This window comes from Henckelia pumila, chromosome 4, assembly GCF_033568475.1.
Source record: "Henckelia pumila isolate YLH828 chromosome 4, ASM3356847v2, whole genome shotgun sequence".
In the NCBI taxonomy this organism is placed as follows: domain Eukaryota; kingdom Viridiplantae; phylum Streptophyta; class Magnoliopsida; order Lamiales; family Gesneriaceae; genus Henckelia; species Henckelia pumila.
The window spans coordinates 66417083-66554146 of record NC_133123.1 but is presented as its reverse complement, the minus strand read 5'-3'; the positions used below and the strand labels follow the sequence as shown (position 1 = coordinate 66554146).

The window sequence follows — 137064 nt, the reverse complement described above, 5'->3', positions numbered from 1 at the left end:
CTAAAAGAGTCTGGGGATAATTGATTGGGACACACGCAAAAGTATTGACACAAGTGTGACACACAGCTCGGGAGGGGAAATCTTAAGCCCATCTTTACTTGATCTAGACTGAAGCTTAAATAGTTAGGGGGTGGTTTGTGAGCTCGGTCTTTATGGTTCGGGATTATGAGATCATAAGCATCAGGCATGCTTGATCTCTCCCTTATGAAGGGACCCAGGTCTGGACTTAAGTGGGAAGCCAGTACCTCGAACCATGGTTTTCCCTTAGCAGCTAATCGGGCTTCATCCGACCTGAGTTTGTGCAGTCACTTTAATTTTTTCTCTCGGGTCTCCGATAAATCCAGCTCTGAGCTTGGATTATTAGAATCGGAGGGCTCGGGGTTGTCAGAGGAAGAGAGGGGTGTTTCAACAAATTCTACTATTTCTCTAATAGAAGTTTCATCCGGGGATGACATATTAACCAACCTAAAGAAAGGGAGGTAGAACTTACAAATAGAAGGGTTGCAGTGGGTATAGCTTGGAAACAATACAGGCAGGTCGGGCACAGAGAGTCCAGGTCGGGAGAGCTCTCGAAATTTTGACAGCGTAACAGTATGTGAGTGAAAAGTAAAAAATTCAGAATTTTTATTGACCTATTTATAGGAGTAGTGAAATGATCTAGGCCGTTGATGGTTATTTAGATCCATGGTTCGGTACGGGACAAATCAGGGCCACTTAGGCTTCGGGAGATGAACCGTCCTGAGGCATTTGAGCCGTCCATTAAAAGCACATCACGTGGATTCTGATCTGGACCATCCAAAGAAAACACATTAGGTGAATTCAAGTCTGGGTTGTTTGCATAAAGTCTGTGTGGTACGGGGTCAGAACTACATTATTGGTATAAACTCATTCTTCTTTTAGACCAGTCGGGGTGGTACTATTGATACCCCATGAAATTATTTTAATCCGAACCCATTAATTATGGGTTTATAAGGATTGGACCAATTATGGGATTATTATTTATAAAGGATAAGCCCAAATTCTTACAGGGTAGGGCATGTACAGGCTTGGGCTTAACAGGGTAACCCGAGTTGTTGTCTAATGGACCGACCCGAGCTGGGGCTAATGGACTGACCCGAGCTGGGGTAAATTGGGCCGATTCGAGCTAGGGTCTAATGGGCTTGGTATGTTTCCTAATTTATATAGGACTCGGTTATGTTGGAGATAAGCTTGACCATTGCACAGATATGAATGAGATATGGATAAACTCAAAAACGGACCAATGAATGAAGAGTCCTACTTCAGGACATGTTATAATTCGACTAGGTAATTTACTCTATTTTTTCCCTATAAATACAAGTACTGTTATGGTTTTATTATTCATTATTCACTACTCATTATTCATTACGCATTCACTTGCACTTACGCACCCATACTCTCTCGTTTTTGCATTAATCATACCCTCTGCCTTCAAGACACTGACTTAGGCATTGGAGGGGTCACGCCAAAAACACTTTCGGCGCCCCTTGACCTAGCTGTTGTGTTGGAAAACTGGCGTTCAGATCAATCACGATTGATACCCGGTGCAGCGGAAGTTTAAAAATTTTATTATGGAACAATTCCATATTGTGGGTATCAACCGTTCAACGATTAAATTATAAGTGTGTGTAAAATTTAAATAACAATTATTAAATTTTACCTTCAATCTCGAATCGAGATTATTGGACTCCAACAGATTTCTCTGCTCTTGTTGTCTCTCCCTGGAACCGATGAACTCCTTCAATCAGGTCCACGAATAGAGGTTTAATCCCTCTGATAGATTGCACTAGAAAATCTATCAGAAGTTTTCTACGAAGAGAATAAACGAATTTGATTCGCTATTCCAGACTGCAATTCAAAATCACAGACCGGAATTTCTCACGCAGAGAAGGGAGGGGGGGCGGCCGAATTGAGAGGAGAGGCTAGGGTTTTTCGAAAAATCCTGTCTCAATTATGACCAGTTGTTGTTAATTTCTGTACTGCAATAACTTATTTATAATGCAGGCCACTAACAGCTTAGGGCCCATTAGTCATAAGTTGAGGCCCGACAAGCAAAGCCCGCACGTTCAGAAATTAATATAAAATTCATCGTGACTCCGATTGATAAACCGATTTTACCAATGTGCACAGAAACCATTTCTGCACATTTTAAAGTCAAGATAAATTTTCCTGAATCCGAATTCAGTGGTTTCCAAAAATGTACATCCCCATGTCATTTTAGGAAATCCTACTCCCTTACTCTTATTTAAGAAGTCCAACTTCTTTATTCATTAAATTTAACTCTTTAAATTTAACTATCTCAACGGGGATTAAAAACTCCATTACACTGTGTGACCCTCAATGGTTCAGGGATACAGCTAGCCGTGGGCTCACAACTCCTTGTGACTCGGAACAACGATTTCCGACTTGCCCAACGAATCATGGTAAAGCGCCTAGCAACATCGCCCCATGATTCCCTAGGTATCACTGATAGTGCCTACAAGAACCAGTAGATTTTGGTTAGCGTACAGTACGGTCCCTTCATCCAAATATCCCGATCGAATCAACAACCATTGGTATATCGAGAGTCGCTCAAGATTCGATAACTATGCAATACATCTTGAAGATCAAATTAGTGACATCGCATGTGCTACTAAGAAACCATTTCTTAAATCACATCAAGTACTCTGGCCAGAGATTCGTCACACTAATATCTCCTCAGATCGCATAGGATATCCACACTCGCAAGTATGTGGTGAATCCTTGACAACAATGCATCGACTCCTATATGTGTTGTAACTGTACCCAATCCCGACACCTGATGACCCCCATAGAGTCGGTAAACGAGTCAAAGCACAGTACTAGCATATAGAGTCTCCATGATGTTTCAAGTAGTAAGGACTAATGGTGTACAACCAAAACCGCGGACTTTATCCACTCGATAAGTGATAACCACTTGGAAAGTCCGGATAGGGTAGTTCGATTATTCATCCTATGAATATCCATTTGCATGCTTCGAACATCTCCATGTTCCCTACCAATGAAACGTGGTACTTCGCATCGCAAATGCTAGTCTCAAACTCGAGCGATCCTTATCCTTATTATCGGACGGCTCAATCGACTAGGAACAGTTTAGAATATACAGTGACTATAAGATGTATTTCATGATAGACATCCCCATGTTCTACCACATCTTACATACACTATAGTATATTCAAGGTCTTTATCAAAACAACAATAGTATATCATAATATAACAATATGAAGAAAGATAAAGTCATTGCCATTAATAAAAATGTCAATTATATTAAACAAAAGATCGTTTGTACAAAGAGTCATCAAAGCCCATAGCCACAAGTTGGCTCACTGGGCACCCACTCTTTCAATCTCCCACTTGCCCTATAGCCAACTAGTCATACTACGTAGACCCATTGCTTCGCGATGTTTGTCAAACAATGGTCCTGGCAAGGGCTTAGTAAGCGGATCAGCGATATTGTCTGCAGAGGCCACTCGTTCGACAGTGATGTCTCCTCTTTCCACAATCTCCCGGATGATGTGGTATTTCCTCAGTACGTGTTTGGATCTTTGATGAGACCTTGGTTCCTTTGCTTGAGCAACGGCACCCGTGTTGTCACAGTACACCGGGACTGGACCAACAAATTCAGGAATGACGCCCAACTCTTGGACGAACTTCCTCATCCAAACGACCTCTTTAGCAGCAGCTGATGCTGCAATGTATTCAGCCTCAGTGGTGGAATCCGCTGTGGTGTCCTGCTTGGAACTCTTCCAAGAGACAGCACCGCCATTGAGCATGAACACAAATCCAGAGGTTGACTTCGAGTCATCCACGTCACTTTGGAAGCTAGAGTCGGTATAGCCTTCCAATTTCAGATCTCGTCCTCCATATACCATGAACATATTCTTAGTCCTTCGTAAGTACTTAAGAATGTCCTTCACGGCTTTCCAATGCATTTGACCAGGATTAGCCTGATATCTGCTCGTGACACTCAGAGCAAATGCTACATCCGGTCTGGTAGATATCATCCCATACATTATACTACCTATAGCTGACGCATATGGTACATGTGTCATATTCTCTATCTCTGCATCAGTCTTGGGACACATAGACTTGGATAAAGAAACTCCATGACACAAGGGTAGATGTCCTCTCTTGGACCCATCCATTGAAAACCGTTTCAATATGGTGTCGATGTAGGTTGATTGAGTGAGTCCTATCATTCTCTTAGATCTATCTCTATAGATCTGTATCCCAAGAATGTAGGATGCCTCACCCAAATCCTTCATCGAGAATCTACCTGATAACCATATCTTTGTTGACTGTAACATCCCTACATCATTCCCAATGAGTAGGATGTCATCAACATAAAGTACTAAGAATGTCACAGCATCCTTAACTACTTTCTTGTACACGCACGGTTCCTCCGGGTTCTTGATGAAACCAAAATCTTTTATTGTTTCATCAAATTTCTGGTTCCAACTTCTTGATGCTTGTTTTAGACCATAAATTGATCTCTGAAGCTTGCATACCTTATGCTCGCTTCCCATGGATGTGAACCCCTCTGGCTGCTTCATATAGATTTCTTCCTTAATGTCTCCATTAAGAAAAGCAGTCTTCACATCCATTTGCCATATCTCATAGTCATACCATGCAGCTATGGCAATAAGGATTCTTATGGACTTGAACATTGCAACTGGTGAAAAAGTTTCATCATAGTCAACTCCTTGTCTTTGAGTGTAACCTTTCGCCACCAATCGCGCCTTGTAGGTCAATACCTTACCATCAGGCCCAAGCTTTCTCTTGTAGATCCATTTACACCCTATTGGAACAATTCCATCAGGAGGATCTACTAAAGACCAAACTTGGTTTGTATGCATTGAATCTAATTCAGACTGCATAGCTTCAAGCCATAAATTTGAATCCGCATCAGAAATTGCTTCCTTGAAGTTTCTTGGATCACATCCAATGTCGGGTTCATCTTGATCCCCTTCAAGAAGAAGACCATATCGAACAGGAGGTCTAGAAGTCCTCTCGGATCTTCTAGGTTCAGGCGTGTCCAGTAATGGTTCCTGAGGCGTAGGATCGTTATTTTGTATTTCGGGTTCTTCTCGAACTTCTTCGAGTTCCATCATCTCGCCTTTCTTATCCAATAAGAACTCCTTCTCCAAGAAGGTGGCATTCCTAGAAACAAACACCTTTGTTTCAGCAGGATAATAGAAATAATATCCGATTGAATTCTTCGGATACCCTACAAAATAACATAAGCTGGATCGACTATCCAACTTATCTCCCACTGTCCGCTTCACGTAAGCAGGACATCCCCAAATCCTCAAGTACGAATACTTAGGAGCTTTGCCATTCCATAACTCGTATGGTGTTTTGTCCACTGCTTTAGTGTGGACGTTGTTCAACAACAATACCGCCGTTTCAAGCGCATAGCCCCAAAACGAAGGTGGAAGCTCAGTGAAGCTCATCATGGATCGAACCATGTCCAACAAAGTTCGATTACGACGCTCCGATACACCATTCAGCTGTGGTGTCATAGGAGGAGTCCACTGAGAGAGAATCCCATTCTCTTTTAGATAGTCCAAAAACTCGGTACTTAAGTATTCTCCACCTCGATCCGATCGAAGTGCTTTAATACTTTTACCTAGCTTGTTTTCTACTTCAGCCTTGAATTCTTTGAACTTTTCAAATGCTTCAAACTTATATTTCATTAAATATAAATACCCATACCTTGAATAATCGTCAGTAAAGGTAATGAAGTAGGTGTGGCCATATTGAGTCCCAACTCTAAATGGTCCACAAACATCTGTATGGATCAAATCCAACAGATTTTGACTACGTTCAGGCTTTCCCTTAAAAGGAGATTTAGTCATTTTCCCTTTTAGACAGGATTCACAAGTAGGTAGAGAGTTAATATCAGACATATCAAACATGCCCTCTCCCACTAGCTTGTTCATCCTCCTTGAGGAAATATGACCTAGCCTAGCATGCCAAAGGTTCGCCGGGTTTTGACTATCAATTTTCCTTTTGTTTGTTGTCGCCGGTTTATCAATATAATTTATTGGAACGTCTTTTAGTTTTAAGTTGTATAGATCATTTTCAAGTTGTCCATTTCCAATCAAACATTCATTCTTGTAAATATTGCAAATCCCATTCACAAAATTGCAAGAATAACCATCTCTATCTAGCATAGAAACAGAAATAATGTTTTTAATTAAATCCGGAACAAATAAAACATCTCTTAAAAATAACTTAAAACCGTTCTGCAAAATTAAACAAACATCTCCAATGGCTGTAGCTTCAACTCTGGAACCATTCCCGAGCCTCAGCTGGGTCTCACCCATTCTAAGCCTGCGACTTCTTGTCATCACCTGCAAATCATTGCAAATGTGAGATCCACATCCGGTATCCAATACCCAAGAAGTAGTATTAAGTGAAATGTTTATTTCAATATAGAACATACCCTTTGCAGTTCCCAACTGCTCTAGATATTCCTTGCAGTTGCGCTTCCAATGACCCGGCTTCTTGCAGTAATGGCAAACATCCTTGGATTTTTCCATTTTTGAAGCCTTTGTCTTGTGCTTCTTCTCGGGCTCAACTTTCTTGGGTGGGGCAGAACGTTTCTTGCCCTTCATACTTGGCCCCTTCTTAGCAGAAGATGAGGAGTCCACCAAGAAAGCTGGCTTATGTTGGAAAAAACTGGCGGTCAGATCAATCACGATTGATACCCGGTGCAGCGGAAGTTTAAAAATTTTATCATGGAACAATTCCATGGTGTGGGTATCAACCATTCAACGATTAAATTATTGTGTGTGTAAAATTCAAATAACAATTAATTAAATTTTACCTTCAATCTCGAAGCGAGATTAATGGACACCACACAGATTTCTCTGCGCTTCTTGTATCTCCCAGGAACTGATGAACTCCTTCAATCAGGTCCACGAATGGGGTTTAAATCCCTCTGATAGATTGCACTAGAAAATCTATCAGAAGTTTTTCTGCGAAGAGATTAAACGAATCTGATTCGTTATTCCTGACTGCGATTCAAAATCACAGACCGAAATTTTCTCGGGCAGAGCAGGAGGGGGACGGCCGAAAATTCTTTGAGAGAGAAGGGTTTCGATTTTTGCTCTGTCTCAAAAATTATGACCTGTTGTGTGTAATTTCTGTACTGAAATAACTTATTTATAATGCAGGCCACTAACACCTTAGGGCCCATTAGTCATAAGCTGGGGCCCGACAAGCAAAGCCCGCTCGTTCAGAAATTAATATAAAATTCATCGTGACTCCGATTGATGAACTGATTTCACCAATGTGCACAGAAACCATTTCTGCACATTTTAAAGTCAAAATAAATTTTTCCTGAATCCGAATTCAGTGGTTTCCAAAAATGTTCATCCCTATGTCATTTTAGGAAATCCTACTCCCTTACTCTTATTTAAGAAGTCCAACTTCTTTATTCATTAAATTTAACTCTTTAAATTTAACTATCTCAACGGGAATTAAAACTCCATTACACTGTGTGACCCTCAATGGTTCAGGGATACAGCTAGCCGTGGGCTCACAACTCCTTGTGACTCGGAACAACACTTTCCGACTTGCCCAACGAATCATGGTAAAGCGCCTAGCAACATCGCCCCATGATTCCCTAGGTATCACTGATAGTGCCTACAAGAACCAGTAGATTTTGGTTAGCGTACAGTACGGTCCCTTCATCCATATATCCCGATCGAATCAACAACCATTGGTATATCGAGAGTCGCTCAAGATTCGATAACTATGCAATGCATCTTGAAGATCAAATTAGTGACATCGCATGTGCTACTAAGAAACCATTTCTTAAATCACATCAAGTACTCTGGCCAGAGATTTGTCACACTAATATCTCCTCAGATCGCATAGGATATCCACACTCGCAAGTATGTGGTGAATCCTTGACAACAATGCATTGACTCCTATATGTGTCGTAACTGTACCCAATCTCGACACCTGATGACCCCCATAGAGTCGGTAAATGAGTCAAAGCACAGCACTAGCATATAGAGTCTCCATGATGTTTCAAGTCGTAAGGACTAATGGTGTACAACCAAAACCGCGGACTTTATCCACTCGATAAGTGATAACCACTTGGAAAGTCCGGATAGGGTAGTTCGATTATTCATCCTATGAATATCCATTTGCATGCTTCGAACATCTCCATGTTCCCTACCAATGAAACGTGGTACTCCGCATCGCAAATGCTAGTCTCAAACTCGAGCGATCCTTATCCTTATTATCGGACGGCTCAATCGACTAGGAACGGTTTTTAGAATATACAGTGACTATAAGATGTATTTCATGATAGACATCTCCATGTTCTACCACATCTTACATACACTATAGTATATTCAAGGTCTTTATCAAAACAACAATAGTATATCACAATATAACAATATGAAGTAATATAAAGTCATTGCCATAAAAGTGTAAATAATATTAAACAAAAGATTGTTTATACAAAGAGTCATCAAAGCCCATAGCCACACAGTTGGCTCACTGGGCACCCACTCTTACAGCTTATCCTTCTTAAGTGTGGATTCATATGTCACAAGCATATTGACCATCTCTTCAAGGGTGGCCTCTATCTTGTTCATATTAAAATTTACCACAAATCCGTCAAACGAAGAAGGAAGAGACAGAAGCAGTAAATCCACGTTGAGTTCATGCTCCAACACCAAATCAAGGGTCGCTAACTTTTGTATGAGCCAAATCACTCGTACCCCATGATCACGGACCGAAGTCCCTTCACGCATGCGACACGTCATCAGCTCCTTAACAGTAGCGAACCTTTCAGCCCTCGATTGAGCCCCAAAAAGTTCCTTGAGTTGAGCGTGAATGTCAGCAGCATTCACGGTGTCCTCAAATCGCCTCTGGAGTTCATCAGACATCGAGGCTTGCATATAGCATTTGGTCTTGATGTCATGGTCCCACCATGCATCAAGTTTGGCCAATTCCTCCGGACTTACGTCAGCTGGTGCTTCCTTCGGAGGTGATTTCTCTAACACGTAGAGCATCTTCTCCGAAGTCAAGACAATCTTCAACTTCCGGAACCATTCCGTATAGTTTGCGCCAGTTAACTTGTTTTGTTCGAGGATCGAGAATAAAGGATTACGCGAATTCATCGTATGAAATACTGAAAAGAAAAACAGACATATATCAATGATTGTTTAAGCAATTTACTAAGACATAAAATAGGCGAATTTAATTTTATGAATCTCACTCCCACTATTTTAACGATTTCACTACCCTCTAGTGAAAACGGGAAACTTTTTCCTTAGTGAGAACATGGAGTCCAATTGACAAACTTATGGTCCCGAATAATATCAGCCAACCATAATTCTCAAAAGGTAGAGCCCAATTGCTTCCAAAGCAACCCCCATGTGTTTACCTCATGTCCAATAAGGGCCCAATAATATGACGCCGTTTAAAGTGACATGTCAAGATGACCCATCAATAATAAGTTGTGATGGACGGTCGCCATGTGGATCCCCCAATAATATGAGCCGATCCCATGGGAGTTCCACCCAACTTACAACATTTGTCGATCCAATGTACAGCTTTCCGACGAACGGGCCCCCCCAATAATATGAGCCGGACCGTATCCGCGGGTAGCATCTCATACATTGACCGTTGATAGAAGGTAGGAATATTTAAACAAATTTAAATTTCCTTTATTTATCTTGATATCAATTTTAAATCATATTTAAAATGAGGGATTTTTAATTATAAAAATTTGTCTCATCAATTTCAAATTATTGCATGCTTGCCGGATTCACGCAATTATGCCTAAAACATGCATACAATCATAATATCATATATTATATAGGATGATCGATTTCATTTCTAATTGACCTATGGTTGCCAATGACGAGTCTTAGTCCAATCCTAGGTAATATGCAGTATGCAATGCAATCCTATTACATGTGCTTCCAATTTACATTTCTTCTGTCTTTATTGTCTGCTGGGCCCACCATCTTCAAATCTTGATCTCCCACTAAATCTAATGTATTTACAATAAATAACAATGACAAGTAGGGGATACATTTTTAGGGGGTGGGAACGGGCCATAAACCAAGCCCACTTTTATTACATATGACATTCATACTGGGCCATAAACCAGGCCCATTAATAAAACCAACAACAATAAAAACAAATGTAAATTCCTAACATACACCTACAAAATTGGTCATGGCAATCGATCATCCTTATCCAATAACATTTAATTCAAAATTAATTTATTGGATAACATGCAGTGGCAATTCAAATTTAAACAGGATAAAATCATATTTTATATATAAAATCTCATTTTACATATAAAATCATATTTTATCTCTTTATCAAATAAAATCATATTTTATCTACAAAATCCAATTTTATGGATAAAATCATATTTTACTCAATATATTCATAAGATCAAATCTTATCATCAATTGTACCAAAAATAATTGATTTCAAAATTCAATTTAAGGATAAAATATTAAAATTTTCCAAAAATTCAAATTTATCCAAAAATCAATTTTAAAGTTTACGGACTCGAACAATTCGATCCGAAATCTCGTGAACCAATCAAAAACAATTTTTGACCGGACCAAAAATAAAATTTTAACACATTAAAATTAATTTTAAATAAAAATTTAATTTTTCCCGCGGGCCGCCCGGGACACTCCCGGGCCGGCCCGCACCCGTGGGCGCGGGCCGGGGCAGCCCGGCTGCCCCTTTAGGGCAGCAACAGTTGCTGCCCTGGCGGCGCCGTGCGCCGCCCTGGGCGGTGCCGAGCGTCGCCCATGGCGCCGCCCTGGGCAGCGCCCAGCGCTGCGCTGGGCGGCGCTGAGCGCCGCCCCTGGGCGACGCCGTGCGCCGCCGTGAGCGGCGCCGTGCGCCCCCTTTGGGCGGCGCCGTGCGCCCCCTTTGGGCGGCGCCGTGCGCCGCCAGGGGCAGCAACAATTGCTGCCCCACCGGGCAGCGATCCAATTGCTGCCCGGGTTTTGCCCCGAAAAAATTTTTTTTATTTTTTATTTAAAAATATTTATTTTGTTTCAAAAACCGAGACTCAAAAATTTTTGTACAATCGATTAATTTAATCGTTGGATCTGAGCAACCTGGCTCTGATACCACTGTTGGAAAACTGGCGTTCAGATCAATCACGATTGATACCCGGTGCAGCGGAAGTTTAAAAATTTTATTATGGAACAATTCCATATTGTGGGTATCAACCGTTCAACGATTAAATTATAAGTGTGTGTAAAATTTAAATAACAATTATTAAATTTTACCTTCAATCTCGAATCGAGATTATTGGACTCCAACAGATTTCTCTGCTCTTGTTGTCTCTCCCTGAAACCGATGAACTCCTTCAATCAGGTCCACGAATAGAGGTTTAATCCCTCTGATAGATTGCACTAGAAAATCTATCAGAAGTTTTCTACGAAGAGAATAAACGAATTTGATTCGCTATTCCAGACTGCAATTCAAAATCACAGACCGGAATTTCTCACGCAGAGAAGGGAGGGGGGGCGGCCGAATTGAGAGGAGAGGCTAGGGTTTTTCGAAAAATCCTGTCTCAATTATGACCAGTTGTTGTTAATTTCTGTACTGCAATAACTTATTTATAATGCAGGCCACTAATACCTTAGGGCCCATTAGTCATAAGTTGAGGCCCGACAAGCAAAGCCCGCACGTTCAGAAATTAATATAAAATTCATCGTGACTCCGATTGATAAACCGATTTTACCAATGTGCACAGAAACCATTTCTGCACATTTTAAAGTCAAGATAAATTTTCCTGAATCCGAATTCAGTGGTTTCCAAAAATGTACATCCCCATGTCATTTTAGGAAATCCTACTCCCTTACTCTTATTTAAGAAGTCCAACTTCTTTATTCATTAAATTTAACTCTTTAAATTTAACTATCTCAACGGGGATTAAAAACTCCATTACACTGTGTGACCCTCAATGGTTCAGGGATACAGCTAGCCGTGGGCTCACAACTCCTTGTGACTCGGAACAACGATTTCCGACTTGCCCAACGAATCATGGTAAAGCGCCTAGCAACATCGCCCCATGATTCCCTAGGTATCACTTATAGTGCCTACAAGAACCAGTAGATTTTGGTTAGCGTACAGTACGGTCCCTTCATCCAAATATCCCGATCGAATCAACAACCATTGGTATATCGAGAGTCGCTCAAGATTCGATAACTATGCAATACATCTTGAAGATCAAATTAGTGACATCGCATGTGCTACTAAGAAACCATTTCTTAAATCACATCAAGTACTCTGGCCAGAGATTCGTCACACTAATATCTCCTCAGATCGCATAGGATATCCACACTCGCAAGTATGTGGTGAATCCTTGACAACAATGCATCGACTCCTATATGTGTTGTAACTGTACCCAATCCCGACACCTGATGACCCCCATAGAGTCGGTAAACGAGTCAAAGCACAGTACTAGCATATAGAGTCTCCATGATGTTTCAAGTAGTAAGGACTAATGGTGTACAACCAAAACCGCGGACTTTATCCACTCGATAAGTGATAACCACTTGGAAAGTCCGGATAGGGTAGTTCGATTATTCATCCTATGAATATCCATTTGCATGCTTCGAACATCTCCATGTTCCCTACCAATGAAACGTGGTACTTCGCATCGCAAATGCTAGTCTCAAACTCGAGCGATCCTTATCCTTATTATCGGACGGCTCAATCGACTAGGAACAGTTTAGAATATACAGTGACTATAAGATGTATTTCATGATAGACATCCCCATGTTCTACCACATCTTACATACATTATAGTATATTCAAGGTCTTTATCAAAACAACAATAGTATATCATAATATAACAATATGAAGAAAGATAAAGTCATTGTCATTAATAAAAGTGTAAATTATATTAAACAAAAGATCGTTTGTACAAAGAGTCATCAAAGCCCATAGCCACAAGTTGGCTCACTGGGCACCCACTCTTTCATGTTGCTTGTGCAGAACTAGGTGATACCCGACCCGACCCGACCTGCTTTCTAAAGGATTTGAAGGATCCATTTTACCAGACCGAACCCGAGGTAAAATTCCGACATCATCACACTTTTATAAAATACCTTATTTATTCGTGCAATATCTTATACTATGTTCTTTTACCATCTTGGTAAAAATCAACTGGTCTTTTGTGGCCGGCCAATGAATCCATATGATCGTACACAAGTTTGTCCTTAGTCGTTGTTTACCAAAAACCGCCCTTGGAAGACCGGGAAGGCCGTCTCCCGTTTCCTTCCATTTCCATGAAGAAAGTACCATTCTTCCCATTCTACCATTTTTTACATCGCTCGAGTATCAGGATTTAAATTATAGAATCTTGTGTAATATATATTTTGAATTAAAATATACATGAAGGTATCACCGGGAGCAGACGTGAGTGTGATATTGATTGTAATAAAGGTCTCATGAATATTTATTCGTGAGACAGGTCCACGCTTTCCATATTTACAATAAAAATTAATACTTTTGACATAAAAAAAAATAACTTTTTTGTATGTGTGACCAAATAGAAGATCGATCTCACAAAATTAATTCATGAGATAATCTCACAGGAGTTTTTATGTATTAATTATGCATGAAACATATACTTACACAAACCTAATCGACTGATTATAAAGAAATGTATACTACAATTCTAAATAATACTAAAATCGCACGCTCTTGCACTAGCTATATATTACACTAGTAAAATAATAATAAAGTCCATATGCGCACATGTGGGAGCCCACTAATATCATACTCCATTATAAGCTCTTTAATTTGGAGAATCGAATAATACTCGGTCTATGTAATTCATCACTAGTTGTCACTGCACAGACGAACTCCCATGAATCTGAGCGTTATGATTCACCCAGTTTCTCGAAAATCCTATTTTGAACAGAACAACTACAAGATAGTTTCATTCTACATGATCGTAAGCTTTGCTCATGTTTGATTTCAGGGATGCATAGCCCATCTCCCGCTTGTTGTGGAATCTTATCCAGTGCGTACACTCAAAACCAATAATGGCATCGTATGTGATGAGTCGATCGAGGATGATCTACAAAATAATTTTATATCATGTCTTACAAATACTAATTGGCCTGAAATCTTTTGGCCCGAGTGGTTAATCAATCTTCGAAATGTGTGTGATTAGAGCTGAGTTCCAACGAGAAATATTGCCTTAATTGTTTAATATATCAAGAAAATTCAGAATCATGTCGTCTCCAATAAACGGCCATGTTCTTTTGAAAAAATAACGTTGCAAAAGCATCAGGTCCAGGAGCTTGCGATGGATGTAACTTGAATAATGCTTTGAAGATTTCAGAAGCAACAAAAGGAGCATCAAGGGAAACATTCATATCTTCCGTAACGGTAACATCCACATAAGATACATCATCATTAATCTCCTACATAGAAGGATTACTGGAAGGAAAAAATATCAAGATACAATCTCTACCATACCTGAGACCTCATTCCTCCAAACATTGAAGTTTGTCATGAGCCCCTTTATGTAGTTTTGTCTCCTACGATTTGAGACAGTGGCGTGGAAAAATCGACGAGTTTCAGTAACCATGACTAAGCCAGTTAGCACGTGCACGTTGCTTCCATTGGATTTCCTCCTGGTTTGCAAGTCTCAAAATTTCCATATCCAATTCCTTGAGTCTTAGCATATCATGCAAGACTTGTGAGTGCATAAGTTGGTTCAAGGTTCTCCGAAAGTAAGGATGCAATTTTCTTGCCAGTATTGTTGATCCTCCCTCCTACCCATCCCTTGATTATACTTTGAAATTGATTCAATTTAGATAGCACATCTAGAGTATGATGAATAGAGCTCTAGCACTTATGAAAAAAGGGTGAGAAGCCCTTCTCTAATAGCCATTTATTTTTTAAAAAAAATATCTTATTATGTTCTGAATATTGATAATCAAGATGGGACAATGTCAGATCCGCAGAACTCTAGATTAGTAACCTTAGCAAAAAAATAAATTAGTTTCCATCACAATAATAGATATATCAATCCAACCTCTCAAAATGATATTATATCTAACCCTTTCATTAAACCAAGTAAAATAAATCACCTTTGGACTTTAAGATCAGCCAATCCACAACCATGCATGGTCTCTCAAAAATTAGACATACAGGTAGGTGACCTGAGGGAACCACCCTATTTTTTTCATAATCACACGCGATTCATCAAATTCTCCCCCTACCAACCTATAGATATGAGATAGCTCTGGAATTGTACAAAGACGATTAAGGAGATCCCATGGAAAAACTCTAAGAGTAGCAAGGGGATGCCCATAGAATCCAGTGAAGCGCCATCGTTTTTGTTGATAACTGATGATGCAGTCAATGTGACCATTCAAATAAGATTGAATGGAACATCGGTTAAACCATCCAAAATATTATAATCCCTCCACTACAACCAAAAAAGTCAACAATAAAGTGACCTGCAAATTGTAAATGGTGTTTCCAAAATTTTTATTGGGTAGCTCGCAATTTAGTCTCACTAATAAACAAAATATATGATTTTATTTGGTAACTGACCATCTAAGTTCATGGAATACACGTTGGTTCACAAGCTCCCGTGCATTCCAAGATATTCAACTCAAGGATATTAGTGGGGTTGCGAGCAGCGGTATCGGCGAAACTACTCGCAGCCCCGTTGTTGGAGAATCAGAGGTATCCAAAATTCGTGCATGTTTCCAACCTTCTCCCAAAGCAAATAATAGATTTGAAAAATTATCAAGCAAATGTTTTTTGCCCGATAAAGTTGTCCTCTTTCCTGGAGACAGAAGTTTAGTCGTACCTACACCCGTCCTTTTATAGTCCATCGATTTTTGCTAGTATTTCCAGAATTTAATTCATCAAAGTTATTACCCTCAACAATAATAGGACCTAGCTTCTTCACTTCTTCATCAATATTAAGATTGAAAAGATCCTTGGAAGGAGAAAAATACATGACCGGCTATTTCGGTATGAATAAAATTCTACTGGCAAGCGAATCAGGTCAAATTATAATAAAGTGGACAACGGTCCAGATGTCGAACCCACAGGGACTGTAAAAATATGATTACCAAAATATATTTATTTCTACTTAATCTAGGCTAATTAAAAAGAGCGATTTCAGGTTTTTAAAATAATAACTAAAATTGCAATAAAACTCAAATTAATTAAAATAAAGCTGGTATATTTTGGATTACTTAAAATTTGGGAAAAACTTCGATCAAGGACACACGTAGGTACCAGACAATTCACACAACAAGCAATCTATCTAAGATATCAGACTTAATTATAATTTACGGGAATTTTCCTAAATTGTTCGAAAGACTATTTATAGAACAATCAAACCTATTCAAATTTGACGGATTAATATTTCATAATTCTAATCAAATCCAAATGCATAAACACTGTGAAAATTCAGTAAACACCTAAACCGCATAATGAAACCGAATTCTATTTCTAGTCAGTTTTACACTATGTTGAAAACCAAAGTGATCGAATTCGAAACCTCCTCTGTACAAATTGGAATCGATTAACAAGCAAACAAATAACTGGCCAAGAAATTTGTAAGGCAAAGATAAATCTGATAATCAATAAACTCAATTAAGTCTGAAAATCTCAAATAAATAAATCAAGTTTTTAAATAAACTGTCTGGCCCAATCACGTGGCCTTCATCGAAATAAAGAAAAACTACTTACAATTCATAATTCAAAACCAAATTTTAATCATGAATTGACAAATAAAATAAAATAAAAGAGAAGAGAAAAATCTCCCAAGCCTGTGTCGTAGCCGCCTCTCGAAATCCCCTCTAAAATTCTGGAACCCTTGTAAAATAATAAAAACTCCTATTTATAGTGTTTGGAAAGCCTTAAAACTGGCCCATCGACACGCACGCGTGCGCCTTGGAGTCCTCGCGCACGCGCAATTATATAAAACAGTGGCCCAAACTTCCTCTCTCGCGCGCGCGCGAAAAATAGTCCCGCTCGCGCGCGCTCCTCTCACGAATCTCTGGAATTTTCTTCTGCGCGCGCACGAGATAATGCCCTCGCGCGCGCGCGTTATTTATTTTTTGAACATGCGCGATAGCTTTCTCCTCAGCGCTATCGCGCTTGATTTACAACTCTACACGCTATCGCGCTTCATTCCTCCTTGTTAGCGCTAGTTTTAGCTATTCCCATCTTCTCTTGCGCGTTAGCACTCCCTCATGCGCCAATCACCTTGTTTTAAGCGCGTTAGCACTCTTTCTAGCGCCAAAATCAAGAGCTAACGCGCTACAATATTCACCGTCAGCGCAACATTCCAACTGCTCTGAGCGACGATTTTGAAAAATTCATATCTTGAGTTCTAACCGTCGGATTGACCTGAAATTTGGACTGCAGCTTCAAAAATCTTGAACTTCATTCTGACCGGTGGAGATCGGATTTGGATCTCTCAAAAATTAAATATGATTTTTAGATCAAGGCTGCTCCGTTATTCGCTCTTCAAAAATCTAATTTCCTACAAAATTAACCGGGGAAGTGAAATACACACATGAACTAAAACACATAAAAACACATAAAAATAATATGAATGCACACAAAAATATATATAAAAATATCACAAACTAATGCATACAAACTGCACTTATCAATACACCTACATTAATATATCATAGGAAATTGATTAGTGATCCACTAGACCTGGATTGTGGACTATAGCTTCCTTGAAAGTGAGGTTTGGTGGTTGCAGGAACGTCGATTTCAAATTTTCAATCTCTTGGGTAGGATTGTGGAATGGATCTCTTCAGTGTCGAAATTTCCTGAGAAGAAAGACTTGATATCTCTGATGCATCCGGCTTCCTAAAAGATGGCGATTTCTTATCCCCTGGCTAAAAAGGCTCTTAGCCAAAAACCAAAAAACTAGCATTATTCTTCTAGAAAAAGAGTCATCACAATCACACACAATATGTGCAAGACGGCCACACGCAAAACAGAAGTTCGGAAGTTGCTTAGATAGAAGAATAATGAAAAATTTTACACTAGCAGCTTCTAGTTGAACCCAAATGCCTTTCTGCAAAGGTTGATTTAATTTGCGAAAAATCCGAGCAAGAGCAAACTTACCCAAACACTGACCACTATCGATCGTATCAATCTCAGGAACTTGTTTGGGTTCCCCCCAATATTTATCAATATTGCTGGATGCATAAAGGCCAGTGGGAGATTATGAAATTTCACCCAAATTGCATATTCATATATAAATGTAAATTTTAGTGGGTTTTGTAGACCCTCAGGTTCCTTGAATAGCACCAAATCCTTAAGAAATCCCAAGGGCTCTCGTACAACACTCAACTTCTATCAGCTGTCGAACTAAAGTTTAGGAGAAATATATTATCTCCCACAACCTAAATCTCGAAATGTTTTGACACTCGAAGAATTTTTGTCATTTGAGATCAGAAAATCTCTATATTAATTGCCATTTCATAGAACACTTTAGCTACCAAGCTTGAGCTTAGGATAGTTGAGAAGACCCTTACTTGAATTTTTTAAAAAAAAAATAGTGATACTACATATATGCCATACATATATGTATCTATACTTAAAATAGTTTTTCATAAAACATAATACATAATAAAATCGAATGCATGCCAATAATTTAAATACTCAAAAAAACTAAAATCTCATGCATGAAAGTTTCATAACGTAAATACGAAAACCATAGTTCAACGACAATTCCCATGCAAACGTCTAAAATCTCAAAACCAGGTGAAACAGTGAAAAGCAGTAAACATGTTTGGAAAGAACACAATGCATAAAATATCCCATAATAAACTGTATCATACACTGGCATAGGTCACGGGTACTAGCTCTCCACGGATGCTCAGGCGTCCTCACCACCAGTGGGGATCACATCCTCAAAACTAACATCAAACTCACCTGCACACCATTTAAATCTAATGAACCTAGAGCCTCAGCATGCTCTACCCAGAATAGAAAATACCATATAATAAAATCGAATGCAAGCATATATCAATTAAAAATATAATGAGGTATCTTATACATGCATGCTCGTAAAAACATTTGCACAATTATGAGTCGTTAACATAATCATAATCAAAATATTAATCTTAATATGTAACATAAATACGTAACATAAACATGGCATGTCATAATCTTAAAATCGTCATCTTTATGAGTCGTATCAGTGATGTGTGACCATTAACATAAGAGATTGATCAATCTATAAAACCAACGTACGCGGCGGCGAGGTTCACCCAACCTTAAATCGGGGATTTCCTTTGTCTCTATGCTGCCACTTCACCCAACCTTAAACCAGGGATCCATAGGCCATGAACATAAGTGGAAAGGTCATCGGGTCCAGTTTCCCGACTTACAATCCCATGAGTTGCCACAATCACATCAATTTTCTCAAAAATATTTTCTTTACATGCCCTTAATCTTTCATAAAATAAATGCATGAATCCTGAGCTTAAAAATATCATTTCTTCTTAAAATTTGCCCGTAAATATATATTTAACTTATTTTTCATAAAAATCATACTTATATAAAAATATACATATATATACATTAAATATATTTTTAGGGACTACTTTACTTGCCACGGACTCATTCGAGTAGCTGCCCCCCTAAGCTTAAAACCATTAACCTATATTGGCCCATTAACACTTAAACTAGTACAATAATAATTAGCCCAACATAAAACAGTCCCGATAGCTCTCATGGGTCACAAGGCCCATGACAAGCTAATGGGCTCACTAAAATTACTAACTGAAGCCCAACAAATCAATTTAAACACTCAAGCCCAACAACATTTTAATTCAAACACTTAGGCTTCTAATTAAATTACCCGGACCCAAAGTAAAATAACCCAGACCCATACCCATATGACATGACCCAATCAACATCTTGACCCGGCCCGAACGCCCCTGCCCGAGCTGCCCGAACTATCCATGCCCTAACCCATTCCCTTCCAAACCATTGCAGCCCCTACTCCAGCCCTTCGGCCGCCCTGGCCGAAGCCCCATCAACAGGACCACCCCAAGGTCCTGCTAGTGCTACAGAACCAGGCCATGGCCTGAGCCATGCTGCACATGGCTCGGTCGTGGCCCTTCATCTCCAGCCTTGCGTGCGGCAATGGGTGGTTCACCCATTCAGCTGTCCAGCTCCTCACCTAGCCATCACCAGCCCAAGCCACCTTGAACCCTGACCCTAAGCGACCTAACCCAGCCACTGAACCATGGAGCAGCAGCTACGAACCAGCTTGGCCAAAAATCGAACAAGAAACTGAGCACACAAGTATAAAACGTGAACAATGATGCATGAACATGAAATCTTGAGTTCCAAATCACAACCAAATGCAACCATCATAAATTTCCAGCATAAAACAGTACATATACGATTTAAATGGGTGAGAAAAGGTGGATAAAACATGTATTAGCTCAAGAAAATCGAATATGAGTGCGTAGCCACGGCTCGGGACGACCGAAAATGCCCAAACTCTCGAATTTCTCTCAAAATTTTCATGAGGTGTGTGCAATGTGTGAGTCGGATGCCTCCCTTAGCTTCTTGAGCTCCAAGTTAACGTGAATATGAGAGTGAATGAGAATGAAATTAGGTCTAGGTATTTGTTTATGTAGGAAATGGGCTTTGGGCTTTCTAATTAATTAATCAATAAGGCTTAAAATCACTAGCCTAAGACTCAATTGTTTTAAACAATCAAATTTTGGCATTAAATTCTCCCAATTCTCAGAATTCATAAAGGCCTAATTTTAAGTACTCAATTGTTTTAATTAACCCACATATTCCTATAAATTTAGTCTCAAAATAATTATTTTAGACTCTAGAAAACCTTAGACATAAATTTTGATAAAAAATTTTACTCATTCATCCACGGTTCCGTCTACGTGCTCGTAAATCAACTCTTTCTTAAAAAAATTCATAACTCTCAAAATACTCGGGTTAAATGTCATAATTAAATTTAAAACACATAATCATGACACATAATTCACATAAAAATATCATTTAACCCCTTTAATTTATTTTTAAAATAATTAATCTCCTAATTATGCATACGATTTTACGTAAACGAATTTCTAGGAGTTACAACACTTCCTCCCTTAAAAGGAATTTTGTCCTCAAAATTTAAGTACGTACCAAATATTTCTGGATAACACATCCGCATATCGGCCTCGATCTCCCAGGTAGCCTCCTTCTCTAAATGATTCAGCCACCGGACCTTGACCATGGAAATAACTCGCGTCATAGGCCTCCACTCCTCTCTTGCTAAGATCTGCACTGGTCGTTCCTCGAACGACAAGTCTGACGTCAACTGCAGAGGCTCATAATCCAGTACGTGAGATGGATTTTAGATATACTTACGTAACATAGATACGTAGAATACTTTGTGCACTGCCGCAGGCTAGGTGGGGGTGCTATACGGTAGGCCAACGTACCTATCCTCTCTAGAATCTCAAAAGGACCAATAAACCTCGGATTGAGCTTACCCCTTCTAATAAAGCGCATCACGCCCTTCATAGGCGCAATCCTCACAAATACATGGTCACCAACGGCAAACTCGAGGTCTCGTCGTCGTCAATCAGCATAACTCTTCTTACGACTCTGCGCGGTCCTCATTCTATCCCGAATCCAAATCACAATATCTGCAGTCTGCTGAACTAACTTGGGTCCTAATAGGATCCTCTCGTGAACCTCGTCCCAATGCACGGGAGATCTACACATTCTCCCGTAAAGAGCCTCGTAGGGAGCCATACCTATCGACGACTGATAACTGTTGTTATAGGTGAACTCCACTAGAGGTAGTCTCGACTCCCACAAGCCCTGAAAATTGATCACACAAGCCCTCAACAAATTCTCGATAACTTGAATAACCAGCTCGGATTGTCCATCAGTCTGGAGGTGAAAAGCAGTACTGAACAACAACTTCGTCCCCAAAGATGTGTGTAAACTCTTTCAGAAAGAAGAAGTAAACCTCAGATTTTGATCTGACACAATAGAGACTGGAATGCCGTGAAGTTTGAAAATATCTCTGATATATAGCTCTTCATATTGAGTCATGGTGAAGGTAGTCTTCACCTGTAAGAAATGTGCTGATTTTGTGAGTCAGTCGACAATCACCCAAATCGATGTGCACCCTCTGACACTCCTCGGTAAACCAATCACAAAATCCATGGTAATGTTCTCCCACTTCCACTTAGGGTTGGGAAGTGGTTGAAGCAACCAAGCTGGTCGTTTCCTTGACCTGCTGGAAGGTCAAAAACTCAGATACGAAGAGGCTAACGTCCCGCTTCATGCCCGACCACCAATATAAAGTCTGCAAATCTCAGTACATCTTCGTACTCCCAGGATGAATGGAGTACGAAGACGCATGTGCCTCAGTCATAATATTGATCCTCAACTGCTCAGAACTCGGCACCCACATCCGTCCTCTGTATCGAACAATACCATCCTCAACTGTATAAAGGATACTGCCTTTGGCCTCATCCCTCTGTCTCAAACGCATCAACTGCTCATCGGCAATCTGCCCAACACTAATGTGATCTCGGAGAGTCGGCTGTACTTTCAATGTTGATAAACTTGGTGCATGACCAGTCGAGTAAATCTCTAAATCAAACCTCTGTATCTCAGTCTATAGAGGTCGCTGCACTGACAAATAGGCTACCACTGAAGTCTTCCAACTCAAAGCATCGGCTACCATATTAGATTTACCGGGATGGTAGCTAATGTCACAATCATAGTCCTTCACTAACTCCAACCATCTACGCTGATTCATATTTAGTTCCTTCTGTGTGAAGAAATACTTGAGGCTCTTGTGATCGATGAAAATCTTTCACTTCTCACCGTACAAGTAATTCCTCCAGATCTTAAGTGCAAACACTACAGCTGCAATTTCCAAATCATGCGTCCAATAGTTCTGCTCGTGGACCTTCAACTGTCTCGATGCATAGGCAATCACTCTATCACACTGCATAAGAACAGTGCCCAAGCCCATCTTAGATGCATCCGTGAAAACAACAAACTTCTCATGATCCACTGGCATCGTCAAGACTGGCGCGGAAATAAGAGCTTCCTTCAACTGGTCGAAGCTCCTCTAACACTCGGGACTCCAAACAAAATTCGCATTCTTCTTGGTCAAAGCTGTCAAAGGCACTGAAATAGAAGAGAATACTTTGATGAACTTCCGATAATACCCCACTAGACCCAAGAAAGTGCAAATCTCTGATGCATTATTTGGAATCATCCAATTCTGTATGGCCTCAACCTTAGATGGATCAACTGTTATCCCGTCTCTAGAAATGATGTGGCCTAGAAACGCCACGTGATCAAGCCAAAACTGGCACTTGCTGAACTTAGCATACAACTGCCTCTCTCAGAATCTGCAAAGAGGTCTGCAAGTGTTGTCTATGCTGCTCTACGCTCCTCGAGTAGATCAAAATGTCGTCATTAAAGACAATAATAAACTGATAAAGATACGGCTGAAATACACGGTTTATGAGATCCATGAAAAATTTTGGAGCATTTGTCAAGCCAAAAAACATCACCATAAACTCATTGTGAGACCTCGGTTCTAATCATCTAATCTCGGGTTAAACAAAAACTAAGCATACAAGATCCAAGATTAAAAGAAATAAAAAAAATTTAAAAAAAAATAACAGTGCCTTGCTCGATCGGTAGAACTCAACCGATCGAGCGAGCAACGTTTCAAAACCTACTGCCCGGATGAACACCAGCTCCGCTCGATTGGTAAAGTTCAACCGATCGAGCGGGCATTCTTTTTACAGAAACAGATAAAAGGTTGTAGCTTCCTCGCTCGATCAGTTAAACTCTACCGATCGAGCGGGCCAGCTCTGAACAAAATTCCAGAAAATAACTTACCAACTCAATTCCAAAAATATCATTCAATACATAATGAGGTACAAAATACATGCAACAACAGCATACAAACCTCAATACTCGCATAAACGATACAACAGAAATTAAGAAGTTCGAGTTCTAAACATGTTCCAACATATAACTAGATTGACATGATGTTCGACTTCTAAACCGAGTCCCACTTCTATCTCTCGCTCTTGATGCTAACCAAGTCTTCGCTGACTCGATCCAGTCCTACCTGTTTCCAAGTACACATACAAAATAAAGCAACAGCCGGATAACTCCGATGAAAATGATATTCCCAGTAAAAGCAACATAACATGCAATAACAAGTAATATATCAATAACATGATATAAAGACAACATATTCAATGTTAAGACAAGTGAAATGCATGTCTTTAAAAAAATCGAGATATCAACTCTGAAAAACAAGGGATTGCTGCTATGATTTTGGGATCCCGAGGATGAGGTCACGTAACAACTCACCGACTAACCCAATCGAGGTGGTGCCACGTATCTCAATCCCCTAGATTTTGGTGTGACTATAAGGAGTATGCTGACATTAGGTGAACCTCTACACCCAAGTCACTCGATTATAGCCCCAAAATCGTCTAACAAAACGGCGTACAGCCCGATGAAATCAAATATTTAGGCTCGAGATGAATGCATAAGAAATACATAAAGCATCAAGCCAGAATAACAAAGATCAAACAACAAAATACAAGTTTCCCATTCTAGAACAAGTGTTGATGCAAGTATGTGATTTTAAGGGAAACTCAAGAAAAAACTGTCTTGAGTGTGCTATTCCGCTAAAACGATGTCAGCTTGTATCTTTTGATTCGAATATCTTCAACTCTAGATAAGCTACAAAAAAGGCTATATCAAAATCCATACAACCTAAAACAGCAAAGGCTCAAGGTAACTCTTTACCGCTCTTCGTCCAACTCTTCGACGTTCGACTTCTGCTAACTCTGGGCTAAACAAACTTCAAAGGAATCTGTACGGAGGCAAAAAAGATCAACAATGACGAACAAACCCAATAGTCAAAGTTCAACAATTCAAACGATTCAAAATCCCAAAACTCAAACCGGCGGCATAACGGCTATAAACTGATCTAACCGAAAACACAGACAGCAGTACATCATTGCAAACAACTCAAACCAATGCTAAAACATCAATAAAAAATCAAATCCAACATATCTCAAAATCCACTTTTCGAATAATGCTTCCAAAAATCATAACAAATTCGAACGACGCTCTATTTCAAAACCGACTGAGAATAATCGATAAAAAATATATCAAGAATGACATAACCGAAACTCAATAGATTCTAACAACATACGAAAATAGAAGTATAACTGATCGAAGAAATACTTACGATAGAACGAAGTTCTCGGTATCGTGATCGCTAATCTGCCTTCGGATTAAAATTCTAACGGACGGATCGAGCATAAATCAAAATATGAAAGCTTAAAGAAAGCTTTGGTCACCCTAATGGAGAGGACACGGTTTGAAGGGGATGATGGAATAGGAGGAATGACTTGGTCAAGTCAAATAATATAACAATTCTACTTTTTGCGTTTTAGTCCCTGAAAAATCCAAAATTTGCAAAATAAACCCTGATCAAAAACAAATCGGCTCTTGAATTTTGTAATCTCCGATTATCTCAAATAAAATCAATTAAAATAAATTTGGGGCGTTAAAATTCTTCCCTCTAAGAAGAGATTTCGTCCTCGAAATCAATAAGAATCAATCACATAATATAGAATAAAGGACAAAAGACAGTAGGAAGAACTCACGTCATCCGAATAACTTTGAAAATCGTTGTCTCATACCATACTCTATCTCCCAAGTCGCTTCCTCGACTCCGTGACGGCTTCACTATACTTTCACTAACGGAATCGACTTGGTTCTGAACTTCTTCTCTTTCCGGTCAAGGATCTGAATCGGTCGCTCAAAGTAGCTCAGTGTCTCGTCAAGCTCGGCTTTGTCAGGCTGAAGAATATGAGAAGGATCTGGATGATATTTCTACAGCATAGAGACGTGAAAAACTTCGTGAATACCAGATAAAGATGGAGGAAGTGCAAGTCTGTAGGCAAAATCGTCTAACTTCTCAAGAATATCGTACGGTCCGATGAATCTCGGAGATAACTTCCCTCTCTTTCCAAATCTAACAGTGCCTCTGAAAGGAGAAATATTAAGGAAAACTCGGTCTCCCTGTTCAAAACTCAGAGGTCTACGTCTGATATTTGCATATTTTGCCTGTTTATCCTGAGCTGACTTCATTCTTGTCTGAGTGATTTTTACTTGCTCTGTCATATCTCGAAGCATATCCAGTCCCAAAACAGGTGACTCGGACACATCGTCCCAAAACAAAGGAGATCGACACTGTAGTAGCCCGTAACCAAAATCAGTGATTAAGAAATTAATCATAATTACTTGGGAAGGGTTCGGAAGCTCCGAAGGCAGGATCGGAAGCTCAGAACAAGATCGAAATCTCCGAAGGTGAGTTCGGAAGCTCCGAACATGATCGGAAGCTCTGAAGGAGCGATCGGAAGCTCCGATCGAATTACATTAGGCATGACGTGTGGCAGGATCGGAAGCTCCGATCAGGATCGGAAGTTCCGATCACCTCTATCCAAAGTCAACCAGTGAGATTTTGACACGTGGAAGATAAGCGAGATCGGAAGCTCCGATGTCGGGATCGGACGTTCCGATCGAGAAACGGAGGTTCCGATCGTCGTCTATAAATAAGGGGTGCCGAGCTCACATTTGAGTGCACCAATTCCTCTCTTCTCTCTCAATTCCTTAGCCTTCTAACTCAAATCTAGGGAATTCTAGGCGTCCCGTGGGGAATCCGGAAGTGGCATAGCGATCCAGACGTCGTAGCGGAGCTGTGGCCTAGTTTTGAGGCACTCGACATCAAAGGGCTAACGATGGACGAAGATATAGCTTTTGCTTCCTATAAATATTTAGGAGTATGCAATAGCTTACTTAAGGCTTTTAGAGCACTATAATGATATTAGTATCATTTGGCAGTGTAGAGCAGACTATAGGCGTGGACCTAGAGTTGGTAGAGCTTGCACTGATTTGAAGTACGAAAGTACTGTTCGAGATATCCTGATTGAGTATGCATGTATTATGTGACTGCATGATTAATATGTCATGATTTATGCTGCATTCATTTGCATATTGAGCTATCTCCTTCGAGATGTCTATTAGTAGGGTTGTACCCTATCCTGTTAGTGGATGGACTTCCATGGATTTGGGTCCGGTAAATCCACTGGTATTATGGTATGGGAGCCACCTCCTGAAGCGACGGCACAGCGTGCTACATACCAGGGCCCGGTCTGTCTCTGTTATCTGATCCTTGACCTCGAGTTTATAGGGAGTTCACTTTGCATGCATGTATACTCATACTCTCGTACTGAGCGTTTTATGCTCACGTCTCGTACTCTGTGTTTCTGGACACCCTATTCCATGGGGCAGGTTTGCGATTGGACGAGGCGGGTGGATCCAAGAGGGGCTAGGCAGTGGTTGGCCAGCTGGAGCTTCGCCTAGGTTTTATTCTGTTGTTATTTGGATTAATACAGCTGTTTGATATGGTTGTATAATATTTGGGTATTTACAGATTCCTTGTCTTGGGATTGTATAATGTTATGGTTTCCGCAGTTTTATTCTGATATCCGTTTAATTAAGATAATTGCATGTCTAAGTTCTGTTTAGTAGGTGATCCAGGTAAGGGTCACTACATTTATGGTATCAGAGCATGCAAAGTATTCTTGGGATTTAGATTCTACATAAGATAACCGTTAGGTTAATTTTGTAGATGGCAGATCGTGATGACCAGAGTTATCATGGCAGTATTGGTGGGCATTGGGGTGATGCTGACCGGGAGCCTCGTCGGGAACGCCGCCATCGTCATCGAGATGAGGACTATTTCAGTGTACGTCGATTCTTGCAGATGGGGCCTAAGCCCTTGGTTGGAGGTGAGTCTTCGGAGGATGCGAAGAACTTGTTAGACCGCATGGAGACGAATTTTCAAACTTTCCAATGCACCGAGGAGCAGAAGATGGAGACCCTTGGTTATCTTCTGGATGGACGTGCGCGCAGGTGGTGGAGGTTTACTTCTGCACCTTTTGTTGCGGCGAGAGGAGTGGCCACCTGGGCCGAGTTCCGCACAGCTTTTCAGAAGCTGTATTTTCCTCCTGCACTCCATCAGTCGAAGGCGGGCGAGCTACTGAGTCTGCGACAGGGAGCCATGTCTATTGATGAGTATCGGCAAAATTTCTTTGATCTGCTATCCTATTGCCCCGAGATTGCCGACAGCTCCGAGATGAAGTATAATCTATTTCTTCAGGGCCTTAACCCTGAGATCCATGACCATGTGGCGGTTGGTGACGACATGTCCTACGAGGGTTTGGTGAGCCGTTGTCACCAGGCAGAGGGCAGCATTCGACGGAACAGGTCTTTTTCTCAATCGAGACCTGCTAGTTCTTTGGGTCCCCGTGCCCAATCTTTCAAGAAGTCTGGATCTAATTATTCTTCCTCTGGCTCTGCTGGTGTTGTCCGTTTTGGAAAGAAGGACAAGTATGATCACTGTGGGAAGAACCATCCATCCGACAAGTGCCGTAGAGCTTTTGGAGCTTGTTTTCGTTGTGGAGAGACGTGTCATATCCGGAGGGATTGTCCACTATCTGGGGGAGGCGGTTCTGGTTCTGGTTCTGGTTCTGGATCTGGTTCTCAGGCCACCGTTCAGCAAAGGTCGCAGGGACAGCCTGCTGGGAGTTCTCATTTGAGGCCACGAGCTTCTGGCCAGGTGTTTGCCCTGAGACATGATCAGGCAGTGGAGGAGAATGAGAAAGTCATCGCAGGTACATTTCTGCTTTATGGTATACCTGCTCTTGTACTTATTGACACTGGTGCATCTCATTCCTTCATTTCTGCACGTTTTGTTAAGAGGCATAAGTTACCTTCCATTTTACTAGACGTAGTAGTTTTAGTTTCTACTCCGACGGGTCAGTCTGTTTTGGCTAAGCGTCTAGTGATGGGTTGCCCTTTAGAGTTCGAGGGGAGTGATAGCTGGTTTTTCTATGGAGAGGGAGCGCGACCCCCGATGCCTTTGGTATCAGCTTTGAGAGCCTGTCGAGCTCTAGAGTCTGGCGGGGAAGGTTACCTTATCTATGCAGTTGATTTGTCCGCTGAGAGCATTGGGATAGAGAGCATTCCGGTCGTGGATGAATTTCCAGATGTATTTCCTGATGAGATTCCAGGTTTTCCTCCTGTTAAGGAAGTCAAGTTTTGCATAGAGTTGATGCCGGATACTTCGCCTATTTCTCGAGCACCGTATCGTCTGGCTCTGTCACAGATGCGTGAGTTGAAGAATCAGCTACAAGATCTTTTGGACAAGGGGTACATTCGCCCTAGTGTATCTCCTTGGGGAGCTCCTGTTCTTTTTGTAAATAAGAAGGATGGGTCGATGCGGCTGTGCATTGACTATCGGCAGCTGAATCGAGTCACTGTGAAGAACAAGTATCCTTTGCCTCGTATTGATGACTTGTTTGATCAGCTGCAGGGCACTTCAGTTTACTCCAAGATTGACTTGAGATCTGGGTATCATCAGTTGAGAGTCCGAGATCAGGACGTAGCAAAGACTGCATTCCGTACTCGCTATGGGCATTACGAGTTTCTAGTGATGCCATTTGGTTTGACTAATGCGCCGGCTATATTTATGGATCTGATGAACCGTGTCTTCAGGGAGTATTTGGACAAGTTTGTCGTGGTCTTCATTGACAACATCTTGGTGTATTCGCGTAATACGGAAGAGCATGTTTCTCACTTGCGGTTGGTACTGCAGACTCTTCGAGATGAGCAGTTGTACGCCAAGCTGAGAAAGTGTGAGTTCTGGATGGATCGAGTGGTCTTTCTTGGCCATATCATATCCAGGGAGGGGATTTCTGTTGATCCAAGCAAGATTGAGGTTGTGCTTAATTGGTCGCGACCGACGACGGTTGCTGAGATCCGTAGCTTTCTGGGTCTAGAAGGATATTATCGTCGCTTCATTCTGAATTTCTCTCAGCTAGCTCGACCTTTGACGCAGCTTACCCACAAGGGTGTGGATTTCGAGTGGTCCTCCGAGTGTGAGGAGAACTTCTATGAGCTTCGACGGCGGTTGACTTCTGCGCCGGTGTTGGCATTATCGTCAGGATCTGGAGGGTATGTGGTGTACACTGATGCTTCTCTTCAGGGGTTAGGTTGTTTCCTGACTCAGAATGGGCATGTGATCGCATACGCTTCTAGACAGCTGAAGCTTCATGAGGACAACTACCCAGTCCATGATTTGGAATTGGCAGCCATTGTGTTCGCTTTGAAGATCTGGCGTCATTATCTGTATGGCGAGAAATTTGAGATCTTCACCGACCATAAGAGTCTCAAGTATTTGTTCACTCAGGCGGAGTTGAACATGAGGCAGAGACGTTGGATGGACTTGCTTAAGGACTATGATTGCGAGATTAAGTACCATCTGGGAGCTGCTAATCTCACTGCTGATGCTTTGAGTCGCAAGGTGCGACTATCCGCACTTCAGACTTGTTCGATGTCTAGTGCGATCAGTGACTGTTGTACTTCAGGATATACTTTCAAGCAAAATAAAGGTATGCAGAGTATCCAGATGTTTGCGATATTATCTGAGCCAGCTTTGTATTCGCGGATTCGAGATGTTCAGATGTCTGATTCGAAGACCCAGCGTTTAGCTCGTCTAGCTAACGAGGGTAGCTCGTCTGGATTTTATTATCAGTCAGATGGCTTTCTGTGTTTGTCTGGTAGGCTTGTGATTCCGCAGGATGTAGAGTTGCGAGAGGAGATTTTGTCTCAGGCGCATCGCACTAAGTTGAGTATTCATCCTGGGAGCAACAAGATGTACAAGGATCTACGTACTTGTTTCTGGTGGAAGGGAATGAAACGCAGTGTTTATTAGTTTTTTTCGAGATGTTTGGTGTGTCAACAGGTCAAGGCAGAGCACCGACGACCTGGAGGATTGCTTCACAGTCTGCCTATTCCTGAATGGAAATGGGAGTTTATCACAGTGGATTTTGTGACCCATTTGCCGGTATCCCCGAGGAACTGTGTTGCTATCTGGGTGGTGGTGGACCGACGCATCAAGTCAGCGCATTTCATTGCCTATAGCCGGGAGTACAATGTGGATCATATGGCTAGGTTGTACATTTAGGAGATCGTTCGACTTCATGGAGTGCCTGTGAGCATTGTCAGCGATCGGGACCCCAGGTTTACTTCTAGATTCTGGGGGAGTGTTCAGCGTGCGATGGGTACTACTCTCAGTTTGAGTACTGCCTATCATCCGGAGACTGATGGTCAGTCAGAGCGCACTATCCGTACTTTGGAGGATATGCTTAGAGCATGTGTCATGGATTTTGGTTCAGCCTGGCAGGATCACTTGCCATTGATCGAGTTCGCGTACGACAACAGCTATCATACTAGTATTGGGATGGCACCTTTTGAGGAGTTGTACGGGCGACGCTGTCATACTCCACTCTTCTGGGAAGAAGTGGGGGAGAGACATGCTGAAGGACCGGAGTTTATCCAGCAGGCGGTAGACATTGTTAATCAGATCAAGAAATGGATTAAGACTGCACAGGATCGTCAGGACAGCTATGCTAACACTAAACGTAGGCCTTTGCAGTTCGATGTCGGGGAGAAAGTGTTTTTGAGAGTGTCACCTTTTCGCAGGATTCTCAGATTTGGCCTTAAGGGCAAGTTGTCTTCCAGGTTTATCGGTTCGTTTGAGATCTTGAAAAACATTGGCGATTTGGCTTATCGACTAGCTTTGCCACCGCATCTTTCCAGTATTCACGACGTGTTTCACATATCTCTGTTGCGACGATATGTGGCGGATGAGTTTCATATTCTGCAGCGATCTGAGGTTCAGGTGAACAAGGATTTGACCTATGTTGAGAAACCTATTCGTATCCTGGATTATAAGGATAAGGTTTTGCGGAACAAAGTCATTCCTTTGGTTTTAGTTCAGTGGCAGCGCCGAGGCACTGAGGAAGCTACTTGGGAGCTTGAGGACAGGATGCGTGAAGACCATCCTGAGTTGTTTTGATTTCATTCTTAAGTTGTATTCAGTTGCAAACTCTGTAAACGTTTGATTTGAATAAAGAATGTTTCTGATTTCTGTATTACATTCAGTACTTAAGATCTGATTTCGAGGATGAAATATCTTAAGTGGGGGAGAATGTAGTAGCCCGTAACCAAAATCAGTGATTAAGGAATTAATCATAATTACTTGGGAAGGGTTCGGAAGCTCCGAAGGCAGGATCGGAAGCTCATAACAAGATCGAAAGCTCCGAAGGTGAGTTCGGAATCTCCGAACAGGATCGAAAGCTCCGAAGGAGCGATCGGAAGCTTTGATCGAATTACGTCAGGCATGACGTGTGGCAGGATCGGAAGCTCCGATCAGGATCGGAAGTTCCGATCACCTCTATCCGAAGTCAACCAGTGAGATTTTGAAACGTGGCAGATAAGAGAGATCGGAAGCTCCGATGTCGGGATCGGATGTTCCGATCTTGATCGGACGTTCCAATCGAGGAACGGAGGTTTCGATCGTCGTCTATAAATAGGGGGTGCCTAGCTCACATTTGAGTGCACCAATTCCTCTCTTCTCTCTCAATTCCTTAGCCTTCTAACTCAGATATAGGAAATTCTAGGCGTCCCGTGGGGAATCCGGAAGTGGCATAGCGATCCAGGCGTCATAGCGGAGCTGTGGCCTAGTTTTGAGGCACTCGACATCAAAGGGCTAACGACGGACGAAGGTATAGCTTTTGCTTCCTATAAATATTTAGGAGTATGCAATAGCTTAGTTAAGGCTTTTAGAACACTATAATGATAGTAGTATCATTTGGCAGTGTAGAGCAGACTATAGGCATGGACCTAGAGTTGGTAGAGCTTGCACTGATTTGAGGTACGAAAGTACTATTCGAGATATCCTGACTGAGTATGCATGTATTATGTGACTGCATGATTAATATGTCATGATTTATGCTGCATTCATTTGCATATTGAGCTATCTCCTTCGAGATGTTTATTAGTAGGGTTGTACCCTATCCTGTTAGTGGATGGACTTCCATGGCTTTGGGTCCGGTAAATCCACTGGTATTATGGTATGGGAGCCACCTCCTGAAGCGACGGCACAGTGTGCTACATACCAGGGCCCGGTCTGTCTCTGTTATCTGATCCTTGACCTCGAGTTTATAGGTAGTTCACTTTGCATGCATGTATACTCATACTCTCTTACTGAGCGTTTTATGCTCACGTCTCGTACTCTGTGTTTCTAGACACCCTATTCCATGGGGCAGGTTTGCGATTGGACGAGGCGGGTGGATCCAAGAGGGGCTAGGCAGTGGTTGACCAGCTGGAGCTTCGCCTAGGTTTTATTCTATTGTTATTTGGATTAATACAGTTGTTCGATATGGTTGTATAATATTTGGGTATTTACAGATTCCTTGCCTTGGGATTGTATAATGTTATGGTTTCCGCAGTTTTATTCTAATATCCATTTAATTAAGATAATTTCATGCCTAAGTTCTGTTTAGTAGGTGATCCAGGTAAGGGTTACTACAGACACGTTTTACCGTACAAAGCTTCAAGGGGTGCCATACCGATACTCGCTTGATAACTGTTGTTGTAAGAAAACTCGACAAGAGGCAAATAATCCTACCAACTAGTGCCAATGTCTAGCACTACTGCTCGAAGCATATCCTCTAACGTCTGGATAGTCCGCTCTGACTGTCCGTAGGTCTGAGGATGATAAGTTGTACTCAGATGCAATCGAGTACCAAGTGCCTCTTGAATACTGTGTCAAAAGTGCAAAGTAAATCTAGGGTCTCGGTCTGAAACGATCGACTTCGGCACACCATGCAATCTCACTAAGTTGCTAACATATAAATCAGTCATCTGATCGTGACGATACGTCATCCTGTACGGAATAAAGAAAGCAGACTTCGTCAATCTGTCGATCACTACCCAAATATCATCACATCCTCGAATAGATCGCGGTAGCTTCGTGACGAAATCTATCGAAATGTGATCTCACTTCCATTCAGGAACAGATAGACTGTGCAAAATACCACCCGATCGCTTCCTCTCTGCTTTCACTTGCTGATAGTTCAAACATCGGGATACAAATCTCGCAACATCGCTCTTCATCTTCTTCCACCAGAACTGATTCTTCAGATCATTGTACATCTTACTACCTCCAGGATGAATACTGAACCGACTGCAATGTGCCTCTCGGAGAATACGTTGCCTCAAATCCAAAATATTAGGCACAAATACGGTTATTCACAAACAAAACATCATCTCTAACCTGGAATTCAGACTGATGCCCTAATCTGACTTTCTCTGCTGAAATCTGAGTGCTCGGATCAGACTTCTGTGCTTCTTTGATCAAAATAAACAACTCCGGCTTGGCTTGAATAGCAAACACTCTGATAGTCTTCCTATCTGTTTCAAACTCCAAACCAGAAGTGCAACAATCATCGATCAACTGAGAAACACTGATAGTAAAAAGAGATAAAGAACAAAGCTTTTGGCTCAAGGCATCTGCAGCTGCATTCGACTTTTCCGGGTAGTATTTGATTTCACAGTCGAAATCCTTCAACAAATCTAACCATCTTCTATGTCTCAAAGAAAATACGATCGCAGCGAGTTCAAGATCATGATCCGGATAACGAGTCTCGTGCAGCTTCAGCTGCCTCGATGCATACGCTATCACATGCTTATGTTTCATAAGAACACATCCCAAGCCTTGGTTAGAAACATCGCAATAAACGGTAAAACCTCCAGTACCAGATGGAATAGATAGAATCAGAGCACTAGTCAGTCTCTTCTTCAGATCAACAAAACTAGCCTCACAATCTGCAGTTCAGATAAAAGGCGCATTCTTCTGAGTCAGCTGGGTAATCGGCTTTGCAATATATAAGAATCCCTCGATGAATCGGCGATAATAACCAGCTAAACCCATAAAGCTTCGGATCTCAGGAACTGATGTCGGTCTAGGCCAATTCATGACCGCTTCGATCTTGCTGGGATCGACAGAAATCCCATCTCCTGAAATAATATGACCGAGGAAGACAACTCGGTCCAACCAGAACTCACACTTAGACAACTTGGCAAACAACTGCTCCACCCGCAAAATCTGAAAGAGTGGGTGCCCGGTGAGCCAACTTGTGGCTAAGGCTTTTATGACTCTATGTATAAACAATCTTTTGTTTAATATAATTTACACTTTTATAATGGCATTTACTTTATCTTTTATCATATTATTATGTTGTGACATACTATAAGATGTTTAGATGAAGACCTTGAATATACTATAGTGTATGTAAGATGTGGTAGCACATGGGGATGGCTATCATGAAACACATCTTAAAGTCACTGTATATTCTAAACAGTTCCTAGTAAATTGAGCCGTCCGCTAATAAGGATAAGGATCGCTCGAGATTGAGACTAGCGTTTGTGATGCCGAGTACCACGTTTCATTGGTATGGAACATAGAGATGTTCAAAGCATGCAAATGGATATTCATATGATGAATGATTGAACTACCCTATCCGGACTTTCCAAGTGGTTATCACTTATCGAGTGGATAAAGTCCGCGGTTTTGGTTGTACACCATTAGTCCTTACTACTTGAAACATCATTGAGACTCTATATGCTAGTACTGTACTTTGACTCGTTTACCGACTCTATTGGGGTCATCAGGTGTCGGGATTGGGTACAGTTACGACACATATAGGAGTCGATTCTTTCTTGTCAAGGATTCACCACATACTTGCGAGTGTGGATATCCTATGCAATCTGAGGAGATATTAGTGTGACGAATCTCTGGCCAGAGTACATGATGTGTTTTAGGTTACTTGGTTTCCTAGTAGCACATGCGATGTCACTATTTGATCTTCAAGATGTATTGCATAGTTATCGAATCTCGAACGACTCTCGATTTACCAATGGTTGTTGATTCGATCGGGATATATGGATGAAGAGACCGTACTGTACGCTAACCAAAATCTATTGGTTCTTGCAGGCACTATCAGTGATACCTAGGGAATCATGGGGCGATGTTGCTAGGCGCTCTTACCATGATTCGATGGGCAAGTCGGAAATTGTTGTTCCGAGTCACAAGGAGTTGTGAGCACACGGCTAGCTGTATCCCTGAACCATTGAGGGTCACACAAGTAATGGATTTCTAATCTCCGTTGAGATAATTAAATTTAAAGAGTTAAATTTAGTGAATAAAGAAGTGGGACTTCTTATTTAAAAGTAGAGGGAGTAAGATTTCCTAAAATGATATAGTGATGGACATTTTTGGAAACCACTGAATTTGGATTCAGAAAATTTATCTTGACTTTAAAAGATGCAGAAATGGTTTCTGTGCACATTGGTGGAATTGGTTTATCAATCTGAGTCACGATGAATTTTATATTAATTTCTGAACATGCGGGTTTTGCTTGTCAGGCTTGAACTTATGACTAATGGGCCCTAAGCTGTTAGCAGCCCACATTATAAATAAGTTATTGCAGTACAGAAATTATACAACAGAGGTCACAAAATTTTCGAAAACCCTAGTTGTTCTCTCTAGGTGTGGCCGCCCCCTCTCCTCTCTCTGTTCGAAAATTCCAGCCTGTGAATTTCGAATTTGCAGTCTGGTTTAATAGATCAAATCTGTTATTACTCTTCGTAGAAACTTCTGATAGACTTTCTAGTGCAGTCTATCAGAGGGATTAAATTTCTGTTCGTGGACCTGATTGAAGAATTGTTCGTTCATCAGTTCCTGGGATATACAACAAGAGCAGTTTAATCTGTTGGTGTCCATAATCTCGCTTCGAGATTTTAAGGTAAAATTTATATTGTTTAAATTTTATATTATCAATTTTAATCGTAGAAATTTGATACCCATATGGAATCGTTCCATATAAAATTTTAAAACTTCCGCTGCACCGGGTATCACTTTCTTTTTCGATCTGGAGAACGACCGTGTTCCAACAGTGGTATCAGAGACAGGTTGCTCTCGGATCATACGATTAAAATTTTATCAAAATTGTACCATGCCTCAATTTTCAAATAATAAATTAAAAAAAATTAAATTTTGGGGTGGGGCTGCCGGCTGCTCGGAAGGGCAGCGGGCAGCCGCCCGCCTGCCCGCCGGCGCGCAGCAAAGGCTGCGCGCCGCTGGGCTAGGGCAACAGTTTCCCTAGCCCATCATCCAGCTGGGCCATGGCAAATGTTGCACTAGCCCAGCGCGCAAATGGGCCGCAGGTGGCGGCCCAGTGGCCCAGCAGCTGGGCTAGGGCAAATGTTGCCCTAGCCCAGCGCGCAACTGGGCCGCAGGTGGCGGCCCAGTAGCCCAGCGCTCGGCTGGGCCGAAAGCTAGGCTGGGCTATGGCCCAGCCTAGCAGGGCAGGTCCCGGGCAGCCCCAAAAATTAAATTTAAATTTTTTTATTATTTTATAATTTTAGAAATTATAAATTTTAGACCAATTAAAAATTGTTTGGATTAGTCCATGAGGCAATGGGTCAAAATTGTTTGAGCCCAAAATTTTAAGAAAATTAATTTTTGGATAAATTTTGAATTTTGGAAATTTATAAATTTAATCCAATAAATTAAATTTTTAATTAATAATTTTGGTACAATTGATAATAAAATATGATTTTATGTATAAAATTGGATTTTATATTTAAAATATGATTTTATGGATAAACTAGATAAAATATGATTTTGTATATAAAATAAGATTTTATATGTGAAATATGATTTTATCTATTTAAATTTATTGCCACTGCATGTTATCCAATTAAATTAATTTGGAATTAAATATTATTGGATAAGGATGATCGATTGCCATGACCAATATTATAGGTGTATGTTAGGTTGTTTACATTTGGTTTTATTATTGATTGTTGGGTTTTATTAATGGGCCTGGTTATGGCCCAAATTTGATTTTATCATTTGTAATAAAAGTGGGCCTGGTTTATGGCCCGTTCCCACCCCTATAATGTATCCCTTTATTTGTCATAGTAATTTATTGTAAATTCACTAGAAATAGTGGGAAATTTTGAAGATGGAGGTGGGACCAGCAAGCAATGATAAAGACTGAAGAAATGTAAATTGGAAGCACAATGTAATAGGATTGCATTGCACACTTGCATATCACCTAGGATTGGACTTATACTCGTGATTGGCAACCACGGGTCGATTAGTAATGGAATCGATCATCCTAAAATATAATATATGATATTATCGTTGTATGCATGTTTAGACTAAATTGTATGAATCCCGCAAGCATACAAATTTTAAATGATGAGACAAATTTTCAAAATTAAAATCCCTCATTTTAAATGTGATTTAAAATTGATATCAAGATAAATAAAGGAAATTTAAATATTGTTTAAATGTTCCTACCTTCCATCAACGATCAATGTATGAGATGCTACCCGCGGATACGGTCCGGCTCATATTATTGGGGGGGGCCCGTTCGTCGGAAAGCTGTACATTGGATCGACACATGTTGTAAGTTGGATGGAACTCCCATGGGATTGGCTCATATTATTGGGGATCCACATGGCGACCGTCCATCACAACTTAATATTGATGGGTCATCTTGACATGTCACAATAAACGGCGTCATATTATTGGGCCCTTATTGGACATGAGGTAAAAACCATGGAGGTTGCTTTGGAAGCAATTGGGCTCTATCTTTTGAAAATTATGGTTGGCTGATATTATTCGGGGCTATAGTTTGTCAATTGGACTCCATGTTCCCACTAAAGAAAATGTTTCTCGTTTTCACTAGAGGGTAGTAAAATCGTTAAAATAGTGGGAGTGAGATTCATAAAATAAGTTTCGCCTATTTTATGTCTTAGTAAATTAATTAAACAATCACAGATTATTGTCTGTTTCTTTTCAGTATTTCATTAAGATGAATTCGCGCAATCCACTATTCTCTATTCTCGAACAAAACAAACTGACTGGCGCAAACTATACGGAATGGTTCTGTAAGTTGAAGATTGTCTTGACCTCGGAGAAGATGTTCTACGTGTTAGAAAAATCTCCTCCGAAGGAAGCACCAGCTGATATAAGTTCGGAAGAGTTGGCCAAACTTGATAAATGGTGGGACCATGATATCAAGGCCAAATGCTATATGCAAGCTTCGATGTCTGATGAACTCCAGAGGCGATTTGAGGATACCGTGAATGCTGCTGACATTCACGTACAACTCAAGGAACTTTTTGGGGCTCAATCGAGAGCTGAAAGGTTCGCTACTGTAAAAGAGTTAATGACGTGTCGCATGCGTGAAGGGACTTCGGTCCGTGATCATGGGGTACGCGTGATTTGGCTCATTCAGAAGTTGGTAACGCTTGAATTGGTATTGGAGCATGAACTCAATGTGGACTTATTACTTCTCTCTCTTCCTTCATCGTTTGACGGTTTTGTGGTGAATTTCAATATGAACAAGATAGAGGCCTCCCTTGAAGAGATGGTCAATATGCTTGTAACTTATGAAGCCACTTTAAAGAAGGATAAACCGATTCTCTTGGTGGGCTCCTCTTCTTCTGCTAAGAAGGGGCCAAGTACAAAGGGTAAGAAACGTTCTGCCCCATCCAAGAAAACCGGACCCGAGAAGAAGAACAAGACAAAGGCTTCAAACATGGAAAAGTCCAAGGATATTTGTCATCACTGCAAGAAACCCGGTCATTGGAAACGTAAATGCAAGGAATATCTAGAGCAGTTGCGAACTGCGAAGGGTATGTTTTATATTGAAATAAATGTTTCACTTAATACTACTTCTTGGGTATTGGATACCGGATGTGGATCTCACATTTGCAATGATTTGCAGGTGATGACAAGAAGTCGCAAGCTTAGAATGGGTGAGACCCAGCTGAGGCTCGGAAATGGTTCTAGAGTTGAAGCCAAAGCTGTGGGAGACGTTTATTTAATTTTGCAGAACGATTTTAATTTACTTTTGAGAGATGTTTTATTTGTTCCAGACTTGATTAAAAACATTATTTCTGTTTCTATGCTTGATAGAGATGGTTTTTCTTGCAATTTTGTGAATGGGATTTGCAATATTTACAAGAATGAATGTTTGATTGGAAATGGACAACTTGAAAACGATCTATATAACTTAAAATTAAAAGATGTTCCAATAAATTATGTTGATAAACCGGTAACAACGAACAAAAGGAAAATCGATATTCAAAACCCGGCAAACCTTTGGCATGCTAGGCTAGGTCATATTTCTTCAAGGACGATGAACAAGCTAGTGGGAGAGGGCATGTTTGATATGTCTGATATTAACTCTCTACCAACTTGTGAGTCCTGCCTGAAAGGAAAAATGACTAAATCTCCTTTCAAAGGAAAACCTGAGCGTAGTCAAAATCTATTGGATTTGATCCATACGGATGTTTGCAGACCATTTAGTATTGGTACAAAATTTGGTCACACCTACTTCATTACCTTTACTGATGATTATTCTAGGTATGGGTACTTATATTTGATGAAATATAAGTCTGAATCATTTGAAAAGTTCAAAGAATTCAAGGCTGAAGTAGAAAACAAACTAGGTAAGAGGATTAAAGCACTTCGATCGGATCGAGGTGGAGAATACTTGAGTACCGAGTTTTTGAGCTATCTAAAAGAGAATGGGATTCTCTCTCAGTGGACTCCTCCTATGACACCTCAGCTTAATGGTGTTTTGGAGCGTCGCAATCGAACTTTGTTGGACATGGTTCGATCCATGATGAGCTTCACTGAGCTCCCACCTTCGTTTTGGGGCTATGCTCTTGAAACGGCGGTATTATTGTTAAACAACGTCTACACTAAAGCAGTGAACAAAACACCATAAGAGTTATGGAATGGCAAAGCTCCTAAGTATTCGTACTTGAGAATTTGGGGATGTCCTGCTTACGTGAAGCAGACAGTGGGAGATAAGTTGGATAGTCGATCCACCTTATGTTATTTTGTAGGGTATCCGAAGAATTCAATCGGATATTATTTCTATTATCCTACTGAAACAAAAGTGTTTGTTTCAAGGAATGCCACCTTCTTGGAGAAGGAGTTCTTATTGGATAAGAAAGGCAAGATGATGGAACTCGAAGAAATTCGAGAAGAACCCGAGATACAAAATAATGATCCTACACCTCAGGAACCATTGGTTGACACGCCTATTACTAGAAGATCCGAGAGGACTTCTAGGCCTCCTATTAGATATGGTTTTCTTCTTGAAGGGGATCAAAGTGAACCCAACATTGGATGTGATCCAAGAAACTTCAAGGAAACAATTTCTGATGCAAATTCGAATTTATGGCTTGAAGCTATGCAGTCGGAAATAGATTCGATGCATACAAACCAAGTTTGGACTTTAGTAGATCCTCCCGATGGAATTGTTCCAATAGGGTGTAAATGGATCTATAAGAGAAAACTTGGGCCAGATGGAGAGGTACTAACCTACAAGGCACGATTGGTGGCAAAAGGTTATACTCAAAGACAAGGAGTTGACTATGATGAAAATTTTTCACCAGCCGCAATGTTCAAGTCCATAAGAATTCTTATTGTCATAGCAGCATGGTATGACTATGAGATATGGCAAATGGATGTGAAGACTGCATTTTTTAATGGAAACATTAAGGAAGAAATCTATATGATGCAGCCCGAGGGATTCACATCCATGGGAAGCGAGCATAATGTATGCAAGCTTCAGAGATCGATCTATGGTCTCAAACAAGCATCAAGAAGTTGGAACCAAAAATTTGATGAAACAATAAAGGATTTTGGTTTCATCAAGAACCCGGAGGAACCGTGCGTGTACAAAAAAGTAGTTAAGGATGCTGTGACATTCTTAGTACTTTATGTTGATAACATCTTACTCATTGGGAATGATGTAGGGATGTTGCAGTCAACAAAGATATGGTTATCAGGTAGATTCTCGATGAAGGATTTGGGTGAGGCGTCCTATATTCTAGGGATACAGATCTATAGAGATAGATCTAAGAGAATGATAGGACTTACTCAAGCTACCTACATCGACACTATATTGAAAAGGTTTTCAATGGATGAGTCCAAGAGAGGACATCTACATATGTGTCATGGAGTCTCTCTATCCAAGTCTATGTGTCCCAAGACTGACGAAGAGATAGAGAAAATGACACACGTACCATATGCGTCAGCCATAGGGAGTATCATATATGGGATGATATCTACCAGACCGGATGTGGCATTTGCTCTAAGTGTCACGAGCAGATATCAAGCCAATCCCGGTCAAATGCATTGGAAAGCCGTGAAGGATATTCTTAAGTACTTGAGAAGTACTAAGAATGTATTCATGGTTTATGGAGGAAGAGAACTGAAATTGGAAGGCTATACCGACTCTAGCTTCCAAAGTGACGTGGATGACTCGAAGTCAACCTCTGGATTTGTGTTCATGCTCAATGGGGGTGCTGTCTCTTGGAAGAGTTCCAAGCAGGACACCACAGCGGATTCCACCACTGAGGCAGAATACATTGCGGCATCAGCTGCTGCTAAAGAGGCCGTTTGGATGAGGAATTTCGTCCAAGAGTTGGGCATTATTCCTGAAGCTGTTGGTCCAGTCCCGGTGTACTGTGACAACACGGGTGCCGTTGCTCAGGCAAAAGAACCAAGGTCTCATCAAAGATCTAAACACGTACTGAGGAAATACCACATCATCCGGGAGATCGTGGAAAGAGGAGACATCACTATCGAGAGAGTGGCCTCTGCAGACAATATCGCTGATCCACTTACTAAGCCCTTGCCAGGACCATTATTTGACAAACATCGCGAAGCAATGGGACTACGTAGTATGACTAGTTGGCTTTAGGGCAAGTGGGAGATTGAAAGAGTGGGTGCCCGGTGAGCCAACTTGTGGTTAAGGGCTTTTATGACTCTATGTATAAACAATCTTTTGTTTAATATAATTTACACTTTTATAATGGCATTTACTTTATCTTTTATCATATTATTATGTTGTGACATACTATAAGATGTTTAGATGAAGACCTTGAATATACTATAGTGTATGTAAGATGTGGTAGCACATGGGGATGGCTATCATGAAACACATCTTAAAGTCACTATATATTCTAAACAGTTCCTAGTCAATTGAGCCGTCCGTTAATAAGGATAAGGATTGCTCGAGATTGAGACTAGCGTTTGCGATGCCGAGTACCACGTTTCATTGGTATGGAACATAGAGATGTTCAAAGCATGCAAATGGATATTCATATGATGAATTATTGAACTACCCTATTCGGACTTTCCAAGTGGTTATCACTTATCGAGTGGATAAAGTCCGCGGTTTTGGTTGTACACCATTAGTCCTTACTACTTGAAACATCATTGAGACTCTATATGCTAGTACTTTACTTTGAATTGTTTACCGACTCTATTGGGGTCATCAGGTGTCGGGATTGGGTACAGTTACGACACATATAGGAGTCGATGCTTTGTTGTCAAGGATTCACCACATACTTGCGAGTGTGGATATCCTATGCAATCTGAGGAGATATTAGTGTGACGAATCTCTGGCCAGAGTACATGATGTGTTTTAGGTTACTTGGTTTCCTAGTAGCACATGCGATGTCACTATTTGATCTTCAAGATGTATTGCATAGTTATCGAATCTCGAACGACTCTCGATTTACCAATGGTTGTTGATTCGATTGGGATATATGGATGAAGAGACCGTACTGTACGCTAACCAAAATCTATTGGTTCTTGCAGGCACTATTAGTGATACCTAGGGAATCATGGGGCGATGTTGCTAGGCGCTCTTACCATGATTCGATGGGCAAGTCGGAAATTGTTGTTCCGAGTCACAAGGAGTTGTGAGCCCACGGCTAGCTGTATCCCTGAACCATTGAGGGTCACACAAGTAATGGATTTCTAATCCCCGTTGAGAAAATTAAATTTAAAGAGTTAAATTTAGTGAATAAAGAAGTGGGACTTCTTATTTAAAAGTAGAGGGAGTAAGATTTCCTAAAATGATATAGTGATGGACATTTTTGGAAACCACTGAATTCGGATTCAGAAAATTTATCTTGAATTTAAAAGATGCAGAAATGGTTTCTATGCACATTGGTGGAATTGGTTTATCAATCTGAGTCACGATGAATTTTATATTAATTTCTGAACATGCGGGCTTTGCTTGTCAGGCTTGAACTTATGACTAATGGGCCCTAAGCTGTTAGCAGCCCACATTATAAATAAGTTATTGCAGTACAGAAATTATACAACAGAGGTCACAAAATTTTCAAAAACCCTAGTTGTTCTCTCTAGGTGTGGCCGCCCCCTCTCCTCTCTCTGTTCGAAAATTTCAGCCTGTGAATTTCGAATTTGCAGTCTGGTTTAACAGATCAAATCTGTTATTACTCTTCGTAGAAACTTCTGATAGACTTTCTAGTGCAATCTATCAGAGGGATTAAATTTCTGTTCGTGGACCTGATTGAAGAATTGTTCGTTCATCAGTTCCTGGGATATACAACAAGAGCAGTTTAATCTGTTGGTGTCCATAATCTCGCTTCGAGATTTGAAGGTAAAATTTATATTGTTTAAATTTTATATTATCAATTTTAATCGTAGGAATTTGATACCCATATGGAATCGTTCCATATAAAATTTTAAAACTTCCGCTGCACCGGGTATCACTTTCTTTTTCGATCTGGAGAACGACCGTATTCCAACAAAATCTGCAAGAAGATCCTCAAATGCTCTGCATGGTCAGTACGGTTCTTCGAATATGTAAAAATATCATCGATGAAGATAATAATAAACTCATAAAAATAACGTTGAAAGATACGGTTCATCAAACCCATAAAAACTGCTGGAGCGTTAGTCAAACCAAACGGCATGACTATAAACTCGAAATGATCATACCTCATTTTGAATGCGGTCTTAGGAATATCTTCCTCACGCACTCTCAGCTGATGATATCCCGACCTCAGATCAATCTTCGAATAAACAGAAGAACCCTGCAGTTAATAAAAATGTCATCTATTCTAGGTAAAGGATACCTGTTATTTATCGTTGCTTGATTCAATTGACGGTAATCGATACAGAGCCGCATAAAACCATCCTTCTTTCGTACAAAGAGAAAAAGAGCACCCCAAGGAAACACACTGGGTCTGATATATCCCTTGGCAATCAAATCCTCAAGTTGTTCTTTCAATTCTCTCAATTCGATAGGTGCCATACGATAAGGAGCTTTGGAAATAGGTTGAGTACCTGACAATAAATCAATGCTGAATTCGATCTCTCGAATAGGCGGCAATCCAGGAATCTCATCTGGAAAGACGTCAGCAAAATCTCTAACCACTTGTATATCAACCAATTATGGGCTAGATTTCAGTACGTCAACTACATAAATCAAGAATCCTTCTGCACCTCTCTGTAACAAACGAGTCATCGATAATACAGAAATCAAAGGGATTCTAGATTGAGAACCCTTACCGAAGAATTTCCATCTGCCATTTCAGGTCTGAATCTGATAACCTTTTGAAAACAATTGATGGTTGCCCTGTACTTGGTCAAAACATCTATACCAACAATACAGTCAAAATCCGATAGCCCAAGTACAATACAGTCGAATTATAACAAATTCTCCTCAAATCGAAGTTCACAGTTCCTGACTAATCTGACAGAAACAATTCCTCCACCCAAAGGTGAAGTAACAGCTACTACAGCAGGCAAAGGTTCACAAGGCAAGGCATGCACCAAAACAAATTTCTCAGATGTAAAAGAGTGAGACGCACCCGTATCTATCAATACATGAGCAGAATAACCAAAAATTGAACAATTACCTGTTATAACATCGTCAGGTGCTGCCTAAGCCTGATCCTCTGTCAGAGCAAAGACTTGTGCTTGCTGTCTTGGAGGCTGGTTCACATTTGGGTTACCTCCCTATTTATTCTGCTGCTGAGTCTAGAAGGAGTGAACCGCAGAAGTCTACCTCTCAGGCTGAGCTATAGGTCTAGAAGAACTCCCACTTTGAGCTTGATCTTTACCTCGCTGAGGACACACCTTAGCAAAGTGTCCTGGTTGTTGACAGATATTGCAGTTCCTGAAGACTCATACACACTGCTCTTGGGAGTGTCTACCTCCACACTTGTTGCAGAACAAAGAAAAAAATCCGAAACTCTGTCCTGAACCGAACTTTTTGGAGCCAATGGAGCTAGAAGAACTTTTCCCCAACTTCTTGAACTGTTTCCCTTTAGCTCTGAAATGATCCTTTCTGTTACCCCCACTACTTCCTCCTTCATACCTCTGTGGTTGGTTCTGATAATGTGATGACTGATTCTGATACTAAGACGGTTGATTCTGATACTGTCTCGGCTGCTGAGGTACCATCTGATTTCCTCTCTGTCTCATCAAACCTGCTTCAGCTCCCTTTGCATGATTCATGGCATCCGCAAAGTTATCGGGCCTAGTAGTGTTTATAAACGTGAATATGTCAGGGTTCAAGCCGTTGATGAACTGATCGGCTTTTGCTTCTTCGCTTCATGCCCGACCACCAATACAAAGTCTGCAAATCTTGGTAAATCTTCGTACTCCTAGGATGAATGGAGTACGGAGACGCGTGTGCCTCAGTCATAATATTGATCCTCGACTGCTCAGAACTCGGCACCCACATCCGTCCTTTGTATCGAACAATATCGTCCTCAACTATATAAAGGATACTGCATTTGGCCTCATCCCTCTGTCTCAAACGCATCAACTGCTCATCGGCAATCTGCCCAACTCTAATCTGATCTCGGAGAGTCGGCTGTACTTTCAATGTTGATAAACTCGGTGCATGACTAATCGAGTAAATCTATAAATCAAACCTCTGTATCTCAGTCTGTAGAGGTCGCTGCACTGACAAACAAGCTACCACTGAAGTATTCCAACTCAAAGCATCGGATACCATATTAGATTTACTGGGATGGTATCTAATGTCACAATCATAGTCCTTCACTAACTCCAACCATTTACGCTGCTTCATATTCAGCTTCTTCTGTGTGAAGAAATGCTTGAGGCACTTGTGATCGATGAAAATCTTTCACTTCTCACCGTACAAGTAATTCCTCCTGATCTTAAGTGCAAACACTACAGCTGCAATTTCCAAATCATGCGTCGGATAGTTCTGCTCGTGGACCTTCAATTGTCTCGATGCATAGGCAATCACTCTATCACACTTCATAAGAACAGTGCCCAAGCCCATCTTAGATGCATCCGTGAAAATAACAAACTCCTCATGATTCACTGTCATCGTCAAGACTGGCGCGGAAGTAAGAGCTTCCTTCAACTGGTCGAAGCTCCTCTGACACTCGGGACTCCGAACAAAATTCGCATTATTCTTGGTCAAAGCTGTCAAAGGCACTGAAATAGAAGAGAATACTTTGATGAACAACAGATAATACCCCACTAGACCCAAGAAACTGCGAATCTCTGATGCATTCTTTGGAATAATCCAATTCTGTATGGCCTCAACCTTAGATGGATCAACTGCTATCCCGTCTCTAGAAATGATGTGGCCTAGAAACGCCACGTGATCAAGCCAAAACTGGCACTTGCTGAACTTGACATACAACTGTCTCTCTCTCAGAATCTGCAAAGCGGTCTGCAAGTGTTGTCTATGCTCCTCTACGCTCCTCGAGTAGATCAAAATGTCCTCATTAAAGACAATAATAAACTGATAAAGATACGGTTGAAATACATGGTTTATGAGATCCATGAAAATTTCTGGAACGTTTGTCAAGCCAAACGACATCAACATAAACTCATTGTGAGACCTCGGTTCTAATCATATAATCTCGGGTTAAACAAAAACAAAGCATACAAGATCCAAGATTAAAAGCAATAAAAAAAACTTTTAAAAAAAAAGAACAGTGCCTCGCTCGATCGGTAGAACTCAACCGATCGAGCGAGCAACATTTCAAAACCTACTGCCCGGATGAACACCAGCTCCACTCGATCGGTAAAGTTCAACCGATCGAGCGGGCAAGCTTTTTACAGAAACAGAGAAAAGGCTGCAGCTTCCTCGCTCGATCAGTTAAACTCTACCAATCGAGCGGGCCAGCTCTGAAAAAAATTCCAGAAAATAACTTACCAACTCAATTCCAAAAATATCATTCAATACATAATGAGGTACAAAATACATGCAACAACAGCATACAAACTTCAATACTCGCATAAACGATACAACGGAAATTAAGAAGTTTGAGTTCTAAACATGTTCCAACATATAACTAGAATGACATGCTGTTCGACTTCTAAACCGAGTCCCACTTCTATCTCTCGCTCTTGATGTTAACCAAGTCTTTGCTGACTCGATCATATCCCATCTGTTTCCAAGTACACATACAAAACAAAGCAATAGCCGGATAACTCCGGTGAGAATGATATTCCCAGTAAAAGCAACATAACATGCAATAACAAATAATATATCAATAACATGATATAAAGATAACATATTCAATGTTAAGACAAATGAAATGCATGTCTTTAAAAAAATCGGGATATCAACTTTGAAAAACAAGGGATTGCTGCTATGATTTTGGAATCCCGAGGATGAGGTCACGTAACAACTCACCGAATCTCCCGATCGAGGTGGTGCCACATATCTCAATCCCCTGGACTTTGGTGCGACTATAAGGAGTATGCTGACACTAGGTGAACCTCTACACCCAGGTCACTCGATTATAGCCCCCAAATCTTCTAACAAAAGGGTGTACAGCCCGCTGAAATCAAAGATTTAGGCTCGAGATGAATGCATAAGAAAAACATAAAGCATCAAGCCATAATAACAAAGATCAAACAACAAAATACAAGTTCCCCATTTTAGAACAAGTATTGATGCAAGTATGTGATTTTAAGGGAAACTCAAGAGCCAACTGTCTTGCATGTGCTATCCCGCTAAAACGATGAATGCTTGTACATTTGATTCGAATAGCTCTAATTCTGGATAAGCTACAAAAGAGGCTATATCAAAATCCATACAACCTAAAACAACAAAGGCTCAAGGTAACTCTTTATCGCTCTTCGTCCAACTCTTCGACGTTCGACTTCTGCTAACTCTGGGCTCAACAAACTTCAAACAAATATGTACGGAGGAAAAATAAGATCAACAATGACGAACAAACCCAATAGCCAAAGTTCAACAATTCAAATGATTCAAAATCCCAAAACTCAAACCGGCGGCATAACGGCTATAAACGGATCAAACCAAAAACACAGAAAGCAGTACATCATTGCAAACAACTCAAACCAATGCTAAAACATCAATAACAAATCAAATGAAACATATCTCAAAATCCACTTTTTCGAATAATGCTTCCAAAAATCATAACAAATCTGAACGACGCTCTATTTCAAAACCGACTGAGAATAATCGATAAGAACTATCTCAAGAACGACATAACCGAAACTCAATCGATTCTAACAACATCCAAAAATATAAGTATAACTGATCGGGGAAATACTTACGATAGAACGAAGCTCTCGCTGTCGTGATCGCTAATCTACCTTTGGATTAAAATTCTAACGGACGGATCGAGCATAAATCGAAATCTAAAAGCTTGAAGAAAGCTTTGGTCGCCTCTAATGGAGAGGACACTGTTTGAAGGGGGTGATGGAATAGGAGGAATGACTTGGTCAAGTCAAATAATATAACAATTCCACTTTTTGCATTTTAGTCCCTAAAAAATCCAAAATTTGCAAAATAGACTCTGATAAAAAAACAAATCGGCTCTTGAATTCTGTAATCTCCGATTATCTCAAATAAACTCAATTAAGATAAATTTGGGGCGTTACATTCATAGTGATCATAACGCGTCCAAAATGCAGTCTTGGACACGTCCTCCTCTCTAACCCGCAACTGATGGTATCCAGATCTCTGATCGATCTTGGAAAATTCCGAAGCTCCCTGCAATTGATCAAATAAATCATATATCCTCGACAATGGATACTTGTTCTTCACTGTAACACAGTTAAGCTCTCGATAATCAATTCATAGTCTTATATTGTCATCCTTCTTCTTCACGAATAAAACTGGTGCACCCAAGGTGAGAAACTAGGGCAAATAAAACCCTTCTCCAACAACTCCTGAATTTGCTCCTTCGCCTCTTTAATCTAGGTAGGAGCAAGACGATACGATGCCTTAGAGATAAGCACAGTACCAGACAGTAACTCAATGTTGAACTCAACCTCTCGAACTGTCCGGCTACAACCTCCGGAAAGACATCTGGAAAGTCGCGTACAATGTTTACATCCTCAACAGAACTAGTAGACAGATCTGCCACTGAAACCACACTAGCAAGAAACCCCTAGCAACCCCTATGTAATAATTTCCTCGCACGTACACAAGAGATGACGTGCGGAACACTGTTGCTCTGGGCTGCAAAGAATATAATTGGATCTCCACTCGTAGGGTTCAATGCTACTGATGTGGTGATATATTCCTATATTTATTTGAGTTAAGTTGTATTATTAGGATCATTTGGAGTGATTAAAATTGGTTTTATAGTTACTAATAATTATTTGTGATTTCATGTACGAGAAGAGAATAAGTTGAGCAGAAGATGGAAGAAAAGAGTAGAAAAATATGAAAAATAGAAGTATGGGCGCTCGAGCATGCAATTCTACCCGCTCGAGCGCAGAAAGGGAAGAACTTTTGATGCTGGACAAAGAGTTTCGTGCTCGAGCATGCAATTTTGCCGCTCGAGCGCGCAAAAAAATGGAAAAGAAGCAGGGCAGCGCCCCTGCGCTGCGACGGGAAGGCGATCAGCACCCCTGAGCTAGTAAGAGGGAGCAACCATGCCCTGGAAGGAAATGACGCAGCGCACCTGTGCTTGAAGATGGCGCACCCGCGCTACTACTGTGCAAGAAGAAATCTGTGGGCAGAGAATTTCGCGCTCGAGCGGGATCTTTTGTCCGCTAGAGCGCGACACAAACATGGTATGTAGCACCGCCACAACAAAAGGTGGCTCCCACACCAAATTTCATGGTTAACGATGACCTGACCACGTAATAACGGGTCCAACCAATCATTCAAAGGAAGCAAGGCTGAGCAACCATCATAATCTCAAGAATATTAGCTCGACATGTGATGCATGCAACAAAGTAATCGTGACATAAAATATGCACATTAAGAATGCATATAATATACATACTCAACTAGAATATCTCGGATAGTGATTTCGTACCTCTAACAAGTAATCCTAGAAGCACTGAGTCGAGGGTTCAAGACTAAAATCAAGTGAATACCATAACAGTTATCAATAAAACTGATCTAAATTTATTAAATAATCTAATATATACTCCCATTATTTATTAGGGATCTCGTACTATACCTACGATCATCGTCAGTCATTTGATATTGAAGGCCCTCATATCTTTGGAACAGCTCCGTGACTAACCTAGAAGCTTTCGACTTCCTCTACCTTTGTATTTTTTTTTATTTTTGCGATATTTGATTTGGACTCTTAGCTTTCGTATCGGTTTGTTTTTCATTTTTTTATGTATTTTTTTTTAACTTCTTGTGCATTGCGTCTACTTTCTTACACCTAAGTTCTGCTATGTGTGCATATATGTAACGGATTCATCATTTTTTGTTTTCATTAGCCATCGATTTCCGTTTGTTTTCAAATACTCTAAACGTTAATTTTTTTGACAGTTGCAAGAGGAAAAATCAGAAAGAAGAAAGCGGCGTGTAACATGGGTGGTTAACTTAATTATAAGACAGGTAATTACCTTTCCTCGCTAGGAGTTGTGTGAAAATTGGCATTTTACTAACATTATTTGCTAAAATGATGTCTCTGTTTCTTTTATTTCTTTGTTCATCAAATCATGTCCATTAATCCTTATTCGATGTTGTTGACGCCACAAAATGATAAGAATTTCTTTCTTTCCCACTAGTTCTTGTTCTACATTTTTTATATCTCAAATAACATATTTGCATTTTGTCTCCTTGGTTTATCTATTCCCGTTCTCCACCTTCGTTTTTCCATTTTCTAAAATCTCAAGCCTCTGTTTCTGTTTTTGTTCTTTTTGTATTTTCAATGTTAATGAGAAATTAGTGACAGATTCTTTTTTATTTTTCTTAAATTTGAGGCTATATGAAACAAGAGATGTATAAAGAGTCAAAATTTCTATAATGTAATGATTTGAAATTTCAAATGCGATTTACTTTAGATGTTTATTTTCTGATATGTAATTTTCCAAACTAATTATGCCATTGTTGAAAATTCAGAATTTGATTGCTTTTCCTTGTCTAGTGGTTAATTTTCTCCTTGCAGAATCTATACTTTATAACGCATATCTATTGTTTTAAAATATCAGTCATTGACTTTAAAAGACTTGCGTAATGAAATCATGTTTCTTGGGGCTCCGACATCTTTCAAAAAATTTTACATGTTATCTCATTTATGTGTATTCTAACTTTAGTTGATAGTGTCATTAAATGTTGATTGCTTTGTGTGCTAATCTTGATTCCCATGCATCTTTCCAATTTTCACAGTGGAAGAGGATGTCTACTTTATTAACCTTTTAAAAAAACTAAGTTTTACCAACTTTTAAAATTTAGAGGTGGTTCAATATATATAGTTTAAATCCAAAAGAATAAACTTTTTGTACAAAGCAACATTTGTTTTGAAGAAGTCTTAAAATCAACCATCTTGTTGTACTTGCAAAAAATATATACATATATTCCCACAACTAGATTCTCAGTTGATGTTTAACCTTTTGATTTTCATTGCAGTCTGTTCTCACCCCCTTCAATTTTTGAAATAAAATTACTAAGGTTTTTAGATGCAAAACATTAGTTGCACTTGTTTAATTCAAATAGGATACTTTAAGATAATTAACTAATACCAAACGTGAATAAAATGAAGAATGAACCAATTTTATTTTAAGCTTGGGACAACAATAAAATATATGACAATGCACATTTCAATAAAGCATAACCACACATGCATACGACATATTCAGTGACCATTTAATTATCTCCATTTTTCACATTTGAATCCCAAAATTAAATTTAAAATTAAAATTAAATATAAAACTTTGCATTTTTAAATGCCAAATTAGATAAACACATATATTTTACTATTCACATTTTAATACTGAAATTAAAGGTACTGTGAAATCATTACATATGGACTAATGTTCTATCTTTTTTGTGACTACGTTTTCCAAAGTTTACTATTAATACCATTAGCCGTCAATTTACAATTATAAATGATTTCGATCACTTTCTCTGATGAGTTGCATTCCGGTTGTACTAGGGACACTCTTTGAAATTCTACGAACAACGTTGAACAAAAGTTGAACAACGAAAGAAATGTCACGCTCTTCGACTCGACCGGCGTACAAGTCCATTTGTCGTTTTGAATTTTAGTACGACTAGATGCTTTGTATATATGTCTCTCTTTTATCAGTTTTTTATTTAACTGGAGTCTTGAACTAGCTAATTTTTATCTGTATTACAGCATGCTTTCACCAACTGTTTAGACATCATTGAACAAGAACATAAGTAGATTGACATTTTTCTAATCTATATTTTGCTATAAACTTGAAAAAAACTAAACCACCAACCATATCTACCACACTGTATTGTACTTTGTATTTTCTGTCGCTATTAGAAGTAAAGTTTGTGGTGTTCAACTGTATTTTTCTCCTAAATTTTGAAAACCAATTTAGTTAAAAAGAAAAAATAAATATTGTTTTGTGTCTATGCTTTAGTCAATAGTTTTAACTAAGGTTATATGTAGGGATAGTTAATCTTATTAAATTCTATCTTGTAGTACTCTGTTAACTTCCTATCGTGTTGTGTTGTACTTAGTTTCAAAAAAAAAAAAAAAAAAAAAAAAAAAAAAAAATAATCTTTGTTCCAATTCTTATTTCCAGAAAAGACCATTTCCAAGATATCTTCCTTGCATTATTATACATTGTTCAACACTTCAAATTTGCAGTAATGCCAATGAAAACTCATAAAAGAAAATATGATAGCGTTGAAGATCGTATAATGGCTAAAAAAATTCGACGAAAAGAACAAGTATTTGCTGATTTTGTATATAAATATAAAGTGGTGGTGATGTTACAAGAGTAGCGAACTATAACTTTAGCATGCCCATTTGGATAATGTAGATTAATGTCTTAAAGTAGGGTTTTCTTTAATTTTGTCTTGTTGTGCAGCAGTTGTAAACCAATTATACTACACCACCACCCATTTGTGTAATACCAATTATATTAAATTAATTAATTTATGTACATTTTAAAATCTTTGCATGTTATTTGAGTTCAAACAGCAGGAATAACTAAGATAAATATTTCGGCAACCTTTGATAGTTCAATTTTCTATACAATATTGCAAGTTTTGTCCTCCCAGCAACTATGCAGAGGAACATGGTGATGTGTTGTGATGTTAATTTGCCATGTTGTACAAAATTGGTATTATTATGATACACAACAAAGATATTACAGAGGTTAAGCAGGACATATATTACTTTTTTATTATGTACTTACATTCATCTTCAATGAATTTGAGTTTCATTTTTTGAAATATAATGGACTTTTTCATGTGCTTTTTGAAAGAGTGGGTGCCCAGTTAGCCAACTTGTGGTTAAGGGCTTTTGTGACTCTATGTGTAAACAATCTTTGTTTAATATAATTTACACTTTTATATTGGCATTTACTTTATCTTTTATCATATTATTATGTTGTGACGTACTATACGATGTTTAGATAAAGACCTTGAATATACTAGAGTGCATGTAAGATGTGATAGTAGAATTGAATGACTATCATGAAACACATCTTATAATCACTGTATATTCTAAACAGTTCCTAGTCAATTGAGCCGTTCGCTAATAAGGATAAGGATCGCTCGATATTGAGACTAGCATTTGCGATGCCTAGTACCACGTTTCATTGGTATAGATTTTATAGAACATAGAGATGTTCGAAGCATGCAAATGGATATTCATATGATGGATGATCGAACTACCCTATTCGGACTTTCCAAGTGGTTATCATTAATTGAGTGGATAAGTCCGCGGTTTTGGTTGTACACCATTAGTCCTTACTACTTGAAACATCATGGAGACTCTATATGTTAGTACTGTACTTTGACTCGTTTACCGACTCTATGAGGGTCATTAGGTGTCGAGATTGGGTACAGTTATGACACATATAGGAGTCAATGCTTTGTTGTCAAGGATTCACCACACGCTTGCGAGTGTGAATATCCTATGCGATCTGAGGAGATATTAGTGTGACAAATCTCTGGCCAGAGTACATTATGTGCTTTAGGTTACTTGGTTTCCTAGTAGCACATGCGATGTCACTATTTGATCTTCAAGATGTATTGCATAGTTATCGAATCTCGAACGACTCTCGATGTACCAATGGTTGTTGATTCGATCGGGATATATAAGTGAAGGGACCGTACTGTACGCTAACCAAAACCTATTGGTTCTTGCAGGAACTATCAGTGATATCTAGGGAATCATGGGGCGATGTTACTAGGCGCTCTTACCATGATTCGATGGGTAAGTCAGAAATTGTTGTTCCGAGTCACAAGGAGTTGTGAGCCCACGGCTAGCTGTATCCCTGAACCATTGAGGGTTACACAAGTAATTGATTACTAATCCCCGTTGAGATAGTTGAATTTAAAGAGTTAAATTTAGCGAAAGAGAAGTTGGACTTCTTAATTAAAGGGAGTGGAATTTCCTAAAATGACATAGGGATGGGCATTTTTGGAAATCACTGAATTCAGATTCAGAAAAATTATATTGACTTTAAAAGGTGTAGAAATGGTTTCTGAGCACATTGGTGAAATCAGTTTATCAATCGGAGTCATGATGAATTTTATATTAATTTCTATAATAACAGGCTTGGCTTGTTGGGCATAAATTATGACTAATGGGCCCTAAGGAGTTAGTGTCCTATTAGACATATAATTTAATCCAGTACAGAAATTATATATATCACACATAGGGATTTTCGAAAAACACAACATCTTTGCAATTTTCGAAAATCACATATATTATTTCAAGTAGGAATTTTCGAAATTCTTACTCCCTTTTGTGAGAGAATTCGGTCTGTGGTTTTTATTGAAAAATTACATTCTGAATTGACAGATCAAATCTGTAAATCTCTTCGATAAACATCTGATTGATTTCTAGTGCAATCAATCAGAGGGTTTCTGTTTTCTATTCGTGGACCTAATTCAGGAGTTGATCGAGCAAGTCATCAGTTCTTGGGATTTACAAGAAGAGCAGATTTAATCTTTTGGAGTCCATTAATCAAGCCAAAGCTTGAAGAGGTAAAATATTAATTGTTATTATTATTTTACTTGTAGATTTTAATCGTAAGGATTTGATACCCAGGATATGGAATCGTTCCATATCAGAAAAGAAAAAATTTTAAACTTCCGCTGCTCCGAGTATCAGATCTGACTGATCTGAAAACGTGTTCCAAGAGTGGTATCAAAGCCAGGTTGTTCTCAGATCAAACGATTAAAATTTATCAATTGTACAAAATTTTGGCCTTTGTTTTTGAAAAAACAAAACAAAATTTTTAAATTAAATTTTAAGGGCAACACGGGCAGCGATCCCATCGCTACCCAGGGCAGCGATCGTCGCTGCCCAGGGCAGCGCTGGGTGCTGCCCAAGGGCAGCGACGGGCTGCCCAGGCCCCACGTGGGGGCGGGTCTGCCCTGGACCGGAAAATTAAAAATTGTTTTTTAGAGTTTTAAATTTTAGAAATTTTAGTTTTTGGTCCGATCGAAAATTGTTTTGATTAGACCATGAGGCATCGGGTCAAATTGTTTGAGTCCGAAATTTTTAAAATTGATTTTTGGATAAATTTGAATTTTTGGAAAATCTATAAATTTTATCCGTTAAATTAGATTTTACAAAATTAATTATTTTGGTACAATTGATGATAAGATATGATCTTATGATTAAATTAGATAAAATTTGATTTTATCTTTTTAATTATGTTGTCATTGCATGTTATCCAATGATTTAATTATTGAATTAATTATTGGATAAGATGATGAACGATTGTCATGACCAATTTTGTAGGTGTATGTTAGGTTGTTTACATTTGGTTTTTATTATTGTTGTTGGGTTTTATTAATGGGCTTGGTTTATAGCCCAAATTGATTTATCATTTGTAATAAAAGTGGGTCTGGTTTATGGCCCGTTCCCACCCTTAAATATGTATCCCCTACTTGTCATCGAAATTTATTGTAAATTTATTAAACTTAGTAAGAGATAAAAATTTGAAGAAAATGGTGGGCCCAGCAGACAATAAAGACCGAAGAAATGTAAATTGGAAGCACAATGTAATAGGATTGCATTGCATACTTGCATATCACCTAGGATTGGACATAGACTCGTGATTGGCAACCACGGGTCAATTAGATCTAGGCATCGATCATCCTTTAAATAATATTTGATATTATTGTTGTATGCATGTTTAGACTAAATTGCATGAATCCCGCAAGCATACAAATTTTTAAATGATGAGACAATTTTCAAAATTAAAATCCCTCATTTTAAATATAATTTAAAATTAATATCAAGATTAACAAAAGGGAATTTAAATATTGTTTAAATGTTCCTATCTTCCATCAACGATCAATGTATGAGATGCTATCCACGGACATGGTCCGGCTCATATTATTGGGGGGCTCGTTCGTCGGAAAGCTGTACATTGGATCGACACATGTTGTAAGTCGGGTGGAACTCCCATGGAATTGGCTCATATTATTGGGGATCCACATGGCGACCGTCCATCACAACTTAATATTGATGGGTCATCTTGACATGTCACAATAAACGGCGTCATATTATTGGGCTCTTATTGGACATGAGGTAAAAACATGGGGGTTGCTTTGGAAGCAATTGGGCTCTACCTTTTGAAAATTATGGTTGTCTTATATTATTCGGGACTATGGTTTGTCAATTGGACTCCATGTTCCCACTAAGAAAACCAGTTTTTCGTTTTCACTAGAGGGTAGTGAAATCGTTAAAATAGTGGGAGTGTGATTCATAAAATTAATATCGCCTTATTTTATGTCTTAGTAAATTAATTAAGCAATCACTGATTATTGTCTGTTTCTTTTCAGTATTTCATTATGATGAATTCGCGCAATCCACTATACTCTATTCTCGAACAAAACAAATTGACTGGCGCAAACTATACGGAATGGTTCCGTAAGTTAAAGATTGTTCTAAGTTCGGAAAAGGCTTTCTACGTGTTAGAAAAGTCTCCTCCGAAGGAAGCCCCGGCTAATGTGAGTCCGGAAGAGTTGGTTAAACTTGATAAATGGTGGGACCATGATATCAAGGCGAAAAGCTACATGCAGGCTTCGATGTCTGATGAACTTCAGAGGCGATTTGAGGATGCAGTGAATGCTGCTGACATTCACAAGGCCCTCAAGGAACTTTTTGGAGCTCAGTCGAGATCCGAGAGGTATGCAACTGTCAAAGAGCTCATGACATGCTGCATGCGAGATGGGACTTCGGTTCATGAGCATGGGGTACACATGATTGGGCTTATTGAAAAGTTGGTAACACTCGATGTGACATTGGAGCACGAACTGAATGCGAACTTATTACTTCTATCTCTTCCTTCGTCGTTTGACGGTTTTGTGATAAACTTCAATATGAACAAGATAGAGGCCACCCTTGAAGAGATGGTCAATATGTTTGTCACATATGAGGCCACATTAAAGAAGGATAAACCGGTACTCTTGGTAGGCTCCTCTTCTAACTCTAAGAAGGGACCAAGTGCAAAGGGTAAGAAACGTTCTGCCCCACCCAAGAAAACTGGACCCAAGAAGAAGAACAAGACAAAGGCTTCAAACATAATCAAATATAAAGATGTTTGCCATCACTGCAAGAAACCCGGTCATTGGAAACGTAACTGCAAAGAATATCTCGAGCAGTTGCGAACTGCAAAGGGTAAGTTCTATATTGAAATAAAGGTTTCACTTAATACTACTTCTTGGGTATTGGATACCGGATGTGGATCTCACATTTGCAATGATTTGCAGGCGATGACAAGAAGTCGTAAGCTTAGGATGGGTGAGACCCAGTTGAGGCTCGGAAATGGTTCTAGAGTTGAAGCCAAAGCTGTGGGAGACGTTTATTTAGTTTTGCAGAACGATTTTAAGTTATTTTTTAGAGATATTTTATTTGTGCTAGATTTGGTTAAAAACATTATTTCTGTTTCTATGCTTGATAGAGATGGTTTTTCTTGCAATTTTGTGAATGGGATTTGCAATATTTACAAGAATGAATGTTTGATTGGATGTGGACAACTTGAAAATGATCTATATAACTTAAAATTAAAAGACGTACCAATTAATTATGTTGATAAACCGAAAATAACAAATAAAAGAAAAAATGATAGTCAAAACCCGGCAAACCTTTGGCATGCTAGGCTAGGTCATATTTCCTCAAGGAGGATGAACAAGCTAGTGGGAGAGGGTGTAAGGCCCGGGATTATTTAATTTTAATTCGAGAATATTTAATTTGGGAATATATAGAGTTTAGAATTAAATTCTAATATTCTTAAATGAATAAGGATTGAAATTGAATTAAATCGCTTTTCCGGGGACTGAATTGCAAATAGCCAAAAGTTCAGGGACTAAACTGAAATTTGGCTAATATTTATCTCAACTTATAATGATATTCAGCCATTTCAACGTGTTCAGCAGAAGAAAGGGCAGAAACTCGACTTCAACCCTTCCCATGCCATTTTTGTCCCGTTCAAGCTCCGATAACTTGCGCTCCGGTTGTCAGAAATTCCGAATAAATATATATCTGCGATCACCGCTCCAAGACCTTCGTTTTGGTACAAGTTTCATTCATCTTTCTCAGACTTTATTTGTATGTTGAAGATGGAAATTTATGATTTTAAGATATAAGCATTTATGAGCTGTACCGATTACGTATTCGCAGACGGTTCGGAAAAAGACTATCGTTCGGATTTTATATGATTTTATGAAGCAAAATTCAAACCCTACCCTATCTGATTATGATGTTTTTGATGATATTGATATGAGATTATAAGTGATCTTGATTGTTGGATTGTTTTGGATATTGTTTGGATTGCCGGTTTGTAGCCGTTACGCCGTCGATTCGCAAAATGTCAAGACTTTTGATATTAGAGATTAAAAGGAGCATGGTTTGAGTTGCATCTGATATTGTTAGTTATTTGATATGTTATTTCTCAGCTTTCATTCGAAGATTGACGACTCGAGAATCCCGATTCGAACCGAGAAGGAGTTGAAGCAAGGTTTGCTAGCATTGTATTTGAAATAAAGTTGAGAAGCTGAGCAGATTTTGACATGTTGTTGTTGATTGTATTTACAGATTTGAAATCCTTTCAGACTCGACATCGAAAGGTATAAATGATAGCTATCCAGATGGGATAGAACCCTCGAGATAGCTATTATTCTCGAGTAAATCACATACGTTCTTGCTATTGTTTTGTTATGTTCTTCTATGTGATTTATATGAGTTTTGATGCTTTGTTTGATTATGTGATTACATGTTCAAGATTTTTTACAGTCTTTAATGCATACAGCTTATGTTGCATTCATCTTGAACTCCAGCCTGTAAAGCATAAAGGGCAGATTAGCCTAGAGTGCGAAATGACGTTTGGAGAATTATAGTTGAGTGGCATGGATTGCAGCCTTCGCTTTCAGAGCCAGAAGACTCTCTATAATTGCACCAAAGTCAGAGGATTAAAATACTTGATGCTGCCTCGATTGGGAGTGTCTGCGGTTTGATAGTTATTTTATTCCTCGAGATCCCAAAGAACTAAGCTTTATTGATATCAGCTTTGATATCCTATTCTTCAAACATGCATTGCATTTATTTTATAGCATTAGATGAGATGCTATTTTTATTGCATGTTTTGTTATTTATACTAGGATTTTATTCTCACCGGAGGTATCCGGCTATTGCTTTGTTTTGTATGTGTACATGGCAATAGATGGGGCAGGAGCTGGTCAGAAAATACAAGGATAGCTCGAGATAGAGTCTTAGCATGTGAGGACACGGGTTTTAGCAGCAATACATGTACTTTGAGTGGATAAACATGTTAGAAAGGATACAAGAATGTTGTATAAGTTGTTAACTACATGTGTAACTTGTGTAGGAAAGCTTATCAGATGTTATTAGATTGCATGTTTATTATTTTGGAGCTTGTATCAAAGTATGTGGATGTATGTTTCAAGTTTGACAGCAAAAATCTTTCCTGCATTTTTTGGAAAATGTAGCCCGCTCGATCGGTAGAAGTTTGCCGATTGAGCGAGGCCCTTATTTTGAAAGGCAGAGAAATCGAGTTTTGTTGCCCGCTCGATCGGTAGAAATTCACCGATCGAGCGAGGCCAAGAATTCCTTGGACCCGAGAGCTTCTAGTTTGAGCTCGCTCGATCGGGAAACTTTTGCCGATCGAGCGAGACACTGTAACTTTAAAAAAAAAAAAAAATTTAGCTCTTGGTTCTTTATATCCTTTGTGTACTTGATTCATTGTTGTTTATACTAAATTGCTCTAAGACAAGATTAGCAACCCGGCTCCCCACAATAGGTTGTATCAGAGCGTAAGTTTCTGGATTCAGATAGAAGTTGATGAGCGGGGTAGATTGAGTTTGTCTGATTGTTTGATATCACATGAGATTACATGTTGTATTTGATTATGTTCACTATATGCTAGCATGCTTTATATTGCAAGATTTATATGATTGCATGATTATGTGTTTTCATTGCTACTGCATGCTATATATGCAATTATATTCCAGATTATCCTCAGTCAGAACCTGAATTCTCATGAGAATGCATGAGAATGCTTATCAAAGAAGGATGGAATAAATTATTGCATATGATATTGTTTATGCACTAATCTGTTTGACAATCAGATATGCCTCCCCGTAAAGCACCAGCCATTAGACAGCCATTAGTGGTTCCTCCAACTGAACCAGCACCAGTACCACCGCCAGCGGTTGAACCCCAGAATGCACAGTGTAGTACATCTGCTGATCCTTTGGATCCTACTGCTACTCCAATGGAGACTTTGTTGAAGCGATTTCAGTCATTCAAACCACCAAAATTGAAAGGAACAGAAAACTCAGTTGATTGTGAAAATTGGCTTGAAGATATAGAACAGCTGTTTGAATCACTCGACTATACAGATGATCGTCGTATCCGACTGGTAATACATCAACTTCATGAAGTTGCTAAAAGTTGGTGGATTACTACAAAATGGGCATTAGAACAACGAGGTACGATTATCACCTGGACTATCTTTAAAACTGAGTTCTATCAACGTTTCTTTTCAGTCTCCTACATGAAGGATAAGGGTGCTGAATTTGCCAATCTAAGGCAAGGCAACTTGAATATTGAGGAATATGTGGCCAAATTTTCAAGTCTTTTGAAGTTTGCTCCACATATAGCAGCTACTGATGAAGCAATGGCAGATCAATTTATCAATGGCCTTAATCCAGATGTGTTTACCTTGGTGAACAGTGGACGACCTAATACTTTTGCCGATGCTTTGAACAAAGCTAAGGGAGCAGAAGCGGGGTTATTGCGACAACGAGGAACACCGTTCATTCCCCAGCCATTTCCACAGCCTGTATCAGCATCACTTCCACAGAATCTGCCACAGTTTCAGCAACCATCTCTCAGATTTGAGGGAGGAAGCAGTGGCAGAAAGGATTCTCGTTTCAAGCCTAAAGGGAAACAATTTAAGCGGGTAGGTAGTAGTTCTTCCAGTTCTAGTGGACAAAGACAGTTTGGTACAGGTCAGAGAACTGGTGAATCAGGAGTGTTTTGTGGTAAGTGTGGTGGATGACATGCTATCGATCAGTGCAAAGGTGTATTAGGTAATTGCAATATTTGTCGCCAACCAGGTCATTATGCCAAAGTATGTCCTCAACGAGCTATGAGTGAAAGTTCTTCTTGACTAGCACCTCAGGAAGAAAGGCAATCAGTGCATTCATTCCAGCCTCAGCAACCTCAGCAACAGACCAGAGTAGGAGGAAGCCAGACTGTGACTCAACTTCCTAGACAACAGGCTCGAGTATTTGCACTTACTGAGGAGCAGGCTCAGGCAGCACCTGATGATGTCATAGCAGGTAACTGCTCTATTTATGGTTATCCTGCCTATGTTTTGATAGATACAGGTGCATCACATACATTCATCTCTGAAAAATTTGTTATGATGCATTCTTTATCGTCTGAGCCATTGCCTACTGTTGTTTCTATTTTTTCACCTTTGGGTGAAGGTATTATATCTGTACGAATGATTCGAAATTGTGCTTTGCAATATGACGGGAATGTGATTGATATAGATTGTATAGTACTTGGATTATCATATTTCGATTGTATTGTTGGTATAGACATGTTAACCAAGTACAGGGCAACTGTAGATTGTTTCCAGAAAGTGGTTCGATTTAGACCATAAATGGCATCTGAATGGAAATTCTACGGTAAGAGTTCTCGAGCCAAGATTCCTTTGATATCTGTGTTATCTATGACCCGATTATTGCAGCGAGGTGTAGAAGGATTTCTGATTTATGCAGTCGATGTATTGAAATCCAGTCCAGCAGTAACAGATATTCCAGTTGTACATGAATTTGCTGATGTATTTCCTGATGAAATTCCTGGTTTACCTCCAGTCCGAGAGATAGATTTCAGCATTGATTTAATGTCAGGTACGCAACCAATATCCAAAGCTCCTTACAGAATGGAACCTATTGAATTGAAGGAGTTGAAGGATCAGCTGGAAGATTTATTGGTCAAAGGGTACATTATGCCGAGCGTTTCACCTTGGGGCGCTCCGGTACTATTTGTACGAAAGAAAGATGGTTCAATGCGATTATGCATCGATTATCGTCAATTGAACAAGGTAACAATCAAGAATAAATATCCACTGCCTAGAATAGATGATTTGTTTGATCAACTACAGGGTTCGAGCATCTATTCTAAGATTTATTTGTGATCTGGATATCATCAGCTGAGAGTACGAGATGAAGATATTCCAAAAACTGCTTTCAGAACAAGGTATGGACATTATGAATTCATCGTCATGCCTTTTGGTTTAACCAATGCTCCTGCAGTATTTATGGGATTGATGAATCACGTATTTATATTTAGATGATTTTGTCATTATCTTCATTGATGATATCTTGATATATTCCAAGAATGTGGATGATCATGCTGAACATCTCAGAATCATTTTACAGACTTTGAGAAATGAGAAATTATATGCCAAGTTATCGAAATGTGAATTTTGGTTGCAGAAATTTGTGTTTCTTGGGCATATTATTTCAGGTGATGGGATTTCAGTGGATCCAAGCAAGGTCGAGGCTGCTTTGAATTGGCCTAGACCTACATCAGTGCCAGAAATACGGAGTTTTATGGGCTTGGCAGGTTATTATAGACGCTTTATCAGAGATTTTTCCAGCATTGCAAAGCCTATTACGCAATTGACACAGAAAAATAAGCCGTATGTCTGGACTAAAGCTTGTGAAATGAGTTTCTTGGAATTAAAGAAGAGGCTTACAAGTGCACCTGTCTTGACAATTCCATCAGGTACGGGTGATTTTGTTGTATATTGTGATGCTTCTCACAAGGGTTTGGGTTGTGTGCTTATGCAGCGAGGGGATGTTATTGCTTATGCTTCGAGACAGTTAAAGCCACACGAGACTCGATATCCTATCCATGATTTGGAGCTTGCCGCTATTGTCTTTGCATTGAAAATATGGCGACATTATCTTTATGGTGAGAAGTTTGAAATCTTTTCAGATCACAAAAGTTTGAAATATCTGTTTTCGCAATCAGAATTGAATATGAGACAGCGTAGATGGCTTGATTTACTGAAAGATTTCGATTGCGAGATTAAATATTATCCAGGAAAATCTAATGCAGCTGCAGACGCCTTAAGTAGAAAGGTATGTTTTTTATCCTTGTCTACGATAGGTGTATCTTAATTGGTGGAAGATTGTTGTATTTCTGGATTAATATTTGAAACAGATATGCGACCTATTCGTGTTTGTGCTATAAGAGCTGAGCCAGAACTGTTAATGAGAATCAAAGAAGCACAGAAAGAAGATCAGAATATTCAGAATTCTATTGCTATGGTCAGATCTGGTCATCAATCTGAATATCAGGTCAGTGCTGATGATGTTTTATATGTGAATAACAGACTTGTTGTTCCAGATGTTTCAGACTTGAAACAACAGATATTGAAAGAGGCTCACAGCAGTCGATTCAGTATTCATCCTGGTGGCAGGAAAATGTATAATGATCTGAAAACACAGTATTGGTGAAAACAGATGAAAGCAAATGTCACAGATTTTGTGTCTAAATGTTTGAATTGCCAACAGGTAAAAGTAGAAAGAAAGAAACCAGGTGTTCTATTGCAGAGTCTATCAGTTTCAGAATGGAAATGGGATCATATTTCCATGGATTTCGTTACATAGCTACCACGTTCATCCAGAGGGTATGATGCCATTTGGGTGATTATCGATCATTTGACGAAATCGGCATGTTTTATTCCGTACAGAATGACGTACAGACATGATCAGATGGCAGAGATCTACGTCAGAAAAGTGGTAAGATTACATGGTGTGCCTAAATTTATCATTTCAGATCGAGACCCTAGATTTACATCACACTTTTGGCATAGCTTGCAACAAGCTCTTGGTACTCAATTGTATCTGAGTACAGCTTATCATCCTCAAACATACGGACAGTCAGAGCAGACTATCCAGACACTTGAGGATATGTTGAGAGTTGTAGTACTAGATTTTGGTACTAGTTGGCAAGATTCATTACCACTTGCAGAATTCTCTTATAATAACAGCTATCAGACGAGCATTGAGATGGCTCCTTTTGAAGCACTGTACGGAAAGAAATGCAGATCACCGTTGTATTGGGATGATATCTCAGACGTACCAGATGTTGGGCCAGATATGATCCGAGAAATGACTGAAAAGGTGAAGCTTATTCAGAAAAGAATGAAAACAGCTCAGGACAGACAAGAAAAATATGCAAATATCAGACGACGACCTTTATCTTTTGATCAGGGAGACAGAGTTTTCTTGAAGATTTCTCCGTTTAGAGGTACAGTCAAATTTGGCAAGAGAGGAAATTTATCTCCACGTTTTATTGGTCCGTATGAGATTATCGAGAAGATAGGCGATCTTGCTTATCGACTCGCTCTTCCTCCATCTTTGTCTGGTATTCATGACATATTCCATGTCTCTATGCTGCGGAAGTATCAGCCTGATCCTTCCCATATTCTTCAGCCTGATGAAGCTGAACTTGACGAGACTCTCAGTTATTTTGAGCAGCCTATTCAGATTCTTGATCGCAAAGATAAACAGCTCATAAATAAGACAATTCAGCTAGTCAAGATTCAGTGGAGTCGACATGGCACTGAAGAAGCGACTTGGGAGACTGAGTCAGACATGAGACAAAGATTTCCAGAGTTGTTTCATTGATGTGAGTTCTTATTCTGCTTTATGTTATTTCCTTATCTTATGTGTATACAGATTGTCTATACAGCTTGCTTATGATTTCGAGGACGAACTCATGTCTTAGTGGGGGAGAAATGTAAGGCCCGGGATTATTTAATTTTAATCCGAGAATATTTAATTTGGAAATATATAGAGTGATGAATTAAATTCTAATATTCTTAAATGAATAAGGATTGAAATTGAATTAAATCGCTTTTCCAGGGACTGAATTGCAAATAGCCAAAAATTCAGGGACTAAACTGCAATTTGGCTAATATTTATCTCAACTTATAATGATATTCAGCCATTTCAACGTGTTCAGCAGAAGAAAGGGCAGAAACTCGACTTCAACCCTTCCCATGCCATTTTTGTCCCGTTCAAGCTCCGATAACTTGCGCTCCGGTTGTCAGAAATTCCGAATAAATATATATCTGCGATCACTGCTCCGACACCTTCGTTTTGGTACAAGTTTCATTCATATTTCTTAGAATTTATTTGTATGTTGAAGATGGAAATTTATGATTTTAAGATATAAGCATTTATGAGCTGTACCGATTACGTATTCGCAGACGGTTCGGAAAAAGACTATCGTTCGGATTTTATATGATTTTATGTAGCAAAATTCGAACCCTACCCTATCTGATTATGATGTTTTTGATGATATTGATATGAGATTATAAGTGATCTTGATTGTTGGATTGTTTTGGATATTGTTTGGATTGTCGGTTTGTAGCCGTTACGCCGTCGATTCGCAAAATGTCAAGACTTTGATATTAGTGATTAAAAGGAGCATGGTTTGAGTTGCATCTGATATTGTTAGTTATTTGATATGTTATTTCTCAGCTTTCATTCGAAGATTGACGACTCGAGAATCCCGATTCGAACCGAGAAGGAGTTGAAGCAAGGTTTGCTAGCATTGTATTTGAAATGAAGTTGAGAAGCTGAGCAGATTTTGACATGTTGTTGTTGATTGTATTTACAGATTTGAAGTCCTTTCAGACTCGACATCGAAAGGTATAAATGACAGCTATCCAGATGGGATAGAACCCTCGAGATAGCTATTATTCTCGAATAAATCACATACGTTCTTACTATTGTTTTGTTATGTGCTTCTATGTGATTTATATGAGTTTTGATGCTTTGTTTGATTATGTGATTACATGTTCAAGATGTTTTACAGTCTTTAATGCATACAGCTTATGTTTCATTCATCTTGAACTCCAACCTGTAAAGCATAAAGGGCAGATTAGCCTAGAGTGTGAAATGACGTTTGGAGAATTATAGTTGAGTGGCATGGATTGCAGCCTTCGCTTTCAAAGCCAGAAGACTCTCTATAATTGCACCAAAGTCAGAGGATTAAAATACTTGATGCCGCCTCGATTGGGAGTGTCGGCGGTTTGATAGTTATTTTATTCCTCGGGATCCCAAAGAACTAAGCTTTATTGATATCAGCTTTGATATCCTATTCTTCAAACATGCATTGCATTTATTTTATAGCATTAGATGAGATGCTATTTTTATTGCATGTTTTGTTATTTATACTGGGATTTTATTCTCACCGGAGGTATCCGGCTATTGCTTTGTTTTGTATGTGTACATGGCAATAGATGGGGCAGGAGCTGGTCAGAAAATACAAGGATAGCTCGAGATAGAGTCTTAGCATGTGAGGACACGGGTTTTAGCAGCAATACATGTACTTTGAGTGGATAAACATGTTAGAAAGGATACAAGAATGTTGTATAAGTTGTTAACTACATGTGTAACTTGTGTAGGAAAGCTTATCAGATGTTATTAGATTGCATGTTTATTATTTTGGAGCTTTATCAAAGTATGTGGATGTATGTTTCAAGTTTGACAGCAAAAATCTTTCCTGCATTTTCTGAAAAATGTAGCCCGCTCGATCGGTAGAAGTTCGCCGATCGAGCGAGGCCCTTATTTTGCAAGGCAGAGAAATCGAGTTTTGTTGCCCGCTCGATCGGTAGAAATTCACCGATCAAGAGAGGCCAAGAATTCCTTGGACCCGAGAGCTTCTAGTTTGAGCTCGCTCGATCGGGCAACTTTTGCCGATCGAGCGAGACACTGTAACTTTTTAAAAAAAAAAAAAAATTAGCTCTTAGTTCTTTATATCCTTTGTGTACTTGATTCATTGTTATTTATACTAAATTGCCCTAAGACAAGATTAGCAACCCGGGTCCCCACAGAGGGAATGTTTAATATGTCTGATATTAACTCTCTACCAACTTGTGAGTCCTGCCTAAAAGAAAAAATGACTAAAACTCCTTTCAAAGGAAAACCTGAGCGTAGTCAAAATCTGTTGGATTTAATCCATATAGATGTTTGCGGCCCATTTAGTATTGGTACTAAATATGATCACACCTACTTCATTACCTTTACTATGATTATTCTAGGTACGGATATTTATATTTGATGAAATATAAGTCTGAATCATTTGAAAAGTTCAAAGAATTCAAGGCTGAAGTAGAAAACAAACTAGGTAGGAGTATTAAAGCACTTCGATCAGATCGAGGTGGAGAATATTTGAGTACCAAGTTTTTGGGCTATCTAAAAGAGAATGGGATTCTCTCTCAGTGGACTCCTCCTATGACACCTCAGCTAAATGGCGTTTCGGAGCGTCGTAATCGAACTTTGTTGGACATGGTTCGATCTATGATGAGCTTCACTGAGCTCCCGCCTTCGTTTTAGGGCTATGCATTTGAAACGGCGGTATTGTTGTTAAACAATGTCCACACTAAAGTAGTGAACAAAACTCCATCTGAATTATGGAATGGCAAAGCTCCTAAGTATTCGTACTTAAGAATTTGGGGATGTCCTGCTTACGTGAAGCAGAAAGTGGGAGATAAGTTGGATAGTCGATCCACCTTATGTTATTTTGTAGGATATCCAAAGAATTCAATCGGATATTATTTCTATCATCCTACTGAAACAAAAGTGTTTGTTTCGAGGAATGCCACCTTCATGGAGAAGGAATTCTTACTTGATAAGAAAGGCAAGATGATGGAACTCGAAGAAATACGAGAAGAACCCGAGATACAAAATAACGATCCCGCACCTCTGGAACCAATAATTGACACGCCTCTTCCTAGAAGATCCAAGAGGACTTCTAGACCTCCTATTCGACATGGTCTGCTTCTTCAAGGGGATCAAAGTGAACCCGACATTGGATGTGATCCAAGAAATTTCAAGAAAGCAATTTTTGATGCTGATTCGAACTTATGGCTTGAAGCTATGCAGTCGGAAATAGACTCGATGCATACAAATCAAGTTTGGTCTTTAGTAGATCCTCCCGATGGAATTGTTTCAATAGGGTGTAAATGGATCTACAAGAGAAAACTTGGGCCTGATGGTAAGGTACTGACCTACAAGGCACGATTGGTCGCAAAAGTTTATACTCAAAGACAAGGTGTTGACTATGATGAAACTTTTTCACCAGTCGCAATGTTCAAATCCAAAAGAATCCTTATTGCCATAGCAGCTTGGTATGACTATGAGATATGACAAATGAATGTGAAGACTGCATTTCTTAATGGAAACATTAAGGAAGAGATCTATATGATGCAGCCCAAGGGATTCACATCCATGGGAAGCGAGCATAAGGTATGCAAGCTTCAGAGATCAATTTATGGTCTCAAACAGGCATCAAGAAGTTGGAACCAAAAATTTATGAAACAATAAAGGACTTTGGTTTCATCAAGAACCCGGAGGAATCGTGCATATACAATAAAGTAGTTAAGGATACTGTGACATTCTTAGTACTTTATGTTGATGACATCCTACTCATTGGAAATGATGTAGGGATGTTGCAGTCAACAAAGATATGGTTGTCAGGTAGATTCTGGATGAAGGACTTAGGTGAGGCATCCTATATTCTAGGAATACAGATCTATAGAGATAGATCTAAGAGAATGATAGGACCCATTCAAGCAACCTACATCGACACCATATTGAAAAGGTTTTCTATGGATGAGTCCAAGAGAGGACATCTACCTATGTGCCATGGAGTTTTTCTATCCAAGTCTATGTCTCCCAAGACTGACGAAGAGATAGAGAAAATGACACACATACCATATGCGTCAGCCATAGGGAGTATCATGTATGGGATGATATCTACCAGACCGGATGTGGCCTATGCTCTGAGTGTCACGAGTAGATACCAAGCCAATCCCGGTCAAATGCATTGGAAAGTTGTGAAGGATATTCTTAAGTACTTAAGAAGGACTAAGAATGTATTCATGGTTTATGGGGGAAGAGAATTGAAATTAGAAGGCTATACCGACTCTAGATTCCAAAGCGGCGTGGATGACTCGAAATCAACCTCTGGATTTGTATTCATGCTCAATGGCGGTGATGTCTCTTGGAAGAGTTCCAAGCAGGACACCACAGCGGATTCCACCACTGAGGCAGAATACATTGCAGCATCAGCTGCTGCTAAAGAGGCCATTTGGATGAGGAATTTTGTCCAAGAGTTGGGGGTCATTCCTGAAGCTGTTGGTCCAGTCCCGGTGTACTGTGACAACACTGGTGCCATTGCTCAGGCAAAGGAACCAAGGTCTCATCAAAGATCCAAACATATACTGAGGAAATACCACATCATCCGGGAGATCGTGGAAAGAGGAGACATCACTGTCGAGAGAGTGGCCTCTGCAGACAATATCGCTGATCCACTTACTAAGCCCTTGCCAGGATCATTATTTGACAAACATCGCAAAGCAATTGGACTACGTAGTATGACTAGTTGGCTTTAGGGCAAGTGGGAGATTGAAAGAGTGGGTGCCCGGTTAGCCAACTTGTGGCTAAGGGCTTTTGTGACTCTATGTGTAAACAATCTTTGTTTAATATAATTTACACTTTTATATTGGCATTTACTTTATCTTTTATCATATTATTATGTTGTGACGTATTATACGATGTTTAGATAAAGACCTTGAATATACTAGAGTGCATGTAAGATGTGATAGTAGAATTGAATGACTATCATGAAACACATCTTATAATCACTGTATATTCTAAACAGTTCCTAGTCAATTGAGTCGTCCGCTAATAAGGATAAGGATCGCTCGAGATTGAGACTAGCATTTGCGATTCCTAGTACCACGTTTCATTGGTGTAGAACATAGAGATGTTCTAAGCATGCAAATGGATATTTATATGATGGATGATCGAACTACCCTATTCGGACTTTCCAAGTGGTTATCATTAATTGAGTAGATAAGTCCGCGATTTTGGTTGTACACCATTAGTCCTTACTACTTGAAACATCATGGAGACTCTATATGTTAGTATTGTACTTTGACTCGTTTACCGACTCTATGAGGGTCATTAGGTGTCGAGATTGGGTACAGTTACGATACATATAGAAGTCAATGCTTTGTTGTCAAGTATTCACCACACGCTTGCGAGTGTGGATATCCTATGCGATCTGAGGAGATATTAGTATGATAAATCTCTGGCCAGAGTACATGATGTGTTTTAGATTACTTGGTTTCCTAGTAGCACATGCGATGTCACTATTTGATCTTCAAGATATATTGCATAGTTATCGAATCTCGAACGACTCTCGATGTACCAATGGTTGTTGGTTCGATCGGGATATATGGTTGAAGGGACCGTACTGTACGCTAACCAAAACCTACTGGTTCTTGCAGGCACTATCAGTGATACCTAGGGAATCATGGGGCGATGTTGCTAGGCGCTCTTACCATGATTCGATGGGTAAGTCGGAAATTGTTGTTCCGAGTCACAAGGAGTTGTGAGCCCACGGTTAGCTGTATCCTTGAACCATTGAGGGTTACACAAGTAATGAATTACTAATCTCCGTTGAGATAGTTGAATTTAAAGAGTTAAATTTAGCGAAAGAGAAGTTGGACTTCTTAAGTAAAGGGAGTGGAATTTCCTAAAATGACATAGGGATGGGCATTTTTGGAAATCACTGAATTCGGATTCAGAAAAATTATCTTGACTTTAAAAGGTGCAGAAATGGTTTCTGAGCACATTTGTGAAATCAGTTTATCAATCGGAGTCATGATGAATTTTATATTAATTTCTATAATAACAGGCTTGGCTTGTTGGGCTTAAATTATGACTAATGGGCCCTAAGGAGTTAGTGTCCTATTAGACATATAATTTAATCCAGTACAGAAATTATATATATCACACATAGGGATTTTCGAAAAACACAACATCTTTGCAATTTTTTAAAATCACACATATTATTTCAAGTAGGAATTTTCGAAATTCTTACTCCCTTTTGTGAGAGAATTCGGTCTGTGATTTTTTCTGAAAAATTACATTCTGAATTGACATATCAAATCTGTAAATCTCTTCGATAAACATCTGATTGATTTCTAGTGCAATCAATCAGAGGGTTTCTGTTTTCTATTCGTGGACCTAATTCAGGAGTTGATCGAGCAAGTCATCAGTTCCTGAGATTTACAAGAAGAGCAGATTTAATCTGTTGGAGTCCATTAATCAAGCCAAAGCTTGAAGAGGTAAAATATTAATTGTTATTATTATTTTACTTATAGATTTTAATCGTAAGGATTTGATACCCATGATATGGAATCGTTCCATATCTGAAAATAAAAATTTTTAAACTTCCGCTGCTTCGGGTATCAGATCTGACTGATCTGAAAACGTGTTCCAAGACTTTTACCCCTGTTTTTCTTCTGTGTTGATAAATAGATATAAGAAGATTCTCCGGGCGGTGGATCGTACAAAAAACTTCTTACTTGGTTACTCCTAACTTACTACGGTTAGTCTTTAAAATAATATAAACAATAATGAAACATGACAATTAACCTCTATATAAGACAATGTTTGTGTGGAATGCATTCTGCACTCGCAGAGTTCGGAGTCAGCTCAAGAATCCAATGTTGACAATTGCATTACGTTCTGGATTCTTTAACCAGTTAATTACATTCTCAAGTTTTTCAAGAGTATGACAGTTGAAAGTTGATTAACTAACTACTAAAATCTTTGTGAGATGGTATTTTTATAGTATTACTCGTTGTTACGCGTCATATTTTTTTTACTATTTTGGGTGTTGATGGCGATTATAAATTAACCCTCATCACATTTTTCAGAATATACTCTTTTGCATTTCTCTACGATTTTCTTTTAACCAAGGTGAAAATTTTAAGAACAAGTTTTTGACGATGTGTAGCGTTTTTTGTCTTTTTCTACTACATGGTGTAGCAAATATGTTGCTCTCTCATGTGTTTATATTTCTTTTCTCGCGGAATCATAAGAACTATCAATATCTGGCCGTAATTTCAACCTTATTCTTATTTCTAAAACATCCCGTCATTATGCTAAAAAAAGGTTTTTAATTATTTATGATCTATGATTAGTGTCTTTTTATGATTCTGCTGCTCATAAATGAATTGATTGAATACATGTACATCAACAATTATCATTTTATGTACAAGCAAAAAACTATTCACCGAAGTATTTTATTGAGCTTAATATATTGTAGTTATTATTTCGCTACAGGGGACTTGCTAAGCACTTTTGTCGGATGAAGACTAAAGATTATGACAACTATCTACTTTCAAAGTAAACCAAGTTTCATATCTCCTCATGCCTAAAAAAACCACCAATTTCTTCGGATCACTTCTGGCCAGCTATTCCGAATTTATTGCCTTCCTGATCGTTTTGCAAAGGGTTGCCTACACAACAGATTGCAAGCTTTGAGTACATATATTCTCTTCTTATACTTCGTTTCTCCTCTATACGAGGTGCTAAATTCTTATACATGCTTTACTGCATTCACTCGTGATGTGCTTCTTGTTGATTTTCTCTCACCTACTACTGTCATCGAATGCTGAAAATTATCGTACTTCTTGGGCTTGGTGGGACGATTTCGACTCCTCTTATTTACATTTACTGCTTTCTACCTGTGAATTTTTAAATTACTCCCTCAACTTACACGGAGGCTATGTAAAATATCATACAATAAAGCAACAAATGAAACATCTACATTTTTGTAATTAAGTATAAAATGACTAAAAAATATAATATGTATTTATTCTGTTCTAATAGCCAACAAGACATTAATAATGAATTATTGTGAAAGAGGTAAGATTAATACCTTTTTTTAAATATTTTTTTAATAATAAGATTTAATTACTGTTTGAATAAATAGAATAGAGTTTATCAAACAATGTTATAAACAGAATTTGTATTACATAACATCAGAATAAACAACAAACTAACACCTGTCATATTGATTATGACTAATCTATTAATATTGAAATAGACAAAATTAGTTGAACACTTGTCACAAACTCTCAATGACTGAGCGCATCTTTAACCTACTTTAATAATATAGTAAGATAAGCATACATTTGTCATATAAAATTTCAATTTAGACAAAGTGTAGTTTAAAAAATAAATCAAATGGAAAACAATCTTTAGTGCACTTGTATCGATTGTGGACAATGTTATCACAATTATATTTTCCAAAAAGAAGTTGATGAAATATTTAGAAGATTTCATTCCAATCCAGTGTGGACTGTTATCTTGCGAAGAGTATTCTAACAGATTCAGACATAAATGATATATCCAAGAGCCAGTATACATACAATAAATGATTAATATAATAATAATCTTGTAATATAAGAAATAAACTATGTTGTAATTGATATATATATATATATATATATAAAGATATGATAAATTGTAGGTCCAATAGAATAATGTCACATCATTGATGGGCATGGTAGGTGGACACTTGAAAGAAACTATATATATATATATGACGTATAATGTACGAAATATTTTAAATTATATGTGATGTATAATATCAATAAATCTTCATTTTTCTTTTTGACTCCTTTCAATTTTAAAATTTCTACAATCATTTTTAATTATGTTTATTATAAATATGGGTAAACAACTCAAATATTTAGGTGTCTTTACCTAGTATATACCTCTATATCTATTCTCCGTGTAATTTATACTATATAATTTATACTATCTAGACTAATGATAAAGATGTAGCACCTATTAGACTATTAGTAGTAAGTACCTTGGTATGTCCATTTTTAAATGTGCAATTATATAACTCCTATTTATAACGTATATATACAATTAGTTACTTTATTCAAAACGAATTCAGAAAAAAAAAAAATTACTCCTACAAATAAAAATGATTATTTTTAGTTTAAAGTTAATTATCCCATAAAAATGTCTAAAAATCGTTGAAAGAAATTATTATTTTTTAAAAATAAATAAATTTGATATTTTCTCATATATTATAATGTAGACATAACGGGTGTGTTCGTTTCGATAATAATATATTAAAATTGAGGGGTTGGTAGTAGTACCTTAGCATAGTGAACCTCATTTTATTTTACCATTTAATGATTATGTAATTACCAAAATGATATTTTTTTGGTCATTTGATAACTACTGATTTATGAAAACAACACATTTATAAAATTATTTTATTTATTTACAAATATGTCAATTCTCAAAATTGTTCTTTATTTTATTCGTTACAAAAATATACTATATAACAGAAAACTCGTGCAACCGAAATACAAAAATCATGAATTCATATTGATATTCTGATTTAAAATAAATTAAAATTATCGGAGATGTAAATATTGCTTCCGGTATGAAAAAAATCAATTTAATGAAACAGATTTTTTATTTGGATCACCCATGAAAAATATTAGTTTTTATTATAAATATGAGTTGGGTTGACAATCTCATCAATAAAAATCCGTAAAACTGTCGCATAAGAGACTTACTCTAAGTCAGTTACCATGTCCTTGTAGCTATAAATTTCTATATACATCTCGTCCTACTCAATTAGATTGTATTTCTTTTTAATTCATCTCAATTATATAGTCTAATTTCAATATTTAATATTATATTTTTTTACTTTTTTATCCATTTATCTCTATTAAATAAATATTATTAACTACTTATGCAATTATTTTATCTCATTAAAATATTCATTAAATAAGAATAACATAGAAAAATGATTTATAAAATGTAATTTTTCAAATAATTTCTTAATTTATATGGAAACATACCATACCATTTTATAAATGAATGAGATGCTAGAAAAAAAATGGACACGAGTCGACACGACAACTACCTAAATTTTTTCCCGAAAGATGATGTAAGAAAATAGATTTTTATTTCCGTTTTTTTGACATCTTTTCGCCAACGTTTCCAAATTCTCCCACGCTACAGATTCTTTATCGTCCATTTCCGACATCATTTGGCGCCGCACTTTCTCTCTCTACAAGCAGCAGCATGAATATCGGAACCCTACCTCGCTACTCCTGCCACCCCTTATTCCGCCCCCCTGACAAAGTATTGAGACGAAACTTCGTTTCACAGAGTAGGAATCACCAGATTTTGATCAAGAAACAGAGCAGAATCGTGATCAGGAAGTGTTTCTCCCCAAATGAGGAGAGCTTTGCTGAAGTTTCAGCTCGTGAAGGAGAAAGGACGGACACGGTGGAGAAAATGTTGGAACTGGACGAGATTTCCGACAAGAAAATCGAAGGATTCTCGGAGAATGAGAGTATGTGGAATCAGTTGATTGAAATCGTCAGGTTCTCTGGACCGGCGGTCGGGCTTTGGATTTGTGGCCCGTTGATGAGTTTGATTGATACTGCTGTTATTGGTCAAGGCAGCTCCATCGAGCTTGCTGCTTTAGGTATCAAAATTTTTGCTTTCTTGCTTGTGTTTGTTACTCATTTGGTTCTGATGTTCTTTTTTGCTTGCTCGGTAGCAGTTTTAAGAACTTTGCTTCATATTTTGAATTTGATGTTATGGAGCTCTCGAATGATTTCATTCGTTTTGTTGTCAATTGAAGTTTCATGGTTGGTTTCTCGTGTCTGCAGGACCGGGGACAGTGCTTTGTGATTATACTTGCTACATATTCATGTTCCTCTCGATTGCTACTTCCAACTTGGTTGCTACATCTCTTGCTAAACAGGTCTGTCGATTGGACGAGGCTGCTTATCAAATACTTTATAGTATACATTGATTGAGATTGTCATTTTGTGCAATCATTGCGAGTGAAGATGAGAACTTTACTTAATACATGGTATATGCTTGATTGCAATTAAGTGGTGCAGGACAAACTTGAGGTGCAGCATCAGATATCCAGCTTGCTTTTTATTGGATTGGCTAGTGGTTTCCTGATGCTTTTCTTTACAAGATGTTACGGTAGATTAGCGTTAACTGGTAAATGAAATTTGTTCCCTTGTAGCATTTTTCCTTTTTGTTTTACTGTGATTTTGCATTTCATTTGGCTGATGTCTTCAGGGTTTGCTGGGGCAACTAATGCAGATATCATAAGTGCAGCTGATACTTATGTTCAGGTATATTAATCTTGACCATTTTGGTGATAAATAAGATTGAATATTTTGTTGATGCACCTGAGTATCAGAAGATTTATCAATGCAATGTTTTGTATTTGTTTCGACTTTGAAGATTTGGTCTTTTTGGACTGAGAGTGAGGACTAGTTTGTGTTCTGTAGGACCAGGAGGGAGGGGCATGGGTTCATGTAATGATGATATCATGAGCTGTGATACTCTATTAGCCTCTCAAATATGAAAAAGAAAGCCAAATATTTCCCTTGAAGTCACTTTCTAAGCATGAAAATGTAAGATTAATTTAATGTGTAGTTTCATTGTATTTTTAATGATGGAAGGGGTTCCATGTTGAGCTACATTATGAAGGCTTAGGATGTAGAGTCCAGCACTGTCAAACTTCTTTGAGCTCTTTGTTTTACCCATTAAAATCCTTTTCATGGTCACTTTAATTTCCATTGTAATTTAAGCAATAGATTCTATAATAGAGTAATTCACAAATAAGTTTGCTGCAACCTCGGATACATGACCACGTAGTGATGACTTAACTGATCTTTCTATTTCTAAAGTCAGTTGTTTGTTAATATCATAAAATGTCCTTGTTAATATTTTCCAGATTCGGGGATTAGCATGGCCAGCAGTTCTTATAGGATGGGTTGCGCAAAGTGCAAGGTCCACCACTACCCTTCATATTATATGTCTTTATTGCTGGATGTGATCTACATGTTGTTTACACTATTTTTGTTCCTACCGGTCATCGGGACATATTTGTGTTGGCATTTGAAACTATTTAGGCTGCCTTTATTGTATTGTGCTTTATTTGTAGAGACAGCTATGATATTGTCCTTATTATTCATCGAATAATATTTTATTCTAAACTTTGCTCTTATAAATGGCTCACAGTATGTGCTCTTCTTGCACGTTTATCAATGCATTAAAATTATCTGCAGAATTCCCATAGCTGGTACTGGATTATCCTTTAATAATTCTCCTGGTGATTTTATGTTCAACTATGATAATTTTCCTATGATTCATTGAATATTTGAGCAGAAGAGCTGTACTTCGGTTGATATTGACTTTCTGAATTGATTTTGTATCTCCGAATCTGCTCACTTGTTCAGAAAAGATATGGTGGAAAATCAATTTGATCAAACTTATTCCCTGATATTGTCCAGTTCCTTGAATATGCTTGCCTTGGTCTCACTTCTTGGTTCACAGTTTGGGAATGAAAGATTCATGGGGACCGTTGAAGGCTTTGGCTGTTGCAAGTGTTATAAATGGCGTAGGTGATATAGTTTTGTGTAGATTCCTAGGATATGGTATCGCTGGAGCAGCATGGGCAACGATGGTGTCACAGGTTTGATGATCCAGCATTTGTTATCCTAAAAACTCGATACGAAGGCAATAAAAAATGTATAATTGATTTTTGCAATTTCATGTTGAATCACTTCTTTCTGTGTATATTTCACACTTGTGGGTTGTGTCGTAGGTTGTTGCGGCTTATATGATGATTGCGGCTTTGAACAATAAAGGTTATAATGGATTTGCCATCTCTATTCCAAAGCCTGACGAACTCCTTCAGATATTCATGCTCGCAGCTCCAGTGTTTGTGACAATGACATCAAAGGTTTGTGCGCCTTCCGTGATTCCGTGTCTGCTTCTTCTGCTCACTTATGATTCTGCTGTTTGTTTGACTTTGTTTTAGGTGGCCTTTTACTCTCTACTTGTCTACTTTGCTACATCATTAGGGACACAAGCTGTTGCTGCTCATCAGGTTGGGCGTCTTACTGTATTTTATGATTCACGTCATAGTTGCAAATCTACGAAAACCAGCCGTCCCTCATCAAGTTCTATTTGTTAGGTGATGGTACAAGTGTACTGTATGTGCACTGTATTTGGTGAACCACTTTCTCAAACTGCCCAGTCATTTATGCCCGAGCTTTTGTATGGAACGAATAGAAGTTTAGCAAAGGTTTGTGGTTCTGAAGTTATAGGCCTATTTTCATCAGGTTAATTCTGTTAATTATTTTGATTGCTACAATATTGAAGAGCACTCAGCAAATTGCTAGTGACAGGTGTAGAAGTTCTCATTTTCAAAAATCAGAAGCTTCTTTTTTCTTCACACCGTCCGATTTATGTGAAATATTTTTAGTTAAACTCAAGCCATCTGCAAATTTTCTATTATCCACGTTGTTCGGTCCCTTTATTTTCTGAAATTTTCCATGAAGAATAGGCTCGAACGTTACTGAAGTCACTATTCATCATCGGCGCGGTAACTGGAGTGATATTGGGAATTATTGGGACAATTATTCCCTGGCTATTCCCTAAAATTTTTTCCTCCGATCCTGCCGTCGTACAGGAGGTCAGAGATTCTTTATTTATTCATTTCGTTTTTTTTATTGGAGCTTGTTGTATAAGAAAAAAAAACTAAATGGTGTTTCCACTTTATTATGCTTAAGTGGCAATAATTGCCTCAAATCACGTTCCAGAATTGTTCTTAGGAAGCAATCATGCAGTCAAACTTCGTGAAAATGCTTTAGAAAACGTCACTTTTCCGTCTTATCTTCTCTGGTGCAGATGCACAAGGTATTGATCCCTTTCTTCATTGCTCTATGCGTCACACCCAGTACTCATAGCCTTGAAGGTACATTGTTGGTAAGTTGACTCTATTTAAACTTCTCTGCCATATTCGCATAGGAAAACACAAATGGCTGGAGGCTTTGTTTTTAAAAAATATATATCAGAAATAAAAAAACAAAAGCTGCTTTATTTATTCTCTGAAGCTATAGGACGGAATAACTTAAAATGTGTTGGTTATATATATTCAGGAGTTTTAGCCTTTTGTTACTTACCACTACAAGGTTTTTCCCAATTGCGTAGGCGGGACGAGACTTGAAGTTCATCAGCATGTCTATGAGTGGGATCTTTTGTTTAGGGACTCTTCTTCTACTGGTATGTAGCGTACCAAGCGCTTCTAGGAGTTTCATAGAAACTCTTCTTGTTTATGTTGCATTTGTAGATTAGTCTTTGTCCGGTTTACGTTGTCGATCAATCCATTGGACACACGGTTTATCTCATGTCATTAGATTGTACGGAATAGCGGCTATGGTTTAACTGGATGTTGGTTTGCACTGGTGGCATTTCAATGGGTAAGTTAAGAGTTACAATCTGATTAAACTCCAATTAATTGCTGTAAATACTGAAATAATATAATTGATGTGATTCTTGTTTCTGGGCAGTCTCGGTTTCTCGTCGCCCTTCGAAGGCTCACCACAGCGGAGGGTGTGCTTTATTCCGAGGATATGAGTCGATATCAACTTGGTGAGGCGAAAACTGCGTAAATTGGAAGTAATATAGCCCATTAGTGTTTGTACACAAATTCTTGATGATAAGTGCTAAACAAATCACGTTTCCATCAAAATTAAATCACAATTCTTGAAGCAGCATCCCGAAGTTGCTGTAATGGTGGAGTTTCTTGTTTAAATATAGACTAAAATACGAAGGCTGGTTGTAGTTCATAAATGGTTTTTAGTTTTCTTTGTTAGCTCTTGTTGTGGTTTAGTTGCTTAGCGCGCGGGAATTAAATAAATTTATGTGTGATTTTTTATAACATGAAATTGACTTTTTTGAACTATTTCATCATAAATTTTTGGGTTGGTTCTCAATGTGTATTACAAGCCTTGATAATTTAATGGGTCTGGGTCTCCGGGGTACATTGTTATGCTTTTTCCTATATTTCACTCCAAAATTAGTTCCAGGAAATTGTAGCTATGCACTTATTTGATGCAAGCAATAGTATTGTGTTGGAGGGTGTATTTGCTTCAAAATGATATAAAACACTTAAATAAGTACATCCGTGAGAAATGCTCTGAAAATGGTTAATGACTACTTACGGTAGGATAAATATCTTCATCATAGATCTAATACCATCGTTGAATCAAATATATATATATATATATATATATATATATATATATATATATATGTTTTAACTCTATATAAAATTTTATTTTGAGACAATGGTGGAAACTAAAATAGCTTGAACTTAGCTTTCAAAAGAGCTTTTTAATTGGTAGCATGAGATAAATAACATTCACGACTACCTACAATGGGATAATTACACGTAGGGATCTGTAACTCATCTCCAACTCATATTCTCGATTTTTTTACATTTATTTCTTCCAAAATATAGATCTCTAATATCTATTTTCAAGAAATTTTTCCGACCCATATCCTTTAAATATTACCAAATACTCAATTTTTCTATTTTTTTTTCTTTTACAAACAATCACATATATATATGATTAAATAATTACATAATATATCGTTCATCTGAATTAATTCGATAGACTTCAAATAAATCGTATAATATATTAATAAACTTGTATTATATTATTAAACATAAAACAATTAAAATTTGTTTTTATTGTTGTTTGCGCTTTTTTTAATTTGTTGGTGGTATATCATTTAATATTGTCTATTTTTATGTGTCAAAAAATATCGCATATTATCAAGTTAAATTAAGTCGATAATAAATATTTATAATAAAATGTGTTGTGTGTTTTTTTATGATTTTATTCATTATTTTTATTTGGTGTTTATTATAAATATTAAAATTACAATTAATTAATGAATAAAAAAACTTCAGATAAATTAAAAACAGATTTTAAAAAATTGAACACTAAAAATAATTCCAAAAATTAGAAAAATAATTTGGATAAAAAAAAATGCAAAAGTACCTTTTGCAATTTTAGAAGATGACATTTTTGTAATTAATGACATCCTCTAAAATCTCATTTATATAAACAGTGATCCATTCTCCATTTACTGTAGCATTTTCTAAAATAGAAAGTGCATACAGAAGGTCATCTTCAACTTGGGAAAAATCTCGGTTCAGTTCTAAATGTTTGGATACATTCCCGGTTCAATCCTAAATGTTTGAACGTTCCCGGTTTGGTCCCAAATGTTTTCCAAAAATTTTCGCTTCAGTCCTAAATGTTTTTATGTTCCCGGTTTGGTCCCAAATATTTTAAAAAAATTTCAGTTCAGTCCTATATGTTTTAGGTTCCAGATTTCGTCCTAAATATTTTCCAAAAGTTATCGATTTGGTCCTTCCATCTACAAACAAAGTGTGATAAAAAAAAACTTACAAACAAAAGACAAAGTTAAATAAAATAGAAGCTAATAATAATAATAATAATAATAATAATAATAATAATAATAATAAATGAACAAGAATTTCTTTCAAATGAAAATATAATATAAATTATGCAGAATAAAATTATAGAATAAAAAAATAATTGAACCGTGCAATCTTATAGTTAAAAACATTATCAATCACAAACAAATAAACAAATGTTTTATCAAATAACTAGTATTACTTATTTCACAAAATATTTGAAATTTTCAACAAATTTTTCAAGAGAAGAATACTTATGGTTAACAATTGAGAAAATATAATGAATTATTTGACCACTGTTGAAGTAGTGATATGAAATTAAGTTTTATTTAATAGTAAATTTTTCTCAAATACTAATTTTTTAAATTATAAAAAGAGTTTTAAAAAGATATATATCTTTTTCCAACCTCCATATTTTTTCTTAAATGTGCAAGCATCGTGAATGAGAATATAACAAAATTAATAAAAATGTGAAATAACATCATTAAATTTTAATTTCTCAAGTTTCGTTTATTTTATTTAAGTTTTTATTTTGTAGCATCATGAATTTAATATTTTCATTTTGAACATTGTGTAAAATTGATTTAAATTTGGATAAAAACTCTAAAAAATTTGTGTTTTATTTACAACTTGTTTAATGTTAAATATATAATAAATAATATAAAACTCAATCATAAATGATATAACACTACGCGGTGTTAGTTTTAACACACGAGTAGATGAAAGGATCAAACCGAAAACTTTTGAGAAATATTTGGCACGAAATCGGCAATGTAAAAATATTTAAGACTGAACCGGGAACTTTTGGGAAACATTTAGGACCAAACCGGGAATGTATAAACATTTAGGACTGAACCGGGAACTTTTGAGAAACATTTAGGACCAAACCAGGAACGTCCAAACATTTAGGACTGAACCGGTAATGTGTCCAAACATTTAGGACTGAACCGAGATTTTTTTCCCTTCAACTCATATCCTCTATTTTTCATATTCTATCCTCTAAAAAAGAGATCCGCGATCTCTATTTTCAAAAACCTTCTTCAACTCATATCCTCTAAATATTACCAAATACTCTAACTATTTTTTTTCTTTTACAACACACATATATATAATTAAATAAATACATAATATATCTTTCATTTAATGTTTTTTATAAATATTTAAATTACAATTAATTAATTAAAAAAATTCAAATAAATTTTAACTAAATTAAATAAATGAAACATTGAAATCAATTTAAAAAATAAAATGGATCAAATAACCCACTAACATTTAAATGTTTAATATAAAGATTGAAAATAATTTGAAACAAGGACCAAAAAATAAATTTGTATAGCAAAAGTCTAATTAATAATTTTATAGGATGACATTTTCGTAAATATGCTATTCTCCAAAAACCATGCCCCATGTGTACAGTAATCCTCCAAATATGGAGAATCACTGTAGCATCCTTCGAAATGAAGGATGCAAATGGAGATGGGTTGGAGCTCCAACCATCCTCTATTTTGGAGAAATTTTCCAAAATGAAGGACGGTTGGAGTTGCCTGAAGAGGGTTGGAGTGGAAACCCTCCTTTATAATGGATAGGGTTGGAGTTGGCCTAATACGCTTTCAAAACTCAAAAGTGTTCTGTAATTGGTAGCTTGAGATAAAATATCTGACTAATGAATGTGAAGTTACTAATTGTGGCGGTTTTTTTCACGTTTTAGGAATTTTGATTGAAAGTATCCAAGTTGAGAACTTTAATGTATAACTTTTGGGAGTTGATATTTACACTCCATTTTGTGTTATCTACACTCCACTTCATGTATAAAATATGTGTTCAATTTACTCATAAGTGGAGTGCAAATAACACAAAATGGAATGTAAATATCAACTCTCATAACTTTTACACATCTCGAGAATATAATTATCGTGTTTTTCTATACATAAGAAGAATTATGACACACCACTTCTTTCATAAAAAAGAGAGGTCGTGTCATCAAGTCAAGAGTTTTTTATGAGATAAAATTAATAATATACTGATATCTAAAACTATTGCCAAAATAAAATTACCAATGCTATAAGATAATTACCGTCTTGGTTAATATCGTTTGGTTTCGATATAAAATTAACTTCAAGTGTCATCAGGAGGAGATTAAATAGCTATTTGATATCGGAGTGCACACGCGGCACGCCATACGAATAATGGAGAGCTGACTTGAGGAAAGACCGAAAGATTATAGTTTGTAAAGATTTGCTTGTTCTATATTGGGCTTTTATAACTACGGGCCGTACGCTTTTCCATAAATTGGGCTCGAAAAAACAAGAAGTAGCAACGACATTTTCTTGAACCCCAAAATGAAGTGGACAAAAAGATGAGACATCACTCTCCCCGTCTCTCGATTATATAAATTTTTTTTTTGTCTTAATTATATAGATTTATACTATATTTAGTAATATTTTTATACTTTTTTACTAATATATATTTATTAATTACATGTTGGAATTTTTACAACTATTTTTTGAATATATTAAATTGGGATAAAATGAAAAGTTTGTATATAATTTATTATTTTAATTATTTTTCTCAATTTGTAAAAAAAAAACGACTGGAGTATATAATTAGGACGGAGGGTGATATGAATGTAGGAGGTGTATTCGAAGATTCATATTGTTCTAAGATTTGTTCGTTGATTTACAATCGAAAATTGAAGGATTTGGAATTTATGAAAATCAAGTTGAAATACTTGAAGATCAATTTGAGAGTTGTCTATGCATCCTTGAAGTGTTAAAAGTCAAAAAAATGCAGAAAATAAGTTTGGGACAAAAGATGTCTCGTCCGAGCGCCATATATTGCCGCTCGAGCGAGCTCCATGAAGAGTTTCGGGCAGAGGCTTTCTCACTCGAGCGCGGATTGTGTCCGCTTGAGCGAGCTCAAGAGAAACCGCGGGACAAAGTGTTTCTCGCTCGAGCGCGAGTTGTGTATGCTCGAGCGAGCGAGCATTTTTGGGAAAATTACACATACTTTGGCGTGTTTTGTGTGTGTGTGTGTGTGTGTGGGTGGGGGGGGGGGGGGGGGGGGGGGGTTTATAATTTTTACTTATTTTAAGTATTTTATATCTACTAGGAAACTTTCTAAATGATATCTTTAGGCAATATTTGTTATATCTTTTATTTTTTATTGTAAACTATATATACTTTTTTCATTTTCATTAATAATAATTCATATTCAGTTTATACACAATATTAAAATTCTCTCAAGAATTTTCTTCAAAGCTTTGTTTTGGTTATTCAAATCAAACTTTTCACACTTTAATTACTTGGAAACGTTTGTCAATTGATTTCTCACTGAAAATTGTCAGGTACAAGTTATCTGGTGGTTTTCTTTGGTTTCGATTGTTCGGGATTTTTGTTGTTAATCGTTCCGTCGATTAAAGTTAAAAATTCAAATTCTATCAATTTTACTTATTTCAAAGATTGGGAAAAACATTTTGGATCTTTTGTTTATTGATTAAAGAGTGCAATTTAATTTATAATCGTGTTTGCTAATCATACTCATTAATATTCATATCAGAATGAGTAATTAATATTAATTTAAGAGGTTGCTTCTACTCTATCCCTAGTTTTTCTAAGATGAGAAAGAGCCCCAAAACATTGTTGGCACTTAATCTCGAAGCTCAATTTAATGCATTTTAAAGAGCTAATAATTAATGTCTCTTTTCAAAAAAATGGCCATCATATTAAATACTCCTTAATGAAGGAGGAAAAGACCTCTCATATTCGCATCCCTCGGTCACGAATGGGAATCATGTGGAGTGTAAAAGGGACCATTGGTAACAGCCAACTCCTTGGGAGCGCACGCTCGTTGAGGCAACAAAAAGGGTAATAAATTGAGCCCCCACCCTTACTCCATTGACTATGACCACTTCCTATTATAAATAAACGGATATTTCCTTCGTTTTAAATATATAGATTTATTTGATTTTTACGATATTTATTTTCATCCTACCACTTGGATACGTATTTGACTAATCAATAAATATTAATCATTAGATGCATTCATAGGGTTGTTTTAAGGGTAAGATCTCGTTTCTCCAGAAATGATTGCATGTTTTCCAAAACTTACCTGATAATGATATATTAATAAAAAAAAAATAGAAATTGAACTATGTATTTTGAAATATTGAAATGAAATCTTTAAAACTGGAAGCGAGAATATATTATAATGTTTATAGATAGATGGAGTGCAGATAGGACCATTCTATCGTAAGCAAAAAAAGAGACAAAGTGGCATGTGCGCTTTGGTCTCTTTGCTCAGTGTCAATCATTAATTGGATCTATTCTTGCCTTCTACTCATCCATTGTTTGATTTTTTTTGATAAAAAAATTTTAGAATTTAGTTTTTAAAAATCATATACTATGAATTAATCTTGTGAGTGTGGCTATGACCGAGTATAAAATGAGGAGGAAGGCTGAGAAATTTTGAGGCAAAAAGACGAGTTGGATTGTGATTGTAAAAGAAAGAGATCTCTATGGATTTTGTTGTGTGTAATATGACATTTAAATATTAAATATTATTTATGTTAGTCGGTTGAATTAAACTATGTTTGAAATGGTAATAATTCAAATGGAGTTGGTTTAAACTTTAAAATATCAAACTAAGTTTGTCGAATTATCAAACCAAGTTATTAAAATATCAAATAGCTTGGTCGCATTTTGTGATGGATTAAAAATACACTAATTTTCAAAATTATATGCATGCATCAAATTATTAAACATATGTTTTTTATATCAACTAATTTTTAGGATATGATCTATTTTTATTTAATCTCGAAAAAGACCCTTAGTTTATATGTAATATCTTCGACGTCGTCGACATGCTAGCTCGTAAATAAAAATGTGAGAAAGAAAATTTTGCGGAAAATATTTTCATGAATTTTCAAAGTCAAGTTTCATACACACAGAAAAAAATAAATATCATGCATTCAAAAATCTTAAAATCTCAAACTCCACAACCTACTAACGAGTAAAATTAAAAACTGTATAAATGAACAAAACCCAACTATGAGTCAAAACATTTATTAAAAGAAGTTAACCCAAAATGTAATTAAATGCAAAAACTTCATAAACAATGCTATAAGAGGGTTCTCCGACAGCGTGTCATGCAACTCGTCGCTTCCTCGGCTTCTCCGCATTGTCTCTACAAACTCATTAACATTATCTTTCTCACATGCATCATCCAAGCATAATGAGTCTAAAGACTCAACAAACATATCCAAATAACAACGAGTACACAATAAATCTTATAACATGCATAGGACATGATCGTAACATAAAATTAGCTTTCATATTCTTTCGGTGATGAGATACAAGCAAATGTGATAACCATCAGAGCATATTCATTGATCCATGATCATGTAAATCATTGTGCAACATAAGTATAACATTTGGTACAGTCTATACTAGTCGAAGTTAATATGCGTACCGTCTCATACTAGCCAAAGCAATATGCACATCTTTCGTTTTTGGAAAGACCCTTTCCAAAGCTCATCCCGAGACACAAATCTCATGTTTTTCTCCACGTTCTAGACGAAAACTTCATCAGAGCTGGCCTTGGGGCAGGGCTACCAGGGCTCTGCCCAGGGCCCAAAAATTTTGAAAAAAAAATCAGGACCCAAAATTCTAAATTTATATATATATATATATATATATATATATATATATATATATATATACTTATATATCAAATAAAATAGTTCTAAAAATAAGTCCATTCTATTTAAAATGTATATCTTCATAATCTTTCTTGTCGATCAAAATCTCACCCTATACCTATAAAAAAAATTTCACTCAGTGCACTAGTGAAGAGAAAAACCCTTCGACAATTAGGTTTATATATTCATAATCTCACGAGAAACATTTTCTTCTTATTGACTCAGGTTTTTAAATTTTTTATTATTGTTATTTAGTGCTTTGTGGAGTAATCATTTTCCAAATCTATTTTTTTCTTTAATTAATTTCTTAGACATAAATTTGAGTGATTATTTTTTATGATTTGATTAAATTTTTGTGTATTTTATGAACTTTTAGGAAAAAATTTTGTTCTTTAATTAATAAAATATTACGTACCGACTACTTAATGACTCAAGATAGACTAAATGGATTAGCAAAATTATGCAATGAAAAGAATATTTTGGAAAACATTGAATATGATGATATCATTGATGATTTTGCTTCTAAAAGTGCATCAAGAAACACTTTAAATGAGTTGCTTGTAGGTATATATGCTATTATGGATGATGTGAAAGTTTTTTTTTGAAGAAGGAGTGCTCGTGGAAAACCAATTATTGATCGAAAGATAAACTTGGGGCATAATTTATAGTTTTTCCCAGGGACTCTAGACAACAAGGACCGACTCTGAACTTTGACGATCACATACATTTTGGAGCATAAAGAAATTAGAAAAATTACATTTCAAAATTCCGGACAAAACCCTGCGGGCTAGGATGGGGCGCACTATGGCGTGCAATTTTGTGCGCCCTAGCCCGACAGATCTGCCTGCACTTTCAGGCAGACACAGCCATGGGTTTTCTTCAACCTTTATGCTTCCAAAAACTTTCACACACACACTTGAAATCGAAATCTAATGAAGAATAACTTTAAACACGACAAAAAACGATTCGTCCTCGAAATTTTTGAACCAAAAAACGTATTACACACAACACAAACCAAACCCAAAAATTTACTCCATTTAAATCCTTTTCACACACAATCTTACCCAAGATTCGTCGAGAACGGTCCATACTTCACGAAATACATGCCATCAAAAATCGTTCAGGGGCGGAGCCTGTAGTAGCCCGTACCCTAATTGAGTAATTAAAGGATTAATGCTAATTAATTGAATTGGGTATCGGACGGATCGGAAGCTCCGATGAGCGATCGGAGGCACCGATGATATTACGTCAGGCATGACGTGTGGTTGGATCGGAAGCTCCGATCAGGATCGGAAGCTCCGATCACCCCTATCCGGAGTCAACAAGTGATATTTTGACACGTGGCAGATCAGGATCTTCGGAAGCTCCAATGGCAGGATCGGACGTTCCGATCGAGGTTCGGACGTTCCGATCAAGGATCGGAAGTTCCGATCGTTGTCTATAAATAGAATGCCGAGGCTTCACTTTCATTTGCCAATTCCGAGTTCTCCTTTCCATTCTAGTCCTTTTGGAGCTGTTCTAGTCTTCTTAGGCTTGGTCCGAAGGTCGGCGAGGCGTTTGGTAGTCGTAGCGGAGTTGTGCCCAAGTTCTGGAGGCATCGACATCAAAGGGCTAACGACGGACAAAGTATAGCTTTTGCTTCCTATAAATATTTAGGAGTATGCAATAGCTTAGTTAAGGCTTTTAGAGCACTTTAATGATAGTAGTATCATTTGGCAGTGTAGAGAAAACTATAGGCGTTGACCTAGAGTTGGTAGAGCTTGCTCTGTTTTGAGGTACGAAAGTACTGTTCGAGATATCCTGACTGAGTATGCATGTATTATGTGACTGCATGATTTATATGCCATGATATTATGCTGCATTCATTTGCATCTTGCTGTATCTCTTTCGAGATGTCTGTTAGTAGGGTTGTACCCTATCCTGTTAGTGGATGGACTTCCATCGATTTAGGTCCGGCGTATCCACGGTTATTTCGGTATGGGAGCCACCTCCTGAAGCGACGGCACAGCGTGCTACATACCAGGGCCCGGTCTGTCTCTGTTATCTGATCCTTGACCTCGAGTCTATAGGGAGTTCACTTTGCATGCATGTATACTCATACTCTCGTACTGAGCGTTTTATGCTCACGTCTCGTACTCTGTATTTTCTGGACACCCTATTCCATGGGGCAGGTTTGCGATTGGACGAGGAAGGTGGATCCAGGAGGGGCTAGTCAGTGGTTGGCCAGCTGGAGCTTCGTCTAGGTTTTATTACTGTTGTTTGGGTTTATACAGCTATTCGATTTGGTTGTATATTATTGGATAAATTACAGATTCCTTTACTTGGGATTGTATATTGTTTATGGTTTCCGCAGTTTTATTCTGATATCTGTTTAATTAAGTTAATTGCATGCATAAGTTCTGTTTAGTAGGTGATCCGGGTAAGGGTCACTACATTTATGGTATCAGAGCATGCAAAAGAATTCTTGGGATTTAGTCTCATCATGAGGTATTTTTGTAGATGGCAAATCATGACGACCGGAGTTCTCATGGCAGTGTTGGTGGACGTTGGGGTGATGCCGACCGGGAGCCTCGTCGAGAACGGCGTCATCGTCATCATGACGACGAGCGTTTCACTGTGCGTCGATTCTTAGCTATGGGTCCTAAGCCCTTAGTTGGAGGTGAGTCTCCGGAGGATGCGGAGAACTGGTTAGACCGCATGGAGACGACTTTTCAGACTTTCCAATGCACCAAGGAGCAGAAGGTGGAGACACTTGGCTATCTTCTGGATGGGCGTGCGCGCAGGTGGTGGAGGTTTACTTCTGCATCTTTTGTTGCGGCAAGAGGAGTGGCCACCTGGGCCGAGTTCCGCACAGCTTTCCAAAAGCGGTATTTTCCTCCTGCACTCCTGTTAGAACCTAATGGGGGGGGGGGGGGATTTAGGTTCTATTGGCAACTTTAGCAATTTAAAGCGATTATGGAAGTATACAAGCGGAAGACTTAAAGCAATCAAAAATTAATGTGGTAAATAAATGCGTAAAAGAAATAAAGCGATAAATGAGATAGGATATGTTTATGGAAGTTCGACGATAAATCGTCTACGTCTCCCCTTCTTGGTTAAGATTGATTAACCAAGGATCCACTAGCACTTCAACTCTTGGTCTTGATGGCTCCAAGGATAGCCGTACAACTCAACACGATCACCGCGCCGATACAACTCGAACACTTGGCCTTAAGGGCTCCAAGGATAGCCTCAACACAACACTTGGCTTCACACTTAAGTTCTTACAACGATAGCACAGCACACTTGGCTTCACACTCAAGTGTTTACAACAATAGCACAACCAACTCACAAACTATTTTTACAAACACTCTCAAATATATCACACAAACACTTTGATAGTGAGAAATTGCTTGCAAAGGAGAGAAGAGATGAGTTGGGATGTCTCCAAATGAACTTGTATGACCTCTATTTATAGTTGTCAAAGATTTGAATCTGATTTGAGTGCTTGGAGCGTGTGTTAAGAAGTCAAGGAGAGACAAAAAGTGTTCGGTGCCGCTGCCATCTTTTTCCCAGCACTGAGCGGAATTTGTGGAAAAATCATATCTTCCAATCTAACCGTTGGAATGATCTGAAATTTGAAATGAAGCTTTAAAAATCCAGATCTTCATTCTGAATGGTGAAGATTTGATTTGAACGAGTCAAACATTTCCAGTAATTTTCGGAAGTCGCTTCATCATGTTTTCGAACCTGTTCTGTGCAACAAATTTGAAAAATTCATATCTCTTAATCCATCCGTTGGATTGACCTGAAATTTTGACAGAAGCTTTATAACATCTTAATAAGGAATCGGATCGGTGGAGATTTGATTTGGGTTTCTCAAACATTCCCAATTATTTTCTGAAGTCGAATCTTTATGGTTTCGTTCCTTGCAGAAGTGGGTACTATGCAGCATATATGGAAAAATTCATATCTCTCATTCTAACCGTTGGATTGCTCTCAAATTTGGACAGTACTTGTAACACTTCTTTATCTAGATTATGACTGGTGTAGATCCGATTTGGAGTCATAGAAAATTTCCAGTAAGTTTCGGAAGTTGCTGCTCCATACTTTGGCTTCTTCTTGTCTTTTTCTTCATATCTCTTAACAATGTTTCATCCATTCAATGAGCAATACAAGACTTTATAAATACATGTATAGCTTTAAAATAACTTCCAATAATTTATTTTTCAATAAATCTAATCTGCAAAATCTCACTTTAAATGGTTAGTAATAATTAACCGAGTTTTGTAATCATCAAAACATAATTTTATGAGACTTGTTAATGCATTAAAAACATTAATCTCATAACACGAGATTTGTATGCGTTTAAGGCGTAACAACTCCGACATTCAAAGGCAGGCGAGCTACTGAGTCTGCGACAGGGAGCCATGTCTATTGATGAGTATCAGCAGAGGTTTTTTGATCTGCTATCCTATTGCCCCGAGATTGCTGATAGCTCAGAGATGAAGTATAATCTGTTCCTTCAGGGCCTTAACCCTGAGATTCATGACCGTGTAGCGGTTGGCGACGACATGTCCTACGAGGGTTTGGTGAGCCGTTGTCACCAGGCGGAGGACAGCATTCGACGGAACAGGTCTTTCCCTCAGTCGAGGCCTGCTAGTTCTTTGGGTCCCCGTGCCCAAACTTTCAAGAATTCTGGATCTTCTTCTTCCTCTGGTTCTGGAGGTGTTGTCCGTTACGGTAAGAAGGACAAGTGTGATCACTGTGGGAAGAACCATCCATCCGACAAGTGCCGTAGAGCTTCTAGAGCTTGTTTCCGTTGTGGAGAGACTGGTCATATCCGGAGGGATTGTCCACTGTCTGGGGGAGGCGGTTCTGGATCTGGTTCAGGATCGGGTTCTCAGGCCACCGTACAGCAGAGGTCGCAGGGACAGTCTGCTGGGAGTTCTCATTTGAGGCCACGAGCTTCTGGCCAGGTGTTTGCCCTGAGACATGATCAGGCTGTGGAGGAGAATGAGAAAGTCATCGCAGGTACATTTTTGCTTTATGGTATACCTGCTCTTGTACTTATTGACACTGGTGCATCTTATTCCTTCATTTCTGCACGTTTTGTTAAGAGACATAAGTTACCATGCATTGCACTAGACGTAGTGATGTCTGTTTCTACTCCGACGGGCCAATCTGCTTTGGCTAAGCGTCTAGTAATGGGTTGCCCTTTAGAGTTCGAAGGGAACATTTTGTTAGCAAATCTCATGGTCCTGGCGATGGACGACTTTGATTGCATTCTGGGAATAGATATGTTGACTACCTATCGAGCTTCAGTGGACTGCTATCAGAGATTAGTACGCTTTCATCCAGAGGGGAGTGAGAGTTGGTTTTTCTATGGTGAGGGAGCGCGACCCCCGATGCCTTTGGTATCAGCTTTGAGAGCCTGTCGAGCTCTAGAGTCTGGCGTGGAAGGCTACCTTATCTATGCAGTTGATTTGTCCGCTGAGAGTATTGGGATATAGAGCATTCCTGTTGTGGATGAATTTCCAGATGTATTTCCTGATGAGATTCCGGGTTTTCCTCCTGCTAGGGAAGTCGAGTTTGGCATAGAGTTGATGCCGGGTACTTCGCCTATTTCTAGAGCACCGTATCGTCTGGCTCCGTCAGAGATGCGTGAGTTGAAGAATCAGCTACAAGATCTTTTGGACAAGGGGTACATTCGTCCTAGTGTATCTCCTTGGGGAGCTCCTGTTCTCTTCGTGAAGAAGAAGGATGGGTCGATGCGGCTGTGCATTGACTATCGGCAGCTGAATCGAGTCACTGTGAAGAACAAGTATCCGTTGCCTCGTATTGATGACTTGTTTGACCAGCTGCAGGGCATATCAGTTTACTCCAAGATTGACTTGAGATCTGGGTATCATCAGTTGAGAGTCCATGATCAGGACGTAGCCAAGACTGCATTCCGTACTCGCTATGGGCATTACGAGTTCCTAGTGATGCCATTTGGTTTGACTAATGCGCCGGCTATATTCATGGATCTGATGAACCGTGTCTTCAGGGAGTATTTGGATAAGTTTGTCGTGGTCTTCATTGACGACATCTTGGTGTATTCGCGTAATACGGAAGAGCATGTTTCTCACTTGTGGTTGGTACTGCAGACTCTTCGAGATGAGCAGTTGTACGCCAAGCTGAGCAAGTGTGAGTTCTGGATGGATAGAGTAATCTTTCTTGGCCATATCATATCCAGGGAGGGGATTTCTGTTGATCCAAGTAAGATTGAAGCGGTACTTAATTGGTCGCGTCCGACGACAGTTGCCGAGATCCGTAGTTTTTTGGGTCTAGCAGGGTATTATCGTCGCTTCATTCTGAATTTCTCTCAGTTAGCTCGACCGTTGACGCAGCTTACCCGCAAGGGTGTGGATTTCGAGTGGTCCTCCGAGTGCGAGGAGAATTTCTGTGAGCTTCGACGGCGGTTGACTTCTGCGCCGGTGTTGGCATTACCGTCAGGATCTGGAGGGTATGTAGTTTACACGGATGCTTCTTTTCAGGGGTTAGGTTGTGTCCTGACTCAGAATTGGCATGTGATCGCATACGCTTCTAGAAAGCTGAAGCTTCACGAGGACAACTACCCAGTCCATGATTTGGAGTTAGCAGCCATTGTGTTCGCTTTGAAGATCTGGCATCATTATCTGTATGACGAGAAATTTGAGATCTTCACCGACCATAAGAGTCTCAAGTATTTGTTCACTCAGGCGGAGTTGAACATGAGGCAGAGACGTTGGATGGACTTGCTTAAGGACTATGATTGCGAGATTAAGTACCATCCGAGAGCTGCTAATCTCACCCGCTGATGCCTTGAGTCGCAAGGTGCGACTATCCGCACTTCAGACTTGTTCGATGTCTAGTGCGATCAGTTACTGTTGTACTTCAGGTTATACCTTCAAGCATAAGAAAGGTATGCAGAGTATCCAGATGTTTGCGATATTATCTGAGCCAGCCTTGTATTCGCGGATCCGAGATGCTCAGATGTCTGATTCAAAGACCCAGCGTTTATCTCGTCTAGCTAACGAGGGTAGCTCGTCTGGATTTCATTATCAGTCAGATGACTTTCTGTGTTTGTCTGGTAGGCTTGTGATTCCGCAGGATGGAGAATTGCGAGAGAAGATTTTGTCTCAGGCGCATCGCACTAAGTTGAGTATTCATCCTGGGAGCAACAAGATGTACAAGGATCTACGTACTCGTTTCTGGTGGAAGGGAATGAAATGCAGTGTTTATCAGTTTGTTTCGAGATGTTTGGTGTGTCAACAGGTCAAGGCAGAGCACCGACGACCTGGAGGATTGCTTCACAGTCTGCCTATTCCTGAATGGAAATAGGAGTTTATCACAATGGACTTTGTGACCCATTTGCCGGTATCCCCGAGGAACTGTGATGCTATCTGGGTTGTGGTAGACCGACTCACCAAGTCAGCACATTTCATTGCCAATAGCCGAGAGTACTCTGTGGATCGCATGGCACGGATGTACATTCAGGAGATCGTTCGACTTCATGGAGTGCCTGTGAGCATTGTCAGCGATCGGGACCCCAGGTTTACTTCTAGATTCTGGGGGAGTGTTCAGCGTGCGATGGGTACTACTCTTAGTTTGAGTACAGCCTATCATCCGGAGACTGATGGTCAGTTAGAGCGCACTATCCGTATGTTAGAGGATATGCTTAGAGCGTGCGTCATGGATTTTGGTTCAGCCTGGCATGATCATTTGCCGTTGATCGAGTTTGCTTACAACAACAGCTATCACACTAGTATTGGAATGGCACCTTTTGAGGCGTTGTATGGGCGACGTTGTCGTACTCCACTCTTCTGGGAAGAAGTGGGGGAGAGACAGGCTGAGGGGCCGGAGTTTATTCAGCAGTCGATAGATATTGTTGATCAAATCAAGAAACGGATTAAGACTGCACAGGATCGTCAGGCCAGTTATGCTAATATCAAGCATAGGCCCTTGCAGTTCGAGGTCGGGGAAAAAGTGTTTCTGAGAGTGTCACCTTTCCGCAAGATTCTCAGATTTGGCCTTAAGGGCAAGTTGTCTCCCAGATTTATCGGTCCGTTTGAGATCTTGGAGAGCATTGGCGATTTGGCTTATCGGCTAGCTTTGCCACCGCATCTATCCAGTATTCACGACGTGTTCCACGTATCTCTGTTGCAACGGTATGTGGCGGACGAATCTCATATTCTGCAGCGGTCTGAGGTTCAGGTAGACAAGGATTTGACTTATGTTGAGAAACCTCTTGGTATCCTGGATTATAAGGATAAGGTTTTACGGAACAAAGTCATTCCTTTGGTTTTAGTTCAGTGGCAGCGCCGAGGCACTGAAGAAGCTACTTGGGAGCTTGAGGACAGGATGCGTAAAGACCACCCTGAGTTGTTTTGATTTCATTATTTAAGTTGTATTCAGTTGCAAACTCTGTAAACGTTTGATTTGAATAAAGAATATTTCTGATTTCTGTATTTGCATTCGGTACTTAAGATCTGATTTTGAGGACGAAATATCTTAAGTGGGGGAGAATGTAGTAGCCCGTACCCTAATTGAGTAATTAAAGGATTAATGCTAATTAATTGAATTGAGTATCGGACGGATCGGAAGCTCCGAAGGCACGATCGGAAGCTCCGATGAGCGATCGGAGGCACCGATGATATTACGTCAGGCATGACGTGTGGTTGGATCGGAAGCTCCGATCAAGATCGGAAGCTCCGATCACCCCTATCCGGAGTCAACAAGTGATATTTTGACACGTGGCAGATCAGGATCTTCGGAAGCTCCGATGGCAGGATCGGACGTTCCGATCGAGGTTCGGATGTTCCGATCGTTGTTTATAAATAGAAGGCCGAGGCTTCACTTTCATTTGCCAATTCCGAGTTCTTCTTTCCATTCTAGTCCTTTTGGAGCTGTTCTAGTCTTCTTAGGCTTGGTCCGGAGGTCGGCGAGGCGTTCGGTAGTCGTAGCGGAGTTGTGCTCAAGTTCTGGAGGCATCGACATCAAAGGGCTAACGACGGACGAAGGTATAGCTTTTGCTTCTTATAAATATTTAGGAGTATGCAATAGCTTAGTTAAGGCTTTTAGAGCACTTTAATGATAGTAGTATCATTTGGCAGTGTAGAGCAGACTATAGGCGTGGACCTAGAGTTGGTAGAGCTTGCTCTGTTTTGAGGTACGAAAGTACTGTTCGAGATATCCTGACTGAGTATGCATGTATTATGTGACTGCATGATTTATATGCCATGATATTATGTTGCATTCATTTGCATCTTGCTGTATCTCTTTCGAGATGTCTGTTAGTAGGGTTGTACCCTATCCTGTTAGTGGATGGACTTCCATCGATTTAGGTCCGGCGTATCCACGGTTATTTCGGTATGGGAGCCACCTCCTGAAGCGACGGCACAACGTGCTACATACCAGGGCCCGGTCTGTCTCTGTTATCTGATCCTTGACCTCGAGTCTATAGGGAGTTCACTTTGCATGCATGTATACTCATACTCTCGTACTGAGCGTTTTATGCTCACTTCTCATACTCTGTATTTTTTGGACACCCTATTCCATGGGGCATGTTTGCGATTAGACGAGGAGGGTGGATCCAGGAGGGGCTAGTCAGTGGTTGGCCAGCTGGAGCTTCGTCTAGGTTTTATTACTGTTGTTTGGGTTTATACAACTATTCGATTTGGTTGTATATTATTGGATAAATTACAGATTCCTTTACTTGGGATTGTATATTGTTTATGGTTTCCGCAGTTTTATTCTGATATCTGTTTAATTAAGTTAATTGCATGCATAAGTTCTATTTAGTAGGTGATCCGGGTAAGGGTCACTACAGAGCCACCCTTGGGATAGGGTGGGCTCCAACCCCACCCATTTTTTGTAAAATAAAAAGTAAAAAATAGTAATTAATTTAAATTTTTTTAAAAAAAATTCAGTCTCATGCAAAAAATTAAAAATAGAACACTCTATTACATTTTTTGGTTGATTTATTGTTGTAGGTCTTAAAATTATGTGATTTGAGATAAATCTGATAACTCTAAAATTTTGTCGAATATTTATTTGCGATAATATTGATTTATGATACATATGAAATTTTTAGTTTGAATTTTTAACCTAAAAACTATTGTTGCGAAATTTTGAAAAAATTATCAATTGGTTGAAAATTAAAATATTTGAGAATTATCGACTTTCAAATTATTACTGAGCTTGTATTGCGATTTTTTTAGTTAGAATAACTGAAAATTCAATAATTATGAGATTTGGAAAATGACTGTTTATTGTAAATTTTTGGGATGATTGAAATTTTCTAGTTAATTATTTCACGAAATGAAGAAATAAAAATTTAAAAGTTATTTTTAAATCAAAATAGCATAAATCGACATATAAAAAACAAACATTAATTACATTCTAGATGAGCATAAAATACTAATTTCAATCGAAAGAACCTACCGACTTGAATTTATCTGAAAAATCGGTTCAGTTTATTCAGAAGTTCGATTTTAAATTTTAAAAATATTGGTTAAGTAACTTTGGTTTCGGATTTTAACATAATAATTTTGTTTATTGAACAAACCTAATATTTATAATTTTTTTAATATTGTTAATTTTCTAATAAAATTTTATTGAACAATAGAACTAGACTTAAAAATAAAGTTTTTAACAAATAATATAATTATAATTCAATTTTTAACTACAATTTTTTGTAGTAGAACATGATTTTATTTTTTAAAAAATTTCTAAAAGATCGAGATCGTTTAATTTGGTTATTAATCAAAATAATATATTCTTTTTTGTTTGATTTTTTTGGCCTTCATAGTAAAGTTCGATCGGTTCATTTTATTGAAAAAAATGTTAATTCGATTTTAAAAATTTCGGTTCGATTTTAACTGAATTTCAATACATATATATTATCTAATACGGAACGGAGCCAACCTCATGTACTTTTTAATCCTGACTCCGCCCCTGATATCGTTCCTTCAAAATCATTCAAATTCCTCGCAAGATTTAACAGATATATTAGAACACACAAAATCATATCAAAGTGCATACTATCACTTGGATGATGTTTCGAAAATTGGATGATACTTGCCTTTCTTCGTTGGTAAGGAAAAATCCGAGCCTTGAGATACGATCTAGCCTTCAAATAACGAACGAAAATTCTTCGCCCAAAGCTGCAATTATTGAAAATATGAAGGAAGATAGGAGAATGTGGCGGCGTGAAAGTGAAAAAAGAGGAAAAGAAACTTGACGCAAGTTCTGATAGTAATCTCAGGTGCTGAAAGCTTGTCCGATAATTTAAAATACTCTCAGTTCCCTCTAAACTTTTAAAATTAAAAGCCAAGCACAACTAAAAAAATAATAAAATATGCACATTAAACTCATTTTGACTTAAAATTACTTAAATCTTGATCGTAGACTAGTGTCGTCTCCCTTTGCCACTGGAAACCTGAAAACATCAAAATTAACTTTTGCATAAAATTTCATAATCTAACATTTAAACTCATAATTTTCAATACTCTTTAAATAAATCATCGTGGATGGATTTTGTGGATTTTTTGACCTTACATTATACTTAATAGTAGAGTTATTATAGATAAAAACACCTATGATGGTAAATTCATTAGCATACAAGACTATCAAATCTCATCCAAATTAAATTTAAATAAGAATATCATTTCTCGTCCGAAAAAAAAGTATAAGACACTATAAGTTTTTATTTTAAAATGATCTCCGATTTTTTTTAAAAATAATCAGTATAAAAATAAAATAAAAATTTCAATCAAAAAATATTTGAATGTGTGTGAAATAATCATCAATAAATACATTTAACTTTCCATACTTAAAAAGACATGTTTTTTTTTTTTTGAACAACTTAAAAAGACATGTTAGGTACTTAGGTTTGGGCTGCTTGGAGGAAACATAGCTCCCGAAATGCCAATTATTGACTCATAATTACTTCTCACCTTTTTTTTACAACCTTGTCGTTCTTACCTTGCTAGCTAGGCGTGGTCGAATTCAATTTTATTATTGTTGTTCTGTACCATCGCATATTTTAAATATGGGTTCAAAGGTAAAACTTTGCAATTATTTGTACCTAATAGAAATATTATCGAGAATATCATTAATAAGACTTAATTATATAGGATGTACTGTTTTACGATAATGTTTTACGATAATTATTTCGATCATGGGTGATGCGACTATTTGAGTACTGTGCTACTCGAATTTCATTGAATTATCAATTTCACGTTCGAGATTGAGTCGTATACATGTTGAAAGTACAGTATGTTCGTGCTCAAATGTTTTTCTAACTCATAGACAATAAAATTTAAGGTTCAAATTTTAGGTATATGTGTGTGCCTGCAAACAACTAAAACTCGAACTATACTCGATAAAAGATTCGTTTTACTAGAACGCGATCAAATTAATCTCGAGTGAAGTTTTGCCCTAATTGCTTACAAGCAGCTTGTCTCGCTTGCACTCGTGTCAAACAATGAGTAATCATGTCCGATGTGAGTTGTACAATATGTTTTTTAGTGATGCTTATATTGAAGCTATATTATTGTTTATTTTATTCTAAAAAAAGTTATATTATTATTTTCAAGTTTGAGTATGTGTTTGTTTCGGTTAGTTTAGAATCGATATTTCATTTGAACTGAAATCATCCAACCTATATTAAAGGATGTTACCAAAATCATTTATAAGATTATCCATGGATCATAATTTTTCAATTTCATGCGTATACCAAGCAATCCAACAACTCACACTGCAAAGAAATTTAAAATTTTAGATTTCATCAATCAAACCCATAACCTAAAAACCAAACAAAACCACTAAAAATACCTACACTTGTTTGTCTCAAATTTATTTAATATTTTTTCAAGAAAAATAACTTTGAGATTGTGCTTTTCAAATGCTTTTAGTTTTAAATTGTCTTATAAAGCTCGACATCACCACGGTCTTCTGACTTGATTCATATTATATATTATTTATATATATATATATATATATATATATATATAATATCATATCATACTTCATAAATCATAAAAAAAGTAAAAACGCAATGTCACATGTACATCCTTCTTACCACATGGTACATCAACCTGGCAGAAACAAAAGTTCCCTGGCAAAGCAAAATAATTTAAAACAATTTATCAATTCAAAATTCCCCACTATTTTTTAATCATTCGAAATGCATTTAAATTCAAAACCCATCGTTCTCACTTCTCACCAGTCTTCTCTCATCGCTTCTCTCTCCAGCTTGCCTGCAAAACTCTTCACACAGACACACGCTCGGGTGTGTGTGATTCTGCGAATTCATACGCAACAGAATGTATGCGTACAGAGATGTATGAGCGTAACTACGCGCTCTCAAGCAGTGGGGATTCTTTCGCGCATTGGATTATGCTGGAAAGTATCAAAGATTTTGCAATGCGGGCGGTGTTCTCAACTTGCGGTGCTGCGTTTTGTGGTTTGTGAAGGATTCTGTAAGAGGATGTGTGTATTGGAGTTGTAGATTGGGGATTTGGTTTGCGATTTTAATCTGTTCAAGTATGGCGGCGTCGACTTCTAGAGGGAGGAGCAGTTCGCCTTTCCATTATCGGAAACCTTCGAGCCCTTACTCGTCTACTTCTTCATCTTCGTCAATGATGAATGGTCGTTTTATACCGAAATCGAGCTCATCCTCCGCGACGTCGTTTTACGGCGGTGGAGGAGGAGGAGGAGGAGGAGGTGGTGGATATGGATCCAGATCCACGACGCCTAGCCAAAATACTAGAGATTATTCTCAGAGTAGGACGCCGGTTAGCTATCCGTCGATGGAAGAGCAGATGATTGGCGAGCCAGTGGAGAATGCTTCAAGATCGGGGGATAGCATTTTGGTGACGATAAGATTTCGGCCTATGAGGTGAGTTTGAACTAAATGATAGATCTAACTTGGATTTAGTTCTAGCATGATCGTTTGTATTTCGGGAAATCTTGGGAGCTTGCTTACCTTTGTGGGAAATGAGATTGACTTGGATTTGTCTGAACTTCTTTTTCCGTTGCAGTGAACGAGAACATCAGAGAGGTGAGGAGATCGCATGGTATGCAGACTGCGACAAAATCGTGAGGAATGAATATAATCCCATGACTGCATATGGATTTGGTAAACATCTTTGCCATCCTTTCGTTTTAAATTATTATGATAACGATGTTCAGAATCTGATCGCTGGTCATGGTTTCAAGTTGCATTCGACTTTTTAGGAGCTGCAAAACCATTTATTACATAGCAATTCATCATAGGCATGCTCAAGTTAGCCTTGAATAGTATTTCTTTTTGAAGTCTCCGCGTGTGGGATTGCGTCACTTTGCCAACCACAGATAGTAATTACCTGTTTCAGAATGGAATATTTGCAATCCAACTAATGGGAATATGAGCTCATAAAGTGTTTCTACTATTCATGTGACAGATAAAGTCTTTGGGCCTGATACAGCAACCCCAGAGGTGTATGATGTAGCAGCTCGACCTGTAGTTAAGGCTGCAATGGAGGGTGTGAATGGTATGTTCAACTTGATTTTACTTTTGCAAATTGAAATTGCTTGAATAAAAGTTGAACGATGAATTGTTAAGTTGACTAACGGGCTAGCGCTTGTCAATTACTTTTTCTTTGATGAAAACTCAATTACTTTTATTCATTGTACTCTTCTGTGCCAAATGATACCTGCTTGCAGTAGCAAGTTTTGTTTCCATCTAATATTGATTGACTAATATTGGTTGAGTCAATACGCAGGAACTGTGTTTGCTTATGGTGTTACCAGTAGTGGAAAGACACATACTATGCATGTAAGTTGTATCCTCCCATATGATGAATGGTAACTTTATGTTTGCCACTCATAATTTGAATGAAATAAAAAAACAATTGCATTTCAAACTGGCAGTTTTTTGTTCTGGTCACACTGATTTATCAGTATTTCACTGTGATCCTATTGCGATTAGTTGTATTGACCATTTGTCCACTCATTCATGTTCTACTTTTGAGATTATAGTGGACGTATGAATGACAGGCGATGCATTTAAAACTGCTTAACACCAGTCATTATAATGGATATGCAGATGAGTGTAGTCAAACTACAGTTTAAAGGTCTTACCACCTAGAATAAGGAGCAAGCGATGTTTGACGAGTGACAAAACTTCATTGGCTATGATTACTAATTTATATATTTTTATCTGTCTTCTTTCCTTTGCTTTTCTTGTGTCTCCTGATGAAATTTCATTGTTTTCAACCTGTGAAAACATAATGACTGAACTTACTCCTGTCATCCCATGTATTTCATTATTTTCGTAAAAATATTTCTTGTCAGGGAGATCAAAATTCTCCTGGGATCATACCACTGGCTATAAAGGATGTATTCAGCATCATCCAAGAAGTAAGTTTCCTTGCTACCGAGCCTACCGTATTTAGACATTTTACTCGATTCATTTCATTTTAAATACCACCGACATGTGCCCCTGTTGAGCTGTTTTTATTTATTTATTTATGCACGTTTTTATAAAAATCGAAATTCCCTTATTAGTGGATGGCTGACATTGATTTTTCTTTAGACTCCAGGCCGTGAATTCTTACTTCGTGTGTCATATCTTGAAATCTACAATGAGGTTGGTGCTATGATTTTTACCATTGGTAAATGTATCACTGGAATTGTGAATTCATCATTCTCCAATAAATAGTTCTAAGTTAGCTTAATTACATTTTATATGGTTTCTTCATGTACAATCATAAAGATCTCTCTCATTTCTCCGGTGCTAGGTTATTAACGACTTGTTGGACCCAACCGGCCAGAATTTGCGCGTTAGAGAAGATTCACAGGTCCTTTTTCACTTTTCTTGTCTCTCCTCTTCCAGTATGCTTATTTTGAGTGCTCTCTGCGTATCTTGCACAAGTCCTTGATATAAAGCCAATGTTTTTGGCCTTTCAAGAAATTCCCCTGCAGCACCTAATGTTTTTTAGATTAATACCTTTGTTTTACCCAACCCCAAAATCAAAACAAAAAAAAATTATGCCTGAATTTCTTGATCTGCTCGAATTCATTTTTGGAAGCTTCAAGCACATGATCCTTTTGAACTCACACTTATCTGATAGCTCTATCCATGGTCATTAGTCCGGTTTTTCTCAGTTTTCAGTTTTGTTTAGACTTTATTCGTAATGTTATCTTTGCTCAGGGAACTTATGTTGAGGGTATAAAAGAAGAAGTTGTTTTGTCCCCTGGACATGTTCTTTCATTCATTGCTGCAGGAGAAGGTAATTATTACATTTTTTTAATCATTTTTTTTCAGACAGTCCATTAGAGTGTTTCTCTAATGAAGTTTTTGGCGTAAATTAAAAGTAGGTTTTCTCTTCATTGTTACTTGTTTATTTTTTCTATTTTTTTTGCCTCTCTTTTACATATTTAGAGCACATATGGATTGTTTGAATGGTTAATAAACTATTTGACCTTTATCGGATGCAATTACAGAGCATCGACATGTTGGATCAAATAATTTTAATCTGTTTAGCAGCCGGAGCCATACAATTTTTACATTGGTAAGGGTGTTTACTTCTTTGAGATCCGTGGTTTAACTCAGATATGCCCCCAACTGTAAGGGGCCAATTCACATTCATGAATGACGTTACATTTTCAATTACCTATCTTATTTGCAGATGATTGAAAGTAGTGCACATGGAGATGAGTATGATGGTGTAATATTCTCTCAGTTGGTATGTATATGTTTATTTTCTGGGATAATTGAAATTTATCTCATTGACAACCAGAGAGGATTTCTTAAATTTCTCATGTATAAGTAGTTTGTTTATTTTGTTTAGAACCTTATTGATTTAGCCGGATCCGAAAGCTCAAAAACTGAAACAACTGGCTTACGTAGAAAGGAAGGATCATACATCAATAAAAGTCTTTTGACTCTTGGAACCGTGAGTATCCGAACTCCACCTTTTTGTTTTTCCCCCTATTTTTGGTTGATTCCGTGCCACGTTTTTTTTTTCTATCACATGTACACTTGTTGATACACAACTGACTCAAACACGAAATCTTTCATCATCAACCATTTATTTCTGCATCAAACTTTTTGTCCTCTGAATTCTGATATTTGCACATTTAAATTTCCCAATCTCAAGCTATGCCGTTTGGATGCCTTATCTGATGTATAGGTAATTGGAAAACTTAGTGAAGGGAGGGCATCACATGTTCCTTATCGGGATTCAAAGCTTACAAGACTTCTACAATCTTCACTAAGTGGTCATGGTCATGTATCGGTAAGCATAATACACAATTGACTTTGTATTACCTCTTTCTGAACCAGATTCTAATTTTGTTTGAATCATGTGACATTTATTTAGTTCATGTTCTCATTACTTTGAAACTATGATTTTTTTTGACACTTTTCTTCTTAAGCTTTATGGTTTCCCATGTACATGAGTTGTCTCAACCAATCGCTTATTTTGAAATTTGTTATGAGAATATGCTTTTGGGAAACATACCTAACTTATTTATTCATTGAGCTCTTAATTCTTGTTTGTATTTTCCAGCTTATATGCACTATTACTCCGGCTTCAAGTAATTTGGAGGAAACCCACAACACGTTAAAATTTGCCAGCAGGGCAAAACGTGTAGAGATATATGCCTCACGTAATAGGGTGCGTATGTTACCAGTATGCTTAGTAGTTTCTCCTATTTTAGACAAAAATAAAGTTCGCTAAAATAATGTTTTTCTCCTATGGTTAGATAATTGATGAAAAATCACTGATCAAGAAGTATCAACGAGAAATATCATCTCTCAAGGATGAACTTGATCAACTCAAGAGGGGAGTGCTTGCTGGTGTCAATCACGAAGAAATTATAGTCTTACGACAACAGGTATTATGTCTCTTACCTTTTAAAATGGTAGGAAGTTGAATGGTTTAGAAGTTGCCTGCAAATTTAATGACTTATATTATATCTATGTAATTATTTTCTTGATATTTCATATGCTTTTAGTGTGGTCTTATGGACAACTTGCATCATTACGCAAATCTATGTTTTCTTTGTAGTTGGAAGAAGGGCAAGTTAAAATGCAATCAAGGTTGGAGGAGGAAGAAGATGCCAAAGCTGCTTTGATGAGCAGAATTCAAAGGCTAACCAAACTAATACTTGTTTCCTCCAAAAATAGTATACCAGGATACTTGAATGACATGCCCTCACACCAAAGGAGTCATTCTGCTTCTGAAGATGACGTAAGTTGCCTTCTCTGTTTTTCTCAACTGAAATTTTCTCGGCATGTTTTTGTAATATTTATGATTCAATTTTTCCATCAAACCACTGTCTTATTGAAGTGGACATTTGTAAATGTTGATGAGATTATGGCGTTTCAAATTATCTTCTCTGTGATTCTAACATAATCATGAGTTTTAGGCTCTAGTTCATCCTCGACATGAGCAGTGAGTATTAGTGACTTGAACCTGTAATTCAATGAATCCAAGTACTTCACCTGCTTAACATAAAAAAAAAACTACTTAGCATCTGTTCATACATCTTTTTTTTGGTTGTTATCTAGCAGAAGTTGGATATTCTGCGCGATGGGTCTTTAACACTTGAAGGGCAGAGCCAGAATCGTGTATCAGCTTCTGCTTTTACTATCATATCAGATGCTTATGATTATAAACACAGAAGATCATCAAGCAAGTGGAATGATGATATATCGCAAACTGGCAGCACTATAACTGAAACAACTCAGGCGGGTGAACTAATCAGTGGTTTTTCCTGTGCAACTAAGCTGCCCATAGTATGTTCCAACATTTTTCTTCTACATTCGGACAGTGTGCCTCATGAAACTCGAGCTTAAATTTGTTTAAATAGATATTTATGCGGTGTCGCAATGGGTAATTATGTTTTTAAATTTGTAACTTGCAATACTTGTTGGATAGCTGTTTTTTTTGGTCGCACAATTGCTTTTTGACATTCTGTTTTTCTATTGTTGGATATTTGACTTTGTAGTTTGATTAAGGAAATCTTGTTAATCTGAATACTTTCTCAGCAGCAGATATTTTTGTCATAATGTTTGTAGGATGGGGTGACAATGTCAGATCAGATGGACCTCATTGTTGAGCAAGTTAAGATGCTTGCTGGAGAAATTGCATTTAGCACCAGTACCCTAAAGCGTCTGGTGGAACAGTCCATTGATGATCCTGAAAGTTCAAAAACTCAGGTTTTCTATCATTCCCTTGAGACATATGATTAATATTTTTTCAGTTGATTCCAACTTCAATTTTGATGTTCTACTTTTTTGATTCCCTACCTGATTTTGTTATAATGATTGATAATGAGACGTTGAGCATATGTAATTTTAACTTGCTTCTGATGGTCAGATTCAAAACTTGGAGTGTGAAATACAAGAAAAGAGAAAGCAGATGAGGGTCTTGGAACAGCGTATAGTTGAGAGTGGTGAGGCTTCTGTTGCTAATGCATCGATGGTTGAAATGCAGCAGGTTATTATCCCTTTCAAAAGAATCATATAATTCTCTGATTATATTATTGGATATTAGTGTGAAATTTTTTTATTTGTTTTTCTTTAACAGACAGTCACGAAGTTGATGGCTCAGTGTAATGAAAAGGGTTTTGAGCTAGAGGTTTGTATTCATTTTTATCGATTCACCACATTTTTTCTTTGCGCTGTATTCTGTAGTCACCTATCATCTGGCATTAGCTGTTACTGTCTCTTCCCTGAAAATATCTGTTTTACAGTTTTCTTTTATTACTGTACAAGTGTAATAAGATTATCTTAAGCTCCAGTAATCTTGAAATGCAGATTAAATCCGCAGATAACCGTGTGCTTCAAGAGCAGCTGGAAAACAAGGTTAAAACATAAAAAAATTTAAACTATTTTTACTTTGTTGTGATTGCTCGTGTGATGGTAATACCGTCACTTTTTACTGTACCCTTCCATGAAAGTTGGTTCTATTCTTACTACCAGTGTTCTGAAAACGAGGAATTGCTGGAGAAAATAAAAAACCTAGAGCAGCAACTAGCGACTGTCTCAGTGGAAAAGATTCCATCCTCCTCTAATCCAGGTGTATCTGATGAATATGCCGAGGAATTGAGAATGGAAATTCATTCACGGGTAAAATGCTGACTTGATTATTTTGGTGTGTTAATGGTGCTATTCTGTATCTTAAATGTCAATAATTGCAAGCTCGATGTCGTGTGGGGAAAGGCTTAAAATCATTATTGAAATATGCCTGGTTGGCAAGTGAGACTATGGCGTAATTTTGCTCATGTGATGTAGGTTTTGCAGTTGCTTTTAAATTTTGAGATATAAATCTGCTAGATCTATTATTAACAGTCGTCGTTATAAATCTGGAACATTTATTCCGCCTTTTATGGAATCATTAGATGCTCAAGAATCTCTATAGAGTAGTCGAGGCCAGCTACCTTTTTGAATTTATTAGTTTAAGAGCCACATGTATGAACCCAAGCCGCTATTGGTTCACGTTTATCATTGCTATGGACAATTAGTTCACGGTTGGCAAAATGTCATACCAACGTGCTTATTAACTGAGTCAAACTTAGCCCGACAACTGACACGGTTATAACCAGCACTCATTGCACCATGATGGGTTTGTCAGTTTACTTTAAGAATTTTTGTCCTCCCTAGAATACTGTTGCAGCTCAATTCCCAATGTCTCCAACGGTTCATACCAGGGTACAGGTTGTTTGAGGTCTTAAACCCACTATAGCAACCTGAATTGAGGTTTTAAACCCACTAATTCCAATAGATCAAACATTTGGTGGTGCATGCATTCCTTAGCCAATGTTCATAAGCTGGCCTGTCTTCTCTTCTGGCTTTATATCTATATTCACTCGTCACTTGTGGTGTTTAAGATCAAATAGTTATTGATGTTCGAAGTGTTACGGGCAAAGATTTTTCAAACTTGTTTTGATTATATATGTAGTTTTTTTTCAACTGTTAATGTTTTTGTGCTTTCATCTTCTTCTGATGGATGCCTTCTTTTTGTCAAAACATTGATTATTTGTAATGAGCAATATTCTAGTGCTCCTTATCGCCTTTTCGAATTTGGATTCAAGTTATTTCTGCTGAACAGGAAGTTGAGAATCAGAAACTAAAGCTAGAACGCGTTCAGATTCTGGAGGAGCATAGTGGATTACTTTCACAAAATCAGAAATTATCCGAGGAAGCTTCTTATGCTAAGGAACTAGCATCTGCTGCCGCAGTTGAGCTAAAGAATTTAGCTGGTGAGGTTACGAAGTTGTCATTGCAAAATTCCAAATTAGAAAAAGAATTACAGGCCGCTAGGGAGTTGAGCTCTAGAAGTTCCAACATTCATGCTGTTAATGGTGGGAACCGAAAGCATAATGATGCCCAAAGAACTGGTCGGAGAGGCCGATTTTCTAATCGGTCAAATGATGTTTCTGGTATGGGTAATGACGATTTTGACTCGTGGAATCTTGATCTTGATGATCTGAAAATGGAGTTGCAAGCCAGAAAACAGCGGGAAGCCACTCTTGATGCTGTCTTGGCTGAGAAGGAAGTAAAGGAAGATGAATACCGAAGAACGATTGAAGAGGCAAAGAAGAGGGAGTTGTCTCTAGAAAATGATTTGGCAAACATGTGGGTGCTGGTTGCGCAGCTAAAGAAGGAGGGGAGTATTAATCAAGAGTCAAAGATTAACGACATGCAGAATGAGGATATAAACCAAGTTAAAGATCTAAAAGTTGATGATGTTGACAGTGAGGATCGAGTTCTCAAGGAACGGCAAGCTCAAAATAATTTAACACCTGCTTCTAACATTCCCAAAGAAGAACCTCTTGTTGTCCGGCTGAAAGTAACTCCCTCAGACCCTCGCTTTTTAAACTGTTCATTTGACTTGTCCATTAACATCTTTGTTGTTGGTGTGGATTTTTTACTACTTCATGTTGTCTCTCGTTTCTTGAGGCTGCCCAAAGCTAGCTTTACTATTTTTAGCTCTTCGATTTATATTTATTCGGTCTTACTAGTAAATTATGTGCGACTTTAAAGCCGCCAATGGTGCAATTTTATTTGCGTGACTCAGTAAACATTGATACTTTTAGTTATCAGTCGAATTGAAGTTTGGGAAAAAAAGTCAAATATATGCCTTGTGTGCTGTTCTGATAATTGATTTGCTAACAAGCTATTCTTTAGGCAAGAAAAACTACATGCTCTTATCCTTTCCTTCAACTCCCTTCAGGCTCGAATGCAGGAGATGAAGGACAAAGAACATAGGTACACTGGGAATGGAGATGCAAATTCTCATGTGTGTAAAGTGTGTTTTGAATCACCTACAGCTGCGATGCTTCTTCCATGCCGTCATTTTTGCTGTACGCTCCATTCCTTATTGAATACTAATGCGTTTCTTTTTTTATTCGTTGTTATAAAATGCTCGGCAATTCATTTGTAACAGTACTGACTAAGTTTTATTTGTTGCAGTGTGTAAATCATGTTCTCTTGCATGCTCCGAATGTCCAATTTGCCGAACAAAGATTGCAGATAGGATTTTTGCTTTTACTTGATTCCCCTTCAAACTCAAGGTGAATATATCTCCTTTTGCATTCCATAGCTCCTGCTTCATTTTGAGAATTTCATCGCAGATGCTCTACAATTATAATATAATCAAATCTATTTTGATATCGATTTGTCGTGAAAATAGTTTGAAATTCTCGTGATCTAAAATATTTGGAGCTGTCTCAATTATTGTTATATTAATTTTTCTCTCATTGGAATCTGTTTTTGCAGGGATTTTGAGGCCGTACCTACACCAATTACCTGCTCGTTATTTTCCTTAAATGGCAGGTGCCATTCTTTAATTAGTTAAACTGTATGTATGTAAGTGTCATCTTTATCATTCCCATAGGGACTGCGAAACGCGGCGAGAGAAGAAAATGGGTTGTTTGTAAAAGAGGAGGGTGGGAGGGAAGAAGAGAATGTGTTGCCAATTGCGTGCTATTTTCTTCCATGTTGTAATGTATCTATATAATATGCTTATACAATTCATTGTTAAATCAAATTCGTTGATGCAAAATTGAATATTCTGCTAAACTAAAGCATGGTTGAAATTCTTAGCTTTATTCCACCGCTGCCTGGGCTTTATCTATGTGCATTGAAGGTTGCACTCATGGCATGAGTATAGTTTTATATGAGATATTCATATGAACATTTTGCATAGAAACAAACAAGGTGAGGTCTCTTGGTACTTCTTTGTTCACTTGAGATGTTCGTATGATTATCTTGTGTAAATTAGAGCATAGACCGCGGGCCTGGATTTTAATATGGTAGACGTTTAGTCAAGAAGATTATACAAAGGCACAAAGTTTTGGTTAATTTGAAATTCGGTATAATCCATAGGAGAGCTTGTTGTCGAGAAATAATCGGCAAACATTGGCACATGATATGATGCTTGCGCTGGTACGTTATCTAAAATGATTGTTGTCATCTGTTGTCGATTTTGGTAGATGTAGACATATCACATATGATTCTATAATGTTAGAATTTAATGAGTAGCGCTAACAATGTCTTGTTTATTTTATCATTATCTATAGTTTTTGATCGAATAATAAATATTCGAAAATGTAAATTTTAGTCTAAGGAACAATTGGGGTGCATGAGATGACTTAAAAACATCTCTCTGTATTCCAACCGTCAATCACTCGATCTCCTCGCGCACTACTAAGGATTAGTCGAACATGGTGTTTCGATATTTTAAATAACTTATTGTTATATATTTGTTTTGTTCTGTTTGTACATTGGATGCGTCTCATTATCATATACGCGGTTTCGCCTTAAAATTAAATTATACGTCAATAATTGGAGGTTTTGTCCAAGTTGCAATTATGACTTATGAGAGAGCTGTCTATGATTTTATGACTTGCCTATTTAATTAATTTATTACTATTATTTTGCTTGCTTGCTTGCGGGGTAGTACTGTACTATTTTACTATATAATGATAGCCGACTGTTGAAAATGATGAATGGGTGAAATTACATACATGCCATCATTGGTGAATAGTGTTGCCTTACATTCAAATCTCATTTTCAGCTTTGGTCTAAAAAAATCTCATTTTCAGCTTACTAATCATCAGGATAAGAAAGAATATTGTGTTTTTAATTATTGTGGTTTTCCCATTTTGTTGCAAAAACCTTGAATGGTTTTTTAGTTCAAAGAAGTGAAATGGTAAATTAAATCCTAGCTAGTGGATGAATGGTAAAGTCTATTATAACACGTGATTAATTTTTTTTTTAAGGTATAACATGTGGTTATGAGATTCAACCTCACATATGTTTATCAGGTCCATGTACACAGATCGTGGTTACTACGACAGTCAATATATCCCCAGTGAAAATACAAAATCACAGTGAATATGAATGTTGTAGTAAAAAATCATGTACAATCAATATATATACACATACACGGATATGCACATCTGAGCTATATGCACACATACATATATTTGAAGTAGAATGTTACAAAATTGTCATGCATCACCACAAAAATATTATATAATAGCGATTAAAAATTTTATTTTTTTCTCCAAAATCCAAATAATTTTTGTATCTACAATTTAAAAATTCGAAGTACCTGATTTTTTTAAATAAAAAAATAAGCTTGGTTTTTCTCCTATTAATTACCTTAGTACATGTGAGGGAATAATAATAACAACAACAACAATCAAATTACAAATACTGTTATTTTATTTTTTTTAAAAACTAAAATACTACTATTTTACGTACTGAAAATATGTACAACGGGAATGCCTTCTGAATTTTGAATCTTTGGATAATGCTGCCATTATTTATTTCTTGCGTATAATTAATAAATAGGTCGTGTGGGGCAACAACTATTGTGAGAAAAATCGAAGTTCGAGCTAAACCCAACAAATATCTCATTATAATTCTTTCCCCTAAATATTGCTCAATTATCTCTACGAAAATGTAGAAGTTTAGAGCATCAATTATTTCACCATTTTAGCCTTTATGTCTAACTAACGTTCCACCAATAGTTTTATCGATAAAATTCTCCTAAAAGTGAATATACGTGAGTTGATTTTCGATACTACATTGGTACAAAACTCAACTCATTGTAATGTTTTAAAAAATCTTATCTTATCTTAAGCTAAAAATGTGTTAATACGGTAATAGAATTTACTGAAAACGAGAATTTGTTTTTTTTTTTTTGATAAACTTACAAATAATTTGGCACGTAACCGAAACATGGAATAAAATGTGGAAAAAATTTAAAGAAAAAGGCCATTAACAAGCTATAATGTCAGTATTAAAAGTAATAAATTGGCTGTCCTGTATTATTATGCAAACGTGGGCCCCTAAAACTAGATGTTCCTCCTCCAATGAATTTGTTCAGTTTGCCAAGATCTGGTTTCAATCTTTCAACACAATTCATATACTAAAAAATGGGTCGTTAAACAAAGAGTGGAGGAGTCCAATTTCTTATCCTTTTATTTTTCTTGATTTTTGAGTTCGAATGTGAACTGAGACTTCAATCGACTGTATGTATTTGGAGGATGAAGCAATTTTATGAGATCTGAGCAGCTACAGTTTTCAGGTGATCTTCTGCCGTTATTTTCTTGAGATTTAAATAAAGCAAGGTTCTTTGTGTGAAATTTACGAATCCCATAATTTTCCAAGAAATCTGAGCTTTTTTTTTTTTCCCTGGAAAATTAATCTGTCTGGCTTTGGGGCGTCGTATGTTGAATGCTGCTTCTTTGTTGGGATTCAAATGTTATAGACAACTGTCATTTGTTGATTTTTTTTGGTTATTTGAATTGCTTATCAAGGTTTTTGTGGTTTTACATGTATGATCTTGTCCCTTGTGAGAGATGGAATCTTGGAAATAAATCGGTTTCTTTGTTTGCAGAATAAGACAGATTGAGGAATAATAAGTGAAGATGGGTAAGACAAAAGGTTGGTTTTTGTCGGTGAAAAAGGCCCTCAGCGCAGATAGTGAAGAAAAGAAAGCTAAGGTGCGAAAAGCAGATTGGATTCAATGTGTTGTGATAAAACTTTGATGATTGGTTGTTTTCATTAACTTCTGTTCTGGTTTCTGGATTCAGAGTGCAAATAAGTCGAAGCGAAAATGGTTTGGGAAAGAAAAGCCATTGGCATCGAGTTCTCCGATCCCCGATACCGTTGAGGCATCTTATCCTCACCCTCTTCGGGCATTGGAAGATGATAAGCCAGCAGAGGTGGAGAACGAGCCGTCGAACAATGCTTATACTGTCTCGGTTGATACATCATCTGATGTTGAAGATGTAGCAGCTGAAGAGGTTGTCCAGCCCCAAACAGTGACACGGTTTGCCGGAAAATCCGAGGAGGAAGTGGCAGCAATCAAAGTTCAGACCGCATTCCGTGGTTATCTGGTATGGTAGTTTATGGGATATTGACGTTACATGAATATTTTCTTTAGAATAGTTCAAAGTGAAGCCGATTTAGCCTTATCTTAAACATAAGGATCAAAAGTGGGTGGTACCGGCAAGAAGGCCGAAAATGGTTTCATTTTTATAAAGAACTTGAGGTTAATTTATTCCAAACCTGATGTAGGAGCATTTAATATTTTTTGTTGTTGTTATATGAGCATTAACATGAATCATACCATGATAGTCCGAGACGATTATTCTGATTCGCAGATAATATTGTCGCGTAATCATCATTTATGTTTAATTTCATTTTTGTTTTATCTTATCAAGAATTGGTGTTCATCACAGTGGAACAAAGTTTACTATGAAATTTTATTGGTCTTTTTTATTTTTCAGGCGAGGAGGGCGTTGAGAGCTCTAAGAGGGCTTGTAAGACTGAAATCACTTGTTGACGGACCGATTGTGAAACGCCAAACTGCAAACACTCTAAAATGCATGCAAAGTTTATCTCGTGTGCAAACTCAGATTCAAGCAAGAAGGCTCAGAATGTTAGAGGAGAATCGAGCACTTCAGAGACAGCTCTTACAGAAACGTGCCAAGGAACTGGAGAGTTTGAGAGTTAGTTCTCTTACTAATACCATCATTTTCTTTATAAACAAGTCCACATTGGTAATCTTGGGAATAATTAGTGTAGGAACTTGCACCTTCTGCTGCAGCTTCTTTATATGATTGGTATAATATTTATGATCATGTGTTAGCAAGTCGGTGCAATTATTGGGAGGTATTGTTGTGAAGTACAATTGTCCTGCTGTCAAGCGTGGAACAATATTCAAATCTCAGTATTGGGACTGCTGTAAGCTGTAAAATACTTGAGGAACACTATTATTAACCCGCACACACTTCTCGGTGTGTTTAACGAATTAGCTCGTTGGTTATGGTTTTGATCCTTTTTTCTTGGGTCATGTTAGTTCGTAAATTGTTGGTTTTCTTCCTCTAGACGACATACAAAGCATAAAAAGGTTATAAATTGAAAACAATATGGGTCACTGCAAAATCCTGTACATTGACTAGCTTTGTCTATCCATTATTTGATTATCAGCGAGTTTTGAATTCGAGGCTTAATTTACAGATGGGAGAGGAATGGGATGACAGTTTACAATCTAAAGAGCAAATCGAGGCGAGCTTGCTTCAGAAGTACGAAGCAACAATGAGGCGAGAAAGAGCACTAGCTTATTCATTCACTCATCAGGTAATTGCGTTGAGTTTTCATTGGTATCCAGCGTCTACAAGAAAGCACAAGAACATATATAGAAAAGTTTTGAAAGTTTAAAACCATACCCTTCTCTTGATGTTTAATTGATCTCATTTAAACCGAAAACAGCAAACGTGGAAGAAATCAGCCAAGTCTTCGAACTTACTTTTCATGGACCCGACTAATCCTCACTGGGGTTGGAGCTGGTTAGAACGATGGATGGCCGATCGGCCGTTGGAGACACAAAGCTCGGTGGATAAAGATCTTAACACGGATGATGTATCCACCAAAAGTGTTAATCTTGGAACTGCTTCAGGAGGAGAAATCACCAAGTCTTTTGCCCGTCATCAGCTAAATTCTGAAAATCCATCATCACCATCCAACAAAAAACTGCCTTCCACCCGCCAGTCCCCTGCCACGCCGCCTTCCAAGACCATTAAGTCTTCAATACCTGCAAGAAAGGTGAAATCTGCAAGCCCGAAAGTGAGTGCAATAACTCAAGATGATGATTCAAAAAGTACCGTAAGTGCACAATCTGAGCGAAACAGGAGGCATAGTATTGCCGGTTCAACGGTTAGGGACGATGAGAGCTTGGCAAGTTCTATGTCGGTTCCAAGTTACATGGCATCCACTAAGTCTGCAAAAGCTAAGTCGAAGCTCCCAAGTCCGTTAGGAATCGACAATGGCAACACACCTGAAAAGGGTTCGGCGGGAACCGCCAAGAAACGGCTTTCCTATCCACCTTCCCCTGCCAGGCCCGGGAGGCAGTCAGGACCCTCGAAAATCGACACCAGCTCCATTGGTGACAATAATGTGGATGGAGTTATCAGTTAATTCAATCACATCTTATGAGAATGCACCATTGAATAAAAGTAAGAGCAAAGAGGTCCATTTCACTTGTGGAGTTCCATACAGTTATTTATTTATTTCATTGCTTTGTGGGCTTGGTTTGGGGTTGATTTTATTCAGTGAGTCTTGCTATATACATTTGTTATTTATAAATTTATTTTTTTATTTGCTTCCTTCGTTACTGTCATTAAGATTGTTATATTGAGAAATAATTGTAGAGGACATAAATTTATTGATGCTTTGTGTGAATCTTGTGAGTGTCGTTTGCTAATTTATAGAATTCAATGTCTTTCACACTTTCTATTTAAACCTTTGTACATCCACACTATTGATGCGACTTGTTTATAGATTAAAATAAATCATGTTTAATTTTTCTAATCGAGCTAACTGATGGAATCGAATTTTGCGAAAATTACAACAAATGAGACCAACCATTGTTCATTCAAAAAGTAATTTATAGAATAGATTCGATTGAATTAACTAATTTAGTATAAGGTTTACTCCGTGCGTATCGAAAAAAAACAGTCGCGGGTCTTCATGTCATGAAAAAAATAGTTATGATTACATGGATGGCTCTCATTTTTCTCAAGGGTTGATGACTTTGGAAGCTATCATATTTTAATTTAATATGTTAAAAAGAATCATTGATGTTAATTGGTGTTGACATGCTACCAAGAAGTTTAGTGAGGCTTATTATTATTATTAAGCAAAGAATTTAATAGTTTATGTGGTCCATTTAATGATATGCTAAAGTTCGGACAAAATAATATACTAATATATTTCTGTTTGTGATTATCGTAATGATAAAGAACAACTTTTAAATTTTCTTTTTAAAAATTAATGATGATATATTATATATCTATTTTTAAAATAAAAGTCATCATTCCTAAAAAAACAATTTTATTTGTAACTTTTACAACCTTTTTTTTTAATTAATGATGATATATTATATATCTATTTTTAAAATAAAAGTTACAAACTTCAAAAAAAAAAGTTACAAATAAAATTGTTGTTTAGGAATGATGAAAATTTCTTTTTATTGGAATGAATCAATATACAAAGATCATGAGGTAATTTATCAGTGATTATCAACTTTAAAAATAATTAATGCATTTAATAAAAAAATAATTAATGGATTTTAAAATATATAACCATAATCATTAACAACAAATGACCTAATAAAAAAATAATATTGTTACTAATAAGAAAAATAATATTATAATGATAACAATAATAAACTAACAACTTTTTCAAAAAAAAAAAAAAAATCTAACAACAACAATAAATAATAAACAACACATCGAAAACCAAATCAATCGAACCAATTAAAATTAATTATTTCAGTTTGTCATGTCCTGAACCTTGACATGCACAAATACAAGTGCATCACTATGTGATATTTCTTTACGGCAATTACTTTATATTCATATTTATCTTTCCGTAATCTATAATAACAAAATTATTATCTTATCTTTATTCTTTCCGCAATTACTCTATATTCATATTTACTATATTATTAAAAGTTTGAGACACCTAAAATAACTAATGTTTGTCTCATGATCTATTTGTTGATAATCCAAAAATACTCATTTCCTCACATTACAAAATATTATATTTTTCTTTGATAAAAAGTATTGCTAAACCCATTTTAGTAAATTTGCATCTTATATTTATATCCATACTCTAACAAAATCTTTATTATATATTTGAAATTAAGTTAAATATAATATAAATCATACATAAAAATTTAATATAAAAAATTTAAAACTTAATATAATCTCTCGAAATCTTTTAAAAAATTATTTAATACAATTTTTTTTAATATATATGCAAAAAGACACTAGTTGTTATCCTACTATCCCACTCAATTTTTTGCTTTCAAAAAAAAATTTACATATAAAAAACCTATATTTTACACATGCAAAGCATGTCCAATTTTCATTAGTTAGTATTTTTTTTTTTTTTTGGACATTAGGGTGAGGGTTGGTAGGTCTTGAACCCAAGACCCCTCGTCCCCTCCCTAGTAAGAATTACGAAAACAAACGCAAAGATTTTAAATAATTTTCAAAACATTTTAGAAAATTTTTAAAAATATACAATAAGTTTTTTTATGTAATTAATAATCATTATTCCTCCAGGGTTCGAAACCCTAATTTTCTTTAAAGGGGGCAACACGGCCGGGTCTGAACTCAGGAACAGGATATCATACATCGCTGAACGTTTATCATCTTCGAGTAAAAATGGTGGGTGACGTTGAAATTCTTTATTTCATTATAATCTACATCTAAAATTTAGAGGAAAATCGATGTGATTGTGTCCATACATGCGCCCATTTTACTATTTTCGCGTCACCAATTGATATTTTTTTTTTTATTTTTTATGGACTGAGAATGAAATAACAGAGAATTGAGAAACATTCTGCTTTTGTCCATTCTCCATTTCATGAATGCAAGTGCTTTTTTTGTTTTATATTTCTTGTTCCATACTTGATTTGTAGGTTTTTAGAAGTTACAAGTAGATACGTCTAAAAGAAAGCTGTGTGCACTCATGGTTGATGTAGAATCTTGGTTGGTTCTTGATTTGTGTTTGAGTGATGCATGCAGCATTCTCCTTTTGATGTTTGTTTGTTAATAAGACGGTGTAAAAATGAGTATATGCATTAAACTAATCGATGAGAATAAGTTATACAACTATGCTGACCATTTTCTGTCGTCTGATACGATGGAATGATGCTATTGATGCAATTCTTGTGGGAGTAAAGCTTTTAATCTCTAAGAAGTCTGGATGATGAGTAACTGCCTTTCTTGAAATTTTAATTTATATGATCTCTGGTTATCTTGTTTTCATCTCATTCATTAGCATGATAAACTCATCTTTCTCAGTCAGGATAACACCACTCTGCTTTATTTCCTGCATCATCAATGGCCCGACTTTATCACTTTTAAGTACAGATAGATCGGTTATCTATAGTGATTGGTTTTATTGTTGTTTGAAGTAATAATACTCACATTACAAACAATAGAAAGCTGAAATTCGCAGCAGGCTTCACCCTTAATTGTAGGAATAGCCTTCGCTGCTACTGCTTATGCTGGTAGATATGGAATTCAGGCCTGGCAAGCATTCAAGGCAAGGCCACCAACCGTTAGAATGCGTAAATTTTATGAAGGAGGTTTCCAGTCAAAAATGACCAGGAGGGAAGCGGCTCTTATTCTTGGAGTCAGGTAATTCAAAATCTTCATTGATATTGCGACTTAGATTTCACAAGTATGCTAATTTTGGCAATTAACCATAACCCAATTATATTTCTATTTTATATTCTTTTATGTTACTATATGCCTTATCTCGAGTTGGTTAATAATTGATGGGCTTTTTTATTGTTGGTTTAAAGCTTTTGATTCATGTTTGACCTTTTATTTGCTGTGGGTTCCATGTAATATGAATATATCAGCGACTGTCTAACATTAACTGGATCATGTGATTTTTTTCATATTTAACATTCGTTTAACTTGATTCAGGGAAAGCACTCCAGTGGATAAGGTCAAGGAAGCGCACAGACGGGTGATGGTAGCAAACCATCCCGATGCAGGTGGGAGCCATTATCTTGCTTCTAAAATTAACGAAGCTAAAGACATTATTCTTGGAAAGAGCAGGAACAGCGATTCTGCTTTCTAAAACAGCCAAGAGTTTTGCGTTTTGAAAACGAGCATGAGCGATTAAAAAGCTGATCATCTCAGATCGATGATCCAATTACATCTTATCCTCAATTTCGAAGAAATCCACATTTTAATAATTCCTTAAATTGCTGTGAGTATGCATTGCTTGTAGTATCCATGCTTTGTTTTCAAGGAGCACAGTGCACTGGATTTGAGTTATGGAAAGCATGAAAGAATTATATATATTTTTAACTTTTTTATTGGATTTCTTGAAGAGTAACTCCAATGTTTGAAGGAGGCTATTTGTATAAAAATTAGTGTGATATTTGATAAGATGGTTTTTATCACCCAAGTTGAGTGTCTCTATGATCTATGAAATATATAGGTAAGAACCTTCATTAATGGGTCGAAAAATGGGAGAAAGTACTATTTAAATTGATTGTAATGAAAATTGTTGTTATCTTCAGTTATTAGGAGAAGTAGCCTAATCGCTTTCAATCCTGAAGCTAAACCTTCTTCTCATCATTTACGACTCCTACATTTCACCACTTTCTTTTTCTCAGAGACTTCGGCTAAACTTTGTTCTTGAGCTGGAGTATAATCTTTGGATGCAAAATCATCAAAATTTCCTTCAAATTCTTCTTTTGTAAAGAGAGACATCTGATCATAAATCTGCAATTAGCTCCAAAATTAGTGTACGAGCACTTTAATAGAAGGATTTTATAGCATTATAAACAGGTGCAGATAAAAGAATTTTTTTTCATGCAAGTATCTTAACTTATTGGAATTAAGTATCATTTATTAGCACTTCAACACATAATTTGTGCACTTGACACACGATGTAATGTAAGTGGTTATATGAAGTTGAGTCTTTTACAGTTTTACATATCTAATCTTACGCTCAAGCATGAATTTTATAAACACATGCACACACATACACACACACACGCACACACACAGAGTTAGATTGAGTTTGACAGTTTTGAATCCAATTGAATATTATTGTTGTTGATTAGTTCATGAGTCATTTGAATTCCTTTGCTCCTCCGAATAATGATGATTGAGTATTTAACTTAGTGAGGAACTGAGGATTGGTAAATATAAAAACAAAAAACCGAGAAACATGCTACAAACCTTGCAGAAACCATAATGAGCTGAAGGATCCATCAAATCTTCAGCATGCCAACTGGGTAAAGTTTCCATTAAATAATCTGTCATGCTACTGGTTGAAACTTGGCTCGCTGCTTTGCTCGACTCATTGTTATCTCCCCAAGGATTTGATGATGATTCTGAGCAATTGGACATCAAATTTGGCTGGAAATTAGTTTTACCTGTAATGGAATTCTTCATCTTTGTTTCTGATCCTGATTCACTGGATGAGGCTGCGGCTGCCACATTAAATGAAGCAGCAGCTGCAGAAAGCTTAACCCCAGTCAGTAGAAATCTATTGTGCTTTTTTGTATGTTCATTGGCTCTGTGTATTGAACTATCACACTCTTTGCAAAGTAATGCTCTGTCTTCTTGACAGAAGAATAGTGCTCTCTTATCCTGTGAAAACCAATCAAGAAAATTTGTGAAGATATTAACTAGCTTGTTTATTTGTGATATTTACATTTTAGTGTCTAAAATTTGTCATTTCAGTATATTTTGTCGTCCATGTTAAAGGTTTGTAGATTTGGTTCTCAACTTTTTAAAAGAAACTAGATCTAGTCTTTTCATGGGTACTCTCCATACGCTCTTAATGGAAAATGTCATATGCATCGCATGTGCCACCTTATTTCTGAATTGAATCTTTGAGTTTGATTTTTGCTATAAATTTACACCCCTAAACCATAACTGGACTGCTAATGCCCAAGAAAAGAGAGATTCTCCCAAATTATTACCAATTCCTGTACTTGTTTGTTGAACCAATACCTACTAAATAGTTAGCAAATTCAGGAGGAAATATATTTATGATTTGGGAGAATGTCCTCTCTTTCTCTGGCATATGTTTAATTGTGGGTATGATTCTCGATGTAAAATCATGCTATCAGATTAGTTGTGCTTTCAAAAGTTAAGAGACTGAAACTATTATGTGCTAAGCATGCTAACCAAAGCCTGTTAATGGTAAACATTAGAGACTAACAATGTAATTATAATTTATTTTCTCTAGTGTTGAAACTATTAGATGAAATGACGGGACATTTTAAGTATGATACATGTGCACGGTTTTCACCTGGCATATATCACATAATGGTGAGTCTTGAAACTGAGAATGGAGAAGAGAGAACCGAGGGTGTTTTTCGGCTAGTTTATTGGCTCTGTGGACTCGAATGTCGCAGTTTGGACACAGGGCAGCCTCATCTGCAGGGCAAAAAGCAGAGGCTTCTTCTTTCCTGCAAACATCACATAGAATCTTCATTGTTTTCCACTGTGTGTGTTTTTGGTTTGTGAATAATATCTTGGGTACATTGTGGTGTATTGTTAAGAGATATAAAGAGATGGTTGGTCGAACTTTTATGGGGGCATATGGGTTGGAAAAGCACAGCTAAGAGATATTAACAATCACTGTTCATTGAATACAAGAAAGAAAGTTCTTGAAAATCTCATGCAAATTGGGTATATTTCCCACTTGGGTGGGTGTATGAGTGGACCAGTCCAGAAGATACAGTCAGCTTCTCTGTTAATAACTACGATTCCAACAAAATCTTGGGTGATACCATTTGTTAAGAGAGAGTATAGAGTTTGCACATGAGTTCAATGAATAATTTTGAAAGCCCAACTTGGCCGATCAGCCTGGGCGTTCACGTAGATATCAATACTTCATTTTTGATCAAAACGTGAGACGGGTTTTTAACCGTATGATCAACATTTATAGGGTTAAGGACGGGCCAAGGAAATCGGCATCAGTAGGCAGTTGTACTCATCTACGATCTTGTGATAGTTTTGTGGGGAAAAGATCAAGTTGGGTCATGTAGAGTGTAGGGGAAAAGGCTACATATTTGATATTTTATGACAGAAGCCTTTCATTCTTAATGTAGGTTTGTTTGGCAGTGGAATGGGATGGGGAGGAGTATGGCTGTCCAGGATTGGATGCCTTTCTATTTTGTTCATTTATTGAACCAAACATTTTGATTTTGCATTGGGTAATGTAACATGCACATTATCCAATACATTGTATGTATGGGACTCCCATATATTTTACGTGGGCGTGTCGGTGTATAATATTTACCTACAAAATTTTGAAATTTTAATTTTAGGGAGGCAATTCAATAAGTTTATTTGTAAGAATTTTAATTTAGAAAATTTTGTGCATGAAATCACTCTGTTATTAATTCAGACGTGAGTTTATTTTCATAATATTATTATTGGAGAAAATTTGATTGGGTGAAATTTTCTTTTTGGGAACCTAGATTGATGCAACCGTAACAAATTATTATTGTCGTCCTTCAAACCATCGCTCAAATTTGGTGTTTTATTGAAGAGCAAAGTATTTTGTATATTCATGAGACGAGTCGACATATGTGTAGTAAAAAATAATAATTGACATAAAATTTATATGTTTTCACGAGTCCGGTCGGGTTTGAGAATCTTCCTACAAAATTAATCGGTGAGACCCAGTCTTAATATTTTTTGTAGTTATTTGCATCAACCACCCCTGTGAAATATTGAAATGCACAGTTTTCTCCTGTGAAATTTTAATATGCATCTTCAACCTTGACCTTTTAAAAAATTAGCACACTCGCCCCTTCAGATGAGTGATTGTTGCGCACGCACCTCTCATGCGACTGTGCAAAGATTTTGATATTTTTTTTGCACCAAATACCCCTGTGAAATATTAAAAATGCATATTTGACTCCCGTGAAAATAATTTTTAAATCTATTCAACCCATAATACACAATTTTTAATAAAATCCAATTATAAATATTTAGAAAACATTTTTTGTTTTATTAAATTTTTAATTTTATTTTAAATGTATTATCATTAATTAATTATTTTTTAAAAAATATTATTAATTTATCATGTTATCATTATTTTATTAAATTCATTTCGTATTTCTAATTTTTCTATTAACCATGCATTCATAAACAAGTATTTAAATAATTTTAAGTACCAAAATATTGAACTAAACTGAGAAGTTCAAACATATTGTTTTTTTCGATTTAGAACTATATATTATTGAACCAAAATTTAAATTTTTCGAGAATATACATTGCACAATTTGTAATAAATAATAAAAAATAACATGCTTATATAATTCTAAATAAAAAAGTAACATTCATGAACTTATAATTTGGTTCAATATTTTGATATTTTTAGATATTTAAATCCTTATTTATGAATCATGTTTAATGAAAAAGTTGAAAACACGAAGTGATTTGATAAAATAATGATAACGAGATAAATTAATAATTTTTTTTAAAATTTAATTAATTAAAAATTATAAATTTAAAAATAAAAATAAAAATGTTTGGTACTTATCATTCACTTATCATTTTGATTTAATATTTTGATACTTTTAGGTATTTAAATCTCGTTTATGAATGCATTTTTAATGGAGAAGTTGAAAACAAGAAGAAAATTTAATAAAATAATGATAACAAGATAAAATAATATTTTTTAGAAAACAATTATATAATCATAATAAATTTAAAATTTAAAATAAAATTAATAAAAAGAAAAATTTTTGCTAAATATTCTATAATTAGATTTTAATAAAAATTATGTATTATAGGTTGAATAGATTTAAAAATTATTTTTACAGAGGTCAAATATGCATTTTTAATATTTCATAGGGGTATTTGGTGGAAAAAAAACAATCAAAATCTTTGCCCAGTTTTATGAGGGGCGCATGCGCAACAATCACTCATGTGAAGGGGCGGGTGTGCTAAATTTTTAAAAGCTCAAGGTCGAAGATGCCTATTAAAATTTCACAGGGGAGAAATATGCATTTTCAATATTTCACAGAGATGATTGGTGTAAATAACTCTATTTTTTTGTGTTGATTTAAATATTTTTGATAAATATATTTTGCGGTTTTTGTTTTAACGTGTGAGGTTTACTCGAGTCTTTCGATATATAATTATTGCTTATACAAAATAATTTAAAACCAAGAACTCTCTGCTGGCCCAATTATTGCTTATACAAAATAATTTAAAACCAAGATCTCTCTGCTGGCCCAATATTTTATAGTTTCAATTTTTACACACTTAAGAAGCCCCCCCAAAAAAATAGAGCTCAAAACAAGCATGATCTAGTTTTAAATCAAATGGCTGTGAGAGTACAGGAAAGATTGAACTTGGCTTTGTTACTATTTATTGAAAATATAATTGAATACCTTGATTTTGAATTTAGTTAATAATTTTTGGTCCTAGAACGGCAAAATGTGTAATATTTATCTGGTTATTAGAATATTTTGTTATTTCATTTTATTAGGTTACATAATATTTTGTATTTTATATTTTATTTGGTATTTTTATTTTATATAGTCATGTATATATATATATATATATATAAAACATCCCACTAATACAAAAATGATCGCACTTATGATTTAAGGGGATCCAAGTATCATGGTCTTGACGTGTGACTTTGTCCACTGTTAATGAACCCATGGTTTACTTCCAAAAAAAAAAAAAAAAAGTAGGATTTTAAATTTTTTAATAAATATTTAATATATTCTAATATATGTGATATCGACTTTAAAAAATCCGTGCAAAAATCATTTTCAGACATAGAGTTATCAAAACGGGATAGTTCGAGCCTTAAATTTTTATCATTATTCGGCTCGATTCGGTTCCTTTGCTTTCCTAGGCACAACACATGAACAATAAGAGTACACATACGGCTTAATTGATTATAAATTTTTATACTTCATGGGATAAAATTTTGGACCACTAAGATCGGTCTTGCCAAGTGAAAACAAATTAGGTTCGAATTCTCCCGTCTTTAGAATAATGCCAAATTAATTTGAAACAATCTCGAACATTTTTTGAACAAACGGATAGGTAATACAATTGGGTATGAGAAACTCATTGTTTGCACATAAAAGAAGAGGTTATGGTTTCGTGCATAACATATATTATGAGGCTTATGTTGAGTTTTCATGGTCGTATGAATCGTCGCCGAATTAAATTAGTAATGATATAATGTCATGTGTACTACTTTGGCAAATGTAGAAGATGAAAATATTGTTCATTATTCAATGAGATCACATGTGGTGATATCACTCATTGTTCAATGTCTACAATTGTGTAATTAAATACATTTCTAAGTTTCAATAGTTGTTGAATATGATATGTAGGCATCGATTAACCAAATTCATAAGACGACACTTGTATTTAAACTTCACTATTAAAAGAGCATGCGTGATCATGGGGTCTGGCACAACATATGAGCAAAAATAGTACAAATGCATGTTAATTGAACATATAAATGGTCTACTTCTCTGGATAAAATTTTGGGTCACTAAGATCAACCTTGCCAAGTGAGAGTAAATTAAATTTGAATTGTCCTCGATTTGGAATAATTTCAAATATATTTAGAACAATCTCGGACATTTGTGGTATAAGTGGATAGGAAACTAGGAATGAGAGACTCATTCTTTGTACACACATGAAGATGTTATGATTTGGTGCATATATAACACACATTATGATGTTTATGATTCATTTTCATTGTCGTATGAATAGTCGTCTGATAAGTGCATTTTGTATGTATTATTTCATGTTATTTTTATGTCCATTTTGTGTGCATTCATATTATTTTTATGTGTTTTTATGTGTTTTAGTGCATGTGTGTGTATTTCACTCCTTGGGTTAATTTTGTAGGAAAATGGATTTTTGAAGAGTGAATTACGGAGCAGCCTTGATCGAAAAATCATATTTAATTTTAGAGGCATTGAAATCCAATCTCCACCGTTCAGATTAAATTTGAAGATTTTTGAAGCTACTGTCCAAATTTCAGCTCAATCCGACGGCTAGAAGATCTCGAGATATGAATTTTTGAAAATTGTCGCTCGACGCAGATTTTTTGTACTGCGCGCGCGCGAGTCCGACGTACAAGCCTCTGTTTTTATGTGCTGCGCGCGCGCGAGGCCTATGCCGCTCGCGCGCGCGTGTTCGGGGGTCATATGTGTTCCGAAAAATCCTTATTTTGAGAGGAAATTAACTGGTAGGCGTTCCGGACCATATATATACAAGATATAATATATTTTTGAGGTTTCGAAAGCTCCAGAGTGCAGACAACGCAAGAGGAGGCGGCTACAAGGCTTGGGAGAGAAGATTTCTTCTTTCTTTTCTTCTTTTTATTTTTATTTTTGAATTATTATTTTTAATTATTGAGTAGTTTATTTTCAACCAAGACGGCGTGATTGGGCCGAACAAATTTATGTAGAAAACTTGGATGTTTGTTTGGGATTTTTTAGAGTTGATTTTATTTTATTGATTGTCAGATTTATAGTTGTCTTGTGAATAGTCTGATCAACTGTTTGCTTGCATGTTAATCAATTCCAAATCTACAGAGGAGGTTTTGATTTTGATCACTCTGATAATTAACATATTGTAAAACCGACTAGAAATAGAATTCGGTTTCAGTGTGCGGTTTAGGTGTAAACTGAATTTTCACAAATATTTAATGCATTCAAATTTGATTAGAATTACGAAATATTAGTTCATCAATATTTGAATAGGTTTGATTGTTCTAGAAATAGACCTTTGAACAAATTAGGAGAATTCCCGTGAATTAAGATTAAATCTGAGTCCTGAATCGACTACATGTTACGTGATATGTTCGGTACCTACGTGTGTCTTGGTTGTCTTTATTTTAATTATTTTTATCTTTAGTTATTTTTATTCGTATTTCTTAATCAGTTTTTATTTTATATTCTTATTTTATTTAATTCAAAATCCTTCTATTATTTTGTCTAGATTAAGTAAAATAATTAATTCTTGAGAATTGACTGCAGTCCCTGTGGGATCGATACTTGGACTCTCAGTCCACTTTACTATTACTTGACCTGGTACACTTGCCAGTAGATTTTTATCAAACCGATTTAGCCGGTCAAGTTTTTGGCGCCGTTGCCGGGGACTGTTCAGTTAATATTAGGATAGATTATTTGCTTGAGATTAGACATTTTTTTTCTTGCATTTGTTTTTTTTAATTATTAATTATATTATTTTTCTTACTTGTGAGGTACTTGGAGATGGATCATCATCAGGTGTTCACAAGATTTGGCCAGCAATACTTGGAGCCTTTCCATGCTGCTTGGGGGAGATTCAATGATTTGGCTAACAGGTTTAGATGTCATGATTTTTCGAACTACACTCTAGTTCAATTTTTTTATGGTGGTTTGGATGAGATTACAAGAAGTTGGGTAGATTCTGGAGCTTTGGCCACTGGCAGTCACTTGTTCAGCAGAGATGAAAACAGTGCGATGCACTTGTTAAATGATATGGCAGATTTTGACTACCATTGACATTGTGATCCTTCACTGCAGGGTTGGAGTCACCAATATCTTCCAGATATCAACTCTAAAAATTTTGCGAACCAGCCACCGGAGCATCAAGAAGAGTGCATAGGGCGTTCCGAAGATTATGTGGCTCAGTTGGAAAATCTTGTGCGACAGCAGACAGAGTCAAATAAATTCTTAGAAAGCCGCATGAGTCTTTTGGATGAACATATTGCGCTTCTTAGAAAACCAATTTTTGAGATCTGTCAAGACAGTGAAGTAACTGAGCCAGAGCATGAAGAAATCATTTTTGAGGAATCTTCTTGTGAAGAAGAGCCAAACGTAATAGTGGAGGAGGAAGAACTATACAAGGAGAGAGATTTTACCTCGTCAGTGGTCGTTTTATGTACACCGTTAGAAGATACTTTTTTGCCATTGACGCCACCTCCACAATATTACATCCTCTTTGAGCTTCAGCCTAGAATCAAAGTCTCTTTCCAAAGGAAAAATTCCATGCCGAGTACTGTTGGACCGACAATCTTAAACTGCAAATATCACGCCAAGCTTGAGGGCGAAGAAATTCAAAACCCATACGTAGAATCGTATGATTCTTACTACGGGCGGCAGCCGCTCTTTGATGGTGGCTTCTGCATAGTCGGGCTATAGACTATAATTTTAGCGCTGACTGGGAGGCAACCCAGTGTTTTTGCTTTTGTTTTTATTTTGTTTTTTTTTATATTTTGTTTTGATTTGATTTTGTTTTTTTTTCCCATGCCAGTTGGTCATGCCTGCCGATATATCTAGACTGATGCTACTGTCCCAGCTGATGCCGTCAAGAAGGAAGAGAATGAAACAAAAACCAGGGGAGTGTTATTTCTGTTTTCATTGTATTTTTGTTCGTTTTGAATTCTGTTCATTGTCTGAAGCATTGAGGGCAATGCTTTGGATAAGTATGGGGGGGGGGGGTAGACTAGTTTATTTCATTATGTTTTGTGTTTGTGTTGCATAAAGTTCGTTTCATGTCTGTTTGAATATAGTGTATTTTTGTTGTTGTTTGTGTTGTCCTGCATGGGTAGGATAAGTCATGGTAGCCTATGATGATGAAGTTTGAAAAAAATTGATTTTTGAAAAGATTTTGCTCTTGACTGGACATGAGAAATTGTAGGTTGAACCGTGAATATTTTTAAGCACTAATGTTAGACCAGTGAATTGTAGCGAAAGATTTGATGAAGTTTCTGTCTGTTTGACCATTGCACGGCAATAGGTGGTTTGTGGATCTTGATTGTGTTCTATGAATTTTGATGAGGCTCTAGTTTACACTTATGATCTTTGGCGCACCTAGAAAAATTTATATACAATTCCATCCGGGCCTTGAAAGGATTAAAATCCTAAAAAAAAAAAAAATCAATCAAATTTAAGGCTAAGTATGCGGATTCAATGGGATTGATGCTCCATCCGGGCTATAGACGAGGGGATTAGAAAGAAAAAATAGAATGATTTTTCGTATCCTAGCCAGTTATAGCTAAGTCAGCGGGTAATTATTGGGGCTAATGCAATACCGGGTGCAAAATCCGAAGGTGTGTAATTCATTATCTCAAGGGAGGTGGGTTTGTCTAGAGGTCGTTGGAAGGAATGAGCACTTGAAGAGTTAAACTTGCACTAATTTGTCATAGGTCGCTAAGCAGATTTGAGACGAATTCGGTCTAAGTTGTATGAAACTGGAATGACATTTCACACACACACGTTCACGTTAAACCGAAGGTGTATTATGAAAAGTTGAGAGCATGTCTGTGTTTTTTGTTTTGTGATTAAACTTCTCAGAGGCTTTGCACATTTATGAATCATCCTCACTTATGTTTTTGTTTGCATGTTGTTTTTTCATGTCTTGCTCGAGGGCGAGCAAGGTTTAAGTATGGGGGTGTTGATAAGTGCATTTTGTATGCATTATTTCATGTTATTTTTATGTCCATTTTGTGTGCATTCATATCATTTTTATGTGTTTTTATGTGTTTTAGTGCATGTGTGTGTATTTCACTCCTTGGGTTAATTTTGTAGGAAAATGGATTTTTGAAGAGTGAATTACGGAGCAGCCTTGATCGAAAAATCATATTTAATTTTAGAGACATTGAAATCCAATCTTCATCGTTCAAATTAAATTTAAAGATGTTTTGAAGCTATTGTTCAAATTTCAGCTCAATCCGACGGCTAGATCTCGAGGTATGAATTTTTGAAAATTGTCGCTCGGAGCAGATTTTTTGTACTGCGCGCGCGAGTCCGACGTACAGGCCTCTGTTTTTTTGTGCTGCGCGCACGCGCGCGTGTTCGGGGGTCATATGTGTTCCGAAAAATCCTTATTTTGAGAGGAAATTAACTGGTAGGCGTTCCGGACCATATATATACAAGATATAATATATTTTTGAGGTTTCGGAAGCTCCAGAGCGCAGACAACGCAAGAGGAGGCGGCTACAAGGCTTGGGAGAGAAGATTTCTTCTTTTTTTTCTTCTTTTTATTTTTATTTTTGAATTATTATTTTTAATTATTGAGTAGTTTATTTTCAACCAAGACGGCGTGATTGGGCCGAATAAATTTATGTAGAAAACTTGGATGTTTGTTTGGGATTTTTTAGAGTTGATTTTATTTTATTGATTGTCAGATTTATAGTTGTCTTGTGAATAGTCTGATCAACTGTTTGCTTGCATGTTAATCAATTCCAAATCGACAGAGGAGGTTTTGATTTTGATCACTCTGATAATTAACATATTGTAAAACCGACTAAAAATAGAATTCGGTTTCAGTATGCGGTTTAGGTGTAAACTGAATTTTCACAAATATTTAATGCATTCAAATTTGATTAGAATTACGAAATATTAGTTTATCAATATTTGAATAGGTTTGATTGTTCTAGAAATAGACCTTTGAACAAATTAGGAGAATTCCCGTGAATTAAGATTAAATCTGAGTCCTGAATCGACTACATGTTATGTGATTTGTTCGGTACCTACGTGTGTCTTGGTTGTCTTTATTTTAATTATTTTTATCTTTAGTTATTTTTATTCGTATTTCTTAATCAGTTTTTATTTTATATTCTTATTTTATCTAATTCAAAATCCTTCTATTATTTTGTCTAGATTAAGTAAAATAATTAATTCTTGAGAATTGACTGCAGTCCCTGTGGGATCGATACTTGGACTCTCAGTCCACTTTACTATTACTTGACCTGGTACGCTTGCCAGTAGATTTTTATCAAACCGATTTAGCCGGTCATCGTCCAATTCCATTAGTGTTGGTCATCTAATGTCATATACACTACTTTGACAAATGTATAAGAGGAATACATTATTCAATTAGATCACATGTGGTGATATCATTCATTGTCCATTTCTACACTTGCGTAATTAGATGTACTTTTTAAACTTCAACATTTGAATATGATATTTAGACATCGATTAAACAAATTTGTTAGTGTATTTGAACTCCACTATTAAAAAAACATTTATGATCGTGGGGTTTGGCAAAACACATGAGCCAGAGGAGTACAAATACGACTTAATTACATATATAATGTTCTACTTTTTGGGATAAAATTTTGGGTCACTAAGATCGATTTTGCCAAGTGAAAATAAATTAAGTTCAAAATTTCAGCGATTTGAAATAATTCCAAATATATTTGGAACAATCTCAGATATATGTGACACAAAAAAAATTGGAAATTAGGAATGAGAGACTCAGTCTTTGCACACACATACGAATTAAGATATTACGATTTCGTGCATAACACACGTTATGATGCTTATGATGAGTTTTCATTGTCGTATGAATAGTCATCCAATTTCATTAGTGTTGATTATCTAATGTCATGTACATTACTTTGACATATATAGAAGATGAATACATTACTCATTATTCAACGAGATCACATGTGGTGATATCATTCATTGTTCAATTTCTACAATTGCGTAACTAGATGTACTTTTAAACTTCAACATTTGAATTTGATATTTAGAAATAAATTAACCAAATTTGTAAGACGATGATTGTATTTGAACTCCAATATTAAAAGATCATGTATGATCATAGGGTCTGACACAACACATGAGCAAGAAGAGTACAAATATGACTTAATTGCGTATACAATGTTCTAATGTTCGGGACAAAATTTTGGGTCACTGAGATCGATTTTACCAAGTGAAAGTAAATTAGGTTAAAATGTCATCGATTTGGAATAATTCCAAATATATTCAGAACAATCTCAAACATATGTGACACAAAAAAAAAAAGAAAATTAGGAATGAGAGACTCATTCTTTGCACACACACACACACACACACATATTATGATTTCGTGCATAACACACATTATGATGCTTATGATGAGTTTTCATTATCGTATGAAATATCGTCCAATTCCCTTAGTGTTGGTCATCTAGTGCCACGTGCACTACTTTGACAAATATAGAAGATGAATAAATTGTTCATTATTCAATGAGATCATATGTGGTGATATCATATTGAATATAATTGTGTAATTAGATGTATTTCTAGACTTTAACAGTTGCAGAATATGATATTTAGCCATCGACTAACCAAATTTGTAAGACGAATCTTCTATTTAAACTCCACTATTAAAAGAGCACGCATGATCATGATTTCTAACACAACACATATCAATAAGAGTATAAATACGGATTAATTGCGCATATAATGTTCTAATTCTCGAAATTAAGTTTTGGGTCACTAATATCGACCTTGAAAAGTGAAAGTAAATTAGGTTCGAATTGTCTCCGATTTAGAATAATTTCAAATATATTTGAAATACACATGGCTTAATTGCACATATAGTGTTCTACTACTCGTTGAAAGTGCTCAATTTTACTCAAATTATATGCAAATACATATAGTCGCATACCATAATTTCTCAAACTAGTGCCAAATTTCTGGACAGATTGGTTAATTTTCTAGCATCTTAATACTCAATTTACTAATTGAAAGTTCTCGATTTCATTTAAAGTGTACTAAGATATTAAAGATTCGATACAAAATGTTCTGATCAATGCCAAATTTATGAACGTTGAGTTGTTAGTATCCATCTTAATACTCATTTATCTTCATTTGAAGCGCATGAGTTTATTCAGATTGCGCTAAGATATTTGGTGATTAATATTGTAAACATTCTCATTTGTGTTAAATTCCTTCTCAGACTAGTATTTTCACATCATAATAATCAATAATCTTTATTTCTAATGTCGGTTTTTCCTCAAAGTATATTTAGACCGTAAATGAAACCAAAGATTTGAGCGAAAAATGGCCAAAAAATTTATTGCTATTACATTATATCAATTTTCACATAGTATTACACAACCATATATCACATTATATAGGTATTGAATTTTGGGTTAGAAAAAAATCAGTTTTTTTATATAGTTGTTGCCGCTATTTTTTTTTTTTTTTTTTTTTTTTATTTATGGTTTTGAGTCTATTGACCTACTTTTCAAAATATTCATTTCATCACTGAAATTAGGGTCCTCTATTTGTTCTAATTTTTCTCGTGTCTTTAAATATAGAAAATTTCTGATGCACATTTTCTTAAAATGTTGACAGACATTCAATGAGTTTGAAGGAAGCCGTAAATAGAGAGAAATAATAAATCAATTTTATTCTTCCTCACCAATGTTTAACCGTCTACTAATTGAAATTGAAAAAAAATTATTGACGATGGATTTATTAATGATAAGAAAAGTTTTTTGGTCCATGCAATTCCACCATTTCTATGGTGGATTTGGTTGATAGCTACAAGATATGAGTAAATGAAGAAAATAAAATAATACAACAAATAATTAACTTGAAACTTAGAAAATGAATATAATAACAACATGAGATACAAAAAACAATAATAATGAATAAAATAATATAATAGAGAGCTAAAATAAATATTTTGTGTGTGTCAGAGAGTTGTAAGAAAATTTATCTGACATGAGGACTTAACAAAGAATGAAATTTGGTAATATGGATTCAAAGACAATTTCCTCTTAAACAATTATTTAGGAAAAGAGAAAATCGGCGGCACTTAACTTATTGATACATAGAATAAAAAGTTCTACAAGGTAGCCAGATGACAAGTGCAATTTATACACTTAATTTTTATATGATTTAACTTGATTTTTATGATGAATCGAGCGGTATTTTGCGTATTTTGCTGTTGTTTTTGTGGAATGCAAAAGTGGATAAGATATATGAATTATATGAAAAGATAGTTTTTTAGAATACAAAAGAGGTAGAAGAAGAAGTAATATATGATTTTGGAGACAAAGGAAGAGCCTTCACACCGAGAAGAGGCGCAAGAAGCAATCACAAAGCAGTAAGAGTTCTAGAAATTATTGACAACTTTAGAGAAATACAAATCCAATCTCCATAGTTCAGAATGTAGTACAAGATTTTTTTAATATGCTGTCAAAATTTCAGCCCGATCCAACGACTAGAACTCTGAATATGAATTTTGCAAGAATTCTGCACATGGGAGGCTGCAAGGGCAGTGCCTAGGCGCCATTTCTAAGCACCTAGGCTGTAACGCCCCAAATTTATATTAATTAAATTTATTAGAGATATTTGGAGTTTACAAAATTCGAGGGCTGTTTTTATTTTGATCAGGGGTTGTTTTTTAATTTTTGAATTTCAGGGACTAAAATGAATTTTTTTTTGGAAAGAGTTGACTTGGTTTTATTTTAAGGGATGACAAGGCTTTATCCCTCATTTTCCTTCTCCTCTTCATGCCTCTCTCCCTCCATGGTTGAACTTGGAAGCCTCTTTTCAAGCTTTTAATCTTTGGTTTCGATCGATCCGTCCGATAGAATTTTAATCCGGAGTTAGTTTTGCGATCCCGAAAACGAGGGCTTCGTTCTATCGTAAGTATTTCTCCGATCAGTTATACTTCAAATTTGGGATGATATTAGAATCGAATGATTTTTGGATATGTCGTTCATGAGCTAACATATATCGTTATTTTGAAGACGGAGTGTGATACCTCGGTGCTAAACAACTAATCTTGGATTAAACAACAATTAAGCATACAAGATCCAAGACTAAAAGTAATTACTGAATTTTTTTTAAAAGGGGGTGCGCTCGGTCTGCTAAAAATTGCAGATTGGGCGCCTCCAAGTCTCATCCCTACTGTTTTGCTCAACAGGGGTCGCGCTCGGTCTGCTAAAAACAGCCGATCGAGCGCGGCTAACACAACAAACTTACTGCCTTGCTCAGATGAGGGGTGCGCTCGGTCTGCTAAAAACTGCAGACCGTGCGTCCCCAGCTGCACAACCAAAACAGAGCAGAAATATCAGAAACTCAATTCCAAAATCATTCCAACACATTCAAATTATAATCATTCATTACAATCACCGTTTTTCCAAATAATACATGAGATTCTAGAGTCTATCAGTTGCTCAGAAAGATAAAACATGCAACAACAACATTCAACCAAAAAGCTCGCATAATCAATACAACATAACAACAAAGTTCGATATCTAAACATGTTCTAACATAACTAGGTATACATGCTGACACGACTTCTAAACCGAGTCCCACTACTAACTCTCCCTCTTGATGCTAACCAGGTCATCGTTGACTTGATCCTGCCCCTCCTGTTGCCAAGTACACAAACAA

The 137064-nt window shown here is 37.2% G+C and overlaps 5 protein-coding genes across 7 annotated transcripts; 4 read left to right on the top strand and 1 right to left on the bottom strand.

Annotated features, from left to right (window-relative positions):
* Positions 1 to 76758: 76758 nt before the first annotated feature.
* LOC140863154 (protein DETOXIFICATION 46, chloroplastic) lies at positions 76759 to 81522 on the top strand. The gene is made up of 14 exons (XM_073266346.1): positions 76759 to 77280; positions 77468 to 77562; positions 77705 to 77813; positions 77895 to 77950; positions 78559 to 78614; positions 79161 to 79299; positions 79432 to 79569; positions 79648 to 79716; positions 79804 to 79914; positions 80176 to 80304; positions 80520 to 80597; positions 80823 to 80894; positions 81029 to 81091; positions 81182 to 81522. The coding sequence occupies exons 1-14, from the start codon at positions 76872 to 76874 to the stop codon at positions 81281 to 81283; spliced, it is 1626 nt and encodes a 541-aa protein (XP_073122447.1). The 5' UTR covers positions 76759 to 76871; the 3' UTR covers positions 81284 to 81522.
* Positions 81523 to 102028: 20506 nt separating this feature from the next.
* LOC140867408 (kinesin-like protein KIN-7D, mitochondrial) lies at positions 102029 to 111747 on the top strand. 2 transcript variants are annotated; one of them, XM_073272473.1, is made up of 25 exons: positions 102029 to 102722; positions 102865 to 102962; positions 103267 to 103356; positions 103588 to 103640; positions 104159 to 104224; positions 104400 to 104453; positions 104605 to 104664; positions 105018 to 105096; positions 105311 to 105378; positions 105496 to 105552; positions 105658 to 105762; positions 106000 to 106104; positions 106378 to 106485; positions 106574 to 106705; positions 106879 to 107061; positions 107385 to 107609; positions 107892 to 108032; positions 108193 to 108312; positions 108403 to 108453; positions 108633 to 108680; positions 108798 to 108944; positions 109927 to 110667; positions 111052 to 111181; positions 111291 to 111391; positions 111597 to 111747. In XM_073272473.1, exons 1-24 carry the CDS (start codon positions 102370 to 102372, stop codon positions 111371 to 111373), a joined length of 3297 nt encoding a protein of 1098 aa, XP_073128574.1. In that variant the 5' UTR covers positions 102029 to 102369; the 3' UTR covers positions 111374 to 111391; positions 111597 to 111747. The 2 variants fall into 2 exon arrangements, with proteins under 2 accessions (XP_073128574.1, XP_073128575.1); XM_073272474.1 differs by lacking the exon at positions 107385 to 107609.
* Positions 111748 to 114150: 2403 nt separating this feature from the next.
* On the top strand, positions 114151 to 117578 carry LOC140863423 (protein IQ-DOMAIN 2-like). Its single transcript, XM_073266852.1, has 6 exons — positions 114151 to 114417; positions 114730 to 114835; positions 114926 to 115231; positions 115625 to 115846; positions 116358 to 116477; positions 116610 to 117578. The coding sequence occupies exons 2-6, from the start codon at positions 114761 to 114763 to the stop codon at positions 117312 to 117314; spliced, it is 1428 nt and encodes a 475-aa protein (XP_073122953.1). The 5' UTR covers positions 114151 to 114417; positions 114730 to 114760; the 3' UTR covers positions 117315 to 117578.
* A 1788-nt stretch (positions 117579 to 119366) lies between these two features.
* LOC140864530 (mitochondrial import inner membrane translocase subunit TIM14-3-like) lies at positions 119367 to 121242 on the top strand. Its single transcript, XM_073268772.1, has 3 exons — positions 119367 to 119572; positions 120372 to 120550; positions 120845 to 121242. The coding sequence occupies exons 1-3, from the start codon at positions 119570 to 119572 to the stop codon at positions 120999 to 121001; spliced, it is 339 nt and encodes a 112-aa protein (XP_073124873.1). The 5' UTR covers positions 119367 to 119569; the 3' UTR covers positions 121002 to 121242.
* Positions 121243 to 121368: 126 nt separating this feature from the next.
* On the bottom strand, positions 121369 to 123408 carry LOC140864529 (B-box zinc finger protein 21-like). 2 transcript variants are annotated; one of them, XM_073268770.1, is made up of 3 exons: positions 123198 to 123408; positions 122117 to 122530; positions 121369 to 121654 (listed from the first exon to the last, which is right to left on the bottom strand). In XM_073268770.1, exons 1-3 carry the CDS (start codon positions 123381 to 123383, stop codon positions 121505 to 121507), a joined length of 750 nt encoding a protein of 249 aa, XP_073124871.1. In that variant the 5' UTR covers positions 123384 to 123408; the 3' UTR covers positions 121369 to 121504. The 2 variants fall into 2 exon arrangements, with proteins under 2 accessions (XP_073124871.1, XP_073124872.1); XM_073268771.1 differs by having other exon boundaries at positions 121369 to 121642.
* Positions 123409 to 137064: the final 13656 nt, after the last annotated feature.

Coding starts and splice junctions, on each gene's coding strand:
- LOC140863423 (XM_073266852.1), top strand. CDS start 114,761: ATGGGTAAGACAAAAGGTTGGTTTTTGTCGGTGAAAAAGGCCCTCAGC. Junction 114,836..114,925: donor GTGAAGAAAAGAAAGCTAAG/GTGCGAAAAGCA, acceptor TTCTGGATTCAG/AGTGCAAATAAGTCGAAGCG. Junction 116,478..116,609: donor CTTATTCATTCACTCATCAG/GTAATTGCGTTG, acceptor AACCGAAAACAG/CAAACGTGGAAGAAATCAGC.
- LOC140864530 (XM_073268772.1), top strand. Junction 120,551..120,844: donor GCTCTTATTCTTGGAGTCAG/GTAATTCAAAAT, acceptor AACTTGATTCAG/GGAAAGCACTCCAGTGGATA.
- LOC140864529 (XM_073268770.1), bottom strand. CDS start 123,383: ATGAAGATTCTATGTGATGTTTGCAGGAAAGAAGAAGCCTCTGCTTTT. Junction 122,531..123,197: donor CATTATGTGATATATGCCAG/GTGAAAACCGTG, acceptor TGGTTTTCACAG/GATAAGAGAGCACTATTCTT. Junction 121,655..122,116: donor CTCATTATGGTTTCTGCAAG/GTTTGTAGCATG, acceptor AGCTAATTGCAG/ATTTATGATCAGATGTCTCT.
- LOC140867408 (XM_073272473.1), top strand. CDS start 102,370: ATGGCGGCGTCGACTTCTAGAGGGAGGAGCAGTTCGCCTTTCCATTAT. Junction 102,723..102,864: donor ATAAGATTTCGGCCTATGAG/GTGAGTTTGAAC, acceptor TTTCCGTTGCAG/TGAACGAGAACATCAGAGAG. Junction 104,454..104,604: donor ATCTTGAAATCTACAATGAG/GTTGGTGCTATG, acceptor CTCCGGTGCTAG/GTTATTAACGACTTGTTGGA.
- LOC140863154 (XM_073266346.1), top strand. CDS start 76,872: ATGAATATCGGAACCCTACCTCGCTACTCCTGCCACCCCTTATTCCGC. Junction 79,570..79,647: donor TTGTGACAATGACATCAAAG/GTTTGTGCGCCT, acceptor ACTTTGTTTTAG/GTGGCCTTTTACTCTCTACT. Junction 81,092..81,181: donor CACTGGTGGCATTTCAATGG/GTAAGTTAAGAG, acceptor GTTTCTGGGCAG/TCTCGGTTTCTCGTCGCCCT.